The sequence below is a fragment of the Dromaius novaehollandiae genome, chromosome W (genome assembly GCF_036370855.1).
Source record: "Dromaius novaehollandiae isolate bDroNov1 chromosome W, bDroNov1.hap1, whole genome shotgun sequence".
Taxonomy (NCBI): Eukaryota; Metazoa; Chordata; class Aves; order Casuariiformes; family Dromaiidae; genus Dromaius; species Dromaius novaehollandiae.
Window position 1 is genome coordinate 32,919,885 of NC_088130.1, and position 144,179 is coordinate 33,064,063.

The 144,179-nt window shown below is 38.6% G+C and overlaps 1 protein-coding gene and 1 long non-coding RNA gene across 4 annotated transcripts; one reads left to right on the forward strand and one right to left on the reverse strand.

The window, feature by feature from the left end:
- Positions 1-214: 214 nt before the first annotated feature.
- On the reverse strand, positions 215-37,911 carry LOC135324268 (uncharacterized). 3 transcript variants are annotated; one of them, XR_010385629.1, is made up of 3 exons: positions 37,826-37,911; positions 35,505-35,571; positions 215-1,150 (listed from the first exon to the last, which is right to left on the reverse strand). It is a non-coding gene; the product is annotated as an uncharacterized LOC135324268 (long non-coding RNA). The 3 variants fall into 3 exon arrangements; XR_010385630.1 differs by lacking the exon at positions 215-1,150 and adding an exon at positions 15,358-15,810; XR_010385631.1 differs by lacking the exons at positions 215-1,150; positions 37,826-37,911 and adding exons at positions 15,358-15,810; positions 35,923-36,040.
- Positions 37,561-70,642, forward strand: LOC112988495 (solute carrier organic anion transporter family member 4C1). Its single transcript, XM_026109051.2, has 13 exons — positions 37,561-37,859; positions 43,655-43,918; positions 49,403-49,597; positions 52,116-52,212; positions 53,107-53,228; positions 54,142-54,257; positions 54,568-54,712; positions 56,627-56,822; positions 61,762-61,915; positions 65,056-65,243; positions 67,356-67,420; positions 68,464-68,601; positions 69,757-70,642. The coding sequence occupies exons 1-13, from the start codon at positions 37,643-37,645 to the stop codon at positions 69,879-69,881; spliced, it is 2,022 nt and encodes a 673-aa protein (XP_025964836.2). The 5' UTR covers positions 37,561-37,642; the 3' UTR covers positions 69,882-70,642.
- Positions 70,643-144,179: the final 73,537 nt, after the last annotated feature.

Genomic DNA, 144,179 nt, shown 5'->3' on the forward strand with positions numbered 1-144,179 from the left:
CCTAATAAGTGTCTGCAGGATGCACAGGATGACATCAGGCAAACGTATGAAATAGAGAAAAACACTGATTTTGATTTGATATAAAAATTGAGATGTTTTCCACAAAATAAACATAACTGTAAATTGCATTTGATTTTGAGAAAACATCTCACTTTTATGCAATCAGCGAAACAAGCTATCTTTTCAAAAGAAAAGATAAAAAGATTTGCTCTGTAACAACTTCATGGTTTCTATTTCCATTGTAATTTTTATCACTATTTGCTCTGTCTTTCATTGAAAGAACTTCTACTTTTGAAAATTTACTATTGTACCAAGGGACACAACAATAACATGATGTGTCCCTGAAGTGGCTGCATTTCAGTAAAGAGTAAGCAATCCTTGAACTACGCACATTGCTTTCAGTCACCAGAAGGATACAAAAGTAGGCAATGCTATTATTACTTGCGCTTTGGTGCAGACCTATCTTGAATGATTTGCTTTTGTGGCATGTATACAATTGCTATAAAGCAGATATCTAGAAATCTGTACTGAGAAAATGCTCTTTCTTTTATATTGTTTTGTGCAAGCTCATTTTTGAGCTAGAATGAATCACCAAAGCTGATGCTTTGTCTCTTAGTCATCTGACGAATTCGTTCCTTTGTTACACAGAAGAAAATATGGAGCTATTCCAGGAAATCAGAAGAAGAAATGTATCCAGTTTTAAAATAATTGGGGTAGTTCTACATTGGCATTGGGTTGTTTTATATTGAAGAATTAAAAGTCTCTAAGTGCAAAAAAGGCATTTTGCCGATGTATGCTTTGCTGTGTTGCTCCGAGGTTCTGGAGAACTGCACCATCTTTGGAGCAGGAAATAGTCCAAAAATGCAGTGAATAAGTTAGCCAGGAGGGCCCCCAAATCTCTTGAAGTCTTTAAGGATTTATTTACTGTGACTTAGTGTTCCTACGACAGCCTTGAAAACTTGGAGCAGGAGTGGCTGATCGATGCTCAGTGTCTGAGAGGCAACTTCCATTATCGTGCTGCACAACCCACTTCTTCATTCCCTCTTAATTAAAAATTATCCCTGCTGTTCTGTGTGTGCCATCTAATGTCGTTTCGAGATATTTCATGCCATGAGTGACTGTCATGGCAAATGGCAGTGGTGTTCATAATCTGAAAGTAAAGGAAGACCGTTCACGTTAATTTATTGGCCCAGTAAAACAAATCTTTTAAGCCATAGGAGTGTGTGAGCTCGCTGGGAAAAAGAGAAGGAAAAGTTTCTGCACAACATGAAAACTGAATCCACTCCACTATTAAAAGAGTTATATGGCCATGTTCAGAGCGTAATTAAAAAATGAAAGAGCATTAGCAGACTAGATCCTTGACACAGCAAAACTCAAATGAAACCTTAGGCCTGACCTGTGAAAACAGGACTTCGTAACTTCAGATGATGGGTGGCCTGAAGAGGACCTGCAGGGTTGACACGGTGAGCGACACCAGCGTGCAGGCCCTGCCGGCACCGCCAGCCCTGCAGGCACCACTAGCCCTCCCGGCCCTGCCGCCCCCGGCATCTGCCCGGCGCCATCTCCACCCAGCCCGGGGCGGTCGGTGTCCTTCACTCTGGGGCAGAAAAGGCTGGTATTTGGTCAGACTGAGCCAGCACGTCCCGTGCCCCCCGCTTCCCTCTGCGGCGGGTCAGGGCTGGTGAAGACGCGTCCTGCGACCGGGGGCCACACGAGCCATCGCATTTCTGCCCCAAAGCGCGGGTGGGAGGGGCAGAGCCCATCCATGCAGCCAGGGAAAGGAGCTGCTGGAGGAGAGAGGAGGAAGGGCCAGCAGAAGTGTGGAGGTCTGAGCCCGTTGTCGCCGCTGCCCTCGCAGCGGTTTCTGGCGCGGCCGTGTCTGTGCAGGGAGGCCATGCAGGCCCCGGGGGTGCCCACCGCCCCCGCCTCTCCTTCGCGGCGCTGCTGAAGGGCACCGGCCGTCTTCCTGCGCCAGGCAAGCTGCTGTCTCACCCTGCCGGCGCCCAGAGTCGCCCTGGTTTGCTGGTAAAAACACGTTTTGGTTTTCTCATCCTCTCGGTGTGTTCCCGAAAGGTCTCCCGCAAACAGGGGACGTCTCTGTGCGCGAGAAGTTCCCCCAAACCCTCTTTTTGCTTGGAAAGGAGGTAGTCGGCGCCCCGCTCCCCCTCGCTGCGTAACCGAGGATTGAGAAAACCGCAGCAGGAGCAGCGTGCCAAGGCAGCGGCTTCCTCAGCGGCCTTGCCGGTGCCGCCGCCCCAAGGCGCGCGGAAGCCACCTCTGCCGCTTGCTCGCCCCCGGCAGGTGAGGGGCGACGCAGGGTGGCGGCTTCGCGCCTGCCTCGTGCCGTGGCTGAGCCCCGAGGCCTGGGCCGGTGCCCTGCGAGGGCTGGGCTTGCCAGGGGTCCCCGCCTGCCGCCCCGTGGCAGCGGAGCTGGGAAGGACACCTGGGGCAACACGAAGCAGGAAAGGGGAAAGTGGGCATCAGATCGCGGCAATATTTTCCTAGCATTAATATACGAACTAAATACAGTGTGAAGTAGGAACGGTTAGTTAAATCCCCTTTGGTTTGAGCCGTCCCGGGGTTGGTATGGTGTGGAAAGAGAGGCAGTGGTGTAAGGGAGCCCCGGGCTGCTGCGGTCCCCAAAGGAGAGCCCACAAACCCAGCTGCGGCGCGGCCAAAGGCGCTCGCCTGCCGGCTCGGGCGCAGCCTCCTCGGCTCCCTGCACAGTCACACGGCAATTTATTTGCGGAGTATAAATTGCAGGTAGTGGTTTCGTTTTGTGGCCATCTTTCCTGCATACTTTTATTAGAAAGTTTGAGTGGTAGATATTAAAATGCTTTCCTCTCCATTTAGTTTATATCAACGACTTGCAGCTTCCTGCCCAGGTGCAAAAAAATCCTTCTGCCTTTAGCAGAGCCTTGCTAATACGCAACCTCTACTGAGTGCAGGCAGAGCACATTCGTTTTCAAACCCAGTAATTTTACAGCTTGTTAAAGAACCATCTGAGAAATCATTATGCCTCATCAGGCTCCCAAATGCTCTGTGTATCAGGAATATGCAAAGCGGAGCCTGCTATAGGCACAGGTTTCATGTCGTGTGCCGGATGAGACCTGTTCCAGCGAGCACTTTATCAAAAGTGTATGACGGACTGATAGTGTAATTGTACTGTTTACAAAAAGTATCTTCGTTCACGAACCTGTGGTAATTGGCTCCTCAATCCTGTTCCTTACCAGGTTTCAGGTCACTATTTAAATCTCAGAGAAATTTAAACTGAAATAATAAACTTCGCGTCTGAATAGTTTTGTTCTTTAAAACCTGCAATTAAGCTGTCCGTTCCAAATAAATAGTTTGCATGTAGATCTGTTTAATGTTTCACTAGTATATAATTTTAATGCAGAATAGCTTCCTTGCAGGGAATTCAGCCTGTCGCTGGATGTTTAAATTTTCAGTGTCTGTTGTCATGGCAACGAGAATTGACTCTGGTACCCACTGTGTTCAACATAAATTAATTTAAAGTCATAGCATTTTGAAACATTTTATTCTCTTAAAAAATCTTGCCTTTCCTTAGATTTATTGCAGTATAAAATAGCTATACTTGAAATACCATTAAAAATGCATTGATTCTCAGCTAATTATTAGTTTTACTTGCAGAATTCAATAGATTGGATGTAATAAATAATGTACGTAAGGAAATTTGTTCCTGGATTTCTTGTGGAACTACACTCCCCAAATAATACAGGTGGTACATTTTAACCATCCTTTACTTGCAACTCTTGTGCTTTCGGATTACAGTTTTGGTGTTTTTAAAAAATCTCCATGTTAGCTCCACTACATGAAATGTTGGTATTCATGCTTTCCTCACATTTCCTGGTGCTTTTTGCAGGATTGTCATGCTTCCGTGAAAACTTGTGTCTTATGTCTTATTTTATCGTATTAATCTTTATGAGGGAAGCTTTAAAATATAGTTGTGTAGATATTTGAAGCAACCGAGCAGTGTTTCATGTGTGAGATCCCTTGGGAGTCTCATTGTTCCAAAGAGGATTAAGAAGAGAGATTAAATGCATGTGCTGAGAGAGGGAAGACGGCTCCAGCGGGCATAACAATGTTAATTTTTCTCTTAATATTTTTGTAAAGTGCAGTCACTCACAGCCTGATGTAGCCTCGTATATCTCCACACAAAAAGAACAGCTTATGACGCATGGCTATTGTCTAGGGTTGCTTAGTGCGGGAGATTGTCAATGACTGTATTTTGCATAACAAACAGCACTGACATTTAAAAAAAATTCCTTGGTTTAACCTTCCTGATACAGAAGGTAAGACCTACAGAAGTAGGTCTTACAGACTTTATTGCATATGGTTTCTAAAGTACAGTACACTTCTCCCATGACCAGGGCTGAAATAGTTCTTTGAAAGAACTACATTTCAATTTTCTGTTATGTTGAAAAGATTATTTAATGATTTTATTATGCATGTGAATAAAATGTGATCCTTTTTGAAAATGCAATCATCTTAAAAAAATAACATTTTGAAACAAGTGAGTTTTTTCTAGGCAATCAAAGCCTTATTGTTTACAGTTTAATCTGTAAATCTTAAAAAAAATCCCGGTTTAATATGAACAGTCATCTCCTATATAGTATCCTACACAGTGAAACACTTTAAAATGCAATAAACAATGTTTTTCAGATTGTTTCATCTCTGCACAGAAAACACTGTTTAATATTTAGGGCTTTAAAAATTACTGCTGAAATTCAGATGTTAATGTCTGTTGGTGCCTCTATGTGTCTAGCAGTTGTAACCTTGCCATATTGACACATACCGTAATGAGACATTTAAGAAAACAGGAATCTGCTGCAGCTCGGCATGACTCATTTGCACCAGCCGCACATACTCATTAATAACCCAGCAGAGACAACAAATCTGAAACTAAGGTTCCTGTGGGGATTTGTGTTGCAACATTTTCTACAAAAATGTTAATGGCTGCAAACTTTCCTCATCTGGATTGAATCTTCCAAACACCTCCATTTCTTAATGAGTATTCTGTCACTCATTATGTTAAATCTTCTGTAACGAGCTATAGAGGAGAAGGGCTCAGATAGCTCTTCCTGTCTGTCACTGATGGAACAATTAAAGTCTTATAAATGACTTCATTTTGTAGACTGCTTGATACAAACTAGAAGTGAAATGGGATCATTTTACTCCTGAGTTACTGAAAGGGTTTTCCTTTTCAGTTCAGTAAGCAGTATCATGAAGTTCACAGTGAAGTTGTAGTGTCATAAGGGCGTATTCTTACACAAATGTCAGCTTAAGTATCATGTCAGTATATGTCTTAAATAGTACAGAACTTTATTTTCAAGTTCACTGCAGACAGCTGATTGCTCAGTTGATAAACTCAGTTTGTCAGTTCCTTCCTTTCTTTGAAGAGAAAACCAATTTTTGAATATCAGCCAAGTCTCGCAGTGGGCATCGACAGATCCCCTCAAAACATCACATAAGCCAGTATCTTATACTCGCACTACATTCATTTTTAAAACATTTATCTGGTCTATGATCTTTCAGCTGATTTTTTTGAGGTATTTTCTTAGAACTAACTACTAATCTTAGATTTTCTCCCTGTGAAAATATACAAAGGACATGCCTCTTTAACATTCGCAATACTGAAACATGGCTTTCTTTTCAGCTCTGATTTGACTAAATTAATTACCAGTACTACCAAAGATTATTTTTGACAGCATGAATAACTTCACATAACTCCTGGCAAATAGTGAGTAGCTTATTAGATAGCTTAGTTTCACCAAGGAGATGGTAAAACAAATTAATAATAAAATTTGTTACCCGTTTGAGAATTCATACCATATGCCTCCAGAAGGACTCTTGCTATGACTTCTTTTTGTAAGTGGAGAGCAGAGTCCAAGTCTCTTCCAGAAATATGGAATGCTATCCCTTTGGGTGTATGGTAGATTCACTTTTTGAAATGGTTGGCAAAACTTTGTTATTACTGTAGGAAAACCATATTACACACACACACACACACACGCACACACACACACGACTGCTTGCAGCTAAACCAGGTAGAAGAAATCAAACTTCTAAAGATAATGCTTAACTTTCACTTATTTGGAAGCTAAGATGTGCCAAAGTGTAGATCAGCACATTCTTGTGTCTGTATCCAAAGGCTTTAGAGAGGTTTGTTTCACATTTGTATTCTCTTATAAAGGGAAAAAATGTAACACGTGCTGATAAATCTTGATGGTTTTGCTTTAGCTCAGGATTACTGATTTTTTGGTTCATATTCCTAGTTTCTCTTATAGTCATTGAGAACATTTTAGTTTTAATTACTGTCTAATATTGCTTTCTTCTGGTATTTAAAGCACACCAGCTTAAGTGGACAGGACAGTCCAAATTCAGAAGTGAGACAGTCAATTTATTTGTAGCAAATGAAGTAGCATGCCTGCCAGCTTCTGTAATATTTCCTTGAGAAATTCTTGAAAATTGTGTCAGTTTTTGCACTGATCTCTTTTTTTGGACATTTGCTGATCGTTGTTTGGTCAGGTGGCAAAGCATAATAAATTCTCTTTAATCTTGAACTGTATTTTTTTCCCAAGAGTCTATGAACATTCAGAGAATTAACAACATTTGCCACTTGCTCTGTGTTTTGACTTTTCATGGAAAGAAAAAAAAGCGTCATCTTGGATTTAGTATGTGTTTCCCCTGTTAGATTGTTGGGCACAGTTACAATTTTGTGAACAGTGCAGTCAAGAATGCATTTAATGCCCCGATGAGTTGAATACTCTTAGGAGAGTAGCCTGAGTTCTTTCAGATGTGATTCAGAGCAAGATTTTGATCATTTCAATGAAAAGAAGAAAAGCCCCATCTGAAAATATGAAACCAAAGATGTATTTAAAAAACTCCATAGCAGTAGAATCAATAGACCAAGGGGCCTTGGGACCGCCTGTCTGCTTTAGAGTAATCCATGTGTTACAGCGATATCTGCTTATCCTCAGGTTTAGCATCCTGTGCATTGACTCAGGGTCTCATTTGAACTTCTCCTCCCCTGTGTCACTAGCATTTATTTCAGGAAAATGCATTTAATTTTCTTCATTGCAGGGTTAATTTTCCTCTGCTTTCTTTGAACTCAGTAAACCTGATTTTCATTTACAATGAGAACCTTTTGAGCCACTCTGTTAACTTATTTCCATTTTAAAGGGCCTGTATACTGTCAGTGTGATGGAAAAGGTCATAGTGCAAGTAAAAATCAAGGCCAGTGAGGCTTCTAGACATCTTGTTTGTATCTATCTCTCAAAGCATTCTGAATGCTATTAAAAACACTTTCAGCATTTTAAAACTGAATAACATCCTTTAAAAAGCATCCAAGTTTATTTAAAGGAAAAATTTAAAAATGCAGCTTTCCTCTTTATTCATGTTACACATGAACTCCTGGTGTTGGGAATAGCTTATGTAGTGAAAATGGGTAGGAAAAGAAAATGTCTGGATTTATTTTATAAGAATAACCTCTTACCCTTACAATTTGATTGGAAAGTCTGCTAGGTTCAAGATGTGACCGTGGGCCCACTGAAGACTGCGCAAAACTCTGATTGAATTCGTACCTGAGTTACAACTGGATCTTCCAAAACGAGCTTGTTCTGCCAGGTTACATTTCCCAGGGAACTGTTCAGTTTAACTGGAAATGTCTAATGCAAAATGAGGCTATATCACTTCTCTTCAGAGATTGTTCCACAGTCTTGCAAATCTTCCTGCCAGGAAATTTTTCCAGTGAGACAGCCTATGTTTTCCTTACAGACGTGTTAAAATATTTAACTTTCAGACATTTTAAGGGAAGGTTTAATGCCAGGCTATTATCACTGACATTTAAAGAAAACATGAAGCCTCAGAGAGATTTCTGAGGGAAGCCTAGGAGAGATAGATACCCACTTCTTAAACGTATGCTTTGAAACAAACATTTTATCAGTAGGAATTAGGTCTAACAACCTTCAGCTTCTCTGATTGTTCTAGTTGTTTATGTGTCTGTGAAGAACTATTTGTCTTCTGCTCTATTGTTTGCTTTCATGGCAGTTTTTAATTTTTTTTTGCTTTCAAACAAGAATATTTAGCAATATCATTCCTAACTATTGGCCAGATTTTTGGAAACTGTGTTTTAGCTACAGATAAAATTGAAATCTTTGTTTCAATGGAGACATAGCAATGCAGACAGCTATAAAACATATAGAGTCATACAGCCATTTAATTTAGCAAACAGCTAAATTTCACAGAGAACAAACCCTGGCGAACATTAGAGTTTGCCCTGGATCCACTTCTAAAACAGACCTATTGGGGAGGTTTATGTAGCGCAATGGGGTCCCTGTTTCTGGCTGAGCCTCTTAAGCATTAGACTTGCAGAATAAAATAAACAACAAAACAGATCTGTGTGGTGGCATTTTAAACAGCTAAAGCAGAAAACATGCCTGCTCTCTAGTAGAACATCTTTTGGCGCGATGCTATATGCAGCTATGTTGCACAGCTGTAGAGCAGAGCTGCAAACAAGCCTAGGAAATTGGCAAAAGCCTGTGTCAAGTGAAGGCAGCCTTCAGCACATCCTGAGGTCCGGGGTCAGAATCTATCACTTCTGGTTGAAGAAGAAAAGCCCCTTTCTGCAACGAAGAACATAGAGGAATTTCCTTCCTGTGGGCATAGTCTGGTCAGCAGTAAACAATTGTCACTGTGATGCATCCGTGTTCACTGATCTATTGCATTTTTTTAACCACCTGCTTCAACAGAAACAGTTGAACGGAATGATATCCCACAGATAAATGTCTACTGCTTTGGAAACATTTGCCTCTCAGTGTTTATGCTCAGGAACTGTCTTGGTTTCTTGGTTTACATCCAGCAACAGGAGACTGTTATTCTGGGACAGCATTATATGCCAGTGACGTTATCTCTTAATTAAAGTATTGCGTGGATTCTAACGCTAAACGCTGTGTCTGTCTTATTTTCAAGCTGAACTGCATGAATGACCCTGTAATTCAGAGTGGCAGCTTCTGCACATCAACTCTGCAATCTGCTCTCTCTTGACATGCTGTAATTCATGATCACAGTGGACCCAATCCTTGTTTTACTAAAAGCAATGGCAACTGTTCTACTGCCTTGACGAGGAAAAGAACCAAATCCAACATACAGCAACTGAATACTTAGTTCAAATAGAGTGATAATGTTTTGAACTAATTTTTCATTTTTATATTAATTTTGATAATGTAAAGAATTTTGGCAGATCTATTGATCTTACTCACCTGGACGGAACAAAAAACGTTGCATTCTTCCAACCATTTGATTAAAAGAATTACAAATAGCTTTTCTGTTTCTAGTGGGACTTGAATATTGAGAATTATGTTCTTGTTATGTTAAACAAACCAGGTAACACAATATTTGTTGCAGATTCAGTGCTAAGAGAGATTGCATGATCTAAATAACTGCATCAGTGTGTTTGGTTTGATCAACTAGTTAAAAAAATGATCTTATTTGTAACATAAATTATCCCAATTGTTCTAAACCTAATGCTAGTCATACAAAGTGTGGTTCTCCAAGATCAGTGGAAAGCATTTTACAACAGAAAAAACATTGACAGTCTTTAACACTGATTAACTTCAGAATAGCCCCACAGCAGAAGAGGTAGTTTTCCATTCAAAAATTAGGTGCAAATGTCAGACATTAATTTTCTTCTCTTGTTCTTTCTCTGTTTCCCACTGAGAATCCCTTGTTACTTGCTGAAAGCAATGTAAACTCCACTCGTGCAATGCCTTGGTTGTGTATCTCCCAAGATATAAACAATTGAGAAATGGATTTACTTACTCATGCAGAGAGATACTTCTAAGCGCACTAACAGTAAATAAATATTCTCTATTGTCATTTAATATATAAGGCTGTCTAAAGACAGAAGATACGTGCATTAGTCCAGCAGAAAATGACACAGTTAGGTTAGTCACAGGCTTCAGAAGCCTCCTGAATCTCCCCTCAATCTCCCGGCATTTATTCTTTTCTCCCACTTCTCACACTGAGCCTTTTGTTTCTCAGCAGATATCCAGTGTATCAGCCACAAATAGTCTCTTTTTGCAGCGTGAGCTATTTCATCCTCTTATCCAGGATACCAATTTTGAGGGGCTCTTCTGAGCTACTATGCAGCAGATAGACCTATCATTTGAGGCCCGTCCTGTGCTTAATCTGTAATATCCACTACAAGGGGAGGCATTGGATTTGAGAACCACAGCTTCCTCCAACTGGCACCAGCTTGTAGCAACTGGTTTTGAGGAGATACTGTCCAGGGGGTTAACCTGAGATTAAACAAAGCCCTTTTATTTCCAGAATCAAAAAAAGTTTATAAAAGTTTTACCTGTAAACAATGGAAGTATCTAAAAGGTGGTATTTCTTGGTAATTCCTGGTTTTGCTGTAAGTCACTGAGGAGCCCTCAGACGTTCAATGTTAACAGTCCTAGTCTTATGCTTTTATACCACTGCAGCAATGCTGACTGCAAGTGGGATACTCCTGGTTTTCACCAATACAGCAGACAGGACAGAGAGGCTGGAAAACCTGCCCCACACAGCTAAGCAGAAGAGAAACAAAGCACCCCAATACTGGATCACTATGACAGCTTTAGCAGTTGTAAAGGATAGGTATGGAGATGGGGTAGCCTGTTCTGTAAGCAGCGAAAATAGTGTATAAAGTTCAGATAGCTGCTTTCAGATGACTGATTTATTAACAACAACCCCCACCCTGACAAATAAAAAAACCCCAAACTCACAGTTCTTTAAAGTTTGTAAAAATAATTCCAGAGGAGTTCCTCTGTACCGCTTGTTTCCCACAATAATGTGAGTAGTGATTTCCCACATCACTCCTATATTATAGATGAGAGTTTCTCCATCTCTGCTATATCTTGGTAGGCTGAGTAAAGACAACACACCTCACGGATGGTTGGTTCTTGCTAACATTTTTCGACAGTTCAGACAATACAATTGGAGAGTTATATGGGGACAGTCCTGAGTCTCACGGTTTGGATAAACTCTGAAATATCAGTCTAGTCATTTAGACCAACTCAGATAGTTTCTATTGTTCAGTGGCTCCTTTCATTTCTCCTTTCTTTGTTGACATTTCCTTCTCCTTTACCTCTAACAGTCCCCTTGCTATTTCTTTCCTCATACTTACATCAAGAGTTCAGCTTTCCTAATACAGCCCTCAAAGGAGTGACCTCTGTGGGAGATGTTACTCCCAGAAGCGTTCCTCTATATCCATTGCTCCAGATCTGCAAGACTTCAATAGGTTACACATGTTAAAAAAAACATGCACATGTAGCCTGGGGCCCGGTGGAAGGAATTTACACTTTTCAGGAAAACCACAGCTTATCCACAAAGACAAGCAGGAGAAACGAACTTCTTGAATACAAAATTCAGAGTCCAGATACATTCCTCTGCAGCTTCAGGAAATCTGGAGCTGAATTCAAACTCTGTAGTTGAAGCCGCTTCACAAAAACTTTGGTGAACTTGCTGCAGAGCAGGATGATGCAGTTTAACAACATCTTCTGCTCCTGAGTTTCATTTGGATGTTTAACCATATCCAGTTACATATCCCATAGGACAGTACTGATAACTGGATCAATCCAAACCTGACAGCTTTTAACTTCAGGATTCCTGGTGCTTGTACTCTTGGAACAAGTTTACATACAGAGCTCTCAAATTAGTTTCTTTAATTAATCATTATCTTCATAGTCAGTATGTTATATTTAGGATTTATTCTGAGAATCTTTGCATTTTCTTAAAACACACACACACAGCCCTCTCCCTTTTAATTAATTCCTCAAACCAGTGGATCACAAAATAATGCTTTAAATGAGAGTCTCTAGCCAGTGAAAACTAATTGATGCCATCTTGTGGTGAGTAAAGAAAATACAAAAATAATCAATCTATGCTCTTTGTCACATCCTGCATAATTATTCACTCCCTCTTTCTTCTTTTGCCTTTTCTCTACCTCTCCCCTGATGCTGTTTCCTTACAGCTGAAAGTCTACCTCAGCTCTGAAGAGGTACTGATACAGCTGAAAAAATTCAAACAATAATTTAAACTATCTTCAGAAAAAGAATAATCTGCAATATCTAATACGATCCGATTAAGATAGGAAATACAGAGCAATTAGTTAAGTTTTTGGAATTAGCTTGAGCTATATCTTACTTTCTTGACACATGTAAGCTAAAAGCACAATTGTGGAAAGATTCTGTTTGGCTTTGGCACCACTGTGGTAGCACAAAGCTTGGCAGAGAGACACACACTAAATTTTCATTGGAAATATTTGTCTTTGAGACAAACTGGAAGTTCAAGTGCTCTTTGGTGTACTTCCTATTTCACACGAGAATGAGGGGGAGAATTTTTTTTGGAATATTTCATGTCAGTTTTGCCATCCCAGCTGTGACACTGTTTCATCACTGCAATTTGCAGCACCCCTAACTGCCACCATGACCTGGACTGGAAACAGTTCTACAATGTCATTAAATCTACCTTACATCTATTTTAGAGTTCTGCTGTACTTCTCAGGCATCCCGAACTGGAGGTAGAGTCCCTTTGAGTCATCATATTGTCAAATTGTCTTCCTGATATTTTTCACTGTACATCATCTTAGTGATGTTCTTGTAACGAGGTACTGTTAAAATAATAAAGATATAGCAAAAGAATGCATTTTTCCTTTAAGGGGAAGCTGGGATTCTAAAAGACTCAGAATTCCCATGAAGACCCTTATCCTTGACTATATTATATTTTCCATAGTAAAAGCTGTGGGAGAATATCATAGGGATGATTATACATGAAATAGTTGCAAGAAAAGTTCTCACAACCAAAATATCCATATGGAATACAGAAAGCCTGGGGGCAGGTTTATGTCCCCTCTTCAGTTATGCATCTGTGTCTCTTTAATCTTGTCTGTTCGGCTTCCATCCAGTTCCACTATCAAATCCTCCCCTAGCTGCCTCCCCTTTAAAAATGGGCCCTGCTATACCAAAGCAGTAGGAAAGACAAACTCTACACTCTTTCCTCTATAAGCTCTGATGGGGATGTCATGAGATGGGGCTAATATACAATCACCTGGCTCCTGTAAGCATTTTTCTGATGCCAGCACCTCCCCAAAGAAAATCAATGACAAGGCCTTTCTTTGGTCACGGGTACATGGGAGGCACTTTTATATTCCGTGCCCTCTTCCAACCTCAGCATGCTTTAGGACTCTCTTGTGAGGATCTGTAAGGCACAAGACCTCTCCTCTCTGTAACTCCAGAGACTATTCTGCCTCAGTGAGAATCATTGTTTCTGTTGGTTTACGTTCTCTGCAAAGACAGACAAGTGGCACAGCACGAATCTGTGATCTGAAATGGCATGCAACACACAATAGCTAATTGGAAAAATGTTTCACACCTTTGTGTGCACTGAAGTGCACATTGTAAATGTGTCCTAAATAGTTGATTAAGTGCCTGAGAATGTCAATAAGCAATTTTCTAATCAGATCTCTGCACCTGAAAACATACTATGTAACAGGAAAAATACCTCGTTCTGCTTCCAAGAATTTTCAAGTAGATTCTTACAGAGCCGTAGGTTGCAGAAACAGCTTGGTGTCTGACCACCCAGGGTTCTTTTTGTTCCTAGTGTGTGAAATTCCTATTCCCATTTTACCCCTTACTCTCAATATTTTAACTGTGTAGATGGAAATCAAAGAAGAAAACCTAATGGCTGGTGCATCTGTATAGCTGTGCTATGTTGATCATGGAGAAAGACAAGAAGATATTTGTGGCCGCTGATGTTTCAAGATCATGATCAAAGGTTCAGCCATACAGAATAGTTTTGCCTTCCTTTCTCTATGCTGAAAGAAAAAGCACCTTTGAAGTGGCTGAAACTAACAGTGAAATGAGATTTAGTTTAGCAAGTTTTTGGGGATGAAAAAAATTTGGGTGACTGTGAAAATGTCAGAGTGATTTGTTCTGAAAGTTTCTCAGTGAAACCCTTTGATTTCTCATTTCAAACAGCATTTTAAATTTAAAAATAATCAGCATTTCACAGAGTCATAGTGAAGGTACCTTGAGATGTCACCTGATCTAACTCTATACCCTAACTCATGTTAAACTATACCTTCATCTTATCTAACCACTGTTTGTTTAGCCTGATCCTAAGGACCTCTGGTTATGGAAATTATACAGCTACCCAGCTAAGTCTGTCCCAGTTCCTTAAGTCTTTATTGTTGACCTATTTATCCCAGTGTTTAACCTGCATCTTCCCTGGAGGAATTTAAACCCTTTACTTCATGCCCTATTCATCTTGAACATGTAGAAGAGGTGTTTTCTTCCCTTTTGCAACAGCCTTTACGAAAGTGAAGACTTATATTCCTCTTCCTATAGCTGTGAAAGCTTCCCATGTAGGAAAGCCTTCTCCCACACTTTCTAGGCCTTTGAACATCTTTGTGGCTCTCACCCTTATTGATCCACCTCTCCTTTGAAGCATGGTGCCAAAATGCCCTGTTGGTGCCCAGATACCTTACTACTGCTGTATAGAGCCAAAAGATCATTTAATGTTCTCAAAAGTTCTGCTTTTTTTATACTGAACCTGTGTTCTCTCTTCTCCACAGTATGGCACTACTCAGACGGTCAGCTTGCAAACCACTATGAACTCAGATTCTTTTCAAAGGAACTGTTGCCCAAGCAGCTGTTTCCCAGTCTGTATTTGTGCAACTGCTTATTTCAGCCTACAGATAGGTATGTAAATTTGAAGTTACAAGTTTCGTTGCTGGCTTTGAAATTGCACCCTATTATTTTTGGATCATTTCTCCAATTTATCAAGATTATTTTGGATTCTTGTACAGTTCCCCCATGTACTAGATGCTTCTAGCATCACATTGAGATATAATGTCACATGTGGATATAATCACATTCTCTATAAATAGAAGAAAGCACAGAATATTTCAGAACTTTTAAGTAACCTGAAAGTGCTACATTTTCTTTGAGGATGAACATTTTCCCCCAGTTTTTCTGGTGCTGGAAAATGAACCCTTAATCTAGAGCAGCCTCCATATACATATTTACAAAACTTCCTTCCTGACTATTATTTCTACTCATAACTAAAACTTCTTTGTTAACAAGAACAAGTAGCCACTCTCCAAGAGCTCCTTAGCCTCACAAAATTGTCTCTTCCTTGCACTGCAGGAAGCTTTTGCTTTACTTATTCTGAAGATCTTTGAACTTGTTCCCTGTGAAGTGGCTATTGTACTGTAAAAGGGATAGATGATGCAGGAGTTTTCTTGGGTACAAACACAATGCTTGCAAGAGATCAGTTTCATTATTTCCTCATATTTGCTATGACAGGATTCAGGGTTACAAAATTCAACACCCACCTCACACGCCGTGAGTCAGTAGTCTATAATCACTTTCAGCTGTATTTTATAGGGCGGGGTTGTTTTTTCAATATAAGCATGCGACACAGTCAGCCTTAGTTACAGAGACTGTTCTTGAATTTGGCTTTCCATTCAAAAACTTGGATTAAGTTAAACTGTGCCGCTGTTGTTTAGTCAGGTGGGATGAATTTGTACTGCTTTGTCTTCGTGTGAGGGGCTCGTTGTTATCTGTCTGTCTCAGCGTCACTCTTGCCCATCTCTTCTAATTGCATTGTGGGTGGAAAGAAGCCAGGCTTCACTGGTGGATGGTGGATATTTTGGGTGCGCTGCTTCCTTTCCCAGCTAGTCTCCTCACTCATTGTTCTGTCAGTGTGGCACAGACTACAAAGGTGGTTGGGTATGTTGAAATATTCCTAAGAAGGAAATACCTTGCAGCAGCATGTAAATAAATAAGACATTTCTTTCATATTACACAGAACTTACAGTGAAGTCAGCTGGAATTGGCTCGGTGTCCATAAGCCTAACAAATCATTCCTGTTTCTGACTGTGTACCTATATATATACATTTATGCGTGAGTATAAACATACAGGTGTTCTATACTTTTAGTTGCATAAAGAAATAGTATAAACATGTCATATAGGCTACTTTGGTGTAAAAGCTGATGGAAATGGAACATTATTTCTTTGATACCTGTTTTAGAAAATAATGAAAATTATAACAAAACACACCTCTAAACTTTTCTTCACTTGTTTTTATATTTCTAAGACGCATCTAGGAAGAGCTGAAAGTTTTATTTATTTTGTAGCTAATTTTTGTCCACTTCTGAAATATTCAATCAGAAGCTGAATAAGTAGAATTTCATTTCTATATATAAACATTATTGCTAGGTAGAGGATTGCAGAGAGCCTGTAGAAACATCTATTTATCCTAGCAGTATGAATCATCACACAAAAACTTTTCAGCATATTCCCATCTTTCTCTCTGTAATCAACATATAATGTATGTTTGGTGCTAGATCTTTCAAAGACGGACCAGGGAAAAACACGCTTCTATAAAGAAATGTTTCACGTCATATTCAATGATTGCTGGAGCATTTTCATGATATGCACAATGTGCAATGATTTGTTGTAAACAACAACAGTTAAAATTTGAATCCCTTTGTTCTCACCTACCACAGGATAAAAAGAGGGAACTCTGACCAGAAAAGTAATTAGAAAATGGAACTGCCTACATGAAAGGCTGTTTACTTTTGCAGCCCATTGATATTTTTAAATGAAAATAAATGCATATATTGTCTGAGGAAGCACAGATAACAGTTAAGAGAGAGCATACCTCATTGAAGTACTGCCATAACAGTTCATGACCTTAGAAATGATCAGTGGTTTCAGAGCTTATTCTGTCACATAGCGATATTTTTCTTCTACAATTTTTCCCACTTTTTTTTAAAGAAAAAGACAATGATAAGAGATTCAGTACCACAGACTAGGAACAAATAAGTTATCACAATATCCAAGCATGATAACTTCACAGTTGATAGAATTATGTACCACATACCATGGATTTTGTAGGTAGCATTAATTTATGCTCCAATATGAGAATGTAATATAACTTCTCCATACAGTCTTCATCTAGAAGGAATTATCTCAGAGGAAATGTAAGAAATCTAACCTCTGCTAAAATTCTTCTGGCTTACAGGTGTGGGATGAACCTTTAAATTTTACCAAAGGAAATTGATGGACATGGCTCGCATCAATCCTGTTTTAGCAGAGCTGATGATTAGGCCCTATATAGGAAAAATAAAATTTAAAATAGCGAATTTCCTCCAGGAAGAAAAATCATCTTAGGACATCCTGAGAATGTGGTAGAAGATTTTGGATAATTAGTGAAATCTCCTAAGAGTGAGAGACTAAAAATTTAAGCATTATTTTAAATTACACACGTCTAAAGGCATTATATTAAAGAACCCCGCCAAACAAAATAAAAAATAGTAGAATAATGCAGTGGCTCACTCTCATAATTCAGGAAATGTTCCAAAACAGTAGCATTGTCTCCTGTGAGACAAAAGATACCCTTCGCAGAAGAGAGGCTGACATTTGTTCTCTTACTGCAAACACTGAGACTTTATAGAGTAAGTCACTTCACTCTCCTGGGAATGATGATCTGTGATAGTATTTCAATAGGAAATATTCCCAGAAATTTTACAACCACATTCCTTTCTATCATTCTAACTTTGCAAACATTGTCTATATTCGAATGCTTACACAGCAGGTAAAATCCTTTCATGGCTCTCTCTGCCCACACAGGACTTTGCATGAAAAGATCGGGCAACTTGAAGCTAGCAGATTGCCTGAAACAAATTTTCTTGCTAGCTGAAAAAGAACGTGGTTATTATCAAATGCAAAGACAGGGCCTTTGTACGTATTATTAACTCACATGTACTGTAGTCCATAATATAAAATAAATAATAATGGAACATAAAATCAACACAGAATATGCAATATAATGTATCATTTGACTACAGAAAGGCAAAAAAACCCCAGTGAGTTAAATTAAAAACATTTACCATTTACATTACCTTTTTACCTAATTTTTCTATTTTGAGGCATACAAACAGACTCCACATTCATAATATCAAAAGGAAAAATAAACAATTCCAAAGAGAAACAATTTCCCATTAAAGTCTGTAATGAATTGAGGACTAGCTAAACTTTTCTGTTGAAACCCTCCCAATAGAAATCTGAAGCTGCAATTAAACTATTTTTGTTGTACTAAATATCCATTTTTGCTAGAATGGTCATACATTTTGGCCTAAAATGCAAATTTCCATGGGGGTTTTCTTTTCCTCAGTGAATCTGGAAAGAAGTTTTGCCTAAATATTTGTATTCACAAAAGTCCAGGTTTAGAAGTTAAGTTTATCACAGGTTAAGCAACGAGGAAGGATTAACTGCTAAAATCAGTTCCAGAAATCTAATGTGATCTGCTTCTATTTACTTGGAAAATATGTCTTGAGGATATTCTAGTTCTCAACAAATGTATCTCTCTTTAAACAGCATCAAGAAATTACTCCAGCTTTTCAATTCTCTTGACTGGGAAAAATGTTCGTATTAGTATTAAGAAGTGACCCTGGCTGTGGTTCAGGCTATCAGATAGCAAACAAGAAGTCAGTGGTATCTGTGGGACGCTCTTCTCTTCCCACTTCAAAAATCACAAACTATTTGAGCTTTCTATTTGCATGAACTAATGTGAAAGGAAGAGCAGAATTAATCTGAGTATGTATATGTATATATATGTATGTATTTATATGGATATAAAATATATAAATATAAAATCAGATTCTGTACTTTTTACTGCAGTTCTTAAATTATGAAAGCCATGCTATCAGTTGTCATTCCTTTCTTCATCAAACAATTGGTATGGAAACACAGGCAGAATTCTCTTTCTCTCTTAGACCAGACTATTCCAGCCTTCTGTCTTTAGCATGTTACCTATGTTCTTTATGCACTTGGTCCATTTTTTATTTTGGGACTGAGAAAAATGTATGGAGACTGTCTTACAATCTTCACGTACTGATTACGAAATGTACTCACATCCTAATTTTCTTAAGTTAGAAGCAATACATCCAATTTATCTGTCCTAGAAACTTACACAAGTTAGAAAACATATTTATGCTCTTTTTGTTTCCTAGTGGCTTGGTTCCCAGAGGAACAGCAAAGACATGTGACATCATCATTAATGTAGTCATGTATGCCTAATGATTGAATTACTTGGAATCAAAAAACAAAACAAAAAATATTTGTCAGATTTTTTTTTCCTATATATCACTACATACATAAAAGCTATCCTGTGTTTACCCTAATCAATAGCATGTTAAGGACCATATTAAGGAGGAGTTTCGGGCTGATTCAGTTGATTGTCATAAAAGCCAAGGTTGCTGTTGAAAACAGCTGAAGCAAGAATATTCTTTTATATGTGGAGTCCTAAACACTAAGATCTTGGTTTAGAAATATATACAAATAGTAGGTGTACCAAATACTTTCCTACATGTGCTTCAGTTTTAAAACTGATTTTGTATTTTTTTTAATCAACATGCAGAAAATTTGAGGATATACTGAGCAATCCCTTTTTTTCTAGGAGAATAGTGCCATATATTCTTAATAAAATTTATACATTGGTTGAAATACAGGAACTCAAAGAAAATAGACTGAGCAATACTACAGATGAGACCAAATAAATACAGGAGGAAAAGACAAAAACAGAACTCCAGTTTGGTGGGGAAGAGAAGAAAACTCAAGTAAATTATTCCAACAATGGTAACAGTCTGACAGGTCAAAAATGATCTCAGCGACAACATTTCAAATGGCTTGCAGTCAATGGAGCCATGAAGATGTGAAAGGATAACAGGTGAATTAACAGGTGAATTAACAACCCTTTCCCCACAGCTATGAGGGACAGTGAAAATGATAGTGTGACTTGTGACTTGGAATGAGAGAAGGAGCGAGGACTGTAGAGGAAAGATGGAGTATTTGCCTTTGTTACATTATGTAAAACTGCTGGTAACATGCACAGGAGGAGGTGTTAGAGAGACAAAATGAAATGCAGGAATGCAATGTTGTTTCTCAGTCCTGGGCTGAAATAGTTTTAAGTACAACCCATCTGGCACTACATCTCTTAAGATTTCCTTTTTCCTTTTTCAATTATGAAAATTAACTTGTCTTACTGTACACTAAATTGCGTCAGTTCTAATCCTGCTTGCAACAAAAAGCAGCAGTCCATGATGTCAAAAAAACTGCCTCGATGAATCATTGCTTAACACAACATTACTACCTTATACTTTTCTTGTTAGAAGACTCAAGAAAAACTAACAGCTGGGTGGAAGACTTCAGATTGTGAAATGTGGGAAACTTTTATAACATTTACTATTTACTTTAGTTTCTCTGTTTTCAACTTTTTCCTCAATTGCCACTGAAATCACTGAGGATAGAAATCCTAATTGTAAATAGGAACTCCATTTTACTCAGGAATTTCCATCCATACAAATGCCAACATAGGAAAGCGAGGTTTCTCTGGTTGCTAGGCCATCTGAAATAGCCATCTGCTCTTGCTGCTGTTTTAAGATTCTGACTCTCACGCAATTACAAATGATGGGAAATAGAAAAGAGAGAGGTACACTTCCAAAACTGAATTGATCTCCAGTTCAGTTAAGTGATCTATGCAGAGGTGATGGTGGTTCCACATCTCAGTAATTTGACCATAAGTGGTTCTAGTTAAAGATCTTAAGCCAAACACCAAAGATAGAGCAGGCACGGCAATCAGACTGTTCTCCTGCTTTAATCATGTTCTTTACAATGCTTTAAGTAATCATTAGTGGCTTTTATCAGTCCTTGTAAAGAGCTATGTATTATTATACCTTATACTGGGTGTCTGGGCCCTGTGGGCACCCCCAGCCCTTATGGCCCTGCCCACCCCCGGCCTGCCCCCCTGCCCAGCCCCAGGCCCCCATTTCAGCCCAGCCTGGGGCAGTCGGTCCCTGCACCGTGCTGGCTCCAACCCCACCACAGCCCCAAGCCTGATCCCGACACTGACCCGACCTGCAGGCGACCACCGTCCCCGTGGTGGTGCCCGATGCCCGGGGCTGGCGCCCTGCCGCCAGGGCCGAATGCTGCGGGAGGGGGACAGGAGGGGGCAGGTCAGCGGCGGGTGCGGGGGGAGCCGCCTCTCTGCTGAGGGGCCACCGCAGAGCGTCCTTCCCGCTGCGGCTGCAGCCATCCGCGCCACCGCGCTGCCGCTGGTTTCCACAGCGTAAGTCCTTACAAAATCGACCCTGAAAGGAAGCTTTGAAAGTAATAGCAGAGGAAATGTTTTTTTTTTTTTTAAGCTGCTACATTTTGTTTTATTAAACTAATCTGGGGTCAAACAGAGTTCCCGTGCCCTTTTGTTTACTTATAATTATAGTATTATTACGTGTAGCACAGTTCCTTTTCTGTGGATTTTAAAACCACTCTTAGTAGAACCTGCCAGCTGATTAATCACTTTTTCTGTACAATGGCAAAATATACCACAATAGTGGCAATATATCTCCTGTTAATTGAAACGGTGACGATCACAAATACAATATGTATTGTTACAACTGTACGGTTTACATCAAACTCCCAACGAAAACTTTCTAGAAGCTTCCTGTGGAGGCAGAGGCAAAAGTGCATGTGTTTTAATAAATAAATTGCCTAGAGACTGAGGAGAAAATTACTGTTGGTCTCCGTATAATACCTGTCCTGGGAACTTCTGACGGGGATGGAGACCTTCCCCAGAGGTGGTGTTTCTCTTAGAGTCTATTAGGTAAAAATAATGCCCAAAACACACGAGGAAACACGCATATGGACTCTAAACGCTGTGCTTTACGATCCCAGAGGACATTATTTCAGAAACTTAGTCAAGCTCAAACTTTCGCATGTGTTTTTTAGAACCTTCTCTTTCCGCTGCCAATGCCAAATTCTCGGTAATGACAATAAAGTCTGCCTGCATTGTCTGAACCCAGTCAAAATACTGGGAAGTTAAATTCAATAACAAGTGACTAGTGCCCAGTCTATTAATAAACATATAAAACACAAATAAATACATTCTAAAGTAATACATTAAATACATAAATTATACATCTATATTATATTGCCTCCACATTGAATTTGAGCCAGCTTATTGCCTGTCTTGACAACACCATATGCCAGAGTGTCACCTGATACAAATAAAGATAGTGCCATTGAGATACTCCATTCACTCTAGCTTTACTACGGTTGAGTGCTTTTAAATCTTCGGGTAATTATTTTAACTGGATACCAATCTAATAACTTATTTCCAAAACAGTCTTCCAAGCAGCGGTATGGAAATTTTGGTATTTACTTTCTCCACTTCTGGCTGCTATCCAAGTAGGATCTTGTGAAATTGCACTGGCTAAGCTGGAACAATTCTACCCAGCCTTACCTCTAGTTTGAAGCCAACTGAAACCCAAAGAGGTTTCTGAGAACAGGCACGGAATGTTGAAATAGGAGAAAATGACTTCCTTGTGGCTAAAAAATTTAACTGAGTCAAATCCAACGTAAAGGAAGAAATGAAGTTAAGGGCAGCACTATTCATTGTTTGGGAAAGATGCTAGCATGCACTGTCCATTAAAAAAAAAAAAAAAAAAACGAGAAAACCATTGAAGGTTTTGCAGCATGGGCAACGACTGTTTTTTAGTGTTAGTAAAAGAAATCATTTTTATTTGAGTAAAAAAGCATATATGTTTTCTACAATGTCTTACTAACTTTATAGCTTGTACAAGCTTATAAAGACACTCCAATAAAAACAGTAAATCAATGTTTCTGTTAGTGTTAGCAAGTGTTAACAAGATCCAGCTCAAAACTTTTCTGCAGCAAAAAGCCAAAGTGTACAGAGGCAGAAAACTGGCAGAGTTAAGATGGAAAACCTTGAAGGGTCAAACCTCTTTGCCACTAAGAGGGCAGCAGACATGGTGGCAGGTCTGCTGCTGAGGAGAGGAATCGGTGCCATCTCTGATACCTCAGCTGCTGCGCTGGCAGAAACAGCAGCGGTGAGCCTGCCTTTTGAGGGCTTCGCATTGGTCAGGGGCCCTGATTGTTTTCCCACCGCAAGCAGTTTGCTAACTAATTCTTCTCTTCCGTTGTCTGGAAACTGGCTCAGTTAACATACAAAGCTCTATATATTTATTGTGGTGTCAGAGATTAGGAGAAAGATTCTGCCAAACTCTGGAAGAAGAAATGGGAGGTGGGAGAAGCTAGAAACTGAGAAATGGAAGAGATGTAAGGAATGTCTCTGACAGCCTACCTCCCCTACTGTCCTTGGCTGATTTCTTACTAGCCTAAGCTTTTCTTAGAAGGGCACGCAGTGACAGCTACAGAATCAATCTCTCCTTTTCCAGGCCTGCCTGCACAAACATGGCTTTTGAAACATTCATGAAGTGCTCGTACAGTCCCTGCAATGGATTATTTCTGGTAATAGCCCATGCCAGGGTGAACAAATGGGCTACTTTAGTGTGTATAAATGACTTTAAAATAAATTGCAGCAGAGGTCACACAGAGTTTCATAGATTCTCCTCTGTGTTTCCAATAGCAGATCAAAAAATTATCCTGTTCTGGAGCTGTCAATGGGATTGGACACTTCTATTCTGCTCCTGCATGAGTTCTGTCATAAAGGTACAGCTAGCCCTAACAACAAAATACCGCCAGAAGGAGACAATGCTAGAAGGCTGGAAGAGAAATTTCTGTCTTGCTAATGAGTTCCTTTATGTTTAATCACCGTCTCCCAAAGGCGTTTGAGGACTAAGCACCTGCTATTGTACGTTGAACACTCTGACTATTGGAATTCTGTGGGTATTCTGTCACTTCAGAGGTTTCAGTCACACTATTGATTCTATGGTGTGACATAATTCCAGAAATAATATCTTAAAAGTGACACTTTTACAATCAGTTGAAACACATATATATTAAAAAAAAAAGCTTTGGTAATAAGGAAAGATGCCATTATGAAGCAAAATATAAGATAAGATTGATTTTTATGTAGGCATCCAACTATGAAACATTGTTACAAAGGCATTACTGCAATAAAGAAAATCAGTGTCCATCAGACCCTGAGACTGATGCCTTGAATATTTGGTCATTGTACAGATGACCACTTTAAATTTTCTGCATTTTGGCACTTTACCCATTTCTCAACAATATTTCCTCATTTTATAGAGGTAAACATTAAAGCTGAAAAAGAATAAATTTAATCTCTTTATGTCCAAATAAAATTCAGTTGCTATGTTGATGATAATACAATATGCAATTCTCTTCTCAGTTGTATCATTACAGATATATAAATTTGCTCACATCCTTAGCATTATACACTCCTTTTCTTTGCATTGGACTAATGGTATGTTCTATTACCTTTAAGAGCAATTTCTAGACATGTTTTAACAGTTCCAGTACCAAATTCGCTACTGATCAATGAGCAAACAACCAAACTCCTGGTCCTCCCACATACGCTTGATACAACAGCATGCTCAGACTGCTCTTCGGCCTGTGCCTCAGAAATAAACCTCCAAGACCGCCCTGTCACTACTGTAGCAAATGCGACAATACAGCAGATGAACAACCTCTCCTTGTACGCCACCCCTTCTTGTAGCTGCAAGTTTTATGAAGTTGTGGTGAGGTTGTCTTCCACTGAGAAGGCCGGTTTCTCCTGTTCATCACATCACTAAAATTTCTGGGGCATGCGCAAGCTCTTACCACACCATTGCTAGTTTATCGGCAATTGCTTCGCAGTTAACTGGACTACAGATACTGATCTAAGTCCTACTGTCATAGCATGGACTAAACCTTATGCCTTTGCTTTCAATTTATGCTGAAATCACAGGCCAATGGCAACTGCTATAACTGAGTTCATTATTCACCTTTACCCATAGGGCATTCTTAGGCCTTAAAAAGCTAGAAACTAAACTTAAATAATAGATAGCCGAAAGATATTTTATACATAGAACTCCTTTCTCCTTTTTGTAAGAACTTTTCATTAGATAAGCTTGTATTTTTAATTTTGTTCTTAAAACAGAAATATTTTAAATAAACAAGGTAGGAAAAAGAGAAACACGGATTATAAAGCATTTGTTTTACAAATGAAATAAACATTTTCCTATATATATTAATAATAAAAATCCTGTGGTCTAAGTCAACTAAAGCAGCTAATCAAGTACTGGCTTGCAAACAGATGGAAACCAAAGCAGTAGCAGCAAGTCAGGTATCTAATGTACCAATGTTTGTGAGTATAAACAAATAATACAGAAATAAAACAATTCTCTCAAAATCTGGGTTGATGTCAGCACACAGAAAGTGGAGAGGATTATAAACCCTCCAAGAGCTTTTTTTCCTGCATGATTTGAGTTCTTGCCCTGAGCTTCTAAGTATTGGGAAGGTAAGGTGAAATTCTGGTTAACGTTTGTACACTTGAGACATCATGGGGTCCCTCCTCTCTCACAGTCATTGGGTTTCTTTAGTTCTTTTGTTTTATTTGAGTGCCATTTTTGTAGTAGCTCTCGTGTCTCAAATACCCAGACAGCTGTACTACTGAAAACAGGAACTTAGAACATTCTCCAGCTGTTATCTATTTAGAGAGAGAAAAAACTGGCATTATGGAATAGTTAATACTATCTTGCTTTCTTGTTTTCACATAGTGAATTAATTCCTCAGTCACATCACCACACAGGTATTTTATAAATATCAATAGATGCTTTCCCTTTGTGTCCTGTGAAAAGTGTATTTCCTAAACAGGTTCACCTACATTTATGGAAGAATATTGCAAAATCATCAAGAGTTTGTACATTCTTGATGGCGAATACATGTGGTGTTCCTGCCCACACAAGTGGTCCCATTAAAGCCAAGGAGATTATTAGAGTGGATGAAGTACTTGAAATGGGTACAGTGAAAGAAGAAAAATACTTGCTCAGTGATGTAAATGACAGGATAGCCTAAAGCCTCAATAGTCTCAGAATTTCATTGTGATTACATTCTTACATAAGGCTTTTGAAATAAGTCCAGCCAGTGAGATAGATACCTGCTTTTGGCATATCTGAGAATCAGCATTTGCAATTCTACCCTAAAACCTTCCTGAAAATTCCTTTTCCCTTTCTTCTGGCCCATTTTAAGTTCTTTTTTGGTATTGACTCATTTCAATCTGTATTCCAAAGGCATAGTTATACTATACTCTGGTTTTCCTGTTCTTTTGAATGCTTCTCCCAGAAATTGGTGCATTAAACTATATGCATAGTTCCCCAAGAGAACAGATCTATTTCATCAGAATTTGATTTAAAATTCTTTGCTTGTGAAAAGTTAGACAACTGTTCAGTGAAAAATGGCTGGTGTCGTACTGGTTCCAAATGTCGGCTGGGGCACATGTTAGCATAACTTTTTGTAATTGTGCCAGTTAATATTAATTGCAAAATTAATGGGATTGTAGCAAGGACAAGTTCAGATGGCACAAGATTTGCCAGCAAACTCCCCTTGTGATGTGTTGTCTTTGTAAAGCAGTTTAAGCTGTTATATTTAAACAAGCTCAGCTTTTTCTTTCCCTTTCTAATGAAGTTGTGACATCTATTTCTTGGGTTACATGTCAATCTTTGTTTATTTAGAATCCTTTCCATTCTGTTTAATTCCTTCTCAAACTTTCCCTCAGATGACTGGCACTCCTCCAAAGAGAACATACTCCAAGTGGAATCAGTTTGTCACCTTCTCCTTAGTTAAAGCCTAGTAATCGGAAACGTTCTTAAAGTCAGAGTGAATTTTGACAACTACTTAAAACTACTGCATCTGCATGGGTGTGAGTTACACACTTGGAACAACTGAAGGACCATCTAAGGTTCAGCTAAGATAGTTAATAGCTTATAATTTGTGGTAAGAATAATAGGACATAGAAATGGATACTAAAAAAATTGTTCCCCCACCCTTGCAACTAATTAACTAACGGCCTTCTCCATCTATGCAATTGTGTGAAATGAAACAAGAAAAGCACATAATAGTAACTAAATAAATAAAAGGTGGGAGAGAGGAACATCTGGTGCTATTTAACGCACTGTACTCCAAGACAATTTGAGAAAATATTCACAGTATGAGTTATTTCCTAATCAGATCTGTCAGGGCCATGACTGTATCAACAAGCTCTGCAATCTCTTTCCCCCACCCCATCTCCTGGGGGTTTGGCTGCCGGTGCTCCAGGCCGGCCCTGGCACAGTGCTGCTGTGGGAAGGAGCCACGTGAGTGGGAGCTATGAGAAGCCTCATCAGGGGCTGCCCCTGCTTCCCTGGGAGCCACCGCAAGCTCTAGGCCTGGCGGCCGTCCCTGGCAGCAGTCACTGCTCCCTGCTCTCCTCGCTGCGACACCGAGGGCTGTGCCAGGGGAGGCCCTGCCCTGCCATCTTGCTCTCACCTGCAGCTCCTGGCTCACATTTACTTGTGGAGGAGCAAACACTGCAACTCCCTGACAAGATCAACCATGAATCTGTCCATCATGCATATGAGCCTAACACCAATGTATCCTCTCCATTGCTAAGCCTAGGCTACTGCTCACTTTCTTGTCATCAGTAACGGCTTCTGTCATCCGCTACTCTTTTTCTTGTGTCGCTCACTCAGCCACATTACAAAAGTCTGCCCATCGTGTGTTTCCAAGGCCAAACAGAAAATACTAGGAATGTTCTCAGAGTTTTAAGACACTCAGAGTTACTCCTAAGGGCTTGTCATTTCTTTTGATGAGGCACCCTAAGATATCTTAGGTGTCAGGGCCTGGAGGGCGTTAACAGGCCTTAATGGCCCTGACCAGCCTTACCTGAGCCTTTCATCCACACCCCTGCCAATGGGCTCAGAGACTCCATTTAAGCTCAGCACTGCGCCTTCCCGCTCTCCCTCAGCTAGGCTGTAGCAGTACTAGTCTCTAGCTCAGCCACACTGATGTCTGTGCCTGGCTGTGGACTCCGTTGATCAGCCATGGACTGTTTTCCCAGCTTGACCTTGGATCTGCCTTATCACTCGGTCATCTGGACTCTTTGTTAAACCTGACTGCAATCCCTTGGCCTGCCCTGCTCGCTTTGGTCAGGGCTGGTGGGATGAGCCCTGGCTGATGAGGCCCCTGCCCTGCAGGCCATGGTATTGCCCTCGGCTCTCTGTCCCTTAGGAAGCAGCCAGCCCTTGCTGTTCCCTGACCTTAGGTCCAGAGTTAGGCCATCTGGTCAAACAAGTGTTGCCCCTTAGAGTCTGTTACAGTGTCTTTGGCTCCTTTAAGACCTCCTGCTACACTGAACCTTCATGGTTTCTGCTTCTTCTGGCCTCCTTAGGGTTTCCCAGCAAGCTAGTGCTGATGTCTCCACTTGTGCAATGCAGATTTTTTTTTTTTAATGGAGGAATTTGAGTACACCAGAAACAGATTGCTAGCTCATCCCTCATAGCCTGACTTCCACTGGTTGAGAGGTATTGACTAATAGTAGACAGGTTCATAGGTTGTCTTGTTTTCCTGAACCTCCCCTTTATAGTATTCATTATTTTTAATCACATGGAAAACTCCAAAGGTGAAAGAATATAGCAGCCTTATAGCCCAGTACATATGGCTGCCATTGCTTGTGACTGGCTCTGGGCTTTGTATTAAGCTAACAGCATGGGCCTCAAGACTTATCAGGCTTTGTAGGGACTTCTCTTGGCCTGCCTGGAGAATTGTTTTACCTTGTAAGAGCAATTGTCTAATCATGGGATTATTCTTACTTACTTTGCTTTAGCTTTATATAATTGTGTGGTGTGGCACCTATTCTTATATGTAATTTTGTAGCTAATACATAGTAATGACAAGTAGTTAGTCTTTGTAGTGAACTACCTATGACCCTAGAATAAAATGCAGTGCGGAAGAGTAAAGACATAAGATGATAGCAGAGTCCTTGAAAATGCAGACACGGTATGACTCTGGAGGCCTCAGGGCTATAAACAACTCACCAGCGAGCAATTACTGGTTGTCAGAGGAATGCAACTTTGGGAGCTGAGTAAAACCAGTTTTCAGGGTGACAAAGAGAATGAAGAACAAGTATCCAACATATGTAAAATACACCATTCCTAATAAATTCAGGTGTAAAAGTGGATTTACAGACCAATGAAGAAACAACAAGGTGTGGAGCATGTTAGGAAACATAATAAACAACTGCTAGTGTATTCTAGAGTGAAGAGGAAGAAACCATCAACATCAATAACGTACGCCTCCTGGCAAAGGACTTGAGATGATAATGGCATGCTGTACTTCTTCCCCTCCACCCCAAACTGAAGTTATTGATCTTAGGACCCAGAGGGTCTGAGGAAAGGTGAGCGTAACACCAGAGAAAGGGGTAGATGCTAGAAGTTTGTGCATGTGTTATTCTAACTATACATATACAATTTAAACTATAAATGTTAATATCATTGTAATTGGACTGATTCTTTAATCAGATTAGTAAGGCTTTAATTAGGCTAATCAAAAGTGCTTGGCTTTGCATATACAGGGTGTTCCTTTTGCATGCAGCAAGATTTTGATCTTAAATTACTGGAATTCAAGCAACCTATTCTGTAACTCGGATGCAACAATTCGGTAACACTATGAAGTGCCTGGCTCAACCTGGCACTGACACCTGTCAGAATCTGCCCACCTGTTGCTGATGGTGACATGTCTCCCTCCATACTCTCTTGTTGCATTTAATGATTTACTGATGGCTGAAAATGCTTTTGATCCTGTTTCATCTTATTTCTCTTCTGTCACCCTGGTTTGGTTGTGGAAGAGATTTAATTTTCTAGTGAATTCTGCCACTCTGGAAGACCAAAATAATAATAATGCAGGGTTCTTTTTCAAACTTAATGCTGAATGCAGCTTGCTCTTTCTGCAAGGTTTCTTTAACATCACCTACTCAAATTTTTAATAGCTTAGTGTATGATGTTAAAACATGAATGCAATTTAGTGAAAGTCTATCATTTTGGCTTATTTCTGTTTTCTCAGAGCTTTAGTTTCCCTATAAGGGTCATCTTCAGTAAAATAGATAAGACCATGTTATTTGATTTACGTGCCCCAGAATATAAATCCTTTTCTTCCACTACATTAAAAAATCCAAACAAAGTTCTAGGAAAAAGCTAAACTATAAATGAAACTTTGTTAAAAACTGTTAGATACAATCCCAGAGTCAAACGTTCAAAATCTGAAATGTATTATTAAGGTTGCTCATGAAACTTTCTCCCAAATGATTCCTATTTTGGTGATTTTATATATTAACTAAAAGGTACCTTAAATTATTGTGTTCTGGACCTCTAAAATGATCATTTTCTTCATAACTTCTCCTTAAAAATAAACTGCTGGCTAAGAGCAGCATTTCCTTTCCAGTCAAACAAATCACTTAATCATTAAAATAATCTTTGCAAAAAATTCCTGTTGTGCCTTAATTAAGCATTTTGGTAAGCACTAACATATGAAGGATTTTTTTTTTCCTGACAGCTGTTTTAAACACCCTGTAAATTAAATCTACTTCATCAACATGATGTTCAAGGACTGTTGAAGCAGGAAACTTGGTTAATTATCAGCTGAAATATTTTAAACTCCAGTGTTTTAAAAAAGTTTGTTTTTATGTTCTCTCTTTAAAAAAAAAAAATTACAGGAGCTTTTTAAAGTTGACGTCACTATTTTGCTGTTTTTCTAGGTTAAGAGAAATATAAAAGGCCATCATCGCCAAAATGATGTAGATCCTTGTATATCAATACATGACAACTAATTAAGGCCTAATTGGTTAACAGATTATTATTTTGATAGAGATACTCCAGTGATTTTAACAACCTCATAATTTTAACATACAACTTCTCCATTCTGTAATATACATATTAAGGCTTTCCAGCTTTTATATTTCACACATATAATTACCATGACTAAGCACACTAATAAGAAAAGCTGTACAAGAACCATTAATAGTAACATTCCTTTTGGCTAGGAGCATAATAGTGAATGAAGTCAGACTTAAGCAACTTAAACAAACAGAAGCTTTATATATATTTAGAAGTTGGGAAAACTCTTCAAAAACCCCAGACAAGTTAAGTGGCATCAATGAAAATGTGGTTGGAGTTGTGTAATTTTCACTTTATTACAATTGATGGTAAAAATTACTCAAAAAAGCTAAGACACTTCAGTGAAGCATTTGATCTGTGAATGCAGTTTTAGTTGGAATCAGAAGTAATGTATTTTAAGACACTTACTTAAAAACATTATAGCAATAAATTCAGGCTTAGTAATTTTATCTGAATTCATTTTCCTTTAATAACCAGCTATCTAAACAGACCTATTTTGCTGATTCTGAGTGTTGTTTTTGTACTCTATGGCTATATCTCACAGAACTGCTACAGAAACTATCATATAATCTCGATACCTTGAATTGTACAGGGTGCCCTATTATTTTGATCTGTCTCCCAAAACACAGTTGACTTTCTAAAACTGGAAACCTCATTTGCTCAGAAAAAGATTTGAGATTCTTGAGAAAATTCAGTTATCTCTGCTGCCAACTTTTAAGATACAAGACTTCAAGTGTTGCAATAGGACTGCCCAAATCCAAGAATAATATGACTTAGTTTAAACTTTGCAAAGTTTAACTATGCAAACTATATAGCTTTATTGATTGGAACACTTTTTTCAGTTTTCTGTAAGATACTAGAAAGTATCTTTCTATACATGTTTCTTTTAGGGATCTTTTTTAAGCTGAAATGAAGAGAGACTCGATAGAATTATTTTTGGGAGGCATATACATAGCAATGTTCTCTGTTAGTAAAGAGGCAACATTTATGGTAATTAAAACTGTAACACAAGAGAATTGTACCATACCACCTAAAAAAGACAAGTTTTTCTGCTGCTGAAATATTATCTGTAATACAGATCTGAGGATGATGCCAGTGAAGCTCATTGAACACTGAGATAGTGTTCATTTTCACCTGAAGTATCAACTTTATTGATGGATTAAATTCATTGTTAAAAAAGCAATGCTACCAAAAGCAGCTGCTACCAAGCTAAGACTACTATTTTAAGAGAGGAAGTTTGTGGATTTACCTGCTCCTGCTCTGTATATGCAGAACTTACAGTGACTTTACAGCATAAATCATCTAAATCATTACTAACTGCCTGCCACTAGAGGTCATGAGGCTGATCAAATTTCATTTGTTTTTGTTCAAACTAGCAAGCAGGCAGAAACAAAACAGAAGAGACTGCACAGTTCTAGGAAACACTGAAACTAGTGTTTCTGAAAAGAAGTAAATAATTCTCTATTTACCTACTCGTTATATTCCAAGACCAGAAAACAGCTTGTGGAACTCATTATGTGAAAAATCAATGACTATGGCAAGGGATTTTGTCAAATTTGCACTGAATATGTTTATAGGTCAAAGAGAACATGAAGAAGCTCATGGAAAACAAGCAAGGTCTGGTTAAAAGATTACAACCTCAAGATAAACAGTAGATGCCCTGAGTTTTCACACTGAGGCACGTTCATAAGGCAGTCTAACAAATTTTGCTAGTGCTCTCACTAAACATGGTATGGGAATAAAGACAGGAATTCATTTTTAGGGCAACAACATAACCTATTTTATAATCACTAACTGTGTAAACATACCTGTAAAGGTTGATGTGTGTACTTAAATGTATATTGTTACAGGATATGTTGTTGTTCTTCACAGAGATTAAAAGGGCACAGAAGCAAGAAGAGAGGTTCTACTAATAAAGTCTTGAGAATAACCATTCAGGAAAAGTTCCCCTTTGCCATATATTCTAAACAGGGAACAGTTTGATGATGATGCTTTGGGCCAACATTGAAATCAGAATTAGATGTAGGACAGATTAAGGCCTGCATTACCTTAACGAATATAGCTGTAAGACTCCAAACAAGCTGCCAGCTCTGGCAGGTTAATGCTGTGTTGGCAGCAGCATATGACGCTGCTGAGATATGCAGTGTAATTTAGAGATACCTTGAGCTTGTTCAGATCCCACAGCAGAAGAGTACACAGCTGTACATTTTTGTTCACTTTCAAAAGAATAAATGCATTCAAGAAGAAAAAAAAATGAATTGTTTTTGCATAAATAATTAGAAAACTGTACATAGACAATCAAAATGCTGATTTGACATTGTTTCCACAACAAACACATAATCAGGGACTTAAACAGGATTAAGACTTTACTAAAAATATGAAACAAAGGAGACAGTCAAGAGAAAGGATAACCGATGTATTAAATTCTTGATACTGCAAGCCACGTAGGCAGGCTAATTTCTGCTCTATTATGAGTCTCTGCATGCTAGCATACCCAATCTACATGCCCCTTCAAAACAGGGACAATATATTTGGAAGAGGTGGTAACTGATTTTTAAATATTGAAAATAGAAAAATAAAGTCATGGTCTGATTCTTGTATCAGAAGTATTAGGTGAGCCAAAGTTTCTCTTTGCTGCCTGGGGATAGGAGGGAAAGCAGAAGCGAAGGAAAATTTTTCATTTAAAAAGGAAGCACTGTTTTTGACAATTTGCTTTGAGCGAATTCCAACCTAGACTAAATACTGAAAATGATGTGGAGAGAGCTACCATAGCAGAGATAAGATTATCCACACGGGAGAAGAAAATTATTCAGAATGCCTAAGTACCAGAGATAAAGTTGTGGAAGAATTTGACATCTCAGACACTCAGCAAACACTGAAAAGCTGTCTGGAAAATGTCTTGTAAGAATTCAGTGTAATCTAGTCCATATCTTATTTTACAGCTGGTAGAGGCAATGGGAATATTGAATTGACAAAATACAGTGCCATGCTTCTGGGAGGTAATCTTTATACAAGGTGAGAGTAGGTCTGTGCACCACTTGGCTTTTAAGTGAGAGGGGAATGTTACAGCGTATGGTCACTCAGCCTGGCAGTTTTTTTGACAGGTAAGTTTTCCCCTCCTCTCCTTAGCCCCCAAATTCTTCATAATAGAGGCTAACACAATATAGCTTTATTTTTTTTAAATTTCTCTACCTGTTCTTATTCTTAATTGCACCCTTGTTACTGACATTTTACATTATCTACCAACTATTGACATACTTTCTGATTTTGAGATACTTGAAAATAATTCTCTGTTCAGTTGGGTTTTTTTTGAAAGTGAATAAATTTTTAAATATGCATCTTTTGCCTTATCTGATGTAACAAACAACCATTTTCCCAATTCTGGGAATGCCAGCTCTCATACTTTTTAAAATGCACTCTATTTTCTAAAACAATTCCAAAAATCATATCTAGCGATAATATGGTGTGTTTATGTTTGATCAACCATTGTAACAGGAGAATTCCTAGGACTTTCTGAGACTGCAGAAATCACAAATTATCAAATACAAGACCTTGAAGGAAGAAGGGAGATTTTACAGATTATAATCCTTCCATAAATTTAGCAACTTCTTTCTTTAAAATACTTGTTTGAAGCTCTGCAAGGTATTCCAGTATTATTTTTACAATATTCTTCCAAGTTAACCATCAGTTTTCTCCCAGCATGTTAGTAGTTTTCCATTTGCATCTCACAGAAACTTTAGATCAGAAAAGGACCTCCTACAGGAATAATACTAGTCTCATTATTCTATTCGTAAATTGACCAAGCTCCATCTAAAGAGTTCTAGAATTCACTAGATCCATCAGAAAGTTGTTCCAAAACTCCACTCCTTTGAAGATTAAAAGCCTTCTGACTTCTGGGAAAAATTTAAATATGATCAGTTTGTTCATTTGTGCTAAAATTTTCTGTTGCCTTGGTCCTCCTTTTCCTTATGGTAGTTTATAATTTCAGAGAGAACTACTATATTCCTTTCAGCCTTCATTTTGCTAGACTAAGCAAGCCTGTTTCTTTTAATTTCCTATTGGAAAATAAACTTTTCTAGTAATCTTTCTGCACCTTTTCTCCTTTACAAGTGATTTCCGGAAAGCTGAAGATCCAAGCAGCATAGTGTATTGCAGATAACACCTTGTAGTGCAGCTTTGGTGAGTCTCCATCAGCTGGAATGGCAATATACCCACTGCAGCAGTGGGCCTCTTCCAGCAGTGACCTCCCTGTAGTGCAACAGGTTACGCACCTTACAGTCTGTCACCATGCCAGCACTTCTAGGTCCACACTCTAGATACCTCCCTAGAGAGCAGTCGTGCATTGCCATTTTCAGGTGGGTTGTATACCCAGCCTTGAACGTCAGGAATTTAAACTTCTTCAGTAGTTTTAATAATGCCTCATATTAAAGCAGTTTATTTAAATTGCTTAGATCTACCGAATTTCTCTATAATTACTTGTTGAGGAACAACAGGATCACTCAGACAATATAACCAGCGCAAACATCCATCCTTTTTCATTTCCTTCTCTGTATCTTCCTATCCCTCTGGCTTTCTCTGGAAATCTGTTTTAAAGACCCCCCCCCCCCCCCCCACTCTGCTAGCACAGCCTAAATCCTTCTGGAGAGTTTATTCCTATTGAGTTCTCCAGATCACACAGACTAGGCCTAGTCTGGACACCACAATACTACCCCTTCCCAAATTTCTTACAAATTGTGTTGACTTACCTGAACACAGTATATTTTGTAGCAAGCTCCACTCACTTTGCTTTTTCCCTTCCCTTCTGCTGCCTTCCTGCGATGATAAAATGAAAACCATCAGCTGGGAGGGCGACAACCCAGATTACAAGATGCCCAACTTTCTTAAACTGATTAGTCCCATTTTATAACACTTTGTAACATTTATAACACTTCTATAACTTCGACCTGACAGATCAAATGAGGATTTTGTTATTTGTTATTTTTAACTACTTTTTATAACTATCTGGTAATTTAGTGATTTCTTTTTGCTTTCTGCTTTAGCATGTAGTCACCCCAGCAAAGGTCAGAATGTTATTTCAAATGACGTTCTACTTAATTTTTTTATTTCCTCTAATTAAGATACAATAAAAAAAAAAAAGCCCAACCAGGCAAAAGGAGATCTTACTAGTATGTTACCGCTGCAACAGATTCATGTGCCAGCGGGTTTAGGCACATCCTTAGACCTCTGAAGAGGCTATCGGCATGGATATGCATTGACAACCAGCTCGCTACACGTTGAGGAAATAATGGTCCAGCCTGCTGCCTGAACTAGCAGGCTAATGTCTGCTGGCAGACTGAGTAGCAGACCCGTGTCAGGGTTTGCGGCGCTGAGCAGGGCACTGTTGCGCTGTCTGGGCGCTGCGGGGGGAAGGCGGGCGCCGGCGGCAGGTGCGGCAGGGCGGGGCGGCGCCAACGGCCATGGAACCCCGCGGCCCCAACGTTCCGCCCCGCCTTCCCCAAGCAGCAGCGGCGGCGGCCGTGGAGTCTCCCTGGCGCCCCTTTATATGTGTACACATACACGGATTTCTCCTTTCGCAGGTTTCTGGTCTTCTCTTAGGGTCGTGATCGGTTTTCTCTTCTACTTTCTTGGCTGCAGTGCTCCACGTGAAATCCGTGCTGCCAGTGAATACTTCAAAATCTCTGCCTCACGCTGAAGGGCTGCGATGCTGACGAAGAGATCACGGCTGGGAATTCAGAAGGATGCGCTGGCTTTCGTCGTAAAACTTAACCAAAGTCGTTACTGACATCTGCTGTTTCAGTTTTATTTCACTTGTGTATGAAATGTTTTGGACTTTCGAAAGGGAAGCACTCTCCTATACAAATTTGTACTGCCCTAAGATTAACACTAGTGGTGATGATTAATTGATCCCTGAACTACTTCCCAGCTGTTTCTGTGTAGACTGGTAAAATGAAAACAAACTGTATGAAAACAAACTTGGTACTTCCTCGTGCACTTGACAAACTCTGAGGGCTGAGCCTGCAACAGAGTAACTTTTTCAACGCCTGGAAGCTCCCCAGGGTGGAAACTTTCTGTGGTGCAGTAGAGGAATAATATTTGCTAGGGATGACGTTTGCGAATGTCTGGGTTTTTTTGGTTAGAGATGTGTTTCCACATCCAAGGGGCTCTTGTGCCAACTCACTTGCCTAATGTGGGGAAGTCCGCTATCTGGAATAACATCAATTTCACTTTTTCCAAGAGTTGTAAAGAATAGTTTGAGGTGTTTGGTTTCAGGGAAAACCCGTCCACATGGACTTTTTTCAGGCACTTGTTCTTTTTTCCAAAGCAAGTTTTGTTAGACAAAATTGTTGTGCCTTTTTTGCTGCTGCTGCTGTGTGTCTGTGGGTCACGTCTGCTCGGTGACCTTCAGCCGCCGCAGCTCTCCATCAGCTATCATGCTGGAAGCAGAGGCGACTCCTCCGCACCCCGCCCTGCCCGGAGCCTTGTTCTGCATTTCAGACCCGCTTACACCACCGACCCGCTTCCCAAAGTCACAGACTGGAAGTTTAAAGAAGAACTTGATCTCGACACGCGAACTTGAAACAAACCCCACCCCGCCCCAACCGCACTCGGGGCTGAGCTCCCCAACGCTGTCCACGGCCCTGACCAACGCCGCGCTGTGAGCACCGCCGCGGTCCCCTTCCCTTGGGCAGCCGCCGCGGGGCTCGGCCGGCAGCAGGAGGCGGCCGCGGGGCACCGCCCGCCTCGGCGGGGGGGGGGGGGGGGGGGAGGAGGAGGCGGGAGGTGCTGCCACCTGCCCCCGTCGGGGCGGCCCGCCCGGGCGGTATTTAAAGCGCTGCGCCCGGCGCTGCTTCTGGCCGGTGCCGGGCAGCGGCCTCGTCGCGCCATGAAGGGTGGCGGCATCGAGAACCCCGTGTTTGAGCCCCCCAGCCCCGACCTCGGCCGCCAGCGCGGGGCGAGCGCCGCCGGTGCCGCGGCGCCTCCGCCGCCGGGGCCCGAGGAGGGGCCCTGCGGGTGGGGCCGCTGCGCCCCTAAGGCTCTGCAGCTCTGCAACAACCCCGAGGGCTACCTGGCTGCCTACAGCCTCCTGGCCATCTTCCAAGGTAAGGCCCGCTCGCCCCGAGCCGCAGGCCTGCCCGGCCGGGGGCTACTGCCGGGGGAAGGCTGCCCCTCTCGGGGCCGGGAGCGGGCGGGGGGAGGCGGGCCGGGCTGGGCAGGGCCGGGGAGGGGAGGAGCGGAGCGGAGCCGGGCTGAGCGGCGGCAGGTCGGGAGGGGCGGGGCGTGCGGGCTGGCAGGTGGTGGTGCTGCAGGGTGAAACTAGCGACTTCACCGGGGGAGGCAAAAACTCTGGCGCCCTAGATAAGGAAGTTGTTCACACGGCGTTAGTCTCTGTGCAGTCCTTCTTTGTTATTTTCTTTTCTTCTTCCTTCGTGCCTTTTTGAACTCTGGTATGTCTTTTTGAGCTCTGATATGGACTTACGGTCCTATCAGTGCTGTGTGTTTCATACCTTTGTCTATGCTGCTTCAGTCACTCACAAACATATGAGCCAGAGGATAAAACATATATGATATAAATTCATTGACAAAACTGTAGAGAACCTAACATGTGCCTTTTTATCTGCATTCCAAGTTAAAAGGTACCTTGGCATGGTTGGGTGACACTTAAAGTAATGAAGTTGGTCTCTAAAGAGCTCTCCTTTTGTTGGGTTTGTTCTATGGATCCCAGTGCAACCATCCTTCTGATACTTAACTAACTGCAAAACTGTCTGCTCAGTTCAGTAACACTTACTGAGTGACTGAGTAACACTTACTGCTCAGCAGTAAGTTGAAGCAGTAATTGGGGAGGGGGATGTAAGCTTAGTTTGCTCTTAATTTCTGCTGTTCAGCTTCAGATATTCTTGTTCCTATTTTTGTCTCCTGTAACTAGATTCATTAGGGCCTTGGCTAGCCATAGGTTTAGAAAACAATGATGGAGGGAGGAAGGGGTTGCATTAGTGTATTAAGTGTACAAACTTGAGGTTTTAAAGCTTACTTAGATCTTCATCCTTCAAACATAGCTAGTTGATTAATGTTCAGAGCCTTTCAATGTTGTTGGGCTAGCTAGAAAAGAAAGCTGTTCTTCCTGAAAGATGGTAAGGCTTCAAAGCTCATCCTTGTTCCACATAAAGAAGGAATGGGACTGCTGTGGAGAGGGAGAAAATACAGAAAAAGATTCTGTACTAGAATAGCAAGTAGCCTATGTCTAAGACATGGGATATAGGTGGCTGACTTTCTGCCTGCCACCAAATTGAGGTAATTGAGATGTTCTTGGGAGAACTGAGTTAGAAATTCTTAAAACCCAGAAGGATCAGATTACTGCCTGTGCTTAGAAAATCCTTAAAAGAACCAGAATCTTTAACATGTGTTTACTCAAACTCTGAGTTCAATCTGTTTAGAATCTGAGTACAGAAGTTTTGGTGTGTGTGTGTGTGTGTGGTGTTTTTTTTTTTTTTGTTTTTTTTGTTTTTGTTTTTTTTTTTTAACCTTAAGTGTCTATACAGTTTTGGGGTAGAAGCTGTTGTTCCTGGCCTTTCTTTGAAAGGCCACACTATAGCTGGTAGGACCAGGAGGTGACTGCTGCTGCAGTTACCTTGCAGTAGCTCAAATTTATTTTCCCTAACATAGGGAAAAGGGAGAGGTGGAAGACTTTCATACGTAACTGACTTCAATGGCAGCTGAGTTCTACAAGACTTTAGGTCATGCATTTATGTTTCCTAGTTTAGGAACAGAGATAGGGAACAATGTCATGAGTTTGAAACTGAAGAGTCTTGGGTTATGCTGCACTGGACAAAGATTCTTGAGTATTTCCAACCCTTCTAAACTTGCTATAGCGATATTTGTTAAAATCCAGTTTGTGCTGATTGTCTACTTGGTTGAGTAATGATTTTAGTATCACTAAAACTTTATTTCTTAATGGTAATATGGACAGGTTCCAATCATAAAAATGTTTTCTATTGTAAGAATCTCTGTCCCTATAGGGAGCTATGGGTGTTCCTTATGCAGCTCATCCAGGTCTTGGTTCTGCTACCTAAGTGTAGATGTATGCCAGAGGTTTGCATATCTAACCTAATTCAGATGTAGGACGTTAATGTCAAGATGTTTCTGAGACTTTTTTGAAAGCTTATGTGGCTGTTGCAGATCTTGTGGCCTTGATGTGTTAACTGGATTCCCTGAATCTTTCTTTTGGTTAAATCATAAAGGAAATTTGGCACTAGAGACTCATTGCAACTCTTCTTGGGAAGTGAGGGAAACAAGAGTGGCTTGCACACAAGAAATTCAGTGTCATATGTAAAACTTTGAAAAAATACTTAGGTCTTGCTGTTTCAGAGTCAGATAACGGAACAGCACACTAAACAATATGATTTTGAAGTTATCTACTGCTTTACTCTAGTTCGGGGTTCAAGTGTTTGATTTATCCTCCAAGTTGCAGAAACCGTCACTGAAGAAGATAGAATGTCTACATGATTTTCCACAGTGCTGTTGTACCTATGTGAAAGTATATTTCTGACACACTGAAGAACCATAAAGTAATTATTAATGTGGATTAATGTCTATCAGTTGGCATGTGCATGCTAGACACTTTAAATCCTGATTGAGTACAGTAGGTATGTGTTTCCAGTGAGCCGGTACATGTATGTGGATTTTGTGTGTATATATATTTATATGAATATATATAGTTGTCTAACTAAAGGAATAAATTCATTACATTACTGTTTAACTGCCCTATGAAAGAGGCTATTGCTGTCATTAGCAGCTGATTTCCCTGTATTTCAACTTCTTGGAAGACCTAAAGTGAAACTTAACTCTTCATTTCTTTCTATTTCAAATACAGGTTTCACCTGTATTTCTAGAATAGAAAACACTTCTTTGTGTAGAACATGGTTACATGACTAATACCTGATTCTATATGGCACTTGAGTTGCATAAATGCATGATTGCATCTTGTAATGCAGTGATTCAGTATGCTGCAGTTCTTTTACTTTGTTTGCTACTGTAGCTATCTTAAGGAATTAACTGCCCTTCTTATATTCTAAATATTATGTCAGTAATACTTATATTAAACAAAGCAACAAAACCTGGTTTTGAGATAGTTTAGCAAGTTGTTTTGGCAATATGTGAATGAATTGAGTGTTGAAGAAAATATTATGACAGAAGACTCTGGACAACACTACGTTTTATAGCCAGATTAGATTGGTTACCAGAAAGGCTCTTTATTGGTTGTTTCTCAGCTGAGTGTCTGCAAATCACTGTTCAAGAGCCACCATGCTTTAAAAAGGAAAAAAACCTCAAAACCTGTTCTGTTAAATAGATGAAGAAAAAACAATTGTTCTTTTAATACATTAGAGAAAGTGAAGTTTAATCTGGATTTTTGGTTTTCTAATGTGTGGCAGGACACTAAGGTATTGGATGAGAATAGCTGGGACATAATTTCTGTACTAATATTATGTGTTGAGATGTCCTTGTAGGATTTGTTTTTTCAGATGGTATAGTCTTAAGATCAACCAGGTTTCATCTTTTCTGAAGAAACTCTAGTGACTGTTTACTAGATGATACTTGAGAAATTGTCCTGCCACTTATCACATTGAAATTTTTACAAATGAAATCTAATTATCTAATCAAATCAAATTGCAAGGTTTTGTGACTTTTGGGATGTAAATTAAAGGTGACAACAAAACTACAGGCAAAAGACAATGTGTTATAATTCTGTAATCAACTTGAGTAGCTCACCTACTTATAAATGTTCTAAGGCCTTAGTTAATGTTTGAAGTGTTGTGCAAATGGGGAAAAAACTTGTTTGTTCATTCCTTCATGCCAGTATTGTTCTTTGGTCACTGCTCCTTTATACCTTTGGCAGCTTTCTTTTGTTTTAAATGATGGCAATGGAAACATCTGAATGCTTTTATTAGTCCCATATGAACTTAAATGTGGTGGTCAGACTAACAGATAGGTGAAACTGTAATTCTAAATAAAAAGGGCTTGGTAGGGGTTTAGGAACTGAATGCACCAGGAGCTGCTTCCTTCTAGAAATCTGAAGTGTTTACTCATGGCGGGATTACTCTGATAAGAAAACAGCTGGTTGATCACTGATTTGGAGCAAAATTTCTGTTTTGTAGAGCACTCTAAACAGATCTGTTTAAGTTCAGCCTTGTGTGGTTTCACTTCTGTAGAATGTGATTCTGGTTGAAAATGAAGTTTAGTCCATTGCTGTCTGTATTCATCTGTCCTTCTGTGCTGTCTGTCTTGGCATGACTATGGAATCTTCTCTGTGAATTTTAGCAGTGGGGAGGATAACTGAAGGGCCTGTCTCATGAGAGAGACTAGGTAACTTTCCCCATGTGGCCTTGTATACATATGTCCCCATACAAGTCCCTACTTGACATGCCTGTCCTACTGAATGTGTGACAAAGTCTTAATTATACCTGATAAGTAAGAAAGTGTCTCCTGAAAGAAGGAAGTTTGATTGCTGAGACTTTGAGTAGTTGAACCGATGGAGGTGAATTACTAAACAAGAAAACAAGGGAAGAATAAGCATTTCTTAAAATATTCCGGTAATAACAGTACAATAGCACCAACTAAAATTATCTTTAAAGGCATCACTTTCTCCTATGCAAAACATATAGCTTTATATCAAAATTCTACATCTTCCTTAGGTGTCTTGCTACTGAATTCAGAGTTGCATAGATACTAGTTTTCTCAATCTTACTAACTTTATTTCACCACTGATAAAAGTTGGATGAAAAAATGTAAGTTTTTAAAATGCTATGAAACAATCTTAATCTAGCATCAGTGTTCTTCATGAGTCAGTTGTGAGGTTCCAGAACTCTTATTTACAGCTGTGACCACAAGACTTCCTAACTCTTCTCCGTAGCTTATGTTCTTTTACAGAAACAGTTTAATTAGACTATAATGAAGTTATCTGAGAATGTTATGAAGTATGGCTATTCATCTCACTTGTACCAGACTCCTATTTTGGGAATGTTAAAGTAAAATTGAGAACTTAGCTACTTGTCCCACATTGAAGCAGAAAATGAGGCAGGATGAGATACAAGTTAATATCCAACACTTCTGTGAAAATGGCCAGTGTGTGTAAGTATATGCTGGAGACTAGCCAATTAATGCCTGCTTTGAGCTCTGGTTTTTGATGTTAGTCTTTGATTCTGCCTAAGTCAAGCAGTTTGTACAGGCTTTTTTCCAGGTCTTGTCTGATGCGTCTGCATCAGAGGATTTTGAAGTACAGTACAAACTTCTGCCAGTTAAAGAGTTGAAAAGTATTTTTAAATAGCTTTACACTTTTTGCTATTACAGGGAAGCATACCTGTTGAAAAGCCTTCTTGTATTGTCCCTTCTTGATGGGTATTAAGGGGAAGGGAGTGGGTGGGAAGAATGACCTTTTCTAACAATAACTATTTGAAAGCCATGTCTTGTTAAGTAATTTGCTTCAGCTTAGCTTGCATTCTCATGTTTACTGAAGTAGTAGTCTTGACTAATTTCCTGTTAAGTTACGTAGTATCTTATGACACTGTAATGTACTATTAGAAATTTCTCTGCTTCAGGCTGAATCTGAAACCTTAATAATACATTAACAGTCTGTGGCATGGTATTTTGCTAGCTTAATACTTGATTGTTAAATGTTTAGTGCCTGCAGGAGAGAATAGAATTGAATAGATCCTGTGCAGTGTGGCTGGTTTAAGTTGGCACTGTATCAATCCACTATATACCTGGATTTTATAGCTAATAAATACCTTTATAATGTATCACTTTAAGTGTATTCATTTTAACCCTGCCATCACACAATGGTAAGTTTACTCTTGCATCTTTATCAAATTATCTTACTTGACTATTTTTTTTCTTCTTCTAGGTATTGTGGTGAATGGCCTGATTAACATCAGTATTTCTACAATTGAAAAGCGTTATGAGTTGAACAGTTCCCTCACTGGCTTGATCTCTGCAAGCTATGATATTGCTTTTTGTATATTGTCACTGTTTATATCTTTCTTTGGAGAAAGAGGACACAAACCACGGTGGCTCGCTTTCTCAGCATTTATGCTAGGATTGGGCTCACTTGTATTTTCCTTACCACACTTCAGTAGTGGAAAATATCACTACGGATCTAAACTTGAAGGTAAGGTTATTTTTGTTTTGAAAACAAAAAACCCCTTGTAGCTAGTTGGTGCAACCCTGTTAATTTGATGCAACATAGTTGATATTTATCAGTCTTAAAAATGGGGTGGTATCTCTAACACCAAAATGAGATGATTCTGAAATCTGTAAGATCAAGAGCTCTTTCCCTGCATGCTGAACTATTTTCCAGAAAAGATCTCAGTGTCAATGTCAGCTCTTGTTCATGAGAAATATTTCAATGCAAGCCAGAAGGCATTTCACTTATGAATGCAGTCAAAATTCCTTGAGTGAAAAATGATCTGGCATTTTTTGTGACTAAGAGTGCAAGTGAGGTCAATGATGTAGAATAAATGTTCAAGGAAAGTTGCTAGAACTACTGTGGGCTTTTTGTTGAAAGGCTATTGCACACTGTAGTTCTCTTGGGTTTGGGACTATTGTCTACTTTAAAGGCATGTTGAGTAATTCACTAACAAGTTTCACTAAGTTCCTCTAAAATGTTTAGTTCAAAGAAAGCCACAGGTTTTAAAGAGGAACCTAAAAGATCTTACCTATCTCTCCTTGTAAAACAAGGCTTTGCTAAGTAGAACGTGCTTGATGCCAAATACTTGCATCTCTGTTTAGTGGCACGCTTCTAAGTACACATCCAGATATCTTGAAAGTAGGATGGCTTGATCTTTCAGGATCATGTTAATTATTGCAATGCTTAAGCACAGTTTATGCCTTCAGTGACTAAGCATATTAGTGATCACTAAAACAATTGTAGCTATTAAGCAATCTGATGAAAGGTTCTCAATCTTCCAGTTGTTGATGACTTACAAACAGATTTATTTCAAGTACTAATCACATCATACACTGCCATGTGCTGTCCAGACATGGACCATTAGTTAAATAAGCTATTGCTCCCCATTCAATAAATGAGGATCTGAGGCTGAAGTTAACTGAACTTTTAACTGAGCAAGGCCAGAAAAGATCTTCAGTGTTTGAAGGCTGTGAGCAGATGCTTGCTTGTTAACCTACAGCAGAGAAGCAAAAGCTTACTTGCTTCTGACTGTATTGCAGTCCCATTACTCTACAATACTAGTTTCAATATGATGCTTCCCACCATCAGCACAGTGAAAATTCTCACATTTTCTTGGTCTGTAGGTAAGAAGTCTACACAAAGCCATTCAGTCAACAGAACTGATTCTTTGGTTGGCACATCATATTCTTCCTGTGTAGGGGTTTTGCTAGTTGTCTGATCCTGACTTCACAGAAGCAGTAGAAAGAGTAGTTGACAGATAAGCAGCTGGTTACACCCAAAGCTCATTGAAAGTATTTATTTGTAATATTTTTGGACAATTCTAATGTCTCTTTAGCTGGTAGGAGTAAGGTTTTGACCTTAACAAACATCAGGTTACTTGCATTAACATGCTGAATTCATGTAACCGCATACATAATCAACATGTTTTACTGAGCTTTGTTATGGAACCAAAATGAGATTTCTTATAATTTGATTATAATGCAATTCTGCCACAACACCTGTAGTCAGATTTATGCTGTTTTACATGAACAAGAAAAATACATTATATCCCTGGCACAGCCAGGAGTATGTGGTGCATGAGGCCATATTCCACTATCCTTTTGAATATCTAAGAAAGATACAGGAAAGGTAGTTGTAGAGCTTTCAACTGGAACTTAGTTTAAGTAGGTGATTTGGGGGAAGGGGTAGGTACATAAACTGTGTCTGACTCTAAAAGTAATAACATCTCAGCTGACCAGAAAGTGTTTGAGTAAAGTTATTACTGTGAAAGGGAAGCTGAACTGAATCTATAGAAAGATCTAATCTGTTTGTCACTTTCTTTGTATAGAAACAAGATGCTGACAGTGTGAGGGTGTTTGGAGGGAGATGGGCAACTACTGCAACTGATATCAAGCAAAACTGATGGCAGGGGGAAGATCTCAAGAATCTTCTCTTTTCATCAATACTTACAATGTCTTTGCCATTAAAGATGCTGTAGGATTTAATACCTTATTAGGCCTTATGATCCACAGACTTTTGAAGTATAGAAACTGGAAAGTTTTAAATGGAACTCATGCTTTCTTCTCCATGGCACTATAAGCTGACTGAATTCCTGACGTTGTAGTTTTGACTAGTGTAATTCAGATTCATGCTGTGACTGTGTGGTGAGCAGGTTTAAGGACTTAAGGTGACTGAAAATGAACACTGTCAATGAAAAATGACTACAGTGTGCCCTTGTTGGTGCAGGGAATCCATGGACCGATGCAGGCTCAATGTAGATCTGTGTGGTGTGCAATGGCACCCTTTAACGGTGAAGTCAACCACAGTACATGATCCTATAGGATATCTGGTACAGCTAGCTCTGTTTATGAAGCATCCTCCCTATGCATTTAGTTGTAGAGTTGAATAGCACTGCACCAAAAAAAACTTGCTGCTTGCTTGCTTGGGTGAGTAGTCATTTACCAAGTTTTTTATGTATTTGGGGTCAACTTTTTATTTGGAATAGCAACTTAATTCAGCAATCCTATTTTTATGAAGATCTCCTCAGCGTTTTATATTAAAGCCCACCACCTTGTCTATTTTTGAATGGTTTCTAGTTGGTTACTTGGTTATCTCTGTTCAGCTGTTAACTATGTGAATAAATATGTAATTAATACAGAGAGAGTTTCACTTAAAGCACAACTTTGAAGTGTAGTTCAGAGCAACATTTAGTATAGCTGCTGGGAATTGATAAGCCTCGTTTGGATTGCAAAATACATCTAGCCTCCGGTATAAGACTTACAGTCATCCTAGAACTTACTTTTGCCCTAAGATGTGTTTTTGAGCCTATATGCATGGCACCCTACAAAATTATTCACAGGACAGATTATAATGATGATACTCTGTAGAAATGGAATACTCTTTCTAGCAGAGTGGCTAACCAATGGACTACCACTTTTAGCCACCGCAAGCACTTATGTCTTGTCTAAACTCTCTAAAAGACTTCAGACTCAAGTGTAACTTAGATGTGATCAGCTGTTCATTACTATGACTTGTTTAGGTTACTTGAGGTGTTCAGCCTCTGAGCTGGCTCTAACATTTATACTCTAAACAGGAGCTCCATCTAGTGGGTTCTGTAATAAAACCATTCTGTATTGCAGTTTTACCCTCTAAAACATCAAATAGGAGTGATGTCATAAGCAACATACTCTTAAATTTTCATATCAAATCTTATTGGAACATTTTTCAATTTGTACAAGATGGCCATTTGAACAAATGTAAAATGTAGATCTTCACTTGACACAATTTTATTGTGAGGACAGTCAACTGTTGATGTCTTTTTTTTTATACATCTGGGTTAAATTTAACCTTCTCCCATCTGCTTAACTGTTCAAAACCTTGAGCTGGCACAAGATGAGAGGTGGCAATAATGGCTGAGGTTGAGAGTAAATTATCATTTGATGGCAGTTCTAGCTGATGCTGGCTTAAACTAATCTCAGTTTCATTGGTACCTTATCCTCTTTGCTTCTGAAGTGTTTCTTAAAATGGACTATAGTCCATTCCAATCTGCAAATCCATGTATATTGATGGAGGTTTTTTTAAAAAAGTCTGTTAGGTGATGGAAATAACAGAATTGTAATTGTATTAAAACCTTAAAGTGCAAGTTGGTGGTTTTCTTTTTTGTAGTTGGAGACCTGATTATGTGGTTCTGAAAACAGACTAGTGTGATAACTTTCTCTCCTCAAAATGTTGGGATAATTATTCTAGGGCATCTGAATTGAAGAGCTGGAAGACTGGTGGAGAGAGGCTATAATCAATTAGTAATGTAATGACACAGGTTTTTTAAATCATTAGATTGACATGAACAAACATTGGGGGTTTTCTAACTCTAGAATTTGATTGCCATTACAATTTGTAGATCTCAAACTGAACTATACTTTTAACTTCATTCAGCATATTTTCTTGCTCTGTGTTACTGGTTTTCTGATGTGGCTACTTTAATGAGAAAGATAGTGTTTGTGTACTACACTAATCAGCTAAATGCAGATTTAGATTTGCCTAATAACTGTTAGATTGACATAACTGCAGATATGTTCTATACAATCAGTGCTGTTGAATGAATAATTAGTGTTGTGTGACATGGTGTCTTTCTACAGTCAAATTTACATGTTGTGCATACAAATAATATGAAGTTAACCTGATGCAAGACTTAAAATCATTCTCTGTAGAAGAGAGGAATATTGCTAAAGAAAATGAATTTAACATTAAATGGAAAAATATGTGCTAATAACTTCAGAGTAGTGATTCCTAATAAAATGTTCCCAATGTGACCACAGCGTAGCATTAAAATGCAGATTGTTGCTAAGTGGAAAGGAAGGAAAATGCTATTGACTCCTCTCTTGAAGTGAGGTATTCCCATCTCTCCCTGTTGCTGGTTTCTGTACAACAGCACTGCATCACCTATTGTGTACTACATGACATTTCAGCTGTGGTGCTGTGCTGTCACTTTCAGAGAACAGCATAATAAAAATCTATGGATGTGTTTCTGGTAATTTCAGTGTAAACTTCTGTTCAAATACCTGTTGTGTGCCAAGCTCTGTGTCCTGTGAGCCCAAAGCATGGGCAAGCTTGCCCTTTGTTTACATTTGAGAACACCTTTTACTTAAGCAAAAGGAGCTGGAAAAAAACCCATAGTAATCTTGTGGCAAAGTAGTGAATCTACTGTATCTGATACTAAAGGTGGTTTTAATGTTTAAAAAAAAAATCCATTTCCATATGGATTGTTCCTACCAAACTGATGGATTTATCTTCTTTCTCAAGGTTGTACACTCTTCTGTGGAGAAGCTTGGGAAGAACTATACTTATTTTTTCCTTTTGGTCCTGTCTCTTGGGACTGCACTAAAAGTGCAGTGATACCCAGAGGAAGGAGAAGGGAAAGCAGATTCCCTGTCTTCACTTCCTCCTTTCCCTTCTCTCATAGTGCCAAACATAACAGGAGTAGGTGCAAACCTTAACCTGTTCCACCTCTGCTTCCTGCTTTTATTTATAGACAAATGCAGAGACTTTACATTAGCTTCTCATTCTGGAGATGTAATAGCATGCTCTGACAGCTAGGTTTTTTGTTGTTTTTAATAGGGAAACACTTTTTTCAAAATGAGATATAAGAGAAGGAATTGTCTGCCTGGGACTCTGAAAGCTGCCCTTTCTTCTCCAACAGTCCAATTTTCCTCCTGTCCTTCAGACTATTAATGTTCTTCCTTTGTTTAAGAATGGAGAGTTAGTGTTCCTCAAAATCATTATAAGGTACAAGATATTATATTAAGATACTATGTCACAGAAGGTCAGGGCCCTGTCATATAGCAGATCAATAGTAGGGCTGAAGATTAAAATGGGAGCCTACCAACATCAACACTGTGTAGTTTAGTTTTCAGCACATGTTTTTTCCTTAGCTGGAATGTGATGAGTTGGATAACTGAATTTTAAAGTCTTGTTGTTTCTGTCTTTCAGATACATGTCAAATTTCAGGAACAAACTCTGCTAACTTCACTTGCAGTGCCAGCATGAAGTCTTCACTTTCCAGATACCTATATGTCTTTATCCTGGCCCAGCTGTTGCTGGGAGTTGGAGGAACTCCACTATATACTTTGGGGACAGCTTTTATTGATGACAGTGTCCCAAAACACAAATCTTCCCTTTATATAGGTAGCTTCTTTTTGAAATGGTTATAATGCATTGCCTATATAGATCATGAACTACAGCATATTAAAATGTTTTTATGGAGTGACCTCAAAATTAATCTTTCTTCATTGTTTACTTGTGCGCATAAAGTAGTTCAGTAATAGACCTGACAGTCTGCTGGAAGTGTCTGGTCTCTTTAATAGCTATTTAACTGAGCACAAAAAGGATGGTTTGTACACCTGACTTACTGACTGGTTTTGTGTTGGTAACTGAACATGAACAACTAATTAGTGTAATCTGTCTGTAAATGACAAAATAAGCTGTTCTAGCAAAATTTCAATATCTGACAGCAGAAAGCAAAGTGACTGTATCAGCTCAGTGGCCACACCTTACCGTATCCTTTAATTGTTTTATATAGTTCCCTTCTAATGCTACATTGTCCCCTCAGTGCAGGGACATTCCTGTGCGGTGCATTGTATTATCTATGCAGTTCTCTAGTCATAAATTTGGCACTTAAGGAGGAAATATTAGAAATGTATTTCCTTCTGAGGGTAAGAAATTCTCCAGAAACATGGAGAATGGGTGTATATTTTATTGTGATCTGCTAGAAAGCTATGGAATATTAATTTTTAGTTGTGGTCTTTAATCTCTTCAGTCAGCATTCTCTGGGCTATGTATACTTTTGCTGCCTAATTTAATGTGTTTTCTATGGTTATGAAGTTATTCAGCACTTCTCCATTTTATGGCCTGTGCTGATAAAAGTATGTTAATTGTATTGATAACTTGCAGTAGGCAACTAAAGCATCATAGATTCCTGGATTCTTTCTCAGATTCTAAGTCAATATTTCAATTTAAGGTTTCAGTTCTGTGCCTGCTTGCATACAATTCTTGCTTAATAGTTCCAGGCAAGCCACTTTATTTGATAACAGCAGATAAACCAGTTGCTCGTGCTACATCTTAAATAATAAAGACTGCTTTCATTTTTGCTGTTTCTCTATCTGGAAAGAAATTTCTTAAACTTTTCTGGCCCTAGCAAAATAAATCATGGTGGTAGCCCTAGTTCTCCTCTATTAAGGGATCTAGAAACAGCATGCAAACTCAGGAAAATAGTGTTGACTTAAAACGTAACTGATCAATACAAAGAACTGATGCTAGTATGGTCTTCAGGCTACTGCCAAATTTAGCAGAACAGTGTATTGCTTCTGCCTAATGTAACAAAACTAGAAGGGAATTACCATGAGAGGTTAGATAGCTACATTAAGCGTATAACTCTTTTCTAGTTTTCATGCAATGTATTGAGGAATTGAAGTATTGCCTTCTTGCCTGGTGCAAGAAGGGCTGTGCAAGACAGCAAAAGAAACAGAGGTTTCTGCAAATAGCTTAGAATACATGCTTGCAACTCATAAGCTGGTAGGCTCTTTCCCTTCTGAAAGGGACTATCTTCATGCTGAACTGAGGTATCTAAAACTAAAGCCAGTGGACAGTTAAGCAGTTCCAAATGGTGATTTAAATTGAGTGGTCTGTAAGAGGGTATGAGTACCTTCTAAGCTAAATTTGAAGCTGTGTAAGGTGAATGTGAACCTAACTCTGAGTGGTCCTATGAATGTGTCAGTATTTCTAAAACAGAGGAAAGCCTGGGCTACCATCAACTTAATATTTATTTTCACTTACTAGTATTTAGGTGGTATTTACTGGTCTCTTTTTGCTGTTTAAAGAGACTGAAATGTTGAATATTTAGGAAGCGGGCACCTTGGAAATAAGAATTCTGGATTCTTCAACCTGGGAAGAAGTATAGAATATCAGAAGTAAGGGTGCCTCATTAGTTACTTAGCTCTAGTTACTATTCGTTGCAAGCCTTTATCTGCAGAGACACTGCTTATGCTAATGTGCCACAAACATCTGGCTGATGGGCCAGAACAACTATTGGGGAATTGAGAAAGTCTTGTACTAAGGCAAAAATAGTGAATGGAGGAAATGGGGCTTTTTCATAGGAGTTGGCCGCTTCGTTTCCTCAGAACTTTGTCAAGAGCTGTTAAGAACCCTGGTGTGTGTGAGACAACTTTCACAAAACTTCAAGTGGCAGATATTATTTCTGTCAACTTTAACAAAATTCTGGCTTCTGGTCCTGACCGATCTAAAAATCAACTTAAAACTTGAACTAAAAATCTAAATATTTAGGTTCTTGAAGATTGCTTTTATGTACTGTTAACAACTGATGCTCTTGTTTTCAGAAACTTTTCACAAGATAGCTTATGATTGTAGGCACAAGATGCATGCTAAAGGCAAAAAAATGCATAAAGGTGCAGTCAGAGGTGTCTTTACTGTGTTGAACCTCTGAGAAAAGGCAGGTTTTAATGGGAGCTGCAAATTTTCAAGTAAATTGGCACAAGTACAGATTTTTCTGCACACTGTAGGCTAAATAATGACACTGAAGGAACAGGCCGAATTACAAATTACTTGGTCTTAAGTTTATTTATGAATTCTTTAAAATAAAACTTTGAAAGTATATGGTGAAGCTTGACATACATATTTTCCCTTCTAGGAATTGGCTATGCCATGTCACTGCTGGGCCCTGCTGTTGGTTATGTCTTAGGAGGGCAGCTACTAAATATTTATATTGATATCCAGATCCCAGAAAGGCAAGATAACACTTAGTCTTTTGCTTTATATTTTCTTTTTTCTAATAATCCTTATTAAAATCTTCTCCCCATGGGAGAGGGGATCTTATATTTACTTGGAAAATACAGATGTTTTTTGTAAACTTGTTTAACTTGGTAACAAGTTGCTTTACAAGGGCTTCTGGCAAGTCAGATGCTTCATATAGTGACTAGTCACTCCCTTGAAAGTTTTTCTTTTGTGTAAATAGTTCTAGCTTTTGGAGATATTAGTTATTCTAAAGCTGATGAACAAAGGCTTTTGATTAGTCATTCCTTTAGCTGTTAGTCTATTGATACCATGTGTGAAATGTTTCCCTGAGGTGGGATATAAGCAGTAAGATACTGCTCCTTTCCTGCTGGGGAGAGTTTGCTAGAAAATCTGTCAGCTGAGTGACAGTTCACTCTTCAAAAAATAATATGAATTGTAAAAATATCTAAACCTAAAGTTGATTTACACTTGTTCTTGCATTTCCTGTATTTTAGTGACTTCAGATCAATGCAATAGCATTCTTCTGAGATACTATTGACTTTCATATAGCTCACTGATTATGAAGATTCCTTTTAAAAACAGCTTTAAGTGCTATAATGCTACAGTATCCTAAAATCAAGATCAGAGTAGCCTTTAAATCAGATTGAATTTGATTAATAAGGGGTGAAAGCTGTATTTGATCGAGTGCAATATTACTGTAATAGATCTGATAAGTATACTTAATACTATTTGAGCAAAGAAACAAATAGAATGCATGCAGAAAACAAGGAGAAGAAAATAACATTATCCAAAAGCTTTTGGGCACAATTAGTGTTACAAAGCTTCCTGATGTCTGCTGCTTTTGAGTTCATAACTGTTAAACCTAATCTTCTAAATTATCTTTTCAGTACAAAGCTGGATCAAGATGACCCACGTTGGCTTGGGGCATGGTGGATAGCATTTCTTGCATGCTTTTTTGCAATTTGGCTTATGATAATACCTTTTTCATGCTTTCCAAAGCACCTGCCAGGTAAATATTTAACAGTAATGGATTACTTTGGAAGGGAGCCTTGTTTATATCTGTGGGTTATACAATGCTGGACTGAGAATGACTGATTCCTCTCTGGTTCTGTTTCTCATTTTGCTATGTCTTTGGCTAAAGTCTGCTAATAAGTACCTTGTTTCCAGAATGCTACCATTAGAACAACAGGCAAATAAGGCAGAGGGGGAGCCTTGAAAGAAAGGTGCTGGGTAGGACTGGAAATGGGTAGAGCACAAAGTTGATGGTCAGTGTTTTTGGAAAATGCTTGCAGCTAAGCTCCTAGGGCTGTGTTTAAGCTGCTGAGTTACCCATCAAGAATCATAATCTGGGAATTCCCATTGACTTAATCACTCTTATATTGTTGTCTTTGACTCCATTGCCTTTTTGGGTGGGATGGTAAAGTATGAATCAGTGTCCCAGAGTAGTCTTCCAAAGAATACTTTTAATATACTTTGTTCAGGTAGATACTATTTAGGAATATCCTCAGAGCATTTTAAGGAACCTATCCTGCTTGTCTGGAAGGAGAAATGGAGTACAGGGAAGGAGTACAGGACAGAAACAGGAGTAAAAGTGAAACAAGGAACTAGGAAGAATGGGGAGGGCTATAAAAATTTCAGACTACCCTGAAGCCCACTCAGTATTTTTAAGATATTCCTGATAACATCTCTTCTCACAGCCAAAGCTTTCAGAGGGAAGCATGATGCTTTCAGCCAAACTCTTCTTTCCACATGAATAAATTACTGATCTCTACATTGATCTGTATCAGTAAAATATTCAAGATTTACAATGTTTGAGCTTAGTTTTCCAAGGAAAGGAAACCTTTTGTGATATTTTTCAGTATTTAAAAAGTTTAAGAACACTGTTCAAAATATTCATTGTCCAAAAATATTTCCTTCTGTAGGCACAGCAAAAATACAAGCTGAAAAAATCTCTGAGACCCATAATGATGGAAGTGAGGCAATTGTTGAAATCAAGAACATTGGAAAAAGCTTTAAAGACTTTCCTATGGCTCTCATGGTAAGAAAATCTGGAATTTACTATGCATAGCTGATGTATTCTCAGAATTGGAGATTTTTGGGTTTTACATGAGTGATTAGAAAGGTAATAGCTGTTCTTTTTATCATGCTATGACAAAATAGTTTACAGGTCTGCTGAAAATCTTTAATGTGTGCTACTTCATTTAGTTGATGCTTAAGATTCTTAAAGCAGGAAAAGCATATTAATGTTCAACATGAAAGGGTCTGCTTTCAAATATAGTGACTTCTAGTTTATATGACTTTACAGTGAGACGATTTCCTGAGTGTTATGCTAATTTTTCCCCCTGTAGATACTATTGAAGAATCCTGTGCTCATGAGTTTAATAATAGCAAGTTCTTCAGAAGCTTTAGTTGCCACAGGCTTTGCCACATTTTTACCCAAGTTCATAGAAAATCAGTTTGGACAGACATCAAGTTTTTCAGCAACTCTAGGAGGTAATGTGGTTTTTAATTTTTAAATCTTAATAGTTAATATAGTAGAGTGAACATTGGCATCTTGTGCTTCTTGTCCAAGACACTTGTGGAGGTATTTATATGAAAACTACAGAAATGCAGTTTCTTAAGTTTTTTTCTTACCTGTCCTAAGAAAACCCTGGTGCATCAAGGGTGCAAATCTACCAGTTTGTAGGTTCAGTAGACCTGATACTAACATTCAAAGTCAAGTGAGACTTCTGTGTGCTGCTGAAACCATAGTTTCTACCCTTTTTATTTTTGAGTAGCATTTAATTTTTCATAATTAAAATCAGCTGAGGGAGTGCTAAGACCTAGTCTCTACCAAAGGAGACAAGATAAAAGGCAGCTGAAGAAAAAGCACTGCTTACTGCAAGTAAGAGGTTGAGCTGCCCTTTCACTTCAATCCCACTGTAGTGCTACAGTAGCTTAATATTTAATAGCATACTGGGCATATATTCTGAAATGACTGTATAACTGCTTCTGCAGTTGGCTCACTGTCACTTATTGTGTGTGCATGATAGATAATGGGAATAGGTGGAACAAGGAAAGACTGAAAAGTTGAGTATTAGAAAAACAAATATGAAAATCTGATGGAGAAGCTGCACTAGGTGGGAACACATGAGTAATTCTAACACAACTACTTTTGAAGAACAGCAACCAGATAAAGGCAGAAGATGGCAGACTTAGTACTTCTGAAACATGTCTTGCTAAGTGACTTCTCAGCTCTATAGCACTGCAATACAAGCATATACTAATTGAAGTGCTCTTGCTCCAACAGAAATGTTGTGCTTGGGACTTTCTGAATAACTTATTCCCCTGGGTAATACTAAAAACTAGTACTACAGCTACTCAGATGACATTGCCTCAAAAAAAAAAATCAGCCTGCAAGTTTTCTATATAGAAATACTTTGAAATACATGGTCAGTTTTTAAACAGTAATCCACAATGAAATGGAAAATTCTGTTTTTCTGCCTTGCCTCCCCCAGCTTGTCTTAGCTTTTAATTGGAGTTGGAGATAGTGGTAGTGTCAATCAAATGTACAACTTCAAAGAAATGCTTACAAAAATGTTGAAAACTGGCTAGCCGTACCTGAACTAATATTGAACTAGCTAGTCTGAGTATTTTCAGTGGCCTTGTTAACAATTTAAACCAACCTTGACTACAGGTATCTGTGGCCTGTTACTCTACCAGTTCTGACACTGTACCTGAACTGTCTCTAAAACAAGTTGTCTCAGGTCAGCACAAACTAAACCAATCACTTCTGGGTTGTATTGTAGATTAGCCATAGAAAAGTACTCAGTTACTCATCTAATATCTTAATGACTTATCCTGTTTGTACTATTAGGGACTATATCAATGAAAGTAAAACTGCCCCATCTCAGCAACTTAAACTATTTTTCTGTAGATGCTTAATTCTATCTTGTGTTATATATTGTACAACAGGAATTATTGCATTATAGGAAGCCTGCAGTGTAAGTGTATAATAAGACACCAGACAGGCATATGAAAATACTGGGAAGCATTGAGATAGCGTTTTGAAGCTTTGTAAAACAGCCTACTAGTGTTCAGAGATTCTTGCCCAGTATGGCAATGTAGTCCTAAGCAATCTGGGTTCATGCATTGAAATTTGGTTTTTGACAACTAAGTCATGCTGTTAAGTTATACTTCTGAAGAGGCTAAAGATAGTGTAAGGGCAGAAGAAATCAATTTCAGTGAAATTATTAAATTACCCATGCTGACAGATTCAGGTAGGATGGTTTTAAAATGACATCACACATACTGCATCTTAAGATACAGGTAACTGCTATGATTTTCTTAACATGAAATTGCACTCTAAATTGCTTTTCTAATTGTCTTGCATTTTTGTGTAATTGCTGGTGTCTTGTTTTCCTCTAGGACTTGTATTAATTCCAGCAGCAGCACTAGGCCAAATCATAAGTGGCTTCTTGGTTTCCAAGTGCAAAATGGATTGCAAAAGCATAATCAAGTTCATGATAGGCACTTGTTCAGTGGCACTACTATTAAACACAGTGTTTTTATTTGCTAAATGTGGGAATGAACCATTCGCAGGTGTCTCTGAAACATATAATGGGTAAATATACTTTAATGCACTCTTGGGCTTGGTGTTAATGTTTAAAATACATAAGCTACTTCACAGAATGCAAACTCTTTTTTTTTAAAAAAAAAAAAAAAATCTTGTATCGCTTTACCTTGATATATGAAAACTCAGCTGCTTTATGGAACTCAACCTTGTTCTTTAACTCTTTGTATAACAGACTAATAAGAAAATGTAATCATATGTAGCCTGTAAAATGTTCTGAGCAGGATCAACCTGCTCAATAACAACAAACTTCTGTAACCCTTCTAGGTGTGATACCTATGGTATTGACTAGGGCTAACTTTATATGTGGGAATGGTGTCTCATGTCTTGTTAAATTACCCAGTGGCAGACAAACTGGCCAGTCTGTTTCTGGGTAGCAATCTGCCATCCACTACAATTTCATGAGAGAATATTGAGATACTTAGGAGGCAATTTAAGTTGCAGTGTGATTGCAGACTTTTCCCTAGAAAACACAAGGTGTTATTGTAGTGTCAGATTTTAGTGCATTTAGCATCCATTTACAGAAGGAGACTTTATTTTATCTTGGTAAAATGGTCTAATGTCTGAAAGTGAGATGCAGAAGTTTAATGCAAAGAGCATAGCTCACAGTGACCTAAGTTGAAGAATGAAATGTGTGGAGTAAACCTAGCTTAGCAATAACATGATTCAAAATTTTTGGCTGACGTGTAGGAAGGACTTCTGTAAATAAGATCTATTTATCAGTCCCCAAAAGAACGCAGTTCTAATTCCTAATGAGAATATAGTCTATGAATCATTTGTAAATCTTTGTACTAACTGTAATAACAGAATTCTAGGATGAATGTTATTCCTGTTGCTGTGAACAAAACTTGTACTGGAAATCAGTATAGCAAGGGAAAAAACTTTCAGAAAAGTGACAAACATAAAACAAGATTCAAAAATAAATTTCTGCAAGAATAATCACTTTTTTAGAGAATGGAGTCCTTAGGACCAGTTTTAAAACTTAACATCAAATATATGTGATCAAGTCACCAACATAGCATTATGTTGTATAAAATGCATGATCATGTCATATTAAGGAATAAACTATAAGATCATAATGTCTAACTTATCAAACAGTTTTAAAGGATATATATTTGTGATGTTTAAAAGGAGGAAGAAGGGAAGCTAGCTCTGCCAGAACTGAGAACACTCAGGTGGTTGGTTACTCTGTCATGAATTGAGCGCGCTAGAGGTAACTCCAACTGTCGGAGAGTCTGCCAAAGAGCCAGATGCTGTTGCACAATAACTTCCTAGGACTGGCACCTAGTGACAGCTAGCAGTCCCTTAAAAAAAAAAAAAAAAAAAAAACTTCTCAATATTTCATTAGGTCACAGTAATACTTGTCCAAAAGTATAATCTGTAAATTACTCTCCAGTGTGTAGAAAGGCATTGGTACCTAATTGGAATGGGGAAGATCTTTGCACTTCTATACAACAGATGAAATAGCATAAAGTGCACCTTGAAAATGCAAAAGATTGAGTGGCAGAGGTATGAGAAAGTTTTGTAACTTCTGAAGCAAATGCAAAGTAGGAATAATTCTAGGGGGGGAAAAAAGCCATAGCTGTTGAATAGATGTTTATGGTTTCTTCACTTGGTATTTATCATGCTCTTTATTTACTGACTTAATGAGAACATCTAACAATGAGGGGGGAGGATGAAAATCAAATTTTACTCATGAAGACAACTAAGTGCACAAATCTCAGAATATGAAGGCTACTAATTTTACTAGGCCCTTTAAGGGAATATCTTCAGCATAAATGTAAGTGACAAATACTGTTAAATTTTACTATCAAATGCAAAGAGTGACACAAAAGACAATACATGTTTCAGGTCTCTCATTAGGTAAATGCAAAAAAATTGAAACAGGTAACCACTATTGCCTTCAAGCTTTCTGAATTTGTCCTGTCAACTTAAGGTTAGATGTCAAATTTCTAACTCTTTGCAACAGTTGTAGTTGCATTAAGAAAATATATTCAACTTAAACTTGGCTTAACACATGCCCAAGTGTGTTATGATGTGCCATATGCCAGTCATGTCTTGTATCTCAAGTTGTGCAATGTACTGCCTAGTAAGATCTGCTGTGCACATGTATGACAAAAGTATCTTAGCTATGTGTCACCTTGTTTGCCTAAACTTTAAGGTGATAGAAGGATAGTTTCAGTGATCCCACGAAGGTCAGGTAAAACTTTAGAGGTAGAGTAGAAATTTAATGACTTGATGTCTTGGTAATTTTATTGGTCTTCCAGAAGGCATGCAAAATGAATAAAGTGACTTTCATATACTAGTGATTAGGAAGAATCCTTAAAGCCTAATTTACAACTCATTCCAATTCTCATCTTTACAACTTGCTTTATCAGTTGACAGTGTATTCAAAGGCCAGTGTTGACATTTGATCCTTAATATGGCAGTACTCTAGGATATGAAAAATGCTAGCTGTAAGACTATATTGGACACTTTCCTTTACAGCTGTGAAAACTAGGATGCAAGCATTGGTTTTAGGTTTATAGATATTTATTGAGCAAGAAAATCTGCATATAACAAAACCAGAGGTTATACAGGAAGCAGAATATGAAACAAGCCTGAGTTCTGTACCAGGTGCTGTGATAACGAGCAGCTGAAAGTACAAAAGGTACAGCTGAACTGCTTTTTATCCTACCCTAAGTGAACTTCTTAAATACAAGATAAGAGCTTTGCATAACTTCAGTTATGTAGTTCTAAGTGTTCCAGTGTTGCTGATGATCTCTTATCCCTTAGCAATGTGGAATTAACCAGTCCGGAAAGTAACTTTCTGCACTCTGTATCAATTATCAAGAATTGTTCAGTTTTATCTAGTTAACTGTTACTTGTTGACAGGTAGTTGGCCTGATGCATGAACTCTGTCAGAAGGAGATCTAATATAGTGCCACTTCTGAAATTGCTTTGCATGAAGGAATAGGCAACTAAAATACATAGTAAAATTCATAAGCTCATGGGAGAATAGCTAAGTGACTGACTCCTGCTTATATTATTGAACAAATGAAACACTGGGTTCTGAAAAAATAAATTACAAGAATGCTTTGATAGTTGACTTGCAAATCAATGCAGACCCACTTTTTTGAGATTCTGAAGAAAGCCTTCATGGCAAGCATTCTGTTTCTAAAAGATGAAAAATGGTGGGGGAGTGTAGAATGCTTTTTGTGTCTGTCTGATTCTGGTACCAAACATACAGAATCACCTCTGAGGCTTCTGAGATTAAATATATTAAAAGCAAAGTATATCATTCCTAATAACTATGTATACTGTACTAATTGTAATGAATTTTATTACTACAGTAGGCTATAAGCAGGACTAATGGATAGGGTTTATTATAATCTATTAAACACTTCAAAGAAGTCTTTTTGGCAAATCCTTTGTCTACTATTTTCTTGAAGACTTGAAGGAACAGAAATGCAGCGAATGTTTCTGTAGCTCTGTTGGTTCCAAGTCTGTAGGACTCTTTTGATTTGCAATGACAAAATGCCCAACCTATATGGCTTTAAGACCCCTGTGTGGCCTCACTTGCTAAGCTGATCTAGAAAAGTGATGTTAGAACATAGGAACCTGTGCACACTAAACTATTTTTTCTGTACTTTGATATTTTTCTCTGAACATAATTAAAATCTCAGTGCCTCTCTGGAGGTCAGGGGAAGGGACAGCATCTGCAGGTGTAAGCTGATGGCAAATGTTGCTGTTCAGTTGAATAAAGGCTTCTAGACTTGACACACTTCAGATGCTAGGAAGACATTGTGTGAATAAACTTGTGATTAGATTAACTACCTGTGAATATACTTTTGCTGCACTTGAAGTGTTTTAAGCCAGAGTAGACAAACTTTGATTCTCTGAAAACTGAGCTAACATACCTGATAGGGTTCAGTCATACTACAACTGAACCAAATACATAGGTACTTATGTTGTCCCTAATATTCCATGTGCAGTTTGAATGCTATGTGTCATAACCAGCTCAATGCCTAGCTACATTATTTTCACTATTGGTATTGGTGACGATCTTAAATTCCTCGGAAGAAACCTATGTTTTAGTTGATGTATCTGTCACTTTCAGATTACAGTAAAATAATTACATATACTACTGTTTAGAAAACTGAAGGGTGTTCTTATTCTTTCTAAACATGGCTTAATGAGGTCTTCCCACTTCCCAAACTGACTCCTCATATTCCTAATATAATGGAACTACCTCAAATATAAGCATACTGTGGCCTATACTATACTGGAACTAAAACACCAAACTGAGTAGTTGTAGTACCTAAGAGTTAAACTCTGATTTTCATTTGTTTTCTCAGCAGCTGAGACAAATTTTTAAGGTTTTGTTGGGTGGGACAAGGTTCTGTCATGGCACTCTGCAGTTAGTGTGTGCAGCTTTCTTGGTGCTGGAACAGGCCAGATGTCTGCCTAGCAGGATTAAAAAAAGTAGAAATGCAATGGGTTTGCAATTGAACTTGAATCTAAACCAAAAATGACTTTGAATTTGATCAGTAAAGTAGACATTACCAAATACACACTACTTTTAATCTTGTATTTTTTCTTAAAATTGCAAGTTATATGAATTAGTGTGTGTGTGGGAGGGAGGAGATGATTCAAGAGAACTGGGATGGGAGGTGGAATTTCCTTCCTTTGTTTTATTTGGAATGGAAATTGGAGAAATCTATGGGAGTAATAATAAAGCAAAAATAACCAGGCCCAGAATAAATGGGAATTCCCCCTCTAGATTTGTAACTACTAAGATCATGGCTTTATTTTTAAACATTAAAGTGCACTAATCACATGAACTGAATATTTTGTGAGATCTATGAACCTATAAATTCTGCATTACTTATTTGCATGTCTACTGTTTTTAAACTACTTTACTAAAAGCTTATTAACCTTTACCTTTCAGAACAGGCATGCTGCATAATTTAACAGCACCATGCAATGCTAACTGCAGATGTTTGCGCTCCATGTATTACCCAGTCTGTGGCAGAGATGAAGTCCAGTATTTTTCTCCTTGTTTTGCAGGATGTACATCACATCTTTTTAACAACAAGAAAAAGGTATTTTAAGCTGTGATTTTCATTGAGGGTAGATGATACTGTTTCAGATTCATACAATATCAGTGGAAACAAATGGAAAATGTTCTTTCCTTAGCAAATCACAGTATTTCTTAATCTGTATGGTAGCTACTACAGGAAAAACTTAATGTGAACTTTGAAGTAGACATCTGTCAGTAGGATGAATGTTGGTATGTTTTTCAGCTGTGCAGTGTCTTGTTGCAAATGTATTTCTAAAACTCTAATGCTCAAAATACATGAAACTTGCATTTACTTTAAAAAGAATTGACTATCAGGAAAGTAAAGTAGGAGCAAGCAACTGCCTTGACATTGCAGTTCTTACCTAGATCTTTAAGCATAATGTAATGTTTATTGTATGTATGGTGACCTGCTCCTATGAGTTTGTAAACCTCAAATATTAGTTTTCTGATATCAGAATGGCAAGCCATGAAGGTGACTGGTTATCCAGACTCCCTGGAACTGAGGCTCTCTTCTATGCTTGTCACTACTAGCACAAGAAACCCTTGACTAAGGGTATGGAAGGAGTGTAGGCAAGAAAAGACTTAAAGGTAGGCAAACTGAACTATGGGGTGCCTGGAGACCTTTTATATCAGAAAGGGGAAAGGTAAATGAGAAGAGGTGTTCTTGTGTTCAGGTGGGATTTCCTGTGTTTCAGTCTGTGTCCCTTGCCTCTTGTCCTGTCACTGGCCACCACTGAGGAGAGTCTGGCCCATCCTCTTTACAGCCTCCCATCAGATTTATAAATGTTGATAAGATTACATAAACAAGATAACAGGTATTACTCAGAATAACATGAGTGGCTACTCACTTCTGTGGAAGACTAAAATTCACTGATTTCTTCTTTCATAACCAACATGGATGGATTTAAAGATGCTAAAACTATTTGATTACAAAAGATTCTAATAGCCTGGAACTGTTTAGAGCTTATTCTCACATGGCTTTGTACTTGATTGTAATTAGTTGTGGTAGTCTTTCATTCAATCACTAAAGTGAGCGTGGGAGGGAATGATTTAAGTTTGTATGCCTGCTTCCAGTGAACAGATATGATCCTTATTCCTCAAGTTTGCATTAGATCTTATGTGGCAGATGAAATGCTTGTGCACTGTGTTGTTAAGGAACTTACGTTCTTAAGTCTGTTTTTAGGTGAAAGGGATGCATCTTGGGATGGGGAGATGCAGCTCAAATCTGGTTATTAGTTTCACCATTCTTCTAGAGACTGGAAATTCTGCTCTTCTGTCTTACGTGGCAACACAACTGCTTTTGACTTCCTGCAGGAGCAAAAGGGAATCCAGCTTCTGGCTAGGGTTTTTCCTTGTGCCTGGGTCCATCTGAACCCTGACTTATCTGGTGTGCAACCTTCTTTCTGTTACTTTCTAACAGTCCTTGGTCCCTTAGGAGTTCAGTTGTCTGTGTTGCAGATTAGCTCAGATATGGCACAGCTGGAAACTGCTAAGTTGAGACAATAGAGCCATGCAAGATTAAAGCGGGATAACAGCTGTTGAGATGGGGGATTGTTAATAGTGTAAGGATTCAAGAGGTAAAGTACCAACTTGGAAAGGTATGAAGTCATAAAGGAAAAAGTGAATTGGGGAACACAACTGCAATTCAGCAGCATCAAGGAAGCAGTGAAGGCTAGCACTTTGCTTCCTGACTGATGATGGCTTTGTTATCAAAAACTTTATCTGTCTCTGGTAGAAAGAGTCTAGTAAAAAGAACTAGGATTTTGCAAGTTTCTTAGCTGTCTGTTCTGTTGAAGGTGTAAAGCAAGTACTTAAGTTGTATACACATCCTTTTTGCATGGCTAAAGATACCCAATAAAGTCAGAGTGAGAGTTGCAAAGGATAACTATTTGAGGGACACATGGAAAATTAAGAATGAGTTTCTTTGAGTGCTTGAGTTTGTTAAAGGCTTTAATACAGATAATTCCAGGTAATGTTTCTTAAGCAGGACTTCAGAACTCTCCCTAGAAGAAAAGAAAATCCTGTACAGGGAATAGCCAATGAACACTATCCTTTCCACTGTTTGTACAGTCTCATGTCTCAAGAGTAGAGCTCCTGTCTCTTCCTTTTAAGTATGGCCCAGTGTGTGGTGTGTGTGTGTGGTTTTTTTTTTTTTTTTTTTTTTCCAAACAAACAAAAAACACCCAACTGTGTAACCCCATGTGATTTAGCACTTGCTAAACAACCCTCTGAAGAAGGTGAACTTTTGCAGTTTGCTCTGCTACTGTTGTAACTGGACTTGTATTATCCAAGCTGGAAGGATAAGGTGTAAGGAAATAGTGGCACAAGTAGCTGTGAATCTGAAGAATGGACTCTGTGTATGTAACAGTCTTTTGTAGTTCAGGCCCTTAGCAAAAGTTCTTTGGAATGTAACTTTTGAATTGTACAGAAATAATCAGCAGTTTTGGTTAAGAAACTATGTAACAGCTAACACTGTTTTGGTACTGAGAACTTTGAGAGCTGTGCTAGATGCATCCTGCTGTGAGGGAACTGCAACCTTGGCTCTCATTTGTTTAGAAGTTAAATGTTGCAAAAGAAATCTATCTCAGGGAAAGGAATGAAGGACATCTCTCCTCCTCTGTGGTGTTTTTAATGCTTTCAAAGAGGCGATTTGCTCAAAAATACATATAATATTGCTTTGAGTACTCTCTAGTGTGCCTTTTCTTAATTGTGAACAGTCTGTGGTGCCAGTCAGCTTCAGTGTTCCTTACTAGGCTTTGAGTGAGAAAGCTAGCTTTTCATGGTTTACTCTGCTAATGTTTTGGTGTAATATTCTGTATTGCACATGGCCATGCCTCTAACTTTAAAATCTCCTTTTCAAGTTTTTCATCTTTATACCTTAAAACTTGCTGTGCACAAAATGGCAGACAGACACCATCTTTTTAGGTTACAAACATAATTATTGCTCAAATAAGCTGGATTAGCCTAGTTCTGCTGAACCAGTTACAAAATAAGAGTTGCAGTGTCATGTGATTATCAGGAAGTGGTCTGTTTCCCATATTGTAATGCTAGTGTGTGTTCTTGTGTCCAGTGGGATGCAGGTACCCTGAACATCTATTGCATTAGTTTCAGTCACAATATCATGTATAGAGAGTTAACTTTTGTTTGCTTTATAAATTACAGACTTTTCACAACTGCTCCTGTATTGGGAAACAGGAAAGAGAAAATAATTTGGAAGACTTTCTCTATGAAGCTATCCCTGGGAAATGTCCAGTACAATGCAGACTTTTACCTTTATTTCTGACCTTCTTCTTCTTTGCTGTTGTTTTTACATTTATGGCTGTTACTCCAACAACTGTGGCAATTCTCAGGTATGTCTTTTAGGCTGAAAAGTAGATAACATCAATTCTTAAAAAAAAGAAAAACGAAAAAACTCAGATCAGTAAAATGCTCTTAATTCTTTTTTTGCTGTAGAGTATAGACTCTAACCAGTGTGCAGGGAACTTCCTGTTGTAGTATTTTGTGTAATAAGCTGGCAGTGCTTGAAGGAGAGGACAGTTCACTATCGCTATAGTTATTAGTAGATGCTCTTTGAATTGATGATTTGCTCTGTCTTAGTCAAAAGAAGAACAAATAAATGTGCCATGTACTTGGATGAAGAAAATATGCAACTGCCCTGTTCATGGTAGTGTCAGGATTTTAAATAGCACAAAGAAAAAGCAAAATAACAGTATCTAGTTTAAGGAAGACTTCTTATCTCCAGATCTTCTTATCCTTTGATTCCTGTCTCAAAATTCAGATTGAGTCCTGATTTTACAAACTGTAGACTGTCAAACTCTAGACTGCCTTTCATATGAGATTAGTGCTGTAATAATGGAATTCTATGGTAGCTGTTAATATCAAATATGATGACATGTATATGCCTGTTAAGGAGTGGTTTGACTCTTTCAAATCTCTAAAACTCATGCACCAAAGCTGGATACATTTTGGTATTAACTGGCCTTCATTTGAAGGTAGGGCTGTTCTCACTTTTATGTTGAAATCTGACTTGTACCTCTAATACCTACAAGATAGAAGAATAAAATGGTTATGATGTATAGACTTAGAAGTACTGTACACTTATGTTTTAAGAGTGGGATTTAGATTCTATTTTTCCAGAGTTCTAGGCTGGCAAGGTGGGAAGATGTAACCATGCTTTGTAGTAGCCTCCTGTTCAGGGTTGGTGTAAATGTATGTTTAACAGCTTGTCATGCTAGTCTGGGGGCAGAATAATGTGAAGTGTTGCTGTATGCTTCAAATCTTGAGCTGACAGTTTTAGTGAATTCTAAGTAATAACACTTGGAATTTTGGAAACCTCATGCACTTCAACTAAAATGGTAAGACAATTCCCATGGAAAAGATTATAGCACAGCTTAAATAGTCAAGAACTAATTTAAATAGCTAAATGTGAGGAAAGCTATTGTAGCATACTCTATCTTTTCAGTAGGCCTTTGTTTTGTGTGACTTCAAGGGTGAGTTCATGTATTTATGACACTGTTCTAGTACTAGAAATAAATATGGACTGGGAGACTGCTCATTTTCTTCCTGCTATTTGCCATCATGGATGGGGAATCCTAACAGTGCCTGCTGATAACTGCTTACCTCAGATGTCTGTCTATGGTTAATCCTCATACTCTACAATGAGGGAATTGCTCCTGAATATTTAAGTACTGTCTCTTTTGCCCTGACAGTGCTTCAATATATATATATATATAATACAGTATGAGTAAGAAAAACAGTGCTGAAACTGAATTGTATGAATGAAGCTGTATTTATTCTTTCTGGTGGTATTTAAGATATTGTAAGGGTAAAATTCTTGTAGTTAGAGAAATTTCTGAAGGAAATGGATGAGTTAATTCTTAATGCTGCATCATATTGTTACCTACTGTTGTTACATCAGCATACTGACTTGCATAGCACAGGCTAGAACTGATCAGTTTTAAGGCCAGGTGACTAAGCTTTTTTTTTTTTTTTTTTTTTCCCCCTCCTTCAAACAAAGGGGAAAACAGTGCTGTGCTAAAGCCTAGTCCCAGTTCATGTATGGCCTCTTTAGACATAATTTGGGATTACACTCTAGCCCTGTTTTTCTTAAACCCTTGGTTGTTTTGCGGAAAAATGCTAGGCAGTATATCAGGATACTGCTGATAAGCTAGCTTTCTATTTATCTTTTTTTTTTTTTTTTTTTTTTTTTTTTTTTTTCCAGAAGAAGAAAACACTCAATCCATGTAGTTACTCTATAAGAGTTTCTTGTATCTTTTGACAAATGCCACTTGAAGTTCTTCATTTCTGTTCTGGACACTTGGTTGCAGAGGATTTTAGAAATCAATAAGTTAAAAGCATATATTAAGACAAAGCATATTCATTAAGGAACAAAGTTCCTCCAAGTTTCTCAAAAACAAACTTGTTTACCAAGGCCTTAAATGGCAAATCTGTTTGTTTTACAGGTGTGTGCCAGATAAACAGCGTTCATTTGCGCTTGGAGTACAGTCAGTGTTTCTACGACTACTGGGTATGACTTCTTGTTGAAATACCTGTCTATATAAACCCTTGACATTTTTCCAAACTTAAAAATGATGCATTAAGATACTTTGAGAGGAGCTTGTAGCAGTCTCTAATGGACTTGGAATAAACTTGTTAAAAGGCAGATGCAATCTGTGGCTTAGACTCTGACTCCACTGTGGAGCACAGGACAGGAGGACTTTTCGCACAGCCTGTAGTGACTGCAGCTGAAAAGAGGCAGCAACTAACAGCATTGCTACCAACAAGATATTTACACTGTATGAACTCCCAGCCTCTGATATGTTCCTCCATAGAGAATCTAGGGATCACACAAGGATCCTAGGTAGAAGAGCTGTAGTGAGGATATAGCTGCTTGTTAGCTTAAGATTAGTTTAGGCCTTAAGCAGGCTGGGTGAACATGCAGTGTGTACCTGGAGTGTTTGTAATAACATTGGCTATACTTAGATGCAGAACATCTGCTTTAGAAAGCACTGTTCTGAGAAGGATTACGTAAATCCAATGAATTCTAAAAAGGAATAACATTAGTACTTGTTCCACATGGAATTTTTCCAAGAAGCCTGTCTATATCTGATGGAAAAAATACAGAACTGAATACAGATTCATACCAATATCTTAATCCTTTGCATTTGCAGCTGTTTGGTATACTTAATCTGAAGAAAGGGACTTTCTTTTTCTTCAGTTAGAATCCTGCTTCCTTGACTACTTCCCTCTCTCCTCCCCCCGCCCCCCCAAGTTTTACTCACTTTTATCTTCCTATGAAAGCTTAGGAAGTTATGAGAAGCTCAGCTCTCTCAAGAAAGCTCTTGCTTGAAAAAGTGAATTACTGTATGCATACTACCTATTAATAAAGATCAATGGGAGAGGCACAGTTGCTATGTAATATGAGCCCTATGGCCTTGACTGAAATGCTTGTTTATGGGGTGTGGGTCTCATCTTACCTTTCCCACCACTTTGGAATTTCTCTGTATCAATTCAGGTCAGGTAAGACTATTCCAACTACTTCAAATGTTCAAACATGTTACTGTTTTTTAGGTACTATTCCTGGACCAATATTGTTTGGTGTGGCAATAGACAACAGTTGTACTCTATGGGATATTAATGAATGTAAAACTAAAGGAGCCTGTTGGGTTTATGATAATGAAAGAATGGCTTATCTGCTGATGGGTATAAGTAAGTGACTCTTTTACATATGAAGTACATGTACAAGGTAATAGATATACTGTGCTTGTCTGCTAGATGGAAAGTAGAGTATTTTAAAATGGAAACTTAAGCTTTTATGTTTTCTTAGCAGCAGTGTTAAAAGTAAAAAAAAAAAAAAAAACCTCAATCTGAGATGTCTTTTTAAATATCAAAAGGAAAATATCAGAAGGAGCAGGACCCCACTAAGGTTATTAAAAATGAGCTATAAAAGGTTTTTTATAACATAAGAATATGAAATAGTTCTGCTCTTCAGTCTCTTCCCACACTATTTTCTGAAATGTAAGGAACTGGCACACATTTCAGTCTAATTTCTCTTGACTTGTTAGCAACTTAAGGTCTGAGGAGTTTTCTCACACTTGTCATTTCAGTTTTTTCATTGAATTAATATCAGGGTCTGGAGATATCTCTAAACACTAGTCAAAAAACTTCCCAGCTTGTTTAATGGTTCCCTTCAGGTGTGCATGTGCATGGGCAGTATGTGCATGCATATTTTGAGTGTGTGTGAGGGTGTCAGGTTTGCATCTGTGATAGTTGCAGTTGTCCTGCCTTCTGGCAATCATGGTACTCAAATTGCCTAAACCGCACTGCTGATATCTAGCCTTCGAACTGAAAAAGCAGCAAACAACTTCAGGTTTCAGTATCTTTCAGGCATACTTCAGTGACTGAATACAATCCCTCCTCTAGTCTGTCTTCCCCCAGAAATGTTGCACAAACACCACTTGGTATCAGTGAAGAGTAAATGGAAGGACTTTTTAAGGTAGCTGAGGGGTGAATACTTAGAGGTTTGTACAAGGGGGGAGTTGCAGCATGTGTGTGGCAAAGAATACCGAAGAGACAAAGAATAGTAATGAAGCAAGAAGTAAGGGAGATATGCTTCAGGCTGCAATGGGGTGAAGAAATAGAGTGAAGGAAAGGAAATACTGCTGCAAGCAAGAACCAGCAGGTAGATGGGTCAGGGGGAAGACTGATTTTTACCTACCCTTTGTAGTTCATCCAGAATTCACTGAAGTTCATAACATCCAAATCTTTCAGTATAACTTATGGTGTGAAATTTTACAATAACAGAAATATTCTTGTCTACTGCTGAAGGTGATTTGCAGCAGAAACTTTCCTATTTGCTTCCAGGTGCTGCTTGTAAAATCATCACGATCATCTTTGTTACCATGGCGGTCTGCCTATATAAGCCTCCACCAACAAGTTCAGCCCTGTCACAAAAGGATTCAGAAATGGTATCTGCTGTACGTACATAATCCTGAGCAAACTGAGGACTTTCAAAAGAAGCCAATAGGAATAATCTGTTACAACACTTGTACCAAAATTCTTGTACAATAATACCTAAGTATAAAAGAGCAGTATTTAATTCTTGAACAATTTAAAATATTTGTGAATTTGTAGTGTTCACTAATTTCTGAGCATGATTTTTGGTATTCTGAGTATCTCCAAAAAGTGACACATTTTCCAGGTGGCTGACTTCTAAATATAAGCATCTAATTTAAGTGAAACAAGATGGAATAATCTTTTCAAAAAGAGGAAAAATGAACTGAACTGGACTGACTGAGGCATGTTTCAGCTGCTTATTATAACTAAGTGAGACTAGTAGCAGAAAATAAGTAACTTGATATATCAAAGGGAACTGTCAGTGTTTAAAATGGGAATTATTTTAATGTGCACATAATCTGGGCTAGTACCTTAGACACATTTTTGACTGTAGATATACTTGGGAATGTGCAAATATGGACAAGTTTTAAAAATATTTTTACATGCTATCTTAATGGCATAAACTGTTCACTTTTTAGTATTTGTAGAAAAGTGTAAATAGTTGTTATATGCTAGCCAGGCTCATAACAACAAAATATTTGTTAAATTAAGTGCCTTATTTTCTATCTGGGATATATATAGCAAGTTGCTGTCAAGCTTCTCTCTAGGCATTATTAGCATTTTTCTATAAAATTTGAAAATAAAACCTATTTTCTTACAACTTCTGTGTGTGCTAGGTTATTTCTAGGTGGTGGCTGAGCTCTGGACTTCTCCACTCAAAAAATGGTGAAAAAGCAAGGCATAGGCATGCAAGCACCAACAATAGGAAAGCATAGCTTTAGTTGGTCCTTTTGACTTGCATGCTGCACATCATTAAAATGGTATCTGTTGCGCACAACAGATGTGAATTAGCCACTCTAACTAGGTACTAAACTATAGTGCCTGCTACTGAAATATCACTCAGTAATAGACAGACATATTTTTAATGAGCAATACATCCTCTGCAGCAGCTTAACTTTGAAGTTAAAGTAACTTGTGACCTCCTTTCTCTTCAACTGACTGTGTACTTCACTCTTAGGTAGCCAAGTGTATGCCCTTTATGTCTGGGTACATGGACTGTAACCTCACTGACTCATTACTGAGGTTCTAATCAAGTGCTACAGTAAAGGAGGGTAGCAAATGGCTTGTTTTATCGAATTTTCTAAATGCAGCTGTTACATACTTACACCCATCTAGCTTATCTCAAAAGGCTCCTTTGCTGGGTTAGCTATTTAGAAAGAACTGTTTAGGCAAGAAGCAAAACTGACTACACATCCTTAATATACAAGGCTTCATTCCTCTTGAAGCAGATGAGGGAGCAGAATTTAACAGCTCAGGTTTTCTGTATTTAGTTCAAGGTCTACTGATAACTGTTCCCTGATAAATGGGCCCATGGCAAGATGGGTAACTTCTCTTAGAAGAAATAGATACTGATCTTCCAGAAAGTTTGGGAATGGGACCTAAAACTCTGAAATCAGTTTCTGGCTCTGACAGTTTGAGGTGTAGCAAATCACTTATTTGTAGTAAAGATATGGAAGCTAAACTAGCAGACTTTCTACTCTTGGTGTGACTGTCTTTGAGCTCACAGGTTAGCCTCTGATGGGTAGCATGACTGAGAATGTTGCAAAACTTGTGGGGCAGAACAACAGCAGCTTGCTCTTTTCAGGAAGTTCCTGTGCTCTCTTGGTTGGAGTGGTTATCTGGGTGGAGAAGGAAGGAAGTGTTGCCATGGTGTAAAATAGCAGTTAATGTTAAAGGCTGTTGCAACTTATTTGTTCTGTGACTTGTTAAAGATTACACTCACTAACTTAGGATCAGCACCATGATTAGAAGGGATCACAAATATTTACAGCTTTGTCTTAGTTCTTGACAACTGTGTCCTGAATAAGTTTATACATTTACCTGGAGATAGGTCCATATTTTAGCAGGTGATTAGCAAAGTTTATTTCTCCATAGCAATAGATCAGAGGCCACACTGAGAAATATCTCTATTCTATGATGTGTAACTCCTATCTGGATTTTTGCAGGGGAAGACCCATCTGTTCTTGCAGTGTTCTTTGGGGCTTTTTTCCTCAGCTTGTATCTTACATTAAACTATGTTTAGCAGCTGATACTCTGCTTATGTCTTACTGTAGCAATAGCAGTTCTTTTCATGCTAACAGCATACTCTTGATAAAACTGTTTTAAAGAGCAGGTCACAGCAGATTTGTACATGCTCTATGAGCTATTGTTTAGAGTGCTAGGACTGCTAAATTCGTGGACATGTATTTTGTATTTCTTATTAACTACCATAGGTCTGGAGTTCAAGAACAATCTCAGGTCTTGTCCAAAATCAAGATGTGCTAAAACTTTTTGAAGTTGTGTTGTCTAACTGGCATGATCATTTTTAGAAACAATTACTAATACAGATGGAAGTTGCCCAAGTAAACACTGTAGTTGAGAGTTTTAAATTCGTCTGTGAGCTAAAAGTAAGCTTGTAAACCTTAAGTATGTTATTCTGCAGTCCCAGCTCAAAATCTCCCAAACATTATTGAAGCCCTTGCCTGGTAATTTTCTGTTACTTTTATAGTGGGGAAAAAAATGCTCTTTAGAACTCCCTAAAACGTTTTTTCAGGAGTAATCTACTTATGGTAGCTAGTTTTGGGGGGGATGTTGTCTAGATTTCTGAAGTGGTACTTCAAGGCTGCTTTTTTCTCTTTTCTCTGTTTTAAAGTACTCTTTGCTTGATTGGTGGGGTAGAGCTCCACCAACAGGTACTATAGATACTTGCAAAATATTGAGAATGAAGAAATAGTACCATTTTTCAGTATTAACTTCAAAAGTGTGTTTTCTTACTGGACAGCCTACCTCTGAATTCAGAAGAGGATTATGATCAAAGGTCCTATAATGATACCAACTTTTTCTTTTTTCTTTTCAGTTGAAAGGGGATAGGTGAGCATTTCCTAGTAAGTCATTTTTCAAATGCTAAGGGATATCCTAATTATGGTAGATTTAAGGACAGCATAGGGCCTGCTCTCATCCCTTTCTCTTGACATGCACACATCTGCTCAGCCCATGAAGTCCTCTCTAGCAAGGGGAAAAAAGAGCTGGCTTAGCTAGCACTCCTCCTTTGTGGAAATGTCTTCTGTTTGCTTGTGGGAATTAAACTTATGTCAGGCTACCTAAGTTCTGTTTTCAACCCCAAATGATTCAGGTATCTTTTGTTAAATTTCATTCATTTCTGTCAAGTTAACTGGTTATCTTTTTGCTTCTTCGGAAGAAAGAATGAACTTCAGGTAACCAAGGAGAATGAATTTGAAGCAGGATACCTTTGGAAGCTGTGACTGGCTGTGGCTAGGAAAGGCTAATAGCAACTGCTTTCACTGCTCACCTGAATTCAAGAAGTCTACAAAAATTGAAAACATTGACTACTAGCACTATGGCCACTAATAATATATAGCTATGTCATTGTACACCTGAAGCAAAACTATAATAAACCATTTGTATCCTGTCTAGGATTCTTAGAGGAGTTGCTAAATGAAACTTCTCATTGAAATAGGTATACTGATTTTGAATAGATACAATATTCTTGGAAGATTTGTTCTTGTCTCTAGGAAGTCCCACATCTAAAATCTTTTTTTTTTTTTTTTTTTTTTTATAGGAAAGATTTGTAAAATTTATCCAATTCTAACATTAGCTAACTGGGAACAAGAGGCAGATATCTGACATTCAACCACGACCCTCAAATGTACCTGGAAAGGATACTCTGCCCTTCATAAAGAGGCAGTGAAATCTGGATAGATCTTGGATCTTTTCCCTAGACTATGTGAGCTTGGAAATAGCTTTTCCAGGGCTGATCTAGCTAGACTGATCAGCAAAGACAATTGGAGACACTTCTAGGCAGACACAAAACCAGAGATGTAACAAAATTTATTCTATGTAGAACATTCTCTAGGGAAAGTTGTTAAACAGAATTTATAAGAAATATGTTGAGAACAAAACTTTTCCAGAACTGCTTCAACTCTATGTCCATTGACATTAAACTTATCAATGAAGACAGAATTGCCCTGGTTCAGGGAGATCTGGTCTCGACAGAAATACGTAGCTCTGCTACTGTCATGCTAAATACTCGCACAAAATAACTTATTTCCTGGAACATTATATTCCTCATTTAGGACTTTGGTCTCCATTAAGTGATAAGCTACTACTATGTATGTAAATGAAAAACCTAGATGGCACAAGTGGGAAGTTAGCCCTGCTTTGAGCAGGGAGTAGGGCTGGATGACCTCTGATCCTTTTTAACCTAATTTATTCTGTGACAAAACCATCCTTCTCAGTAGATAAGTGTCTTATAGAAATCTGGCATTTCCTGTGCCTCTTGTTTAGAGTTGTCTTTGCATCTTTCCTTGCAACCGGCGCTCCACGCGTTCGCAGATACCAACTACCTTTCTTTCAAATATGGTCCGATGCCTATCTAAGAAAACTCTGCAGAGTTGCTCTCATCACATTTGGCTTTGAAATGAGCTGCTATTGTTACCCACTTGAGAAAGGGCTTGTGTTCCTGAAAGCATGTTTAATTTTTCAAAGTGTATGAATTTGTCTAATAAAAACTATTACTGCCATTTGGAAATCTTGTTCTGTGTCTGAGATTTTGAAGGCTATAGCAAAATACTCTGTCATCCTAGTTATAGATGCTCACTATTGAAAATGGCTGTTTAAAGCTTTCTTCCCTTAAGCTTGCTTGGAAACAGTGACAGAGCTCTTTTTAAGTTGGAAAGCAGCTACATAAGAATAGAGCTTAGGGTGGGATTAGCAGGTGGGATTTTTTTTCTTTTTGATTATTTTGAAGTTTTTCTGTGTTTTGCCAGTGCATGCTAGCAGACTCTGTGTTCCTCAAGAGTCAATTCTGTATTTCCACGTTTTAGCAAACTCTGTATTTTCTTTTTCCTAAGTAACAACATTTTTTCTACTCAAAAAGTAATTGGAAAGAAATTGGAAGTATCTGAAACTCTTAGAAAATTTGATACCTTCACTTGCTATTTTGGCTAGGTAGACAAAACAGATTTACAACATGTCTGCTACTGTTGCATGCTGTGAAGCATGAACAACTTGAAATTCTGTGGCATACTGTGTGGTTGAACAGACTGAAAAAAAATTGGAGCTGCCTGTTCTGCTAATGAGCTAGCTGTAAGGAGCCTCACTTTTAAAATTTCATGTTGCCACCTCGGGCTTTTCTTTGGTACTGCGTAAAATGATAAGATAAGTTTTGCTTTTCAAAACCAGCCCAGTCTAGTTTTAAAATTTCAGGAGCAGGCATTGAAGGAGTATGAGAACTAGGCTTCACTGGAGATGCGTCTGAGCAGAAGCTGGTGTACGGTCCGTTTTGCATCATGTCCTCATCATCGGCAGCAGGTAGAAATAGAAATAGCCATAGCTACTCAGTCATTCACGTTTTCTTGTGCTCGCTGACCTGACAGCAGAGTTGATAGTCTTTTTCATTAAGGTAATGCTTAAAACAGCTTATAGGACTTTTTTTTTTTTTTATATATAGCGTATAACTGACTTGTGGATGTCTGCTCACAAGAGAGGCCAAGATCTGAAGGACTCCAGGAGCCTTACAAGAGAGTAACAGTGCGTAGCTGTTACAGCTGAGGTAAACTTCTGGTCTGAATTTTCTTTGTTGTTGTTTGTTATCTCAAAATGAAGACTTTTTTGCACTTCTCCCTCTTCTGCAGAGGAAAGAAGATGTTAAGAGAATTCCAAGCTGTATTCGAAGAGTGGAAACTTGAAGCCCTGTTAAACTAAGGTAATTTTTAGTGTTTGAACACTTGTCAATAGCTGAGTGCTAAAATTCAGTGCAATGGCAAAAGTACATGCTTCCTGGCTTTGTGAATAGCTAGAGAAAGGGTGAAAATCTGAGTTTTATTTTGCATGTGGTTAACGTATGTACCATTACTTACAAAACATGTTATACTTTCAGTTGCATATATACCTGGCTTACAGTGTCTATGTGCACATGACTGTAGGTATCTGAACATGACTGGTAGTGGGAGGGTTGTAACACAGTAGACTCAAACATGCCTTGCAAAGCGTCTCACTATGTATTTTGAATGGAAAGATGGGAACCTGAGGAAAGCTGCAGCTTGCTGGCTGACGTTGCATACCTGAAGTCCTGTTGCTAACTATTACTGAGGCAATGACAATTTGGATTGAGAAATAGGCCTTATACTGCTTCCTGGTGTAAAACATGGTAAAAGTAGATCAAGTGTAAACAAATTGGAGAACGTTACTGAAAAAAGCATCTTTCAGCTCTGAAACTCTTCAAAAGGACTGCAGGTTGAGGAATAAGAGTGGTATTCTAGTTTGGGAATAAATGTGTGAAATACTTTAGTAATCTTCTGCTACAGTAGCAGAGCGCACAGCTGTGATTTAACAGATGACAGGGTTTTAAGGTTTTTTTGCCAGCAGATGGCTGTGTTGTTTCTGCTAACAAAAGTCCTGCGTTGTATTGCGTGGAACATTAAGGTCCTTTAGAGTACAGAGCAGAAAATATGCAGCAGTTGCAAAAATACTGTTAATAGAAGTGTGACTGCTGCCTTTTGTCTCCTTGATTTCTGCTTTTGCAGCAGCAGTTGCTTTCGTGTTGTGGTAAATGTATGAATATGCTTCTGTGTGATCTGTTTTCTTTTTATGATACATCTCTATGCAACTCTTGTCTTTGTATGGGTGTCTCAAAGATAAAAATCCCCAGGCAACAGGGGCTAGTTCGAGATTAGAGAAGCTTAACAAAAATAAGAGAGAATGAATAAATCTTATATCTCTGTAATAAATGAAGCAAAAAAAGCTAGAATACATTATTTGTGTGTAGCTCCCATGGCAAATGAAGTGTGAATCTGCTATGTAGAGGAGACTTATGGATGCAGTCTGCCTACCCCTGTGTGTGCATTTCAAAGTCTGCATAATTTGAGCCCTAGTAACTGGTTATAAAACTCCCAAACAAAGCTCTTCTCCAGTCTACAGAATACCTTAGCAAATGTGTTAAATGAAAGACACAGGGGCACATGTAAGTCTTTTCTCATCATCATTAATCTTTAAGCATTCATGCTGAATATGCACTTTCTTAGCATGTTTTCGAAATCTTGGGCAAGGCATATGGCAGCAGGGAAATATAAACAAGCAAAACAAAATCCAAGCTGAGAAAGGGGGTAGCCATTCCCTCCAAAGTATTCAGGAACTTCAAATAACGGTTAGGCTAACTTGACATATATTTCCCCCCCCCCAGCATTTTGCTATCTGATTATTTGGCTTTGAAGGAGCAAAGTGGGGGCAAATTTAACTTGGTTGGAAATAAATTAAAAAGAGAACCACAAAGTGGGGTCAGTTGGTTTGAAGACAGTGGAAATTTTGCTACTTATTTAAATAGAATCAGGCTGCTAAGACAAATAGCAGGACAATAACTTAATATTTGATGCACTTACACATTGCCCAGTGGGAGTATATTGCTATCACACCATTTGATAACCTCTAAACCTGTAAGACATGACTGAGCTAGGACAGAAAAGCTGGAGAGGAAGGAAAGTAATACTTTCCAGGAATTTTTTTTCCAACATAGTCATCTTCTAAAAATGTTTCAGGTCTTGTGTTTTAATCAGCTAGATGTGGACGTTGCTTTCATAGTTATGAAAAACCCTTGGTAAGAAAGAACTCCAATAGCCAGTGATGAAAAATTAAGGAAATGTATGGAAACGTCCTGCACACACAGAGAGGTGAAGAAGCCACCCAAATATATTATGTTGGCTACGGAAGTAAAGTGTTCAGTACTGTTAAATGTTTAAAAGATTTTCTGTAGATTAGCTTAATTAAAGCTGAAAAGAGATTTATAACATTTTAAAATGTATTTTTAAACAGATAAAAGCAGCACTGAAAGTTGACTTAAAATACTTGTCAAGAATTTAGAATTTGAATTCCACGTAAGGAAGGAACTGATTTTTTTTCAGTGATGACTTAAGATTTAATTATTTTAAATTATTACCCAAAATTTGTTTAATTTGTATGATGGATAGCTTCATATATTATTTTCATCTCAGTAAATATTACATTAATCAGTGCATTGGTGTCTGCAAAATCAAAGTGTGTATTTTAGGTCAGCAGCCATATTAATGGCTCCCGTGCTCTATCATCTTGCTTAGAGCAAAAGAAATGTATTTTACAATAGCTCTAATGTGAATATGTAGACACACAAACACTATATAATAGAAGCAGAGTCTGAATCTGTGGTATTTGAATTGAGACCAAAACCATCGTCTGTCTTCTATTCTTTCTAAACTAAATGGCACATGTCAAGTCCCTAGTTCAGGAAAATTTGATTCCACAGGTAGTGGAATTCTTTGATCAACACATTTCTATTAGGCAAATGTATGTCAGTTTTTAAATCCATCAAACATGGATGTGGTGGCTTTCATTTTTTCCTAATTTTGCTTTGTGTCTCAAAGTGAGTGATCTGCCTATAAACTTGTCCCCTAATTGAATATCTTCCAGGTATATATTTTCCTTCATTCCTCCTTGATGGGGAAAATCACACTTCAGTGGGTATCTGATATATCATTTCCCGATTGTGCGTTATGGCAGCTATCAGGTCCCATGTACTTGCTATTTGCAAGAGTTTCCCTTAAGGCTGTAAGTTTACAAGATGGATATCATCCATTAATTAATTAATTAATTAATTTTGGTGCCTAAGTTAGGGGCTTAGACTGCCCATATATTCAACTAAGAGAGACAACAGTTAGAGGAAAAAATGAAAAACCCTCCATAACTGGTAGCCAGGAACGCGTTACTCGGAGATCAATGAATGAAAAACTGGATTCCACATCAGTATTCAAAGATACATGGGATTCTTCAAAATAAGTGCAATTGATTTGGCAAAAAATCTATACCACCGGAGAAAGGTATGTTATTCTTTATTTTAGGTTCTATGCTAAAGTCTGATCACTGTTTATTTTGCTAGTGTTGTAGACCTGGGAAACCAAATCAGAGCTGTAAACATGCTATTGGGGTTGGAGTGGAGGAGTTATATCTTTGCAGTTGCTTCTGTGGATGTTGTGTGTGAACATGAGCTGGGATGCTCCTGATGTGAGCAATATGGTATTGCAATTTATTTTCTCTCTCTGACAGCCTCTGTTGGACGTACTCAGTCCCTCCTTCGCTCTCCCCCGTCAAATGTAAAACCATTTCTCCATCTTTGTGCTTCACCCTTCTCAGGCATCTGTTGCTATTTCTTCAAATGGCAAACCTGTAGCAGGTTGTGTCCTGTTCTTCTAAATTTGGGGCTAAGGAGGGGAAAGAAAAAGTGAAAAAAAATATTCCGAAGCAAACAGGACAGGCTGAGTTATGGATAATGGAGGCTCCAAAACACTGAGCTAATTACCTACGGTAAGTGAATTGAAGCAGTTGCAGTGAGATATTGGCGAATAAGCATATTAAAACAGCTATAACAGGAGATGTGAAATGAGACAAAAGAAATGAGGGATGAAAATGTAACGCATGGAAGGAAATTCATACAGGAGATTAAGAAAATTACATTGCCATTGTGTTTCATTCTAGTAAAAGTGAACAACCTTCATCTGAAATGCTGTATAAGTCAGTTATTTGTACCTAAGGGAAGACAGTAGTTGATTGCATAGAGACACAACCTCCTAAACCCTGGAAACAAATTTGATACTGTGTGCTTATTGCAATATGTGGTAGGATAACTAGAAGAAACAAGATGCAATATATGAACTTTAAAGAAGTTTTGTTTTCTAAGGCTGTAAAAGTGATTTACCATCTTGTAATGCTGTATTTTTCATATGCATAGCCTCATCTCATTTTTGAAATTTTTTCTTACAGATAATGGGCTAATGTTTCCTTTTCACATAGCAGGTTTTACCTTCTTAGGATTTCCTCTTGAGCATGGCTCAGCTTTTCTTGGCCTGTCTTATCATTTAAGACAACACTGCAATGAGATATCTTTTTAGTTTGGTTTCCTGAGAAAATAAGACAAAGATGACTTGCTCTGTCAGTTCCCTTCCTCCTTAAGATTTTCACCTCATCTTCCTTGAGAATTTTCCTGGCCGAGAGTGAATCTGGACCAAATTTGACAGAGGTAGAAGGCACAAATACATGAAAGTCCCAGAAGTTTCATCAAAACTGATGGCTGGCTGCCATCCACTGAAGAAAGTTTTTTTCTCTCTCTTTTTTCTAAAAGCCAGAAGGCAGCTGGGCAGTGGCATGTGGTTCCGACCAGTAACAGCTGCTAGGAGTTGCCCAGCGGGGCACAGGGAAGGCTGGAGCACTACTAGGGGTGTAGGGCGAGTCCATGGGAAACCTGACTGAATCAATCCTCTGCTCATGGGTCAGCTCGTTCCTGCTTATAAAACCCTTTGGTTTTCTTTGACCTGGACATAGTTGTCATTTACCTTCTTGTGTGATCATTTATCTCTGTTCTCGTCTTACTCCGATGCTTTTTCCCACAAAGAGTTTTAAGAATCCTGTAAACAGCAACTTTATTCTTTCAAAACGGTTTCCTAGGAAATGGATGGCAGATAGAAGTCTTCTGGCTTGAACTTGAAGTAACCAATACTGACAGTAATCCAGACAACTACTTTTATTTTTAAAAATCTTCAAGATGATGCAAATTTCAGATTTTTTTCCACTTATTTCTAATTCAAACAAGAGGCTGACTTCACCTAGGTACCATTTACTTACTGCTTTATATTGAAGAACTGTCTCTCATACACCTATTCAGTGCAGTGGAAAAGGTCATGCCTAGCGTTTGACCCTACGCTGTGGGATCAAATGTAGATCAAATCCGTGTGCAAATATTTAACTTCAGTCATGTGGGCAGTTCTCAAAAGGTATCTCTAGGCTTCAAGTTGAGCAGATGCATTAATGTTTGTAAGGGAAGGGAAAAAAACAATCCGGTGAGCTACTGAGGTGGCTCTGAGGGTGGAGCAGTTTTCTCATTATGTTCAAGCCTTCAGACAAGCATATGTGCTCATTAAAAGCATGAAACCCAAAGGGAAGATGAAGCTATTAAAAAAAATTGCAAAAACAATTAGATGTTTTTAATTCAGTTCCTCAGTAAAAATGTGAGTCTTTTAGAGAGACCTACTGGAAGAGATGAAATTGAAAATGAAGCTTTCATTTCAATAAAGGAGAATTGTGGCTCTGATGTGGAAAGTGGTAATTCATGTATCTGTCTGCATTTGTTGGTAGGACTTGTAGGTAAGACTTGCAGGTAGACCTTGTGGGGCATTTATGTTTTCTCTAATACTTGAGCTGTTATGCGAAGTCTACCTCTGAGCCCTTTGAAGTTAGACTTTTTTTATACTGTTATACTACAAATAGCACTCTGTTTTCTTGCCTCCTGTGTTAATAAGCTGAAGCATATTAGAAGTTTTGAATACTGAAGCTACAACTCAGTGAATGGTTATCTTTTAAATTAAAAGAAAAGAAAGCTGATAGGGTTTTTTTTTAAGCTTTTTCATTATTTTTCAAAAATTTGAGGCTCTGTATGTGTTGAGGGAACTAAGAAGTGCCTCAGCTTTGCCAAGCTGAAAAATTACCCAAGTCTAGTGAATTTTTTCTCCTGTTTAACACTGACTGCCAGGCATTAATGGACTTAATGCCTTAGCACAGTCAAAGAAGCTACTCAAGAGTTTTTTGTATGTGGCTACTTGATGTCCCATGCAAACTTTGAAGTGCCTTACCCCCGGTTGCCAGTGAGCAGTCCTCACACTGATGGCTGGAGGGGTATTGGCTAATGCAGTGAAAGTTTTCCTGTGTTATGTATCTGTCTGATATTTTCTCTCATTCAAAGGAAAAGCAAACTGAAAAAACGTTATCATGTGTGTAAAGGAAACAATAGATATTTTATGGGATCTGCATTATAATCAAACAATTCAGTGTGAAATGGTCTATTAGAGAAGAAAATGTTATTCAAACCTACCTAGTAAGAAACTTCAGAATCAACGCATGCAGAAGTACGCGAGGAGCAGAAGACCACGCTGGTAGGATGGGCAAGAATTCAGTCAACCACAATAGATACTAAGACTTTTGATTTTCTTTCTTTTTTTTTTTTCCTCCCCTTTGAGCTAGTATGGTGTGCGTGCTGTGCTAAAGATGTACTTGATTTGAAGTAATTTTAAAGCTTTTGTCAGTCAATTCAGACTCATGCTGTTGTAAAGGAATTGTTATAATGGCTTCATTCAGGATCATATGGGTGTGTGGATTCACAATGTTGTTTAAATAGCAGCGCCACCTCCTAGCTTGATTGAGCTTCCCATTCCTTTGTATTCTTGCGGTGCACAGTTGTGTAGTGGGGGTTTGGGGTGGGGGGGAGTTGGTTGGTTTTTTGCAATAGCGCTTGTAAGAGGTAAGCTGGCTGCTGCAGGAGGCTGCCTGTATTACTTGAGGAAAAAAAACCTATGCGTTTTTTGCCCTCCCCTTTTAATGAAAATAACAAACATAAAAGTACTTGGAACAGCATAGCAACTTCTGTGTAAACTTTCTGTAAAACTTAAAAAGCATAATGAGCAGCTGCTGTGATCACTGCCTGAAATATTTATGGAGATATTACTGCCGGACCAGAAACCGTGTATCATGTAATAGGATGATTTGATATGCACGCTGAAGCCCTTAAGCTATAGAGAAACAGTCTGTTGACAATAAAATGTGATGGGAATTAATGTGGGCTGGACAGAATTTGATCCAGGAGAACATCTATCCTGAACGCTAAAAGTTAGACATACCTGTGTCAGTGGATTGGCATACAACAGGTATGTGAATAATGGAGAGCTGAAAATTTATACATAAGTTTTAGCAAATTGTTACTTAATCAAGTACTTAGTGGCCATGAAGATAAATGTTATGTAAGAAAAGAATATTAGCAGATCAAGGGGTATATTCATATACAGTAATATAATTGAAATAAACAGAGAAAAATACCTAGGCACATTTAAATTGGGTGTTTTCATATTCAACTAGCTTGTTGCCAGTGGTGTTTCCTACTCAGCTGGGATATGTTAGTATATGCCATTTGTTAATGAAATTTATCGTACTATGAAGTCAGTTTTTGGAGAAGCCTTACAAAGGAGAGATGGAATTTTGCAGGCATAAATCTGGAAAAAACTTATGCAATATGGAGCATGGACATGTTGTGTGGTACCTTGCATATATATAACTGCAAACTCATGTACTTTTTGGAATGTATACTTCAATTTCAGTGTTTGGGAGAACTTTGAGTTTTATTCATTGTCTTATGGTGGAACTCAATACTGAAATAGCTACAGCTGAACATTATATCCCATGTGTATAAACATGGTTATATTGAAGTTCGTATGGACACAGTGAAGAAGTTTGCCACTTTCTGAAGAACTGACAAACTAAACTGGACTGACAGAGGCTATCTAACGGAATTCTTCCATTTGATGGATTCGTTATTTTTGCTTATACGTGGTAGTCTCTGCAAATACTATGTCTTTGAAATCATCAGCAGAACTAAGCAAACTATAGGGCTCAATATGGTCGTTATCTCTTCTATGGAAAAAGTCTGAAAACTTATTTACACAGTCAATGGTTTATAGTCTCTAATTTATGAGAATGCATTGTTTGAATAGATTCAAGTTTATTTTGAATGGTATTTCATTGTCTTCTGAACACAGTAGCGGTCTGCATGGAGTGGTTGATGCATCCGTTACATATTTTTGACCTTTGCTGTTATATTGAAATGAATGAAGCAGAAAGTGATGGTTGCTCATTTTATCTTATATCCTTTTCACAGATATTGCTTTTGGCAGACAAAATGTTTTCCTTTCATTCTGTTTATAAATTTGATTTACAAAGTAGCAACATTTTACATGTTCTTTATGGAATTAGAAATGGGGAACATTCATTAATTTTGTATAAGAAGGAAAGTATGTGTAAAGAAGCAAAACTATGGCAGCACTTTAGAAAGCATAATGGTTTTTGTATTTGCCTGAACAATAATATATTTTTCAGCATATTGCGTAACATCATAAATAGATGATAAGAGAATATTATTTAACAGGGCAGCATATTTCATATTTTTAACATGAGCCTTGTTAAAGAGAGTGCTGTGTGTTTTGTTATGCAGGTTCTGCAGGATGTCCAGGGGAAGCTCTGCTGGAAGTTTCATGTCCTCAGCAACTTGAAAAATCAGGCCATTTAATGAGATACCTAAATGTGGACTTAGGGTATATCGATGTGTCGAACTGCAGTAAAGTTTGGAGGTACCTCAGCTCCATTTTAGAGGGATTATCTTAAGTATTGATTAGTCCCCATGGACTAATTTACTCAACATTACAGCATTTATGCTAGTTCAGGTAACTTTATGTGACTAGAAGTCTTCGATGTAGACATCCTCGGAGGATCCAAAAGTTAAGCTTGCATTAAAAAGAAAAGTCTTTCACGATTCTTCTGTCTGGTAGTTAAAATATTTATTTGTTGTCTTCACAGGGACCCATGTCTAGTTGTTCTTGAGTGGGTAATTTGTTTTGAGGAAGGATATTTCGAGAGTAAGAGTAATTGAGATAAAATGGGACTCTGAGGCCCCCTTCTTCGCCCCCAACCCGTATACTAAATTATTGTATTAACAACACTGCAGTGACTACATGATCTAACAATACAAGTATAAACAGCTGCTGATCTCTTAGAATTATGATCCTTATGGGAGTTTATTTCTTCAAGCAGCAACTTCATTTGCTGAGATCAGCATATGGGTAACAGAAAATTTAAATAAAAGTAAAATTGAAACTGTCAGCATTTGATGAAGAGCAATACACCAATATGCATTAAATCTTACTGTTCTCTCCACAGGAGAGAGTAATGATGATGATGATAATTTTTTAAACTCTTCCAATTCAAACCTGCTGCAGATCCTGTTTTTTAAAGAAAGAACTACATGCCTTGTAAAATGGCCTCAGTTCTTTGGGTTTACATTCACTTGCTGGTTTCCATGGAGCCTTTTAGCCCTTTAAAGCTTCTTACAAGTTCAGGTTTGTTTTTCCACAAAGTAAAACGGAATCAAGTCTGAAACATGCCATGGCAGCTGCAATGTGTTAGAAAGATTGCTGTTTTCTGCCTTTTTTTCCATGACAGGCTAACCTGTCATCTAAACAGTATGTTGCTGAGAAATCACCCAGGGCCAAGCAGCACGCAGGTGCCTGTTTCATTCAGTGCCTCCGTCCTGACACCCAGCACAAAGGTAAGTCTCAGTGGAGCGCAGTAGGTGTGTGGGGTCCAAATGGCTCTTGAGAAGCTGTGCAGGGCATTGTAGCCTGGTACTGCATGCCTGCCTGCTGCAAAAGGTTTGGTCTTCTGGATCAGCAGTAGAAGCTGGGGGGTTGAATTTTTCAGGGGCCCATTACTATAGAAATTTTACAAACACAAGTCCTGTGTGCTACTGTTTTCTCTAAAATATTTTTATATAATATGAAGGTTAATTTTAGAGAAAATGTTAAATCTTCTGAAAGCCAGGTGCCTACATAGTCTGTTTCAGGTCTTGGGGCAGTAGATAGAAAACTTGTCTTTTCTTAAGTTGTAGCTCTTCAACAGTGACTTTGAACACTGGAAATATTTTCTAAAAGTGAAATAAATCTGCTAGTGACAGGTTACAAATGCCTTTTACAGTGTAGTATACCAACCTTATTACCTTTTTGTTTTCCGAGTTGTGTCGAATTAAACTGATTATTGAGGTCGCAGTAATAGGTCTTGAGGTGACAAGAAAGTACAAATCTGTAGCTGTGCATGCAGTCTTCAAAAACAGTGAGATGAAGTACTCTATCATTTATGTGAATAGGTTATTTTTTCCCCCTCTTCTTCAGTTCCTCCCTCAAATCTCTCATATTACCCTGATTTTTTTTCATCAGGCCCTGACTGTACTACAATTGTAATCAAGTTAGTGAATAGGTAAAAGGGCGTCTGGGCACTACAGATATATTTTTATTTGGTGTCGGGTTTAACTGTGGAACAACGTGATTATAGAACAGGGTTAGAGAAATGTGTTAGGATACAGTCTTGGTTGTAATATGATTCACTAACCAAGTTCTAAAAATAAGGTCTACTTTTTGCACTTCATGTTAGGTTGCTGATACTTCTCATTGTGTCATGTAAATGTTTGTAACAATTAGTAAAGTTATGCCTAGCTTCATTCATGGGTGACTTAAGTCCTAAGTATATAAATCTGAGAGATAATTTTAGACTTTTAATGCAGAACAGTTCCTAATATCAATGTTTTACAGTAGATAATTGTGCTTCCACATCACAAGACAATGTTAGAGAGGAGATGTGTGGTTTTTGATTTGGGATTCTTCCCTTCCTCCTTCACCACAACTCACCCAGCCATTTCATGCTTCTCTTGTGGCAATATTTTGTGGACTTGCAATGTCACTGAGGCAGCTGTGGTTCTTTTTCTTGGGTCAAGGTGATGGATCTGTTTAAACTTTCATGCCTTATGAAGTGCTTTGCAGGACATAAAGCAGTTGTAGATAGCATGTCTAGAAGGAAGGCTCATTGAAGAAAATATTCCCTTCCTCTTGAGCTTAGGAAAAAAACAAACAAACAAACTTGAGACGAGTTTTTATGTTGTCACAACAGTTTTGATTGTTGGTGTAATAGCCAGACTCATTCAGTTTGAGGGGAGCGCAGTGATGTCTGGGCAGGGCTCAGACCACTGAGACAGGAGTAGGACCTGAAGGAAGAAAGTTGTTGTAAGTCCAAATTTTAGATTCTTGAGAGCCCCAAGTTGTTGCTATCTAGCCCAGGAATTGCACAAAGTACCTCAGTTTCTGCCAGCACACTTCTCCAGATGCTTAAAGATGTGCCTTTGGGTATGTCTGATTAATTGTATTTGAACTAATTATATTTCAGTGCTAATTGGAGCTGAAATGCACATCTCCTACTTTCCAGCTAATTGTCCTAACCAAGGTTTTAATGAATGTATTGTCATGGTGTGTTGCAAGCAGCTGGGAGCTAGTTCTGCTCTTGTTCTGATTTGACCAAAAGACCTTTGACTGTAATTAATGTGGTGCTATACTCCAGCTAATAAGTTGTGCTGAAAGACAAGACATTGTCGCTCAGGCTCAGCACCATGCTAACATGACTGTACGGCCAGCTCATGCTGAGCATTTTGTGTGTCTACACTCCTGACCTCTCCAATCTCTCTGAGCAACAAATATTGAATGGTTCCATGCAAAAGGGACACACTGAACAGGAAGGACTGAATTTGCTCCATCTGCTGCAGATTGACTTATTTTTTCTTTATTATTTCATAAATGGGGAAAGCATCTTTTACTTTTTGGAGAAAATGCAAATATATAATATAAAAAGAAGAAACAGCAACAGTTCTATGAAACAGCCATGTAAAGCATGATTGGAAAAGTAGTTCTGTGAAAATGGCATCTTGGCGTTCCATATTTATTTTCTATTGATGACTCCAGATCAGATGTATTCAGTTAATAAGTCAAAGCAAGATTTTTCTAGCAGCCCACACAGCATGCTAAGTGATTTATCTGAAATTCAAGCTGTGTTCATTCCACTTCCTACATCATCACTGATAGAAACAGTCTGGAGTCAGAATTTCACTGGCAATCCTGTTCATGCATTTCATAAATTAAACATCTTTCTTTTCCTCAGTTATTTTGGCTCTGAAACATTGGCAGTATATATTGCCGTAAACTTGATTTGGACACTAAAGTAAACAGATGCATCTCAGAAGGCAGAAAAGGAGAATATACATGCATATGGCAAGATGCCTTTTTAAAAATCATTCGATCAGAACTGTAAACAAAATACACTGCTTTGGAGACAGTGTATAAGAACCTCTTTGCACAGACACCTAAAATTTCAATGCTCTTCCTACCTTTTGGTTTGTTCCTGTTCAAAATTAACCTGAAACTTTTACTTCATGGTACAGAGAACAGACCAAAACCGCGGGAATGTAGCCCAGTAGCTTCTTCCAAGTAGTGTTTGGAAGTAATGAGAATATTTAGAATATTTAGAATGGTGGGGGTTAAATTTAAAGTACATCTGCATGATACTTTTAAAACATTATTCAATATTATATTTATTACACTGCAACAGCGATTAGAGACCCTGAATCAGGTTAGATCACCTTCTCTGTGGAGAGAGGTTCAGTGCAGTCCGTGAACGACATACAGTCCAAGGCTGCAGTTTTGCAGTTACTTGAGGCTGCCATTGCCACATTCCCCCAAAGTTAACCTGTTCCCAAAATGATCAGTTTTAATCTGGCCACTTCCCTGATTTGATTCCCTAACCAAAACACTATGCTGGCAAAAAGAAGCAGACAGTACAAGGGCAGGAAAAGGTGCTGGGAGGGTGGTGAGTGAGGGGGAAGATGGAGGAGTGATCTCCTGATGGTAGTTGATGGAGTTAGTGCTAGCTCCAAGTGATTGTTCAACAGCTGCCATGGAGGATGAGAAGACTGGTGAAGTGTTATTGCTGTATCTGACCTGTGTCAAAATGTAAACTTGCTCATCTAACTATCATTTAGCGTTGTTTAATCTTATTTAACCTATGACTGTTTACATTTAAAAAGCCTCCTATTCAGACAAGAATAGAAGGGGACAAATGTGGGCTTTCTGTTGTTGTTCTATAGGCAGGGCATGGGAGGACATATTATACAGAAAAAAATTCTTTACAATGAAAGTAGGCAATGACTGTAAACAGATTGCGTAGAAAGGCTGTGAATCCTTGAAGACTTTCAAAACTTGACTGGACATGGCCCTGAACAACGTGGTCTAGTTTTCAAATTAGCCCTATTTTGAGCAGGAGGTTGGACTAGATGACCTCCAGAAGTCCCTTCCAATCTATGATCCTGTGATAATGCCATTAAGTGACCTCTACAAGATTACATATTGAGGCTGTGGCAAAATTCAGAGGGTTTTTTTGCCTAATCTCCAAGAGAAATTCTGCCTCCCAGTTCAGTGGGAGGTGGTCTCTATGCAGTCTATCAATTTTTCTTTAGTAAATGGTCTTATCCTTACCTTTAGAAATAATGCTTTCTCTTCCCTTCAATCCTCTTTGATAGTTTAGGCATCCTGGTTGGATTTTTGAGGAGTGGGCATCTGTGCCTTAGATAAAGCAGGACATTCATTTTGGTGAAATGCAAATGTTGATGACTTAATGATGGTGATTCTCTGCAGATGGTGATTCTCCTTTCTTTCAACTCTGATTTTAATTGAAGAAGCAGACAAGCTAAATTCTTTGTGTTTTAATGTTTGCCTGTGAAGAAACTGGCTTAGTATCCAAAGAGCTAAATGAATAATTTTTAATCACAACTGGATTCTTGTTCTTTTGCCAGTTAATGACCAGTTGGGAGGAGTTAATGGACCACAGCTGCATCTTGGACCATTAACCTCTGAGGAGATTATTTCTTAGTAACTGCCTGCTACTAAGAGCTTTACTATTACAAGCTAAATATACTTTAATGTCTTCTGAAATGCTTGTGGGTTTTTTTCTCTTATGAATTTTGTGTATGTATCATTGCCCAAACTTACCTTTCTATTTGATACTATTTAAATTGTCAACAAAGAAGGTACCAAAAATAAAGTCCCTCCCAGTTTAAAAATTGAAGGAAACAATACTCAAAGTATTTTTTGTAGTGGCTTGTAATCCATTCTTCTCTTTAATCTGTTTGAGCAAGGAAGGTAGCTTTTGTAAAACCTACTCCATTCCTGCCCTCCACAGTGTGCGGGGGATAATCTGAGGATGGTGATTATATGTAATCTCCATATTTTGAAAGGTGTTGTGTTTATTGGGTAGAAGGATTATGCTGACTCACATGGGCAGGAGCTATGGTAACTCTTTGGGATATGCATGCTGTACACAAATACACTCATTGTGGTGTTATGGATAGATTTTTTTCTTGACATTCATCTTCTATTATTTATAGGTAACAATGACTATCAAATCTTTGTACTGTCTCAACCCAATTAATGCATTGAATGTCAAACATTATATGGGGGAGAAAAGTCCTACGTCTTAGATTTGTTAGTGAGTCTATTTTGGTAACTTTCCACTTAAAGGAAGTAACTTTAATGTAATTAACCTTTCTGTATATTAGCCCTGGAAATTACAAAAGCTCTAGAAATTACCTATCCATGTTTTTTAATATCAAAATAATATTACAAGTTTAAACTCATAGACCCTTCTCTTTTCAGTAGTATAAAAAGTTGTATTTCTACCCTGAAATACTACAGTAGGTCTACTCATAGAAGAATTCATAATACAACAGCTTCAGTATTTCAGATTTGCCATATCAATTCTGAAAACTTAGTCCCTGACATTCTCCTCAGTGACTGCTTTCTCATAGGGGACCCAACCAACTGATGGTCTGTGACAAAAATTTAAAATAAAAGATGACTTTGTGGAGGAAGTTTTATACTGAGCTTGGTCTGTTACAGTGTAAAGATGTTTTTAAAATCTTCTGTTCTGTCTGGGTGGCAGGTAAAGAAAAAGTAATCATTTTTCTTTTACTATACTGTCTAACAAGTTCTGAACAGCAGAGTTTCTCCAGAGTTCTCTCCAAAAGCTTTTTTTTTTTTTTTTTTTCCCCTCTCACTGGTCTGCTTCTGTTTTATAGCTGATCTGAAAACTCCTAGGTTGCAAAGAAATATCTTGCTATGGATCTGAAGCTGAATACATTATGCATAGGCTATCCCATGTTCAAGTGGCAAAACAAAATCTAGGAAGAAAGATGGGGGAAATAGGAACTTGTCTTTTCTGCTGGATGTCACAGTTGGTTGTGCTACTAAGCAGAATATTGATGAAAGAAAACACATCCATGTGAAAGGACTGCCCTGGAAGAATAAAGTGAATCAATGCTGTCGTAGATATAAAGGCAGAAATTGAGACAGTCACCAGAGAGACTCTTGAGAACTTGTATTAACTAGAAAACATATTTGGAGGAAGAGAAAGCAGGAAGGTCACAAAATGGAAATAACTCCTGAAAGGTACATCTAGGAGCAAACCTGAATGCTATTGCACCCAGATCCCACTTAACTGTGTTTCATCCCATTGTACAATAATGTGTCATACTTTGTCACATAAGGGAGGAGGAAGGAATTTGTCAAGGAGCCACAGTGGGCTATTGCTATGGAGGCTTTGCAGCTTCCTTGAAGACATTTATTCTAGCGCTGTGGTCATGTCACGTGGGTGGTTTCCTCATTTTGTCCACATCTGACAGAAAACTAAAATGTTTTGTAAGTCTATAAAAACAGCTGTGTTGGGTGAGGCTGTGCCAGCTAGCCTATGATGTCTCCCGTTGTGGCCAAGAGTGGACATCTAGGAAGGAGTTCAGAAATGGAACAAGAGTACAGCAGGCAGCAATGCTTCCTATGGACTATTTCAAGCTGTCAGTTTTGTGATTCAGTGACTTAGCAATACATTTGTGTGAGTGACCACCTACTTCTGCTTGTTTTGAACCTGCCACCAGCTAGCTCCCTTCGATGTCTAGCATTCAGAGCAGGGAAGACAAGATGGTCTGTCGCTTTTCTTCCTTCCCATGCCATTTATGAAGAAAACATTTTGGTGCTGGTGCTGGTTAATTGTATAGCAACTGACTTAACTGAGATGCACATTGCCCAGAAATTTTTTCATCTGACTTGTCATTAAGACTTGAGGTAGAGTTTAAATTTTGGCTATGGCCTTTATTACTCTGAATGGACAGGGACCAACCTACATGAGGTGTTTTTGTTTTCTTTCCTCCTTATGATATGATACTGAAAGAGACTCGATTTCAGTCTTCCTATGTGGGGAAGGCTGTGTTTTGTCCTTTTTAGCATCATACTCACTTTCATTACTTAGTCAAAAAGGAAAAATGAAATGGCATATTTCAGTTTCTCAGGAGTTGGTTCTTCTTTCCTTGCATGTTGTTTTCCAGAAATCTCATGTATATATTCTGATTTACAGACCTAAGTTACGTCTTCTGATCCAATTTCTTTGTTGTGTATGTTCCATGTTAAAATAGCCTAGGGTTGTGAGTGTCTGGAAAGAAAAAGGACAAATTTTATGCAAATTGATGGGCTTCAGGTTGATCAAGACCAAAAACTGCTGGGCTTGTTCAAAATGAAGTGGTTCCACTGTGTCTACTCTGTGTATAAACGCTCATACACCAAGAATATGGCTTTTCAACTTTTCTTTGCATTCACAAATTCCACAGAGGAATTGGCAGTACTAATTTTTTCTTATGATCATTAAATGAAAAAAAGAGGAAGTGTTATACTTGGTGAACCTAGTTTTGTATTTACTCTGGTATCTCACCATTTGGTAGTGTTAGAAAAACAATAGTGGAGATGTTTGGGTGTTCAGAGCACACCACAATGCTCTTCCCCATTGCTTCGCTGTTGTCCATCTTCTGCCTCCACCTTTTGCTCATTTGGTCAGCTTGGGTCTCCAATCCCTTGGCCTTCCCAGCCCACCCTATCCTTACCATTATCTTTATCCTCTAGAAATGATTAGACACTTTCAGAGAAATGGCATCAGGATCTCTGTAATGTGTAGTTATGATAATAACCTAGCTAGACAGAGGGTTTTTTTAAACTCCTGGACATTCCTTACCTTTGATTCTACAGCCTAAGATTTTATAGACTGTTTTTAATTTTCTCTATTGTAACACAGTTGTTCTCATAACTCTATCAGTATATCATTCACTTTGAATCTCACTAAGTTCAATTCTCTATGTTGTGGTGATGAGTTTCACACTATTTCCTCCTAAAAGTTATTCCTTTTCAGTGTCAGTGAGGGTCGCTTTCCTCTCCTGTTAAGACAAACGCAACAGAGTGCTTCTGTTTCTCCTCTCTTTTTTATTCAATATTTCATGCACCTCTTTAAATACTTATTTCTTCAATCTCGTTGTAACATTTCAAGTCTGTCTTCACATGGAAATCTTTCCAATGTCTGTTGTTACATTTACTGTGCATCTCAGAAACAGTTTTACTGTTATAGAGTTTCTTAGCAGATGGAGCTGGACTCAGCATTGGTTTTAATATTGTTTTATAGAAAACATTCTCCACATTAGACTATATATGTGTGTGTGTGTGTGTATATATATATATATATATATATATATTTAAATTTTTTCTTTTCTGACCATACTCCGTGGACAGAACAGTTATTTCCACTGAATTGTTGGTGGCAGCGCACTGATGTATTAAAAATGCATGATTCAAAAATTGTTGCTGTTTACTACTGTTGAAACATCTTGATGTTACTGAATGTACTCTCACAGAATCTGTATTTGTATGCAGCTGGGGATGAAAAAATACAGTTGGTAAATACAGATTTAGATTTGATTTCATCTGTCATTTTAAAGAGTGAGCTTGTTTGCAGAAGTGTAATTGATTATTTGGATACTGCTGGGATTTCTATTACTAGTGACGGTCTTTTGCATGTGTTGTCTGTTTCTATATTTTAGCTTTTTGGAGTTATTGGTGCATAACTGACATAGAAGATTACTGAATGTTTTAAGTAGGGACTGCTATCTGGCAAACTTCAGAGAATAATATTATGAACAGTCTTTTAAGGGTAGTATATGAAACTTATTATTGCTTGTCATATTCAGTTCGACCTCAGTCCTAGTGTTTGGCCTCTAAACTGTTTAGATTTACCTGGTTTTGGAGATAAAATGATGGTATATTTATTATGCTTAATATTTTACAGCGCTTATAAACTTGAATAGTTTCCTGTTCATGCTGCACATACAAGACTTCCAGATGTAAGGCTCCAAAACCACAATGCAAAGCCCAGCAATGACAGATAATTCTCCAAAAACCACTTCAGAAAAGTGACACAGAGCAGGTTATTCAACAGAGCTGGTGCTTAATTTGGATACTTAGAAGGAAATGTACTAAATAGGCATAAAAATGGTACTGCCAGGGATATTTCTCCAAAAGATGCCAGTTTTGTGTGCTCTGCATAAGCTCAGGTTGTGATAGCCTTCATTGTGCTCAGGTGTATTTTTTTGCTGTTTTCTGCAGTGTGGCTACTTCTGGAGTGCAGTTCAAATAGATGTGGATATGTACTTGCAGCTTGGCTTGTTTTAATGCATGAAGTTAATAGATACATTTTGCACAGTGCTGTGTACATCAAAATTTCAACTTTAGTTTCTTAGTAGATTCCTTGTGCTATCACTGAGATTTTCTTGAAATGTTTCCAAGATTTGGGAATGAAATAATTAGCAAAATAGAAGTAGCTTTTTTGGTAGGGCAGTGCTGATCTGCTTTCAGTTGCATTTCGTTTAGTAGCTTGTGACCCAGCAATGTGACCGCACCGCTGGAAGCGAAGCTCTGTTCTTTGGGCCTGTTTATCCCGAGGGCCCGGACTGCTGAGAACAGTGTGCCAAGGACTGCCGCTGCGTTGTGTGCAAAGAAATACAGGTATATTTTAGGGGAGAGTTAATAAAGCAGAACATCATCGCTTCATGCCAAGTTTCTAATGGTTGATATTGTGTGTGTGTGTGTGTACATATGTGTTAATATATATAAATATATTTTGTCAAAGCAGCTCTTGCTGGTATGGCATATATAGTATCTGAAAATGTTGTCGTCTTGATGATTTCGAGAACTTTACTCACTAGATGGAGCAGGGTATTAGGAAACAGGATTCCCTGTGGTTAGGACGATGCAGCATGGCTTTGGCAGGGATTATTGCTACTTTATTTACGGCCTGATGACTTCAAAGCGAGCAGGGTTTCCCTGCCCACTGACTTCTCAGCTATGGCAAGGTGCAGCTAAAGATTATAATTAAACACAATTCTGACAGCTTAAAAGTCAGGTGTCTCTCACTGTTGTGTCACTCTCGCTCTAGAAAGAACCAGGCTGTTATAATGATATACAGCAGTGTGAGGTGCTAATAGCAGGAAAGTCATGTATTTTTAAAGTGGATTTCAAATCATATTTTAAAGGCTATGCAGTAATTGAACTAGACAAACTTTTTGCCCTTGGGACTTATTTTCTTATGTTTCCTTGGCAATTTTAATACTGTAATTTGGAGCTGGTGTCTACTTACTGGGAAAAATGTACATTTTATGGAAAATTATGTTGAGATGAATAGTAACCTCAAATGACCTAAAATTTGTCACTTGCTGCAAGGCAGAGGTCAAGTATCAGCTTATTTTTTTTTTCCTTTGGTTATCTGCCTTTGTTTTTTACGAAGAAAATTATTTTCATTTTTTAAACAATTTAGCATTCCAGTGTTATGAGACTTCAGGTAGTCACATGCTATTAGTAGTCCAGCAGTATATGGAATATTTATGGAATGGCAGGCCCAGTAGCTCAAAGTGTGCCATGGAAAGTGAAGCTGAAATTTCCTCATTAACTCCTAAATAATTGCAACTAAGTCTTGAGTAGTTCGGATTTAGGGAAAGATTTGCAGGGCAAAGAAGCCTACAGTTCCAGTCTTCAGAGACCATTAGCAGCAGCCCTGGCCTGTCAGTCGTGGGAAGAAAAGCTGTGCCACATTTGTTTTTGGACTGCTCTAATCAGGAAAATCCTATTGTGAGATCTTCATGATGACTCAAAGCCAACTGAAGAGTGAATGTTCTCTAATGGCTTGTGCATAATTTATGTGCTAGAATACTTTTTGCAGAGATTATTGAAGGAGTGACGTTTTAGAATAACTATGACTATCTGAACGGGCTGAAATCTTCTTAAATGCAAAGAGGTCAGTTCATTAAAAAAAGATTCATGATATATGGTTTGTATATTTGCAAGTGTGATATCTTCTCAGAAACAGGATTTATAGATGTATCATCATACTTCATTTAGCTACAAACTTCAGAACTGCCTGATTCCTGGATGGAGGATACAAGGTTATCTCTTTGCATGTACTAAAATGTAGAGGAATAATGAAGGTTTAGTGCTGCAAAAAGTTATTTTTATATTTAGAGGTAGGTAGCATCCTCTGTACTCCTCCCCACCAACTGGTAACCAGCCATCTGCTTCTCTCTTCTGCTAGGATCTTTTGGAGGTTCTCAAAGAAGTAAAGAGATATAAAATGTTGAGCTACAACATTTTGTGTTGAAATACCTTCTGCTGAACTAATAATAGGTATATAAAGATGATACTGATTTTACATTAATGTGCGGTGACTCTCTCAAAAGTGCTGCAAAACCTAACAAGCTGACATGTCAGTTGTAGCCAGAGATCATTTAAAACACTGAACTAAAACCACTAAACTGCCCTTGAGGATTAATTGGTGCTGAAAAATCTGTTAAGTAAGTAAGAGAGCTTAAGCACAGTTTAAACAGTGTATTGTTAGGAACTGTTTCATTTGTCAATTTGAAATGATCCAAAGACTTCGTAATTAAAATGAGAAAGTGTGTGTTGGGAGAAATGTTAATGCAGAGCTACTGAACCTTGGTCTTAATTTTTTTTTTTTTTTTTTTTTTTTTTGACAAGCAGATGCCTATGGTGGGCTGGATTTATGATTATGCCAAGTAAATTTTTAAGCAGCTAGTCATAACAGTCCGAGGTAGTAGTTTAAAGCACAGGAGAATCTCTAGTGAAGCTGAATTAGGCTGATAATTGAAAGAAGGAATGGATCTGTAAATTACTTTGTATTCTCTGTAGTAGCAGTAAACCAGAAATGCCATAACAGAGCTAACTCTAGAAGATATTGGTGAAAGATAGGCTGCTGGAGGCTGGCTCTGCTCCAAATGGTCCATTTAGGCTCTCTCTGATATACACTCATTATTGTACTTTTACTTACAACTTTACTGAACTCCCCTGTAAACTTCTTTACAACATAAGTACATATCACATTTTAAGAGCAGTTGGCTCTAATGTACATTCAGTAATATACAACTATTTAAACTGTGGCACCAATAACTGTATTTTATGGATTTTAAAGATCCCAGTGCTGTTTAATAAGTAATTATTGCATCATTTAGGTTAAAAGTCTGTAGGTTATGGATGTCATGGTTGGCAAGTCACAGCTGTGAGCTCTTTTCTAAAATATTAGCAAAACTCCAATAACTTCTTCATATGATTAAATAATAGATTTTATGGCTGAATTAACGAGTCAGTTTCTCAGCCTCACTCAACACAAACTTCCTGAACGCATTCGGGAATGAATGGAGATGTCTTTTCACTGTCTTCCCAATGACCAAGGAGTTACGATGCTGAGCAGAGCAGCTGGGCTTCTCTCTCATGGGTAAAGAAGCTGGTTCTGCTGGCTCTGTGTCAGCTTCCCTGTTGCACTAGGTGAGGCCCAGTGTGCTCGATATTCCTGCTCGTCGTCTTCCTCCCGCCCATCTTGTACCACCCAGGAAATCCTCACATCAGTGCCAGGAGGGAAAAAAAAAAAAACCCAGCACCGATTCTGCTACCAGGGTTTGCACTAATTAAGGGCAAATGATTGGAAAACCTGGATACAGAGGTTTCCGCCGCAATCATGATGATTCATTGAAATGGGTATGTTTTGCAGAGCGGTTTTCCTTTGAATAAAGTGCACCCCAATATCAAGCCATGCTCTGATATATGCTGGGAAGCAGCTGTTTGCTTGCTGGGGGAAGCTCTGCTCAACCCTAGCTGCCTGGTGGCTGGTGAGAGTTGTCCTCCTCCATGTCCCCTTCTCCACTAGGCTTTCTGGCACCCTTTCTATGGACTCTTAGGGACCCAAAGCAATGGGCCTGGGCCCTGGAGAGCTCAGAGTTTCTGGTGCACACATCTCCAGAGCAGCTAGCAGCAGATTGCCCTGGGATTTGAGGTTCTGGTCTGCCAGGACTATGTGTTGCTGCTGTGACAGAGACTGTCTGGACAAGTAGGATTGCTTTGTTTTCATTTTTGTGTAGGCTTTCTGGACTGGTATTTTGCAGACATAGGAGGAGTTATGGTCCAGAGTGAAACAAAAATGTCCCCCACAAAACTGCACGCTTACTACTTGCAACCAGGATGCCAGACCCTTGATGAGCATGGAGTCTCACCTCTTCCTCCAAAGCTGAACCTGGGGTGGGTGATGCAAACTTTCCTGGTATTTACATGTTACCATTCAAGGGATACAGAAAAAGCTTCAATCTCTCAGTGCAGCTGGGCAGATTCTCTTGGCTTCTCCTTGGGTCTGTCTGTGGAGGGCAGACACAGCCCCACAGTCCTCCATGCTACAACCAGGGTCCCCTCCCCATTCCTTATTTTGAACCTATAACTCGCGATGTGGTCCCGCTTTTCAGTCTTCATTCCTCACAGTTGGTTAAGCCTTGGGTTCTGGAGCTCCTTTCTGTTCTGACTGGCAGGTTTGTGGCAAAAATTGGGCCCTTTAAGATTAAAATACTAAAATATGTGTGTCTTTTCTTTTCATGTAAATAATACTGATGGTAAGACTGCCCATCTAACAACTGTGATGGCTTAAAGTTTCAACTGAACATTTCACTCGAGGCAGATGGGACGATGAGTTACTCCTACATTGTCTTTGAAAACAAGTAAACTGTCAGAGCACATGGGAGGTGAATTAAGTGCCCACTTAATTCAGACATGATTTGACACATAGCAAGCTTTGTTCTATGTTTTGAGTTAGCTCAGATGTGTTCTTTAATGGTTCATTTTGGAAAGGGAGATGTTCTGTGGTTTGGAGAATGCCTGTAAATATTTGCAGCATCAGAGAGCTCCATTTTGCTGCCATTTTTCTGAAAGGAAACAACTCTTGCCAGAGAGCATGTTATTTACTTTTCCTCAGTGCAATGGCACCTACTGATTCCATTTTTCAGGATGGTTGAAATAGCTAAGTAATAATGAACGTGGGCCAACGTAAAAGAGAAAAGAATGGAAGTATGCCAGCATTTGGGGCCTTGCAACTAGAGTCTGTCCTCTAGCTAGTGCATCATAGATTCTTCCCTGATGGTCAGCACTAATGACCTTGGGGTTCTTTATTTGCAGAACTTGGTGGGAAGAGTATGTGTTTTACACACTTGCTAAAGCAGATGGATGAACAAAATGAGATTTAGGTGGCATTAAAACAGCCAGCATTGAAAAATAATGTTTTCTCATCATCTAAATAAAATATATATATATTTTTTGTCAGGACCTGTTACCTTAACAAAGGATTGCACTGATGCATAGTGAAGAAAAAGGATTCTTTCCCAGCTCACCAACAGAACTGAGGTTTGGGATGAGGCTCAAGTGGGGTGAGGTAGATATGAAACGGTAAGTTTTTGTCAGAGATACTGATTTCTCATCCCTCTCCAAGCAATGTGGGCAAGAGAGAAAGCCCCTGGTATTTGTAGGAGAATCAGTCTGGGAGTTCACTGTAGCCCTTAAACCAGCATCTTGCACTGCTCTACCGACTTTCCAATGTCATGCTGAGCTCCTCCAATTCCTTATGATCTTCTTTACTTTCAACAACTCTTCTCCTTACTTTCCTTACAGGAACATTTCTTTGTGTTGTTCTTTTGAGGCTCACTAACTAGCATAAGAGAAATTTTGGCTATTTTTTCGCAAATGCTCCTGTAGCATTTTTTTCCTATAGTTACCCTTTGCAGTTTGAAAATAGCTTCCTCTTGCTGAATTTTTAGATATGGAAAACAATTCTACAAAGAAAACTGAAATGAGATCTTGGAGTTTTTATATTTAGCAGGAATCAATTGCAAAGAGTCAGTTGTAATTGGTACCTACAATAAAGCTGCCTTCATTACAGCATAGGTGGGCTCTGAGGACTGTTTCCCAAATGTTGTTTTTAAAAAGTTGCTCCCTAATTAACCTGGGGAAGGGGAGCGGACAAAACCTAGTGATCAGCAAATTTCTTACATAAGAACTTAAATTTGATATATATTCCTGTCCTAACTTTAAAAAGTGCCATGCAAACCTATCATTTTTTTGCTTCTGTTTCCTTATACTGCCTAGTACACTGATTTAGTACATAAATCAGCCATACAATTAGCGTAAACTCTGGTATTAAATTGTCACACTTCAAGGTCTCTGAAACCTCTCATTAACCTCTTGGTAGCACAGCTTATTAGATTTAGAGTGTAAGCTTGTCCTTTTTGACTTTCACTTATGCTCAGTGCTACTGTAGCTGAGGCACACGCAGAGCAGGAGAAGCTCTACAGTTTAGAGTTCAGCATCAATAGATTCCGTTGTTGTGAAATTGTTGCAATGAATAGGATCTAGGTTTATGAATCCTGTGATGTAAACTGCAGCTAAATTAATTTTCGTTATGTTCAGAAAGATTTAGCGTGAGTTTTGGATAGTCCACAGCCATGCTCTTTCATGATCTTTAAGAGGACTTTGGTATTAAAATGTATGCTTATTTCCTAAGAGGATATAATTCACTGAAAGAAATGTTTGGATATGTCTAAGCAAAGAAACACACCTACAAAATTAACGCATCCGGGTTTTCAGAGATATTTAGACACCTGGAGCTGGTGAGACAGGTATCAGCTATGTTGCCTAATTTTCTATGCAAGGCTAAAACTATGTTTAAAAGAAAAAAAACCCCAAATCCAAGTACCTATATCATTGAAAGTGGGGCTTAGGGTCTAAAAAGCAGCAAGAACAACACTTGCTACTTTGGTGCTTGACTTTCAAGCAGACCTCCAAATATCTGGGTGTCCAGGCTCCCTATACAGCATATTTTATTTCTGGAAGGTTACATTAACTATCCAACCTGAATAACAAGAAGCTACCTGAAGTCAGTGCAGGTGTCTGAAGCAAGTCAAGAGAAGGTGCCACAGACATTGTGTTAAAGTTTATTCCTCATGCACCAGTTTAGGGGATTCTTCTTTCTACTCAATCCTCTATTCCTTTGACATATACATGTAAGATATAGAGAGAGCTTGGGGTAGGAATCAGGAGCTGGATCTTGACAATCCTCTGTCAAATCAAGTAGCTCTTGAGCTTTTCTTTGCAATGTGAGTATTAGAGCATTGCCACAATGTGATTGCTTCAGCAGGTGGGAAATGAGATGGGCATTTGAAGAGGGCAGTAGCATTAACATCTAAATTCCCTCTTAAGTGCAACTCATTTTTTGGTTCTGACTCTCAAGTTTTAAACTCCTTTTCTGTCATATAAATTCTCAGAAATATCCTAATCGGTGTTGATTTGGCTCTTGAGTTATTTTTGAAAGCATTTACCTTACCCTATTTTTTCACAAAAATGAGGACTACAAGCTGTTTGCATATGATGAAAGGGCATGTGAGCATTATACCAATCACTCCAGATATAACTGATTAGCTCTTAGCTTTCAGAAACCTGGCTTCTGAAAGTACAAAATCTTTACGTTTGCCACTTAAAACTAAGGTTCTGGTTCATGCTGAGGGGAAGCTTAAAAGGGAAAGTACAGACTGATCCTTTCCTCCTGTGTTCTTCACTACAGTCTCCCAATCTTTGGAAAGTATTATGGACTTCCCAAGGGACTTCCTTTTTTGGACAGATATCAGTATATTTATTCTCCATGTTGTGTAATTCAGTTTTCAACTCAAATATATTTTTGGCTTCTGCAACATATAGGAATGAATCCACAGTGCAGTTGTGTGTTGGGAATGGGGGTGCTTCCTTTTGGGTACCTGCTTGTCCTTATAGTATAAGAAATAGTGAACAGTCATTTGTTGTTTACCTTCTGCATGCCACTCATGGTTTTATGGATGTCTATCTTATCTTTCCTCGGTCATTTCTTCTCTAGGTTGATGGAGGTCTATTTTGCTTAGTCTTTCCTCTTAACAGATGTGAGCATCCTCTGAGCTTTCCCTGTTTACCCAGTAAGAGGCTATCAACATTGTATTTCTATATATGAATAGTGAAGTCCAAAAGAAAAGGCCAGTACTTAGACACAGATAAGTCTTTATGGGATATCATAAAAATGAATTTACACTGTTACAAGACAAAGATAATTTTATATGGTAGAATCTATTTCGAGCACTAAGTAAGTCTATTGCCAAGAAAGAGAATCCATGAAATATACTCCAGTGACTTCTGAAATCTGTTGCTAAACAGGCTAAACAAACCTTCATTTATTTGATGCTCTTCTGAAAAGTTTACAAAATTAAATTAAACTTGCTCAAATAAGTTTCCTTCTGATTTGACTTTTTCTTTTCTTCCCTTTGACATGTTGCCTGAGGTATGGTTAACTTAATGTAGCATTAAAATTATTGATGGCAGCGCTTGCTTCCAATAGCATACCTCCCAGAACAGTGTACTTGTGTAAATGCACCTAGTTTTGGGAACTAGCACCACCACTAATGATCCAACAGGCTGTTTCTTTTCTAGAATTAAATAAACTAAAAGCTGTTTACTCACATCCTGAGTGTCTACCAGTACTGTGAGCTTGCAGAGTTGCCATATCTATGCATCTTGATTCATTACCTGACCTTAATCAAGTTACTTAACTACATGTGCTTCACTTTTCAGTTGACAAAACTAGCAAAAATATTATCTAAGTACAAATAAATACAAAGATGGAAAAGTGGATAGCTAAACATTTACATTAGCAAAGGCAAATTTGTGGATGTCAACATCTCAACCTGAAGCACTATGCTGAAACTTCAGAATATGTTTATATTTTGTGTTTTATTCTGGGGGAAACTGGGGGCAAATCTTCTGTGTTTCATCTACTCAGTGCCCTTTTCAGAACGTAAGCAACTTGGCACTTGGTAAAGTTATGGGTAGAAGTGCAATTAAAAGTAGTCAGGAAAAAAGTGGATGACCTATTCTCACTCATTCCTTCCATTTTTTTCATTTCAGTGATTCTACTACTGAAGTTTTCAGTTAGGGGAAAAAGGCCACTTGAAGCCAGAAGAAATCTTGCTGCAGTGCTAAAAGATTGGTTCCTATTTACCTTCTTACAAGGTGCTGGAAAAGTTCAGTGTACAATCTCTATGCTTGCTGCAGTACATTTTCTTGAATTTAATTCAGGCTTTACTCACATATGTAATATTCCATGCTTTACTGTGATTTTAATAAATTATTTCTTCCATTTTATGTTCTTGCTAAGCAGATTTATAATTCATATCAGCACCAGTGGGAGTGTATGCTCTATGTTAGATCCTTACAGTCCACCTGTTAACTGCTTGTAAAGATGTGAGGAAAAACTGTGTATAGTTCTTTCAGAACAAGGCAGTAACAACAACAAAAAATTGTTATGGGCTTCAAGGAAAAAGCACCAGTTTAGCCTTGCTTACATCCTTGCATCCCTGATGGCATGAGATTACGTGGAGTGGAAGTCATCCATGGAAATGTCTGAGCTGGTTGAAGCCTACGGCATTGAGACGGAAGCAGAGAAAGGTGTGTTGCGGAGGTGGCGGGCAGGACGCCTTCACGTGCAGCTGTGGGGCTGGAGCAGGAGGAGAGCCTGGCCCTACTGTGCCATGGGGGCCGTGCCGCTCTGCTGCTCCGTGTCCCCTGGCGTGGGGGTGCACGTGGCCGCGGCTGAGGGATAAAGCCCCTGTCACCAGGCTTCACGCACCTCCTTGCAAAGTGGAGCCTCCAGTCTGCGGGGTGGACGGCACCTTGTCTGCATGGATTTGCTGCGCCTGGTTGATCACATAATTTTTTTGACTGGTAACTCCCTGCTGCTTTGTGGTGTGAAATTCCTGCAAATTGCATTCCTCTTGTGTCAGAAGGAGTTATCGGCTCTGCTCTGTCAAGCTCCAGTGCTAATGCTGAGCTGGTATTGCCCGGCCCGGTTGGCATTTGGTCTGTTATTGACTGATTCACTTGGCAGTTCGCGCAGTAACATGAAATGTCTCTTCCCAGGAGCACTTTGCTTGGTACAGTTATTCTGCAGGGGAAATATGGTGTGTAATTTTATGTCTAATTTATTGAACAGGTCAGAATTACCACTAAAGATGGATATAGCTTGTTTGAGTCAGTAAGAACAAAAATAGTGGTGTTCATGACGTTAATGTTGTTTTATCACATGACTCTCAGACCCCATTTTAGTTTTTTTCTAATAGCATTGATTATGTATGGCTCAGATCCGTTGTTCTGAAAGACAGATTTATTTTAATGACGAATTCAGTATTATGGCTATAATTTCTATTGTTATTTGAAACAACCATTTTAACGTCAAGTACTTCAGTCTTATGTCTTCTCATTAAATACCATGATTAAAAATCTTATGAGATGCAGAAACATTTTATTATGGTTGAATGTTGATTAGACTCCAGATTTGGATAGGATATGAATACATTTGGATTTGTTACTGCTATGGAGACCCATAGCAAATCTGCTTTACTACCTCTGATATAATCCATAGACAGAGGGAGATTGAAATGCTTTTTACACTAGCAGGACATGAGTAATCGCAGGCAGGATGGGTCCACAGGTTTGTGCAGACTGACAGTGTGGTCTGCCCTTCCTTATAACATACTGCCTCAGAAGAAAGTAATTCCTCTAAGTAAAAGTTAAAAAAAAGTAATGGGCAGCTTATGTTACCTGCTTTTTTTCCCGACTCTGACGGGAGTAAAGGAGGACTATTGCTGTCTGTGGACCCTGAATATATGAAGAAATTTATGTTAAAGAGCATGTGAAGTTTGAAATGTAATTATTAAAATCCTCATCTTAAGGAAAGCTTTTACTAAGTGCTCAGTCTAATATATGTACATGATATATCAAACAAATATGCAATTGATTACTTGGGCAGCAATAATAAATTCAAAAGTATGTACTCATCTACAAGTGAGGGTGCTGCTATATATAATTCATCTACTTAAATGGTGATATGGTTGCAAATCAGTGTTCAGTCTTGAATTCCCTCTTTGAGATATCAACTTAAATAATTAATTGCTACATTGCCCTGGAGTTTGAAATACGGCTACCGTGCTAATCTTCATAGAGCTCAGCAGCTATTGGTGGGTGCAGAGACTGATCTTGCTGTGGAAATCACTGAATGGAAATCTATTGAATGTGTTTTTCAGGTTAAAATCGGAAGGGATCATCACAGAATTTGTATCAGCTTTTAAAAGCTGAGGTCTGTTGAAAACAATCAGGAAGAAATCTGAGGATTTCCTGCTATGACTTATTTTTCACTGCAGTTTAGCAATCACTATGTTGTTTCAAAATATTGTGTTATGAAAACAACTTCATGTACCCCAAATTTCCAGTCAGTTAACACACACAGGATGTGTTCATCATGATTATAACTGGAAAAAATGCTAAAACCTCCTTTGCTTTCTCTGGCATACTTTTAGAATTTCTTCATCTGAAGTCTGTGAGAGGAAGGAGAGACTCTAGCTCTCACTCTTGTGTTTTGTTTTCTGGTACATACCTTTGCCTTAGGGTATAAACCCTCTAGGAGTCCACCAGTGTGCTGTCATAGGTGACAGTTTGGTATTTGCAGGAGAATTTTTACTATGGGAATCATGCACTATTCCACGTGTGCTACCACTTGCTACTGTGTACACAATTCAGTCCTTCAAGACAAAAGATAATAATGTAGAAGTAGTAATTACTTCCATTTTTAGAACACTGTTCTTTAATTTGTACAGAGCAGTCAAAGTCTGAGTAGGTGGCTAGTCCATCAATGACGGCAATCATAACGGCTGACTTTTCTTTATGCTCTATAAAGTCATTAAGCTTTTAGTAAGTTTGTCATAGGTTATCCAAATTTCTGTGTCCGCTAGGAAAATGGTCCTCTCTCACAGTCTTGCAAATTCATCATCTTTTCGAGTGTATGATGAGATCCCTAAGCTGCTTCTTCCCTTTATTAGTGGCTTGTTTTTAGCGCTAGTTATTGTTGATCCAAATGAAAGAGGAATTCAAATTCGTTTACCATTCTAACTTTTTGTCATGTTTATCATGGGGTCCTCATAGGGAATACGTGCATGTAAAATTCACTTTGAGCTACTACTCTGAGCTATGCGTGTTGAGTGGGAAACTATATATTCCTCATGTTCCCTAAGTGTTCTTTGAAGTATAATTTGGAATTGACCATTGGGTGTCACTGTTGGTGCTTGTAACAAAGACCAGTTTCCATCGCTGGCAAAAGAGCAGGCTTGAGGATGAATTTGGGGAAAAGTGGGGCTCACATTAATTTCAAGATCTGCTTTTTCCTTTTGGCAGCATGGAGAAGATAAGTAAGGCAGAAATGCAGAGACAGTAGTCACTGATAGCAGTAAAGGAAAAGACCCATAGTAACTGAGATGTAGTTTCCAATGATATTCAGCAAGGTCTAACATGTACAGTTAAACACAATTGCTCAGGGATGATATTGACAAAATTATGATAAATTTTTCCATTATGGAACCAACTTTCACTTAAGTTAAATCAAGCGCTGGCTTGATTGTTAAGGGAATAAAAGATTATGCTGTCATGTTGCATGTCTTAAAATGAAGACAGAGTTTTGGTTTAAAGAAAAAACAGTGAAAATCCTTAAACTGTGAAGAAGCAGTAAAAATAAACCTGTAACTCTGCATATCCATTAATGAGTGAGTGCTTTACATCACCGACAAGCACTGCATATGGCCTGTTGACCTTGAAAGGCTGATATATTTCATATTGTTGTCAGATTCAAATGCAGTTTTTTCCTGGGTTAAAAATAAGGCTGTGATACTATAAGGCACGCATGTGTGATTCACATCATTACCTCTGGCTCTTCTGTATTGGCAGGCTTGGCACCTGCTCAGAGTTGCATCGACTTTCACAAGACGCAATCCAGGCCTGCAAGTCTGTTTATATGGAAATGCTTTAGGTCCGAAATACATATTGTGGATTGGGAAGAATATAGTATTTTCAAAGTAATTATCCTTTGTATCTGCGCAACCACTTAGTTGCATAAAGCACAAATATCTGTAAAATATCATATCCAAAGTGCATCTAAAAATGAATGTGGTAAGATTGTGTTTTTAATGAATAAATGACCTTGTGCTTATGTAGCTTTTTTCAGTAACAAGGATTTTATATCAGCTTTTTTTTCTTCCTTGGAGTAAACTATTAGTGGGGAAGATCAACACTATAATTTTGTCATATTTATTAGATCAAAGCGATGAATTTTGTGCTAGGCAGTATAACTTTAATATTAACAATTTTCAAGGGTTTAAGATGTCTGTAGACTCTGGTGAAATGGCTTTTTCTTGACCATTGATATGTTTAGCATTTTTCTCTTCCTCTCCTGAAGCTGTATAACTCTATGCCTCTATGTATATTTCTTGCATGGGTAATGTTATGGTTAAATGAGCACAGTACGCTCCGCAGTCACTCATATAATGGCCTTGTGGTGTGTTGTGAGTCAGGGTAGTGCTACCATCCTCATTTTCAGAGGTGGAGAGCTAAATAAAAAAACACCAAATGCCTTACTTGTATTTAAACAAGATGTTTTAGGAGGAACAAGGAACTGACCCTCATAAGCCTAATTAATTTTTAACTGCTGGATATTCCCACTACTTACATAAATAGCAAACACAGGAAAAAAATCCACCAAATTTAAACTTTTTGTGGGAGGCGGCAGGGGTTAACTTTGGCGGTAGAAAGCTGTTGTGGACTTATAGAATAAATCACATTGGATGGCACATCTGGGGGTGCGCTGGTGCAACCCCTGGCTAGGAACATGGCAAATGTCAAAGCTACATTAGATTATTCAGGATCTTATTCATTTAACTTTTAAGTATCTCTAGGGATGGAGATACCACAACTTCTCTGGGCAGTATGTTTCATTGTTTGACCACTGTCACTGTAAAAATATTTTTTCCCTTATCTCTGATGAGAATTTATCACGGCGGGGCTGGTAGGCCCAAAACGCCATGAGAAGGTGCCTGCTGGGTGGATCATCTCACAGCTGAGGGTGGCGCAGGCTGGTGTCAGACTTCCAATTCCTACCCTGAGTGCAAAATGTACATAGCAATATGTATTTTTATTCCTCGTGCAGTAATTCCACTCAAGTGTGGAACTCATGACATTGAGCAACTACTATAGTAACCAAAGCAGATAGTGTGTATTTTGTTGGCCTTGCATTTTAAACACATTTTAACAGGTACAGCTCCCATAAGAAAATTTAAGTCATGTTCTACTAAATCTTAAACAGATACAGTTTCTTACTGGTGGAATAACTTCATTTTATAGGAACCTAAGAAATCAAATACAGGTCTCTGAATCATTTAAATTAATTCATGGAATCCTAGCAGAGCAAGATTTTTCCGAGATGTGCAGCATTCACTCTGCTTGACTTTGCACTTTAGAGAGAGGTAACTGGTCAGTACCTTCGGCAGCCAGGTTTCAGATTTTCTGCTGAGGCAGCTCTCTTGGTGTAACACTAAGAAGCACAGTGTGCAGAGAAATTTTAGTAGAGGTTTTCATGCTTTTGAAGACCATTATTCTAATATTTAGAAGATTCACTTCTGACCATAGGAAGTGTACTTCCCTAATCCAAGGGATGACTCTGTTCCTGCTCAGTCATCCGGGGTGCTGAAGGGAGCGAGATGCACACTTTTGACTCAGAGGAAATCTGGAACCTTTTCACAAATTTTAAGTGTGCTGTGAGGGGAGATTTTTTTGATATAGATTTAGAAATATTCTCCTTGTTCCCTAGTAGCTTAAAAAAAGGAATTCATTGGGTGATGGTATATATTGTTTGTATCTATTTTAGGTATTTGGTAGTTCCTGTATATTTGGGAGTTCCCTATGTAGTTGCAACAAATTAATAATAATACAGCATTTCTGTAAAACTTCATATGGTTCAAGCACATTCGAAACAGTAATCTCTCTGGGAGAGAAGCAAGGAGATAAATGAGATCATAGTTTTCCCAGTAGACCATGGCAATCATTTTTAAAGTGAAAATGCTGGAAGATTCCTAGTTATATCAGCTCCAGATTCAGCAAAATACTTAAACACATTTAAATTTGAAAACAGGAGTCTGAAGGAAATAATTAAATGCTTGATTCACTAAAATGGACCAGAAAATGTGTGTATAAAGTGTATGCAAATTACAAAGGGAAGCAGATATTACTTGCATTATTTTTATACTGTGGAAATAATATACTCTTGTATATGCAGTGATGTTCATAACAGTTCTGCCATTTTAGGTCTTGATGCGCTCTCAGTACTTCTCCTGAGCTACATCTGTTTGAATAATATTTCCACTTCAGTCTTGGACTACTTTTGACCACTTTTCTTTCTAAGCCTATGAGATTTGTTTTTCTTTTCTATTAGTGCAGTGTTGGTGCACTGTGATATATAAATGATCATACAAAGGGAAGGAATGCCCAAAGTTTACCTAAATTCTTCGTACAAAACTGCCAGGAATTGTATTTAATTTCTGTGATATTAACCTTCATCTTTAACCTGCAGGGGTAGTGCATGGCAACTAGATGCACTAGTGTCATGCTCTGGCTTGACCAAAAGGCACTCTCTGCAGGTCAGGTTTAGGGCTTCTTCCCTTTTTTTCCTGTTATGTAAGCCACACACTTAATCGGATGCTGAAATTACTACAGAATGGCCTACATTTTGCTGCTCTTCATACAAGAGAACCTTTTTGAGAAATTGTTGAAGGAAACTGTATAAACCAATATTGTCTTTAAAACACACAGTGTATTCTGTGAGACACTGAATGATGAACACTTAGAATATTGATTAGTGTATCTTGTTGGTGCTATATTCAGATAAAAGGAGGCAAAACAGTGTTTGAGACTCTCTGTTTTCCTTGCATGTAAACAGTGCTTGTACAGGGTAGTTTTGACCAGACTATTACATCTGCCAGCTGTGAAATAAATGGTAAACAACAACAAAGTGTTTAAGTGCACAGGGAAAGTGTGAGGGAGGGAAGGAAGGAAAACAGCAGAAAATATTCATACGAGCTGTTTACTCAAAAGGTTTCTGAAGAGAATTCTGGAAATCATTGATCAGAAATGGCAAATTGGGGATTAGAAAGCTGAATTTGTCAGATTTGGAGTGTAAGAATTCAAGTGCTTTCAGCTGAACTTTAGAAGGCATTTGCACGAAAGTTGATATTTCATCAGGACAAGTTAATGCATTCATATCTGCTCACTCATCTGAAGGTTTGGTTATTATCTAAGGAAGGTCAGTGAAAGTGATATTGCAAAAAGATCTCACAATAACAACTGATTAGATGTTAAAAAGGCTTTTGATGAACCTAGATGTTGATAAATAACAAAGTAATGCATGAAAGGGGATTACTTACCCCTTAGGGGGGAAAAAAAGGAAAAAAGCCCTTAGAGAGCGTGCACAATGAGGCACTAGCTAAAAGGTGCTCATTTAAATTCTTGACAAAGAGTTTTAACCCAGCCTGTTTGTCGCATAGACGAACTGTGAAATTTGCTGTCCCAGGATGTTCTGGACACCAAAGCATCTTGGTTTCATAGATATTTCAGAGATCTATAATCAGATGTCATTATGGCTATTTTTTCTGTTACAATCTTCAGCAAGGCTATTTTGAACTCCTGACTTCTGGGAAAATTTAAATGCTAACAGATGTATGTTTTATCTAAAGAGTGGACCACACCATAATCTTATGTTGTCTTCCAGCCTCAAAAGAAGTGGGAAAGTTCAGATTTGATTTTGAAGACCATCCTTCAGGCCTATCTCTATCTGGAATTGTTACATCAGCTGTTGCTCTCCAAACTTCAGCCATTAATAAAGGCCATATAATATAACCATAGGTCCCAAAATAGGAATGTTATCTATCTATCTATCTATATCTATCTATATATATCTTGGCATTTGTAGATCTTTCAATATTACGCTTAAAAACTCTGAAATAAGCAGGAAATACTCTTTTCACTCTCTAGCCATACATACATACATATATGCATATACTGGCTTTCCTGCATATCTGTTATAGTTAGAGGCTGATTTAAACATTTTTGTGCAAGTTTTCCAAAACCATTCCAGTAATCTAAACTTTGGACATTCCTAATATGCAAGTAAAGGTTCAAACTATTCCTTGATTTTGTAAGTTCTGGACTTTGGTCATCTCCTGTAACAATGAATTGCAGGCTCATATCATTTTTGTCTGAAAGTTTCTTTTTGTTTCTGGTTTTGAAATTGCCTTTTCTTTGAAATCTACTTACTGCTGCATTGCGAAGAAGAACAGAAAAGCTCCCATTTTTATTTCCAAGTCAATCATTATTTTACATGCATTTGTTATGTCAGTTCCTATTTACCTGTAGAAAAGGAAAATAGTCCCTATCTTTTTACCTGGAATTTTTCCAGTTTCTGATTCATGGTTCTACTCACTATTCACTGAACCTTCTCTGATTTTCTAATATCATTTTCTTTATGAGGTGACTCTTTCTTCTTGTCACACTCTAAATCAAGACGCATCATTGTCTTTACAGAGGTATTTCAGAGCTGTCCTGTATCATTCTCTAACCTTTTATTTACACATTTTTAAAACTTCCTCGCTTTTTTGACTGTGGTCACACCGAATGTAGGTTTTTTATTAAGCTATCTTCACTAATGTTTATTTGTCTCACACTGGAGTTGGTGGAAGTTTTATTGGCAAAGTTTTCAGATGGAAAATTAAGTTTTATTTTGATGAGAGGGGTTAAAAATGAATCACTCAGGCTTTCTTATTTCAACATTAGTTAAAGAGTACCAAAGGGACTCAGTAGTCACGGCTGCCCAACTTGTATACCTAAATCACTCTTGTTTTCCTTGGAGTGGTGTGAAAAAAGTCCTGATTTAAGGCAGAGGCATGGTTTTTGTTTATGAACTGGAACAGAAGATCAGAAACAAGAAATCTTGGTGGAACTTTTTTAAAACCCTTGGGGTACAAGACAAGATTCCAGGGATCCAAGCAACCCTGGTGAGGCAGACAGGCCAGAGCAGATACTACAGGGGCTGGTTTCTCTCAAAAGCTCCAGTGGAATTCACATGTCACCTAAAAAGATTCAGATTCTACCAAAATAAATGTTTTGAGAGAAAATTATTCCTTAATTCTTTTTTTTTTTTTTTTGTCCGGTTTTTATTTTGAGATTTCTGAGACCATGATATCGAAAATGGTTGTTCTGGGTCCAGTCCAGTGTGCTGTTGTGAGTTCCCCGGCTGATTCCTGTGTTAGGGGTCATAACTTTCTTGACTTGATGCATGTGTGAAGTAGATGTGGAAGTGTGAATGTCCTAATTTCCCACTAGAACTGAGGGGATGTGACAACTCAAGTTTAGGCCAAGTGCTTTGAGGTGCACAGCAGTCAGCTGTGCCTCACAGCTCCGGAGGCTCCATCCTTGCTGTTTGATTGTTGAATTAAGCATCGGGATAAAATGGATAGCTTTAATAGAATTAATGCTGTGGAGACATTAAAAAGTGCATCAAATCCCATAGGCTTTAAATGTTGGAAAATGTTTTTTAGAAAAATAAATGTTTGCTTCTAAGCTCTGTCTGCTGCTTTATTGAAATTAACATTCCTCTCGAAGACCTCCTGGTGTCCCAAAACTTGTATCAGCAATTGTTTTCCAGCCTCAGGGTCATGATTGCTAAATTATTGTTACCGAAAGCTGGAATCACCTCAAAATTAGGTTAATTTGTTTTCCTTTGTTTTTAATTTGGTCTCTGTTGTCACACAGGGCTTGTAAGTTGTGATTTCTCACCGTACCATCTTCACACACAGCACTGTTGAAGAAAGTTGCTGGTAAGTCCAGGGAGGTTTGAATGGGACAGAGGTTTATTATTAATTTCAAGAGGCAGCTGACAGGTAGCAGTGATTATGCTTTACGATCACGTGGAGATGCGAAGTGAACTGGTGACTCAAGGGTTTGTATATAGTCAGGAGGTATTTAATAGAACTCATTCCTATGGACCTTACAGGATTTAAAGGGCGTGAAAACAAACTTGTGATGTAAATGTTTCTAATGAGATGGCAAGTTGTCCTACTTTCAGGATTTTAGAGAAGTCCTAGTATGTGTTTAAAGAGTTCTCTGACCTAATCTTGTCAGAGAAACCCAATAATAGCTCCCTGCCCTCTTATTACTAAGCTGTGGGCCCCTGTGTCACCAATATCTAGTAATAATCAAAATCCCTCTGCATTTTCATGCTCATTATGAAGAAGGTCTGAACTCCAGGCTGATTTAAATTTCCATAAAAGTGTAATGAATCTAGAGTTTATATTAAAGTGTTCACAAGATGACAAGTTATGATCAGTGTCTCTTCGTATGACATAGGCTGTAGAGGTCTCAAAATTATTAGTGCTAGCAGGGGGTACCAGTATCCTACTGCTTCATTAATCATTTTGCTTCAGATATATTGCACTTTTTAATTTAACAAGGCAAAAGTCTTTTCTATTGGCCATTCAGCATGGGCCCTACTGACACATGATGCCACATCCAGAATGTTCAGGGTGACTTTTCCATATGTGAAATGAGTGCAGCTGATCCCTGAAAGAAGGTAGCTGTACTGCCCAAAGGTAGAGATCTGTACAGATTTTGGTACCCACCTCACTTGCAAGCTCAGCTGTGATGTTACTTGTGTCTGTGAGAAATGATTTGAGCTTCCTTGAGCTTAGTCTGTTTGCTTACACTAATCTCATTAAACATTACCTAACATTAAGCTTTAGTGCAACGACAAATTTTCCTTTTTTTCTTGTTTTCAAAGACAGATTCTAGAATCTTCTCATTTGGTATTATTTAATAAAAACAACACAGTTGAAACAGTTCGAGAATGTGTTTGAAATTTGGTGGGTGATGTAGATATGGTGATAACTAAGCACTAAGAAATCTGGCAATAGATCTGGTAAAGGATACGTTATTAATTTTGAGTCTTAATATTTGCATATTTTAAAGATGTAGAATATATGTGAGGCAATTCTAATTTTGGCCTTGAGTGATGGCTGGATTACGTGGAAACACAAAAGCCCTTTTCCCCAAACAATATTTTGCTTTTGTTATAAAGCAGGGAGAACAGGACTTTAAAAGCATTACCAGACTTTTTAGGTTGACTGTGTCAGAAGAAATTATGAGCCCCTGTATGAAGGAGTTTGTCCTCTACTCAGAAAGAGTGAAAACAGTGGGATACCTTGCTGGAAAATAGTTTGCTTGCATAGTGTGAATTGGACTATTCAAGCTGAACCCTGATTTGGCCATTATCTCCACTGAAGAACATTCAGTATGAATTATAGAATGTGTCATTCTGGGTACTATGCTGCACGTTCTTTTATAACTGTGTACCAGGGCCGTGTCCTGTAACTGGCTTTTACGGGGTAATATTTGCTCTTGAGCAAGTATGTTTTAGGATTACTTTCTGAGATTACTTGGCTTCTGTTGTGATTTTATTGCTATGTTGAGAATGTATTTGATGAATTCTGATAGAGTAAAATTAATGTAAACTGTAAAAACCCAAAACTTATAGCAAGCTGAGCAGAAGGCCAGATTAGAAAGACCACCAAATCCTAATAGCAAGTTTACACTCAATAGCTGTGTGGTTTCAGCTATAACATTTAAATATATTTTTGCTTATTCTTCCATGTATAAAACGTGAGGGTTAATATTTAATGCTCTGACAGCATTAGTCCATCTTGTAGCCTCAAGTATTAGTGAGTGCTGTTTCATATGTTTAACAACCATAAAATTGCATATGTTCTCAGAAAGTTTTGTAAATATGAGCTAAGCAAGCATAACTCTGTATTACTTTGGTCAGTTAAAATATAGATTATCTATATACGGGCCACTACTGAACACATTAGTGGGAAATTACACTTAAACTCATGAAACTACTTAATGTTATAAACAATGAGAAACTGGCATGGAAAACCTTTAATGATATACCAACTGTAGAAAACAGCTGTTGAGCTTTGATATTTTGATGTATTTGTTCAGCTGTTTTAAAATGTTCAGATAAAATGCAATATTTCAAATGTTATGTGCAGCAACATGGAAGATAATCAAACAGCAAATGTTTCCATTCCACAGTTCAATCACAAATGTATGTATGTGCAATTATGTCTAATTATACAGAGTGGGAAGAAAATGGAGACATATGATGATTGCAACATCATTATAACAGACAGTTATTTAACACATACAACTGTTTTCACACTCTGTTGTGAATGTCTTTTCTGTGAAAGAATGAAAGGTGCAATTTTTACTGTTTTTTTCTCTCCCCCCCTTTTGAAGCTGGCATCACATGAAGTTGGACTCAAAATTCTTTTCCACATAACAAAATGTATTTAGTGGAGCTGCCAAAGGAAAGCTGAGCAAAGGGAAACTGCATGAACTGTGTGGCTATATGGTATTTCTATTTATGATAGGATAATGTGTAATAGTTTGCAGTTGCTACTCTAACCCTTGACAAATACATTTATGACTCTTTGTTATCTGTTGATGACCTCAAGGTTACCTGGTGCACCTAGAATTATCCTGACGGTCTGAACCTCCAAAATACTGGTTGTTGCACTTTTCAACAGCTAGGAGCATTCTTAGAGGTAGAATTTCAAGAACTGATGTAGATTAACGAACTCCCCATACAAATCATTCAAATGGTGAGCAAGAAAGTGAATGGCAATTCAGAAATCAGCTGAAACCAGAAGAGAAGCATGCCTGTTATTCTGCAGAAAGTTTAGGTATCCAACCTCCTTTTGGTACAGACTGTTAGTCATACCCTGCCTTGTCTATGAGCAGCAGATCCAACAGAACATCTCCCATAGTCCGCTTACTGACCACCTGCACCAAGAAATTGTCTTCAGTATGTTCCAGAGATCTCCTGGAGTGCTTGCACTGTTATATTGCCCTTCCAGTAGCTATCGGGGTGGGTATGAGTATGAAGGTCTGTGACTGTGAGGCTTCCTCCAGCTGTCTAAAGAAGGCTTCATCAGCCTCCTCTTCCTGATCAGAATGTCAATAGCAGACATCTACTACACCACCATCTGCGCTGGTCTGTACCCTGCCCCTTACCTACAGGCTCTCAACTGCTTCATCCCCTGCCCCAATGCAAAGCTTCATGCATTGAAGCCACTCCTTTACATGGAGCATGACCCTCTCCCTCTGTGCCTGCCCATCCTGTCTTTGCTGAAGAGCCTGCACCCCTCCACTGTAGCACTGCAATTACGAGAGCTACCCCACCATGCCGCCACAGTCCCAGCGAGGTCATAGCTCTGCAACTGTGCCCTGACTTCTAAATCCTCTTGCTTGTTCTCCATGCTCCATGCATTGGTGTACAGGCATTTGAGATGGGCTTAAGTTGTGCTGCTCTTACAAGGGAAGTGTAAGACTCTCCCGTGTCATTCTGTCCCTTTGACATACTTGCTGTACTGCGTGTGCCCTTACTTCTCCTCAGGTTATGGTAACCATCCTCCAGCATAACTGGTTTAAAGCCACCCACAACTAGGTTAACAAGCTTCTTTGCAAAGATGCTCCCACCCCACTTTGTTTGATGCATCCCATCTGTGCTCAGCAACCCTTGCTCCTCAAAGAGGATCCAGCGGTCATAGGAGCCGAAGCCCTGTCTGTTACACCAGCTATGCAGCAGGGCTGGATGAGTTCACTTCTGCTTGAACCTTTCCTCCCTTGCTGGCAGGATTGAGGGGGCATCCCCTGGCCCCCATGTCTCCAACCCTCATGCCCAGAGCTCTGCAGGCACTCTTGATACACTTTGGGTCACCTCAGCTGTATCACTGGTCCCCAAGCTGAAGAGCAGCAAAAGGCAATAATCCAAGCGCTGGACAACCCTCTGCAATGTCCCAGACCTAGGCACTTGGCAAACGACAAACCTCTGGAAATGTGGGGTTGGCAGACTGGTGCCTTCCCTGCCTGCAAGAGGGAGTTTACCGTAGCTGTCGTCGGCCTTTCTACCGTCCTGCAGACTCAGCTGCTCCTGGTGAATTCCCTGGCGGGTCTTGTCCTCACCTGCGCCCAGGGCACGATCCCAACGCTGAAGCTGCAGGTGGGTGAGGAGCCCATTTCCTGTTGCCAGCAGTCACCAGCGCGCAGCCTTCCCCGCGCCGGCAGCCAGCGGCCGGCCGCTGCCCCTTCGTGCTCGCTCCGCGTCGCCCTGCTTGCTGCCCCGGGCGGTGCGCGCCCGCTCACCGCTTCCCGGCGGCCCGGCGCCCCCGCTGCGCTCCCTGCGCGACGCCGGCTCTGCGCGCCTGACACTGCCCGGGCGGGAGCCCGCCTTCCCGGCGGGGCCCGCAGCCGTGGCGCCAGAAGCGGCCCCAGCTGGACCGGGTGCGGTGCGGGGGGCTGCCGCCCGCGCCAACGGCCGCCAACGGCCGCGCCCCTCCTCGCGCCGCCGCCAACGGCCGCCCCGCGCTCCTCAACGGCCGCGCCCCTCCTCGCGCCGCCGCCAACGGCCGCCCCGCACCGCGCCTCGTCTGGCGAGAGCGGGAGCCCGCCGCGGCGCCGCCCCGACGGCGGGTGCTTGTGTGAGTGGCGGTTCCTAGTGCGTTTTGCGAGAAGGAAACGTGTCTTGCTTTGCTATTCGTGGGAGCTTTAAGTACTGTGGATGAATAAATACGCTTTCCAGGTAAAGCTTTTTATTACATCCGCTGTCCCTCAGGGCTGTGGCATATGGTGCTTCCTGGCACCGCTCGGACCAAGCCGATTTTTGTCGGTGGCCTTGCAGCGGCGGACGGCCGAGGCGGAGGTGGCGGGTAGCAGGCCTTGACGAGTGCCTGCAGCTGCTCTCACGACAGGCAATGTGACAGCTAGCGGCGTTATCCCGATATCTGTATTTTTAGAGCTTTTGTAATCAGTAGTATTGGTAAAGCTGAAGTGTTGATTTGCAGAAGTTCTCAAAAGACATCTAAGTCTAAATAGTCTTCTTGTTTCTGTCTCTCTGATCTGTCCCTAGTAAGCTTTGAGGCTTGTCTGCTGAAAGGTGGCCCTGGGGGGTGATGCCGGAGTGGTGCACGTGGTAGAATTTCCATACATTAAAACAAAGCAAGCAAAAGCCCCCTGAGACCTGGACTGACCTTGAGGTCTTCAGATTATCCACTGGTAGAGGATAAAGTTGGTGTTTTGTGTTTGCATTTGCTTTGTCCCAAGTATTTTGAGTCCCGTAACTCTTGCAAAAAAAAGATCCTGTTTTCTGAAGTTGCTGCTTGAGTGGAGAAGTGAGGAGAGATCCAAGGAATTCTCAGGAAAAGGGGATGTGATCTTTGGGAGAAAATCAGCTGTGGTGAACATTAGACAAAATCAGTATATCAAAAAGAAAGGGAGCTCCTGGAGCGGGCTAAACGTAAATGAGCTAGTCTGCTACTTTGTTTATTTGTGTTTGTAGTTAAGGTAGCCTGTGATTTGGTTGTTACCTGTAGTCTGCAACTCTTGGGGGGAAGAGGAGGTCTGCTAAATAAAGATTTAAAAATGGGTGAAGGCGTGTAGGAAGGCAGAGGTAACGGACAGAGAAAGTGCTACTGGTTGCAGCAGATACCTGGTACAGTTAATGAAAGGGTTGTACATGTAGTCTTTCAAGGCTGGTCATTTAAAAAAAACCATAGGAAGTATATGATGGAATAGTAGTGTTGGTAAAACAGAGTTTTTCTGTTGAAGGTAATGTTATATGTTTGTGGCGTGATGTTTTACAAAGAAAGATAATACAGAAAAAAACTTTCTTTTTTTTCCTGCTGATGTTACTTCAAGAAGGATCTGGTTAGAAAGATTCCACCAAGAAAAGTCTTGGGAGTTGGTTGAGATTTGGATATTGATTAAACCTCTGTAATACTGCTATTGAGTGTTTTTGCTAATTGCATTATGATGAAATGATGGGAGAATTACGTTTCTCAAATGAAGATTAGAAAATCGAGTACCAGGTAAGCCTAGATATTTCCGTATGTGATAGCTGATAGATTTCTTCAAATTCATTGAACAGACAGAAGGTGATGAAGGTTTCAGATTTGATTTCAGTAAACAAGAATGATATAGAAGAACTGGGTCTAGAAAACATTCCAGTTTGAATAATTAAAGACCGATTCAGTATAAATGAAGGATAAACTAAAGAAGGCCATTATAAGGGCTGCAAAATAACAAACTCAGAAATTAAATGTCAACTTTGTGTTGTCAGATGAATGAATTTAGGTACTTTGGAAAATAATCGGATCAGAGATGCCAGATTATCTAGCATATGTATCTTAAGCAGAAGAAAAAACCTTAGGGATGAATACTTGCTGTGACAAAGATGTTAGGAACTAGGAGAAGCCTTCAGAAATGGGAAAAGTTCCCCCCCTCCCACGCTTTCTTGGCTTAGTTCTAAATCATAGAAATCAGGAAGGTTAGGAGTAAAGAGCTGCTGAAAATTGAATCTGATGTTGCAAAGCAATTAAAACAGAAAGTGGAATGTTCTTCAACTTTTCCAAATCAAAAGAATAAGGGAATGAAACAGCATTACCATCCAGTGATGGTGACCTAGAGATTCAGAGGCAAAGCCTGAAAATTGTGTCAATTTTTGTCTGGGACAGCGATGCTGAAAATAGGAGCTAACCTGTAACAATGGTGGGGTGAGAGGCTAGAACATGAAAATTGCTTCATCTAGGGTGAAAGTAAAACTCAACTGTTTTCAAACCAGGTTGACCAGATAACCTTCCCCGTCTTGAATAATGAAAGAAGTGCCACATGTTATTTCACCACCTGTGTAGCAAGTTTCATAATAATTCTGTGAAGTGATAGTGTTTATTTCAGAAGAAGAGCACATAATAGGATTTAGAGCCCTTCCTTTCATTTTTCTTTTGCTTAGGAAAGTGAAAATTTCCAGGTAGTTTTGCATCTTTCACTGCGTAGAATTCAAGGACTCCGCTACATTTCAATGCTTAGTAGGGTAAAGAGCAATGAGAACATTAGTCTGTTCTTAATTTTATGAGTTTAATGCAAACTTTTAAGAAAAGAAAAAATTACAGACATAGAAATAATGGACAATGAGTTAAAAAAACTCAGGGAGTTACCAGAGGTAGAATGTTCCAAAATAATCCAAAACCTTTTTTTTGTAAAGGTAATTGTTTTAGACAACAAAATGCAGAAAGTCTCACATGCTTGAACTTTTTTCAAAAATTTGGTGTAGTGCCACACTGGAGTATGTAATTTAAAATGGAGATTCATGCAAATACTATAAGAGTGTTAAAGAATTATCTTAAAGGAAATTATATTGGCCTGTTTAAAGGAAGTTATAACACTGGAGGGAAGTTATAGGTAGAGTTCTTCAAGGATCAGTCTAGGGACCAATATCATTTAGTATTTTCATTACAGTCCTCAGCAGAAGAGTGATAACGAGACTTGCTGATAAAACAAAGTTGGTAGGCATCATCAAAAAGAGAAATGAAAAACTAGGTGACCTTGAAGACTAGTCTGCAAAGTATGAGATAAGATTTAATAGTACAACTGCTTGGTCATATCCTTAGGGAGTGGTAATAAAAAGCTTCATTATTAACTGGAAGCTGATTAGTTGGAAATGACAAAAGATGAGAGAGATCTAGTGTAATAGTTCATCATAGAAAGAATCTGAGCCAACAATCATGAAAAAAGATGTTTTCAAGAAAAAGGGCGATAAAGTCCCAGAAGTCCTTGCTGGCATATGATATCCTTTCTCTAGAATAAGAGTTTTTATTAGGCAGCATTTAAGAAAAACGAATCCTGTGTTACACAGGCTTAGGAGAACAAGCAGGATGTCTTTTGAACAAAGATTGGAAAACTGTGGGTTGTTTGACCTAGAGAAGTGAAGGCATGAAGGGAAAAGAACTTTTTAGCTATGTAACAAATGTGTAGATGAGCAAATAACCACAGTTTAGAAAATTGGGGAAGATTCCCAACTATCAGAAACAGTAGGAGGTTCTGGAAAAAAACATCCAGTAAGGATGGTAGGAGCTGACAATCTAAGTACTCTTAGGGTGTTAAGTTTGTCACCCAGCAGAAGGTATAATGGAGTTTTTAGACATGATGTACTCTAAGCAAGTTTTTTCAGGCTTTCTGTCTACTAAGTAGTTGGAGTTTTGTTGAAGACTTGTATGCTGGCCAAAGAATTTCACTGTAATTGTTCGTGTATTCGTAATCATTTCCACATATTTTCTTTAATAGTCATTTACTTATTAGGCACTTTGGTGCTTGCAGATGGATTCTCATCTTTGTCCTTAGAGACTGAAGAGAAAAAGGTGACATGTCATACCAGTGAATGGACATTGTTACCTTTCTGAAATGATGATTTCTGCTCTTGAGCTCCTTTTTCACTTGACATTTTTTCCTATTTCCTTCTTCCTTTTCAGTGAGATTTTTTTTTGCCCCTTTTCTTTCACTTGTTTTGCTTCCTCTTTGTAAAGGATCAGTAGTGAAATGGTTAAGGCCTTGGTTTTTCACAGCTTCCACCCTGAAAAGAAGCCAGGAATTGTACAACTTATAACAGCATTTTTTCAGGCTGTTTGTAGTCATGAGTCTGTGCCAAGTTCACACTTGTTTTACTTTGGAAAGATTAGCTTTTCAGACACGAAGGTTAGAAACTATACTTTGTAAAAGATAGCTCTGTTCTTAGAAAAGTTCGTGGTATGTGCATCAAATCTGTATGATCTTGTGGCAGTTTTTCTGTCCATGTTAGTGCTTATATTTTCCCAATTTAGATTCATGAACATATTCCATATTCTGCCCCTAGATCATACGTGAAGAAAAGAAAGAGGGAGAAGTTTTCAAAACTCAGTGAAGCTTAACAAAAGCCATGAGAGATGGGATCCTAACCCTTCTGTATGTGGCATTCAAAACCTGAAGAGTCTTAAACTGCTGACCATTTTTTATGATTTGAGTAGTCCTCACAGAGATCCCTATCTTTCCAGAAGGCATCCTTACAACTTACCTCTTTTAGGTTGACCATAATTCTTTGCTTGTGGTTTTTCAGTTTGGTGTCCCCATCCAAAGATAAAATGAGGTCCTTTAAATATTCAGCAGCATACTCTTTTGGTTGAGCGAGATAGGATTGTGGTGACTGGCAAGAATTATATTTGGGCGGTGCTGTCTGCCCACCTTGATGTGTTGAACTAATAAAAGAACATGGAATAAGAGATTAAAGGGAGCTAAATGGTGCATGCCAATTCACAGGGCACTAAGGACTTACACTGGCCATCAACAACCATTTCTTTTGAAGGATGGCATTTAATTCTCCTTCATATGGACAAAAATATCTCTCTCAAAAAAAATCTGTGGTTCTCCATTTTTTTTCTCAGCACGATCATGGAAGCAATAAACATGCTGACAGAGCTGCTGAGGCTTGGTGCTGAAAGCAGTGATTTAGGGAAACAATCAGCATTTAGAAAGAGGAAATTAGAAAATAAAATAACTCTTGTTGTCCCATAATTTTTTTTATGATATACTACTGCAGCTCTGAAATGTGTGGACATGTCTTCATTTAAATTTGGGTTGTTTGAATATTGTTTATGCCTTAGCAAAATGCAGGATTTTTTTTCCTAGAAAAAGTACTTAAATGCTTTTTGCATTTTCTGTAAGCACTTCCCACAGAGATTTTGGTAATAAAAACATTGACTTAAAGGTTATAAGAGTGACTGTAAATCTGTGCTAATGCCGTATCCTAGGTTCTGCAAATCCATGGCCTCTAGGCAATGAATTTGTTAGTGAGAGTAATGCTGAATGACTGCCTAGTCTAGTGTCATTCAGAATTTTGAATTGGGGTATTATGTTGACACATGCTTGGTAGTAATCGTGTTGACTAATTCAGAATTCTGGCTGCATATGCTATTAATTCTGATGATCTGAACTTACAGTTCCAAGGATTCTTGCTTTTTTGACCTGGTATGTCTTTGAAGATATCAAAGAAGCATTTCTTGCTGGTACAGATTTGCAAGGCTTCCTCTTGTCCCAGGTCAGTCCCTGTTGACTACAGCTCTGATTCTCATCTGAAGTCCATGGGAACGTTGCCATTGGTTTGAGTGGACGGAATCCAGAGCACAGGGGAAAAAAACATCTAGAAATGTCTGATTGTGCCTGTGTTGTCCACCATGCTAGTGGTCTTGATCAGTAAGAGGTGGCTTTTTCACAGCTAACTACTGGCAACAGGTCTTTTGTGAAGAACAGGAGCTAAACCTGCCTTGTTTTTTTTCCAAAAACCAAGCTAAGCCTTGTTTATTTTCGTACGTGTAGAAGCATGCTCAGACTCAGTACTATCTCCATAGAGTAAAATAAAATTCTGCCTTAAATGAAGTTAGTGGGGATTTTTCCATTTTTAATAGATCAGGTGGTTGAATAGCATTGTATTGCATATGATGTAACTGCATATGATGATGTAGTGATAGCCCACTAGGTATTTAAGCAAATACATTAAATTGCTCTTTTCCAGAAAATATATTTCAGCTGTACTTTTAACACCAATGGAAATAAGTCAGTGTATTTCATTACACTGAAAATATAAATAGTTTTTTTTCTTTGTTTTGTCTGGAATTTGCTTTCCTCCTTGATGAAGATCCTCAAAACAAAAATATTGGGAAACATTTTAAAAATTGTTTAGGCTGCAAAAAGGCTCACTCTCAAGGTAAATATTTTTACCCTCTCTGCTTCTTGTTTGCATATAAACTAAGGCTTGCTGTGCTAGTTTCTGAATAGAACAAACAAGGCCTGTTCTTTACTTTCAAATGCTTTTTTCCCAAAAGCTACCAGCAGTTTTGTTGGCTTATTGTAGGTCTTCGTTAAGTTGTTTGGAAAGGAAGATTGCATTTCTTTAGACTGATTGCTTGAAATCCTGCCTGCTAGAACTTCACGAAGCATGTCAAAAATAAGAACCAGGTAGTGCTTGCTGTCTGCAGTGGTTCCAAAGAAAAGGAGCAATTACTCAGGATTACTATTTAGTATTTAGAAAATGTACTCACAAAAAATGCACCCAAAGTGAACAAAGAAACTGAAGACAGATATTTCAACCTCCAGAGTGTTGCATCAGGTCTAATGGCTACATTTGGATGAGGTAGTCACATGATAGTATAGCAGGCATGCTGGTCCTGGTTCTGATTTTATCTGATCTGGTGACTAGTGGGTGAGCCTGAGGAAGCTCCTCGACCTCCTTGTCCTCTGGCATTTATGAAAAATTAGTTTTAAAAATCACTAAGGGGAGGAAATGGAGGGAGAAAACACGTAAGTTTCTTTGCTTTTCCCTTGCATAAGGAGAAGTAATTGAATGATGACAGCTGGTTGTGTGGCTCCAGGCACTGCATTTTATAGTCATGTCTGTTTTTACTGGTTTCTTGTCTGTCACTTGAGAGACTGAAGATATATTTAGAAATAAATACAGCTTTAACTTTCTCTTCTCAGTTTTATTCTCAATGCTCCTCCCACCTTGATCTAAAAGCGAAAGTATTGTTAGCCAATGACCAAAATTCTGTGATTTCCATACATTCTTATTAATTTTACATTTCCTAGTTTGATGCTGGAGATTAGAGAAGATCCTTAGCCAATAAGCATTCGTTTAGCTTTAAGACTTTGGATCCTGTGAGTGTTTCAGAGAAAGTAACAAGGAGGAATTTTAGGACTGTACCTTCACCTTTTAGGCTCATGTCCTGCAAGACGTTCTGTATTACTGCTTTCCACTGCAGGATTTTGATCTCCTTTACTGTCTATAGGTTTCTTAAGTAAAAGGCTTGTTCCTCCACTGTTTAATCAGGCCATGCGGCCACTGCTTTTTTTTTTTTTTCCTTTTTCTTTTTGTTCTTATTGGCCCAGTAAACACTCGAGCAATCATAGAGACCAACAGGAGTTTTGGGATATATCTGTGGAAGAAAAGGATAATACTTGTTTCTGTAGAGCTTTTGAAGTTTTGAACGTACCTGGTAAACACATCATATGGGTTCTATAAAAATGAACTCTGAAGGTTCAACTCTGCTGATTTGAAGGCAAGCAATGCTATTTCAAGCTGAGCAGCTTTCCTGATTATAAAGTCATTAGTCAAATAAAAAGACATTTTCATGAAAATATCCAGTACGCCTATATATCACAGAAAACTTGCAGCTGAGTAGTGTCTCTGCATGTTTTAAAATCCAGTTCTCAGAGAGGTTTGTCAGCTTTCAGTTTGGGAACATTATGCACAATCTTTTTTTTGTACACAAGAATAAGTCTCTAAAAAGCATTTTGAAATAAAACTGGGAAGACAATGTGGTTCTTCCTTGCTATGTCACGTAAGACAAATCTTTTCTTCATGTCCTTAAGCATTCTGGAAAGCTGATGTGAAGGAAAGTATTGGGTTATCTTATCTAATGCCTACATTTCCATGACAACTCTATTTCTGCTGCAGGAGAAGAAATAATACTTGGCATTACCTAACTGCATCTTCTCAGCAATAATAATAACCCATGGAATCAAATCCTACCATTTGGGTGAAATCCAATGTCACCAAAATGCTGGCTGAGTAGAGAATACAAATGGAATGCTTTTGAAAAACAAACGAACAAAATCCCTTGTATTCTGTACCAGGACTTTAAATTTAAACTTCCTGGATAATGAAGGAGTTCTTACATAAATTCAGACTTGAGTTTCTCACTTAACCTCAGAAAATTTAGCAAGGATACAGTTAATGTAGATGTTCTTAAACTGATCCCATAGATGAAAATAGATATGTGTCGGTTTTAAGGTTTGGTGAAGAGTCAAGGCTTTCACAAGCACTCTAGCTATGTGTCTAGGCAGCAAAAAATGAATTCCATGCTAATCAGGTAGAATTATCATTATAGGACTTAATTCTTCCATCAGTTACCATTTTTATTTGTGAATTGATTTAGTTTCCAAGCTATGCTATATGCTTAGTTATTTGAAGGAAGCTTACGCTTTAGATCACAAGGTTCTGATTTCTGATTGTGTCCTTGTTTTATTTTTATCTTTGTAAAACTTTAATTTTTCCACAGTTGACCAATTTCAAGTCTACTGGAGGAGTAAGGTGTATGCTACATCTTTTATCTTGATGGTCACTGGTATAAGAACTACTGATTTATGTGTAAATGGTGCGTGATAATACAGTCCACAACACTTGTTCATGATCTTGAGGCCTAGAAATCATATTAAGAGCAGAAAAAAATCACCTTCAGCAGCTCTTGTACCCTTATGAATGGAGGGAAGCTGTATTTAGCTGTAAAATGCAATTGCAATAGAAGAATATGAGAGCATTACATTTTGATAATGTCGATAGTATCAGCCCCAAAACAGGCAGAGTATGGGAACATAGAATTACCAGAACATCAAGATATTAAAAGAAGTATTCTTTCATAATTAAGGTGGATCACGTTTGGGTCAATTTGGATTTCTACCTGAAACTTTATGCAATGCACAGACTCCACATTTACATTCTGTGTTGCTCCTATCAATCATGTAATACTCGCACAAAAGATTAAATGTGTCATTCACCCCAGATTCAGGGGTTATCATATTCAGCACTGTAAACCAGGCAGTCATTTTTCATTTCTCAATAAACAGAATACATCAGTCTCTGTTTACATTATAAGGCAGCTGGGATATGGAATGAGCCTGACTTGGCTATTCAACACTTGCCAGTAATTCTTAAATTTCAGTGTGGAACATTTTAACCCTGACTGATAGTTTATGTTGTTGAAGTATTTATTTAAGTAATTTCTATATGACTGGGGGGATGAAGAGGAAGGCAGGGGAGCTGCATCCTTTAGGACAGGCTTATCAGGTCAAATAATTTTTTCCTGCTCAGTATTCCTTATTTCTTTAGTTAGAAAATCTACTTATACCAAGAAACCAGTTTCTTGATTCCTCACAGTTTAGTAACTAGTCTAGTTATTAATAATTAGTCTTTGAGGTTTCCTTTCTTGGTTAGCAGGTGAGATGCTCCTTTTATTCCCCGGTTCTGTATTGCTGCAAAGGTTCTGCAGTGCTCTAGAACAAGAAATGCAATTTGATAGCCAGAAACTCCAGAAGAAAAGAGCTATTCACTCCTGTTCCGTGTCTGCTCGGTAGAAGTGCTACTGTGATTCTGTAGGGAGCATCTTCATAATAATTAGGGGATACCTCTTTTGATATTTTTTCCTCACTGATTTTCTCACCGTTTATAATTAACTGTGGGTGCCTGAAGTTCAGACTCTTTTCTCTTGCTCCAGGAACCTACTAATACTGTAATGGAAACTTGTTCTGACTAGCACAAGCTCTCAATAAGAGCAGTGCAGTTTTTATCCTATATGTGATGAGAGTATACACATTACACGCCAAATCATTCTCCCTGTCCCCAGTGGAGGTAATTCACGTTGCGGTGCCAGTGTAAGACCTAGGTATCGCTTGCATCCTGCTTGCAATGTATTCTGAAAGGTTTATAAACATTGTGTTCATTCCCTGAGTGGGCAAATTTTCATTACATTTGAGAAAAGGAACTGTATGCTAGACAGTTAGTTCTGTGGTGGACCAACAAGGTGGTACTTCGTGGCTTCTTGGTCTCAAAACTTTGATAACAGCAAGTTTACTATGTGCTCTGTGTGTCCTATCATGATTTATTTTCAAAGCCAGTTCAAGACCTGAGTTCTAAGAGCTTATGCATCTGGAGACTTATGACTCACTTCAGAGATCCCTTTAAAAATAAAAAGCTGTGTTTCCAGCCTTTGTGGCTACACTGAAAATCTTGAAAGCATGGCCAAAGGTAAACAAAGTGACATTCCCTATTGGAGCCCCTGGGGCACCTGTTACAGTGCTGCGGAGAGAGGGGCTGGCTCGCCTCCCTGCGTTCTGGGGGGTCCTAATGCCTCCCTAGGAACGCGACGGGTCTCAAGGAGAGGAAAGGGTGGAGCAAGGAGGAAGCTTTCACTGTTGCTGTCGTAAATGAATAGGCTATTGCTACAGTACAAGGGTGAAATGTTGGTCTGCAAGACCTGCACCGTGGAGACTCAATGGAATATTATACCCACTTTTAAAAATTTCTTATTCAAGCACTGGTAGTCCTGTGCAGCCCTGGACTCAGTGACCCCTCTGACTTTCCAACTCTGATTCTGGTATAGAAGCTGCATGGATCTGTACTATTTACCCTAGTCATGGCTGGAAAAGCTTCACACACAGTGATATTGGGGGAACTATGTTTCCAGCTGCCTGCAGCCTTGATTTAAAGTATAGCTCAGAGTTTGAAATGAGTGTGAATTTTGGTTTTGTCATCTTTGGAAGGATGTGACTGGTTTTCTAGCATTTAGAGGAAGATGGGAAAAGTTGGCACTTTTTGGTCCTGCTGTAACTCCTGCCAGTTATGCATGTAGCATGAACTCAGGCAAAAAAGTTTCAGCAGTCTGTATCTTACTTTCTCCAAAATAGAGATGATAAGATTTCCTATGCTTGGGGTTGTTGTGACAAATTAGTCGATGATTTTAAGGTCATGCTTTCACATATTCTGAATTAATGTACATTAGGTCTCAGTGAATAACATCTGGCCTGAGTCTAAGAAAACATGGGTATCTACTGGAAAGAAGTCTGCAACACTTTTGATCCTGCATTGTTACAATTAGAAATTATAGAAGTTATTGTTTGGGAAGCTAGTACTGTAAAATGTTGTGTTATTTTCTATGCTAAATTGTTTTCATAGTATTTTCTTCCATTCTCTGGGTCAGTGTTTTTAAAGGTAGATGTGTGCATCTCTGGAGATGCTGGGTGCATTTACATTACTGAAAATGTAATTATCTTGCCTATCTGCAAAACGCAACTCAGTGCCATAAGAAGCAGCACACTCATTTTCTTGAAACCTCTGTTACTGATATCAGTGTTATCAATCTTCTGTATGAAGTATAACATAACCAACTTGATTTAACAGTATGGGGGGAAGGAATACCATCTTATTTTGAGGTTTAAAAAAACTCTCAGGAACAAAATTTCAGGACTGTGCAAATACCGTATGTTGTGGCTGGTGAGAAATATTAAGTCACTTGCACAAGCAAAAGCAAAAAAAAAAAAAAATTCTCAGATCAGTTTCTGTTTGTTTGCTTGTGTCAAGAAAATGAAAAGCAATTGCTGTCTGGGCCATTTTTTTGTTTTTTTGAATAATCTGTAAGACCAATAAAATGCTGCATTTCAGGCTGGGAAAAGCATCAACTGTGAAGCATTTTTTGATGGCTGATTTGATAATGTTATGCTTATATTCTGCTGTGAATCTAGATTTTAAATCCTAACCTATTATATTATGATTAAGGTTAAACTCAATAGTTGTCTAGCATTTTTCAATGAAATGTTGATTCCTCAAATTCAAAACTTACTGCAAGAAACAGATCAGTTTGGTAATCTTTGAAATGGGTAGGAAATTGAAAAACAGGTCTTAAAAATGGTGTATTTAATTTTGAGAGTTTAAGAATAACCCTTTATTTCTTGAATTTTAAAATGACTGTCACTTTTTACTTTATTTTACATTCAAATTGAAATCAAAAGCTTAAAATCAAACCACATCTCTTTCAGGTGATTTTGAATTTAAAATTTTGATTTAAAAGCCTTTTCAGGTGATTTTGAATTTAAAATTTTGATTTAAAAGCCTTTTTGTTTTAGTTCTTATTAAACCTTTAAAACTCAAAATTAAAGCATGACTTTCTCAAAAAAATTTGGAGTTTTGTTGAGGATCAAAAAAATATTCCTATGTTTAAAACACTGATGGATCTATTTCTAATCAGATCTAGAATTATCTCTTATTCCCTCCTGATGTAAGAATACTGGCAATAGTAGGTAATTCTCGAAACTGTGCCTTTTCAATTTTTATACCTCTTATGCATTTCCTCTCATCATCACAGTAGGAAGGTGGAATGAGAGGCCTGAGATCTCAATCGTAAAAATTGAGATCTGGAAAATCATGGTCAGAGACTGTGCACATGTCTTTCATACTAACATAACTCTGTCATTTGGGCACTTTTCAATTATACCAGAGTGAGAACAGAACTGGATGCTAGGCTGCTATTAGATAATCTTTTCCTCCAAGGAGGAGTATGACACTGTTTTGTGACTCAGGTAGTAACACACCGGTATAGTTCTGACTAGATAGCAGGGCCGGCGTAGAACTGATACAAAATTACAGAGGACAGTAGTCTTTGCAGAGGCCAGGATCCACTGTGCATGGTATGTTGTTAGGCTGTAAAGTATATTGTAACATAAGTTACAATATAGAAGTTGAGCTGAAAGTGTGTAGGCTGTATTTCTTCTGTGTTGATTCTCTTGTGACTGTGCATGGCTACAGGTGCTGCCAGCGACAGCCAATTTGCAACCCTTTATAAGTTCCTCCTCAAACAAACACACAAGTTTCTTTGCTCTGACCTAATACTTTCCCTAGCTGTCCTCAGTGTAGGTGTGCTTCAGTACCTACTAACATGGTCTGAATCATTAGGAAAACTTTAATTTGTGAATTTTGGGGGTCAGAGCTTATGATATAGATATACTGTTGTTTAAGAAAACTTCCCTCCTTCCAGTAGTTCTGAAAGAGCTCCCTGGTAGTGCTTGTTCCTCCTGGTGTCAGCCTGGCTGATAGGCTCATGCTCCTTGGCACCTCTGTTTCCAGTCACTGAACCCATCCATGGTCAACAGGCAGCGGTATCTGCGGTGCGGTTAGGAAGGCCTGTCCTCATGTCTCCTGGGGAGAGCGGTGGGATGCTGAGGCATCACTGCCCCCCTGGGCATTGAGAGTTTTGTATCAGGGAGGGGCTTGCAGAGATGGTGCTGAGGTTAAATGGAATTTGCTCTTCTGTTTTGAGTGGTACAGATTTTGCCTGCTTCTTGTGATGCTCAGGAGGGAGACCTGTTTATTTACTATTGCTGGCACTGAGTGGGGACGGGGGCATTTAGTGCTGCTGGCCAAACTATTCTTGGTTTGAGAGTAGCGATAATAGTTCCCAGTGTGTTAACGAAGGAGTTCTACACAGCAAGCAAATGCAAATGAGGTGCTGAACTACAAAATATATATAAAGAGGGCACCTCAATGCATTGCAGTGGAAACTGCTTACACTGCCTGGTAGCTGTGCCGTTCACCAGCAGCAGGATGTAGAGAGCTCACTACTGTCACAGGCCAAAGGAGTTCATAGAGGAATTTGCAAATGATAATTTGTAGTTTCATATCATTCACTTTAACTGTCCTAAATAATTAGAGGACAAATTTCTTGCTCTGACTATAATACTCCACTGAGACTTGTATGTTTTGGATCGTGGAGCATTATGGGCTATCATTTATAGCATACTGTTACATCAGTTGACTGCTTATTACCTAGTTCATTGTTATATATAGTATGTGAAAGCAAATTAAGGAAAGGTTTGTTTTCAAGAGTTACAATAGTTCGTTGTGTTCATTCAGCATGGTTATCTCTAAAACAGGTATGACCTCTTCTGGGCAGATGCCCGCTCTTGTCAGGGCGCAGCAAGGGCTGGCTGCTCCCTCAGGGCCAGGGCGCTGGGAGCAGGGGGTGATGATGTGGCCAGCAGGGCAGGGCCCATCCTGCTGCCCCCAGTGAGGCGAGCAGGGCAGGCCAGGAGATGGGAGCCTGCATCAACTGTGAGTCCAGATTGTCAGGCAAGTCCATTGTGATGAGGCAGGTCCAAGGTTGAGCCAGGAAATTAGTCTGCAGTCAGGTCAGGCCTGGTGAGGGGAACTGGGGCCAGACACAGCTCTGCGATGGCTGGGCAGGGCCATGGGAGTGAGGAGGCTGGGCAGGACCAGTAAGGGCTGTTGGCACCCTCAGGGCTATGACAAATATTTAGGTAGCTACAGACTTTGTGCGGTTGATGTGTGTGTGGTGATACAGATGGAGGCTGTTAAAAGCTGTTATAATGCAAGTTTGTAAGTGGGTTTCATGCTTTTTTCAAACTATTTACAGGTTCATCTAATCTCCAGGCTTGATATGTTAAGTCTAAAGAACAAGCATTTCTAGCTGTTGGAATACAGGGTTGCTTTCACAGTAAGCATGTTAGTCCAATGAAATATTTGGATGTTTAGTCTCTATAGCCTGCATACTGAAACAACTGCTTTCCAGAAAATTACAATCCCTATGAAAAGGTTACAATCTTTTTATAGAAAAGGCTATTCTTTAAGTATAATAATGCATTCATTTTGAAAATTTTATGTACTGTTTTCATAGAAGTTTGAAGAGAACATGCATACTGTTGAGGTAACTTAAAAATTAAGATTATTTATTGACAGTATGTTTCTGTGCTTGCTAAGATATTTCTGTCCAAATTTCAGCTGAAATGGTACAACAATCAGCAGTGATTTCACAATCAACCTTCTTGTACCAGAGCAGAGTAGGAATTAGTAGATAAATTTTGCCTTCAAAAATCAAAGCATATATTTATCATGAAGCAAAAAAAAAAGAGATGAATATAGTATTAAGTTATTCTTGGTTTACTGGTGCTGCTACTGACTATTTCTATTTAACAGCTCTTGCAGGAGAGTTGCACATTCTGAGATTAGTGAAAAAGAAGCAGTTAGAGGTTTTTGTGGTACATACAGAGACAAAGTAATAATCAGTATCTGCTAGACACCAGCCTGGAATTTGTTTCTGCTGGAGTGAATTGACAAGTAAAGCTTTGTGATGGTAGAAAAAGCTTTTTTTGTTTTTTGGGGTTTTTTGGTAGGATTTCAATTTTGCTTTTTCAGTCCTCCTTTCCAGGTAAAGAATTGACTTTTCAAATGGAAGTACCTGGAAAGTCAGCGTAGCAGCTTTGTGAATTTGCAAGGTAGAATTTCAAATGGATGCAGAAGGTCCTCAGTATGATCATGATATCCAGGCAGCTGTGCTCATCATGGGACCTGAACTGGACTTACGATAGATTTGTGTTTCCCTGCTCTCCGAACTGGCCAAAGGACAGCTTGAAATTCCATGGCTGAAATTATCTTCAAGGTAGCAGTAACTGCCTAGACCTCTGCAAGAGTTCTCTGTGAGTCACTGAAGTAAGCAAGAATTGCAGAAATATTTATATTGGCTTTGTCTTCTTTGCTTCAGTACTTTCCAGAATGAGTCCTGCTGTTTTTCCCATTCTTATCAGGGATTTGTTAATACTAGAAAACGTCATGGATTTTAGACCAGCTTTTAGATGCTCTGAGCTGTAAAGGTTCTGCTTCTCTGTGGGCCTGCCTCTAACAGGGTGCATCTCTCAGCTGGCACCAGCTCAGTTTTATCCAGATCCAGAAGGAGCTCAGATATGTTAGTGCCTTTCAGGACTAAACGATCTACTCTGTATAAAAGCTGAGTTAACTGTGAGGTGCTAACTCAGCCTGACTGTTTTCAGAACGGCATTGCACTATGTAACCATGTCAAGGGATCAGTTTTAGCGGTGTTAAAAACAAAACAAAACCAAAAAAAAAAAAAAAAAAAAGAGAGTTCCTTTACTGTGGAAACCTGGGATGTGTGTTTTCTGTACTGTGTATCACTATAGTGTTTAAGATAAAATTGCTATCGTGAATCACATGAATCTTACTGACCTTCTTGTTGGAAGCTCTGATACCAGGGGATTTGAACAGCTCATCAGCCTCTGATCTATTATGTCCTCTTGCTTCTGTAATTGATTCTTAACTGTGTGATTTATTTATTTATTTATTTATTTATTAAAGAGTGAGAATTGCTGCTTGATGCTGCTGCAACTCTGCCCTGTGTTTATTCCTCCTCTCACCTACCAGTTTTCTTACTCGGAGTTTAGAGAGTTAGACAGGGCTATGAGTTGGGCAGCTATTCCGTGTGTGGGCTGTGAGATGAATTGCTGTCCTGATGTTACTCTCTCAGTCAGGCCTGTAGCAGGAAAAAACTTAAATCAGGATCAAAGTGGTTTGTTGATTTATTAACAACACATAATTAACCGATAATCAGTGAATTATACATTCAGAATCAGAAATAACCACAGTACTAAATTATTAGAAATGTTCATGCTTCTTTTATACCTTCTTTTCAAGGTGACTCCTTTATTTCAAAAGTCTCTCTGTAATTCCTCACTTACTGTGTAATCTGCCTGATGGTCGTCTTCCTCTTGATTGTGATCAGTTTTTGGCAAATGCCATTTCAGACAGTTTTGGGTGTTTGATCCACATGTACTCTTTACACTCACATACCTATCTTACCAGCTGTTGTTACCCAGGCCATTTGTCAGTGGTGGGCCATGCAAACACCCCCATAAAATCAGTTAATTAAAGACCGATGAGTTGCACATAAGCTGTTCTGTAAACTGGCATTAAGCAAGCATTTTTGAGGGGGCTTGGGCTAGGGTTAGAGAGAAGAGTAAGCACCAGCAGTCATTGCATTAGGAAAAGATGAATGTTTAGTTGAAAAGTATTTGCACACAAAAAGAGGAAGCTACAGAAGAGCTCAACCACATGGGCCCACGATAATGTCAACAAAGCTGGGTATATCTGTGCGTTGGGCACTGCCACAGAGTCGCGGATGAGTCACCAGTTGACGGATTGTTTCACAGGGGTTATGTCTTTGTGTTAGGGACTTCAGGGCAAACAGAAGCAGATCAGAAGTGTGGCAGCAGCATGCCCAGCACTTCCGTGCAGTGGTTGCTGCAGTCGGCATTTTGGTATGATAGAAGGACTTGCCCTGACAATCTGACAGAGTGGTTTTTTCCTATGGAAAGCCTGCTCTCGTCTCCTCTCCTTTGCTGCTCACCGTCAGCAGCCCTCTGCTACTCCTTCCACTTGGGGCTCTGTGACAGCTAGTTCCAGATGAACTAACACATCAGAAGAACTCCCCTTTCCTGTTCTGACATTGTGAGCAGCAGTGGCCTTCTCTCTGTAGGCCACCTCTAAGACCTCCTTCCTAATTTTGTAAATTAGACACACTTTTTTTGGCAGCCGCTCTCTGAGGGTCTGCAGGCTAAATTGTCTATCTAGGAGGTTGTTACTGCTGAGGAAGCTGTTACAGTGCCTGGGGCCAGACCCAGCATTCAGCTTGACCCTTGTTAAAGGTGCCCCTTTTGGAAAAATGCCTCTCTCTCTTGAGAATGGAAAATCGCTCCTGCTGTTCCTCCTGACTAGTTTCATTCTTGAAGGCTGTGTCTGATGCCAAGCCACAGCAAAGCTGTCATCTTTCTTAGGGACTATGTTTCTTTCTAAAATTGCATATTGAATAGTGATCATGTTGCACTTCATGCCTGCAATTCTAGGTTTGGGGAAAGGAAGCTATTTCCAGTTATACTAAAATAGGGGGGAAAATCCACATCATGAACTTACAGTTACTATTTAAGATTTTAAGCACAGCAAAACCAACATGTACTTGCCTTCATTCTCACTAATATCATATATGTCAGGGAAACTATTGGAGAAGTACTAAGGAAGTAGCAAAATCAGACCACAAACCTTTTTGCGACAGGTTGACTCAGCAGATGAACAAAAGAAAGGATGGAAAAGAGGGGAAATGCATCTTCCTCTCAGAAAACATCTGATTTCTGCTAACTTGGTGGCAGGGTAGATAAATTAGTGAAGAATCACAGCACACGTATCAATTGACTTAACTTGCCCAAATGACCAACCAGGTTCAAAACTTGGATTTTCATTGTCCTGTAGAATGCTTTCGTTTTTTCCTCAGCATCTGCATTTTGCACTCAAAAGTTCTTTGTACAGAAGAATTTGTACTTAAAGTAACAGTGTAAAACTTCATTTAGACACCTTTGGAGTGGTGTTACAGAGGAGCTGAAATTTCACCTCTCTAGTAACAAATGTAATAGCAGTTCTAAACATGAGAAGTCTTTCAGGTCTAATGAAGATAAAAAATATTCTGTGTGAAAAGCTGTCTAAACAAATGGTGCATAATGCACACATACCCGTGTATAATGAGGTAAGCGTCTAGATGGAAAGGTGTTAGAAATGCTGAGGCAGAGCTATGCAAAACTTTTATGAACTAAGTAATATTTATCTGCTTTTGAGGATCTGCCACCTGTAATTCATTTGAAAGGTGAGGTGGTGGCAGCACAACAGGAGTGGGGAAACACACTGTTCAGGCTTAAAATAGTACTGGCTGAGTTTTGGAGGGATTATTTGTTTTGTTTGGCTCTTTTTTGCTCTGGGTATTCTTACCTGTCAAAATTCAGAAGAAAATAAGAGTATAAATCCATACAAACTAGAACTGAAGGATAAAGCTTCCCACAAACCTATTCAAATGGGAACCAGTCAGTTCCCATAGGACAATTTTGGTGTGAGAAAGCTCTGGGGATGCCTTTCATCTTCACTCCTTGGTCTGCTGGGATAAATCTTGTGTGTCCCCATTGACTTACATAGAACTATGCTCTGATTTTTTTTGGTTTTGTTTTTTGTTCTTTCAGTAACTGAGATTCTAAATCATAAAGTCTGTGAAGTGAAGTCAAAACTGTGACATAGAGGGTGAATGTGAAAGAGTACATAGGCTTCACAAGCTAAATCACATTAGCAATAATATAAATCATTTTATATGAGACACCGTGTCCTGTACATGGAGCAGTGATTTCATTACAGGGCCTGAAGTTCTGGGTTTCAGCGATGGGTGATGCAATCTTTGCATATTCTGGTTTACAGAAAGCTTTAGATTGTTTTGGTGAAAGGTGCCGTGAAACAGTGAGATGGTGTTGCTGTTGGCCATGCCACCTGCAGCTGTTCTAGGAGCTTCTGCAGTCTGATCTTACCCATTCTAAAACTTCCAGGGTGAAGATTAATTTTTTGTCTTGCTTTTGGCCAATATCTTAGGACAAATTTGGCAGTAAATGCATGTTGTAGAACAGAGTATAATACAGCTAGTGTTGCTTTTGTATTAGCAAATATAGCTGCTGTTCTGGGTCCTTCACTTCTTTCTCATCAACTGAACTATAGTTACAGTAGCCACATAACAACACTATAAGCTGTGCTGGTGGTGCTACCAATTATTAAAGATTACCTCAGATAAGATTGCAGCTGAGTTCTGACGTAACTATTCTTCCTGTTTTCTGTTGTATAAAAGCCAATGAATTAGTTACCTGCATCTGTAAAGACTCTCCGTTTCTATTGATATCTTAATAAGGAACTTCAAATGAAGCATTTTACAGTTGTATTTTATTTGTTTTATACTTTCAAATTGTTTGAGGAGAAGAAATACCACTTTTCATTTTTCTGTTTCTCTCTAACACAAGGATTGTATTATTTCGATGGAGTGTGATTCTCCTCACGTGGTATGTGTGAGGGAAAAATCAGGAACTGTGAAAGGGAAACTGCAACTGTGTTGCGCTACATACAGAGGTGACAATGAAAGTAACTAGCAGAATTCTACATTTTAAAAAGGCCAGAGATGTAACTACTCATAGCCTTTTTTTTTCTTTTGAGTCATAGGTCTTTTGCATAAATATAAGTATCATGGCATAGTCATGGCTTTGTCTTTGGAATACTAATTAAAGACAGATGAAAAATCAATAGGTTTGTGAGAAATGTATATGTGGTACGATAAGGGAGAAAAAAAAATCATTAGTAGGAGAGAGAGCGGCTGTAGCAATTTGCCATTCTAGAAGATAAGATTACCTCCTTACCAGACCCTCTTGCACATCCATGGATACCACAACTTTGCTTAAGCGTAGGAAGCACTGAATTATGAATATTTGTTTTTTGTAGCAACTATTTTTCTACTCAGTACTTGGTTTAGTGATCACAGCTTTGTTCTTTAAGTAAGCAAAGGTACCTGATTACTTTTAAAAGCTATTTTTTCCCTAAATGTACACATTGTTCAATAAATGCATACTTTAGGACATCTTGATCTGCTTGCAGAAAGGGACATACATTCGTCAAGCTGGTCTCTGAAAAATGACTAATTTCACTTAACATATTTTCTGTGTAGAAGTATTATGGTATTTACAGAAATAATGGATGATAGTATTTAGCTTCTAGTGGTAACATTTTTAAAAGATTTTAACAAACATGAATTATAACAGCAAATGCTGCAGTTCAGGGTTCCAAGCAGTTTCCAGTGAAATCTCTTGTTTCAAATTACTTTGACTTTTGGAAAAGTAGCTTCCTTTATGACAGAGGTGCCAGTCTGGAATTTCCAGTCTAGAAGAAAATATCTTGAGCTGTTTTGTATTATCAGAGCAAGAAAATTGCCTTTCCCCCCATTGTCTCTACTTAGGTAATTTTTGCACAACATAATGCAAGAATGAGAACTAGAGAAATAAGACTCTGAGTTGTGCCATTGCAGTAAGAAAGTATTTGGTAAATTAACTTCATTTACTGTTCTCTCCTAAAAACTGAGTCCATTAGACAACATTTTATTTTCATTTCTTTCATGTTTCTTCTCTACCCTGCATGGATCCAGATTCCCAGTAGTCATGTAAAGTGCCTTGCCAGAGTTTGAACTGATGTAAGAAATTCTTAGTATTCTTAAAATTGGACAACCAGCAGGGTATTGAATAGCACTCACAGCAAAACATCCTAAATCATGTCATCATGTGAGAAAGCTTCCATTTGCAATAAACCTTTGCTATAATAAAGAGATTAAGCAGTGCTTATCATATATTTCCAGGTGGAAGAGAGGAAATATTTTGTTTTATTTTTGTAGTAAAGCTGGATAATAAAGACCTGAAAATGCTAATGTGGGGTCATTTGTTCAAACAGGCAATGTTCTCCATATGTTGCCAGTTAATGCCTTTTTAGCTTAAAAAGGCTGACAAACTTTCAAAGCTTTAATCCACATGTTTTGTGAGGGTTAGAGTCCCACAGATCGCATCTAGTTTTAGCTGAATACCCTAGGTATTCAGCAGAATCCACTCCTGGCTTAGGTGTCACAGATGCCTATATTTCTGAGAAGATTTAAGATATAACCGTAACTGACAATTCCGATGGTTGTGCTGTTAAGAGTTACATAGGAACCTCCTATCTGAGACTTGCTCTCACTGGGGAATCTCTCCCGTGTATTTCCATGAGCAATGCAGACACATACTTAGCTGCCTCTGAACGGAGGCATAGAAGTTAGCATCGCAGAACAGCTAGGCTAGCCCAGAGAAATCTTGAGGTGCCCCTTGAGCTCCAGGCTTCCTACGCTCCTCTGTACAGACCTCAGGGAACGGTTTAGCTGATTAGGATTCCTGTCACCCAGGAGCCAGGGACACTTCTGAGAACCTGGGTCTGAGTGCACAGTCCATTGCTGTCCCAACCGTTTACGGCCAGGAGACCCAGATACATGCTTTGTGCTCAGATTTGCATGGAAAGGAAATGTGTGTATGTATCAGGACAGGAGCTGTGCCACACTGAATGGACACCTGCAAATCTGGTTACATCTCAGCCTACCTCTCTGTATGTTGACACCTATATTCTGAGCTACTGATTTGGTTCCCACAGGCCAAATTCCATGTAGTTGGATTTCTGGTCCATGGTTCTAATAGGATTTCAGATAATTTGTGAATCATTATGTAACAGATGTTGAAATGCTCAGCAATTATGCTGAGTGATTCTGCTGTGACCAAAGGCAGAGCTGTAGTTGAGTAGGAGAAGTTAACTGGTGAAAGACCAATAATTAACAACTAGAGCCAGGATCTCAATTTTGGACTGAATCACTTTAAAATGGGAACTAGGTACCAAATCCCTGTGTGAATCCAGCTCTAACTTATTCAAGTGGCTGAAGAGCTGTACAATTTAGATTGTATGATATATGACAACTTATTTGCATGAAATGTGGCAAGAACTGCCTTGTGAGAGGCACACATACACTCAGCTAATTTCTGAAAATGTAAGCTCCCAAACACAGGGCAAGGTTGTCCCTGCAAGGGCGATAGGCAACAGGCAGTCCACAGAGGGATCTGGTATAACTAAGTGAATGAGCTGTTTAGAATTTTTTAACTCTGAAGACATTTACTCACATGAGTACTATCACAAACTCCAGTGGCATATGTAAATAAAGAACTGCTTATATGGCTGAATTTGAGACTGGTTCTTCATTGACTGTGACTATTGCTTGTGCTTTTCTTTTTTTTTTTTAAAAAAAAAGTAAAATTGAGAGGAAAAATCAGTTTTTCTTATTGGCAATATGACCAATTACAGTAAATTACTGAAAAACAGTTTTTATGTTTTTTTGCCATGTTACAAGAGACATTTTAAAAAATGGTGGAACGAACCACTTTAAATGCTGCTGTGGTAGAAATCAAGGGGGGAGGCCTTGTGTCTTGGAGGAGGCATTCAGAACCCTTGGGATTGACTCCTGCATCATTTTTCTCCAGAAGCATGAGTCTCTATGTCCCAATAAAACATTAATCTTTGCTTGCTTTTTCAGACTATATTTTACAATTCTGACTGTTTAGCACACCTCTACTTCCAAACCTCCCCTCCTCCAATTCTGGCTTGCCAAGCTGGGGGCTAAACAAAGAGGAGACCTGGCACACTCTTCAAAAAGTGCTCCATGCAGCCTGGCTGCAGGAGGTGTAAATCAGCTTCCCACCACACAGATTTGTTAGCCCTAATCAGATAATACTGATGCTTGGGCACATTTGTCACTGCTGTTGAAGCCCTTTCAACTAATCAAGATAGAAAAGAGAGAAAGGACAGCAATATGTTTATATTTAGTGCATTTATATTAGGCATACATGGAAGATGTAAGAAGGTTTTATTGGCGTGGTTTTAAAAAGCTAAATCATGCCCAAGTAGCAAAGCCATGAGTGGGTTATATTAGTTCTCTCAAATACATGCTGTTCAAATATGGGCTATTCGCATAGCACCAAATATTAAATGCTTAGCATGCTGATCTCATATATAGACAAACCTGTCACTCTCTCTGTTACAAGGATTGCCCTAATCGTCTTGTATTTCCTACTACAGACTACGAAATTCATTCGCATATTTTGCAAAGTGTAATTGTTTTATTTTACAAGATATTTCACGAATTATGTTGGAAACCACAGATTAGTTTTCCAAAAAGAAAAGTTATAGATGCAAATGCATGAAGTTACTCAGAATCATAAATTCAGGCATAGAAGATATATGAATGCAGAGTATTTTCTATTTAGATACCCAGATTATTTGCTGACCTTCTCCATAATCTGCAGAGTGTGTCTGAAAGAAAGCCAGGAAGCCCCAAGACATGAGTAGAGGAGGATTTATGTAGAGCTTTACTTTGAGGGTTGCTAAAGACTGTTAACCAATAAATAATGCTCAGAAGAGGCCTGGACAGATTTCATGCATGCTATTTAAGCCAGCTTGGGCTGGGAAAACAGGCCACTGGGGCTAGAAACTCTTAATTACAGTTACATGTTTCCTAACTTCTAGGTACCTGACTTAGAACCTGAACACTCATGTAATGCAACTAGGAATCTCATCCACTCACCTGAGTTGTCATAGGCTAGATGTTGTTTACAGGTAAATTGAAATCTAAGTTGAAATTTTCAGTATGCTGTGTCTGTGTCCTTGTTCTTTGAGGGCTGATCATATTCAATGCTATTTCTGAGCATGCAGAACACAGTTTATATTATTTAACTGAGTCTGAATTTAGGGTTTGAATGTACTCAAGCACCTGTGGAGTCAAAGGTACTTCAGGAAAGGGAAGAGGCTGTCTTCTGCAGTAGTACTTAAGAACAGAGAACTCTACAGGGACCCAGAGGGGTTGATCCCATTATTGCTAATGATTTTTTAGCAGAATGTTCTTGCCCCTGTTCTCTTACTTCTCTGCTGTCACACTTGCGGACTACATAAGCTGTGAGTCTCCCTCTTGCCTACCTCAGAAATTCCTGAGTGATGAGAACGACCCTGTGACAGCTGTACTTAGCTCTCACTGGATGATAGTGGGTTCTCCTTCATCCTACCCTCCTCCAACCTGTTCCCTTACCCCAGCTTCGTGTTATCCCAGAGAAGCATTGAAATTCAGCTTTCAAGCTGCCCTTATTTTATTTTATTTTTCAAGAAAGGTGGAAGAGCAGCTGTAAATCTGGGCAGGCAGCCAAGCTTCCTTATCCTTGAAAAGAAATGAGCATCTGGTTCAGAGAAGGGGAGAAGGTTGGGAGAAGGGAAAAGATAGACAGCTAAGCAAGTCATCAGTCAAATGTCCTGTGGATAGGTATATTGAATGCTACCAAATTAAAAAAAAAAAAAAATCTCGGGAACAATTAAATGTGTACAGATTTAGAGCCTGTTACCAACCACTTAGCCACTATACTGATGGCCTGATGTCATCAATGTGTTAGCTTATGTTGCCTTGAAAAGCTGGTCTTGCTAGGTATGCTCTTAGCATCCCAACAGAAGAGCAGTACCTGACTCTGAGAACTGTCAACAGATGCTGGAAATGGTAGAAAGCCTGTCTAAGTGAGCTAGTTTTGCAGACTTGAAGGCCGAGTCTAAAAGAAGCATGCTGTGTATGCTCCAGTTCTAATCAGCTTACATGTTCTACAGCTGGCTGTGAAAGAGTGGTAGGAAGACCTAGGGAACGTAGTGCATGGGTGGCAGAGCCCACAGGAAGGAAGTAGGGGATCAGCAAAACAGATGTGGTAGCACTGCCTTTCATGACAGTTTCTGTGGGGCAATATACAGTGAAACCCTACTGAGAAATGATCAGATCTGTGGGGTGTGTAGCAGCCAGTACCCCCTGCAAGGAAGGACTTGTGTCTGGTACTCATCTGAACTTTGTGATCACCCCCTATGTATCTTCACCTACTACTTCAGAAAGCCAGAAGTTTCTCTGTCAGAAATCATTGCCTTCAACACTGTGTGTATGATGGGTGAGGGTCAGCAATTCAGCATTGAAATGGAAAAAAAGTAGTCACATTGCTACCTCCTCTTGAGCTGAAGCTTTTCTCATTCTTGGAAATGAGGAAATACTTCAGTTACAAAACCTGCAAAGAGAGCTTCTAGGAATACACCTTATGTATATACACAGTGTTCCAGTTGCAGTCTTCTGGTCACCAGTGACTGTTATCTGCCCTTCCTCTGTCAGCCAAGGACATCAACCTTAGTAAAGATATTTTCATTTTTGCATGGCATTATGTCTTTGTATTTCACGTGTGTTTTAGGAACAGTAAATGATATGAACTGATCAGATGCAATGATAAGATATATCTGTTGTTGAGAAGTTGATGTACTCGAAACTACATCTCAGTAGTGTTTGCAGAAATTAGAACAGTATAAAAGAGACAGTAGTTTGGTTTACTTCTGTTGTCTAGTCTGTGGTGGTGTAAAATGATTCAGGACCAAGACACCTGAACAGAGGGTGTGTGGGTCTTGTAGTGTAATGCACTTATGTTCATTATTGAATAGATTACGGAGATTTTAGGCATAATCCTAGGTTAGTCTGGTGCTCTGTCTTTGAATTTTTGCAAGTAACTGTAGTATCTAAGAAACCTGTGTTGTAGCTGGAGGGTGTTCGGCAGATGTAGGAGGAGGTGAGCGCTCCTCTCTCCTTCTCAGCATCACCTGCAGGATGGCTTTCCTCTCATTCATTTTTCAGATTTTGCCCGGCTCTAATACTTACTGGCTTGTACAACTGTTTGGCTCAGTGTTACACTTTCCATCTACTTGACCCTAGTATGAGGAAAACCTTCTGGTTTATTTTCTTGGATTTCCAGCACTCTGTTCAAACTGTCTAAACTGATTGTAAATTGAAATGTTTTATGGAAGAGTAATGAATTTATGCCCCGCCCCCCTTTTTTTGGAGGAACTTAAAAAAATCAATATCCCATTTAAAATTGTATTCAAAAAAAAAAAAAGGATTTTTGGTTTCATTTGGCATGGCATTATGGGATGATACCTGAGATCTAAATATCTTTTAAATATAAATGAATATATTTTAAAATATTTTTTTTGAAGGAACTTTGAAAAACTCTCACTGTAACATGAAATAGATTCAATTGTGAATTGTCTGAGGTCTTCATGAAATAGAATTTTTATCCCGACCACTTTGTTTAGCATTTCAACTAAATTGCTATGTTGCAATACACAGTTTTAATATATTTGAAGTAAGTAATAGAGGTGTTATTAATTTGTGTTTGAAGTCACGCAAAAATGTCACTGCAAATTCACAAATCTGAAATAAGAGATTAATGAAAGAGACAGAGCTTCAGTTTTACTTACAATTAAATGTGACTGTAGGATGTATTTCCCTGACACTAATGTACAACAGCTATTTCTTAAGTATGTGAAAGAAATATCTAGAAGCTGAAAAGATTAAATACCCTATATGCTACTGGAAAGACACTTCAAAATATGTTCATCTGGCTTTTCTGCAAAAGTTTATCCTTAGAGCACTGATATTCCAGATTTGTCCAGGTTGACAAGTTTACAGCAGTACTTGAACAGATTTCTCACGAGACCCAAAACTTCTTATTAGAGATTGTTTTTTTCCTTATGTTTTTGACCAGAATTATATCTGTTTAAAATTACCTGTTTTTTTTCTTTTTTATTGCATAATATTATACATTAGGAGTAATATGGATAATTATATGTATTTTTGTTTTAATGACAGTAATAATAGGATAGTAAGAGAAATGAAAGAATTCTTCGGTTACCATGAAAGCAAAAGACTTCTACAGCTGCCATGATATTAA

Coding starts and splice junctions, on each gene's coding strand:
- LOC112988495 (XM_026109051.2), top strand. CDS start 37,643: ATGAAGGGTGGCGGCATCGAGAACCCCGTGTTTGAGCCCCCCAGCCCC. Junction 37,860..43,654: donor CCTCCTGGCCATCTTCCAAG/GTAAGGCCCGCT, acceptor TTCTTCTTCTAG/GTATTGTGGTGAATGGCCTG. Junction 49,598..52,115: donor CAAATCTTCCCTTTATATAG/GTAGCTTCTTTT, acceptor TTTCCCTTCTAG/GAATTGGCTATGCCATGTCA.